At 34.6% G+C, this 131,959-nt stretch overlaps 4 protein-coding genes across 6 annotated transcripts in view; 3 read left to right on the top strand and 1 right to left on the bottom strand.

The window, feature by feature from the left end:
• LOC109611874 (vitellogenin-1) overlaps nucleotides 1-2,960 on the top strand; it is a 3,096-nt gene extending 136 nt beyond the window's left edge. The window contains exons 1-3 of the mRNA XM_059127325.1: nucleotides 1-212; nucleotides 297-553; nucleotides 2,220-2,960. The exon at nucleotides 1-212 is cut by the window's left edge and continues 136 nt beyond it. Coding sequence (XP_058983308.1) covers nucleotides 1-212; nucleotides 297-553; nucleotides 2,220-2,891 — 1,141 coding nt within the window. The 3' untranslated portion in view covers nucleotides 2,892-2,960. The remainder of the gene's footprint in view (nucleotides 213-296; nucleotides 554-2,219) is intronic.
• A 4,219-nt stretch (nucleotides 2,961-7,179) lies between these two features.
• Nucleotides 7,180-8,723, top strand: LOC101898278 (vitellogenin-1-like). The gene is made up of 3 exons (XM_005188913.4): nucleotides 7,180-7,437; nucleotides 7,509-7,768; nucleotides 7,843-8,723. The coding sequence occupies exons 1-3, from the start codon at nucleotides 7,188-7,190 to the stop codon at nucleotides 8,515-8,517; spliced, it is 1,185 nt and encodes a 394-aa protein (XP_005188970.2). The 5' UTR covers nucleotides 7,180-7,187; the 3' UTR covers nucleotides 8,518-8,723.
• A 3,496-nt stretch (nucleotides 8,724-12,219) lies between these two features.
• LOC101898101 (vitellogenin-1-like) lies at nucleotides 12,220-17,048 on the top strand. The gene is made up of 3 exons (XM_059127377.1): nucleotides 12,220-12,463; nucleotides 15,939-16,195; nucleotides 16,374-17,048. Exons 1-3 carry the CDS (start codon nucleotides 12,220-12,222, stop codon nucleotides 17,046-17,048), a joined length of 1,176 nt encoding a protein of 391 aa, XP_058983360.1.
• A 3,726-nt stretch (nucleotides 17,049-20,774) lies between these two features.
• LOC101897825 (putative protein kinase C delta type homolog) lies at nucleotides 20,775-123,791 on the bottom strand. 3 transcript variants are annotated; one of them, XM_059127294.1, is made up of 15 exons: nucleotides 123,206-123,791; nucleotides 101,311-102,035; nucleotides 96,180-96,598; nucleotides 95,996-96,111; nucleotides 89,174-89,259; nucleotides 88,969-89,098; nucleotides 36,728-36,829; nucleotides 33,330-33,413; nucleotides 33,061-33,197; nucleotides 32,802-32,975; nucleotides 24,401-24,555; nucleotides 24,189-24,336; nucleotides 22,879-23,058; nucleotides 22,207-22,347; nucleotides 20,775-22,126 (listed from the first exon to the last, which is right to left on the bottom strand). In XM_059127294.1, exons 2-15 carry the CDS (start codon nucleotides 101,425-101,427, stop codon nucleotides 21,977-21,979), a joined length of 2,139 nt encoding a protein of 712 aa, XP_058983277.1. In that variant the 5' UTR covers nucleotides 101,428-102,035; nucleotides 123,206-123,791; the 3' UTR covers nucleotides 20,775-21,976. The 3 variants fall into 3 exon arrangements, with proteins under 3 accessions (XP_058983277.1, XP_058983275.1, XP_058983276.1); XM_059127292.1 differs by lacking the exons at nucleotides 33,330-33,413; nucleotides 36,728-36,829; nucleotides 88,969-89,098; ... (3 more) ...; nucleotides 101,311-102,035; nucleotides 123,206-123,791 and adding exons at nucleotides 50,634-55,868; nucleotides 61,851-62,023; XM_059127293.1 differs by lacking the exons at nucleotides 33,330-33,413; nucleotides 36,728-36,829; nucleotides 88,969-89,098; ... (3 more) ...; nucleotides 101,311-102,035; nucleotides 123,206-123,791 and adding exons at nucleotides 50,634-53,885; nucleotides 53,952-55,871.
• Between the last annotated feature and the right edge of the window lie 8,168 nt (nucleotides 123,792-131,959).

Genomic DNA, 131,959 nt, shown 5'->3' with positions numbered 1-131,959 from the left:
AATATTAATCGGAATGTGTGCAATGACCCCAAATATATGGGGCCAATCTGTGGATTATAACTCCTTAGGCCAATCAGCTGCTAGCATGATTCAAGGATCAGGCTCACAGGGATCAAAAACAATACCCACACCCAATCAGTTATTTTCTATGCCAATGCAGTATTTATTTGGTTTTCCAGAACAAGTGATGTTTGGTGTTCTCAATAAGGCATGTAAGTAAATACAAAGACATATTCTTTATGTTTTTTTAGAAGACATTTTCTTTTTAAATTTTTGATATTTTCTACATTCCTAAGGTTCCCTTATTTTGGCATCAAATATAAAAAACGTGTTCATCACACCCAAGGCCGAGAAAATGTATTACCAATTGAGAACCCCCTGTAAAAGCATAAATGTTCCCCTACAACAACCTGAAGAACTTGTTAATCTTCCCGAATTTGATGTGGATAAAAAAGTTATCATGTTTCTCAGTGGCTGGGCTACCAAAGGCAATGAAAGTCACATTCAGGAATTGGCCAATGCCTATAATTGTCGTGGTGATTATAATTTTGTGGTAAGTTGATAACAAAATTCGCACACATATTTCCTTACATTATACAACCAACATGACGCGGCAGTTTAAGAATTGTAGCATGAGATTTTAATCCCTGACTTATTAAGTTTAAATTTCGAACAAGTAAAAATGCCGTTGGTATGGTCTGGCCCAAACATTTTATTTCCTTCAGCGTAGAAGGACATAAATTGTAGACAAATTGGTTGGCTTCGAAATCTTTAAAAACTAGGATTCCCGTGTCTAAAGCAATTGGATCTTAAAATTTTTTTTGTTAAAACAAAATGTGAGTTTTTTAAGAATGTTTTTCAAGGAGCGCCAGACTAAACGAGGATCTTGTAAAAATGTTTTATATTTTATATATTTTTATCCCATGATAATCAGACCACTTATTTTTTTTTAAAGAATGCTTTGTTTAAGGATGATCAGATCTTTAAAAGTAGATCTTTTGGTAATATTTTTTAATGGATAATTAGACCACAAAACGTGGATTTGATAAGGATATTTTTCAAGTGCCATCAGAGCACTAAATCTGTATTTTTGGATAATATTTATTTTTGGTATCATTATATACCAATAGTTGCAGTCGCAAAAAAAATTAAGACAAAAATAAATTTTTCCAAAAAAAAAAAAAAAAAAAAAAATCTGTCGTAGTCTGCAGTATCCATTACGAACTTAAAATGTGAAACCTGAAAAAATCGGTGAAAAATGTAGGTAAAATCATCAAAATACGGAAAATAGGAAGATACCATTATATGGGGGATATACCAAAACGTGGACCTGCAAAGACAATTTTCTGTCATAGGCTGTAGTATCCATAACAAACTTCAAATATCAAACTTGAAACAATTCCGGTTAAAAATGTCCCTAAAATCATCAAAATACCGAATATTGGGAGGCACTGTTTTATGAGGGCTATACAAAGACGTGGACCGGCACAGACAATTTTCTGTCATAGGTTGTAGTATCTATAACAAACTTCAAATACCAAATTTGAAACAATTCCGGTTAATAATGTCCCTAAAATCATCAAAATACCGAATATTGGCGGGTACCGTTATATGAGGGCTATGGACAAAACATGTTGGATAGTGCTAACCATTTACAGTTACTTTACAATTGGCAGCATATTTGAAAAAAAAAGGACCAATTATTCCTCTAGCCCTTAACCATACGAAACTGTGAAATTTTCTGATGCATTGGTAGCTGTTGCAAGGTCCGTTAGGAGAAATTCCTCGCCCTAAGATTATCTTCCTTTTTTCGAAAAATTGTCGATTTGAGAGTGAAAATTAGCCAGAAGCATTGCAAAAGCAGATCCGTTACGATAAATTCCGAATTTGATTTTCACTCCCAACTTTTATGACGCTCGGCTTAAATTCTTGCACAATCTCTATTTTTAAAAATCCTTACGCAAAATTTCCCACGTTTTTGAGTAACAGAGGCCCAATAAAACTGTGATATTTTCGTGGACCCTTGGATGTACCGTTATATGGTGACTATATCAATATATTATATGGGGGCGATACCAAAACGTGGACCGACATTAACCATATTTTGTACAAATGGTCCTGCATCCCATAGATATTTATGTTTTGTTTTTGCTGGTGTTATTTTTCATTTTTTCCATACCATTTAGAAATTAATTACCCTTAATATATCCTACTTTCAGTATTTGAATGTTGCTGATACCATCGAAACGCTATACATATGGTCCTCTTATAATACAGCAGAAATTGGCAACCTCGTAGCAGATAGTCTTCGGAAATTCACAGAAACTGTACCCGTGGAGAATATCCATTTAATTGGCCTTAGTTTTGGCGCCCACGTTGTAGGGGCTGTGGGACGAAAATATAAAGAATTAACTGGCCAGTCGTTGCCACGTATCACGGGTTTAGATCCAGCTAATCCATGTTTTAATAAAGGTCAAGCCGTATCGAGTCTATCACGTGATGATGCCGCATTTGTTGATATAATTCATACCAATCCTGGTGCCTTGGGTAAAGCAGATTCGTTGGGTCATGTGGATTTCTATGTCGGCGGCAAAGGAGCCATTCAACCTGGATGTTTGCAGTTTAGTTGCTCTCATTTACGTTCCGTTGATTATTATATTGAAAGTGTTTATCCCGGTAATGAGGGTAATTTTATGGCGAAACGTTGTGATTCGATGCAGAGTTTCAATGGTGGTCTCTGTGATGGACCCGATCATCCAATGGGATATTCAACACCACTCGATGCGGAGGGAGATCATTATTTGAATGTCAATCTTCAGCGACCATATGGAATAAATGCTCCAGCCAATGCAATGGACCACTCAAGTCACTGTGGTCTTTGTAGTAGTTAATAGGGGTTGGAAATGTCATATATGTCCCTCAATTATAAATTAATTATTAATTTTTTGTAAATAAAACTGTGCAGATAAAAATTTTGATTATGAAGTTTGCAACGAGTATTTATATTATTTAAATTTTTTAAAGAGAACCTGTATTTAATAAGAAAACTAAATTAAAGCGAACTAAGTTAAATTCCTTTAGAAAATGTGGTAAAAAACTTCGTTCATGAAATCGGCCGACACCGTTACTTGGGGTCGATAAAGTGGACGGATTTCGGAAAAATAGTACCGATTTGAAGTACTCAACGGGGACTCCAAACAGTATACTAACGTTACTTTTTTTTGGGAAATGCTACAAAAACCTTTAAAGTTCCTGAGAAGAGTTGTATGAGGGCTATAGCAAAACGTGGATCGAAATGAAATTTTTTTGATGATCTCAATTATTATAGTCAAAACCTTCAAAGTACGGCATACCCTTTGCTTTGCCTATACCTTAAATACCTTAATTTTATCTTACTAAAAAGAGCCAACCTAAGTTCGCTGATCCGGAACTCCAGACCCGCAAACAAACAATCAAAGAAGAAAATGCGAAGAGTTTGCCCACGCACACACACATCGTTCGTAATAGTGGCATGGTGTGTGTAACTAGAAGTAGAGTCTCTCTCTCTTCCGATGTTTTATTGATTGTTAAATAACTAGGGTTAAAATGCAATAGTTGGCGAATTGACTTTAGATATACAGATTGAGATGAAAAACTTTGCAATAAACTCAAAAGCCATCATTTCTACATTTTTTTTGAAATTTTATTGAATGAAAGATTAAAATGCCGGAAATAGCATAACATTTTAGATTTGATTTGTTCGATTTGTTCGAATCGGTCACCTTTGGCACGAATTATGGCCTTCAAATGGCCAATGAAGCCGTCACACGCTGCTCGAATGTTGCTCTGCGGTATTTTGGCCCATTCCGGCGAAGCGCTTGCTTGAGGTGATCAACACTTTGGTATTTTTTAGTGCTAACCTTGCTTTCCAAAATACTCCAGAAACAATAGTCCAACGGATTGGCATCCGGAGATTTTGGTGGCCATTGTGCGCTGCAAATGAAGCGAGAAACCTCATTTTGTAACCATTCTTGGGTGACGCCTGCTGAGTGCGATGGTGCTGAGTCCTGTTGGAATGTCCAAGGTCTGCGGCGAAAATGTTTGCGTGCCCAAGGCTTTAATACATCATCCAGAATATTTTCGCTAAAATATTCGGCATTTATCGATTAATACGAGCGGAGAGCGACTATCGGCCCACACCATGACCATGGCCGGCGCTTGAGTTCTGGTGGCCAACCGAAGGTGCACATTTTCAGCTGACCTCTTTGGCAAGTAAACACGATAATTTTGTTTGTTTACAAACTGCTGGACAACGAATGTTTTCTCAACGGAGCGGAGAAAACCAAATTCGGCAGTTCACAATTTTCGGCCAAGCGAAGCAACTGTTTAGCTCTTTTGAGTCTATTTTCTTTCTGTTGCGGTGTAAGTTCTTGCACCTTTTGGAAGTCTGAAGTTGGTTGCAGTTTTTTCATCTCACCCTGTAGAGTAGAGTTTCTCCCTGTAGAGTAGATTTTCTCTTGTAAGTCGGTGTTTACGACGATTGCGACTACTAGTATTGAAATTCAGTTTTTTTTTTGAAGGGATGTCTGATTGTTGACGATTTACGGGTACTCGGGCATTGCTGTTACTCGAGAAGACGAAGTGTAAGGAATCGGGCAAAGTATTCGGGTAAATACGAATAAAGGATAATCGGGAACTGGTGGGTGGCTGATCCGAAATTACGATGATGATGATATGTGAGAAATTGAGGATTTTGATGTTCGGGTTGTACACAATTTGAATATACTCGGGAATTCTGGTTAATGTACGTCAGATATACGGGTATGGCGATGATGATGTTCCGGTTGTAGATGATTTGAATATAATTAGGAAATGTGATGAACTTACGCCCGAATTCAAGATGATGATGTTCGGGTTGAAGACGGTCTTTTGGAAGACCGACACCTACTTCACATTCTGAGTCAATTTATGAATTTCCGTCCATTTTATACCCTCAGCTATAGAGCTGCCGAGGGTATATATAAATAATACGTCCAAATAGGGCCGTATCAAACATATTGTTCGGACATGGACAATATAGGTCCACTGCTTCTTGTACCTCCCCCATAAATGTTACAATTTTCAAAGAAAATAATTTACCTCATGAAGATCATTCCATATTGTAAGAACTTTGCAAATCCCAAAATTTCCGTCAGTGCTAGGTCAAGTGAGAAAATGGGTAACAATTTTGAATAATTATAACTCATATAAAATGTGAAAAAAGCTTCGATTGCCTTCAAGTTTCACACATTCCAATATGTTTATTAACAAAAAATCTGGTGTGCTCGGGTTAAAATGTTGAATAATTATATCTCTCATCAAATACGAAATAAGAATCAGATTCTCTTTAGATTTCACAAGCCCCAATATTTTTATTAACCAAAGATCTGGCGTGAAGATGGGATGCATCGGTCCCCTCCTTTTGGTACCTCTCCCACAAAGGGGTTAAAATTCTAAATAACAAAAATTTTAATAAAATGCGAAATAATCACCTGTTTTTCTAAACTTCGCACATTCCAATGTTTCTAGAAACACAAGATCTGATGTGAAGATGATAAACATCGGCCCACCGATTACGGTAACTTAACACAAAAGTTCAACAATTTGATTAACAATAATTGGGACAAAATTGGAAATAAATCCTATTTTTTCACTCCAAACCAGTTCACCACTTTCGGGCAAGCGAATCAACTCTTTAGCTCTTTTGAGTCTATTTTCTTTCTGTTGCGGTGTTCTTGCACTTTTTGGAATTTCAAAGGCTTTACCCGGAGGTAATTTTTCAATATTTGCGATATGTTCAGCTCACGAGCCATTTTCTGTCACTGCGACGCGGGTTTTGATCATGTCGTTTCTTTACTTTTCGAACCATTTCTGCTGATGTTACTGTTTTCTTCCGTCCACTTCCTTGACGTCGGGCTACGCTAGCAGTTTTATTCACATTTAAATGCTGGAGTACTCTAGCGATAGCCACTTGTGGTTCTCCAGCCAAATATAAAGAAATCACACTATCACGCTTGAATTCCATCAGGAATAACTTTTTTTCTGGAAAATTCTCACCAAAATGCTTTTGTACGCTTGTAAACAATATAATGAGCTGTCACTGGAATAATTTTAACAGCTGTCGGACGAGTGGCTTGGAAATGACAGCAGTATCATTTTGGTTACAGTTTTGTTTTCATCTCACCCTGTATTCTTGATTAGATTTAACGATATTTAATAGCATTTTCAACGAGTTTTTTTAACATTTTCTTTTACTTTCCAAATGGTGAAGGGTATTCAAAGTTCGTCCCGGCCGAACTTAATTTAATTTATTTTTAAATTTTTTAATTTTGCACATACCAATATATTTATCGATATTAGATTCGCTATATAAGGTACCTAACGCATGTTTCAACGGTTTCGAAAATTATCCCATATTTCATTTAAGTGAAGGTAGTAGTCCATATAGCTCAAATCTGGTGCCTTTTATTATTTATATCAGACTTGAGTCAGATATGGCAAGGCTAAGGGTATAAATCTCTTGGCGAATATTGGCTGATACTTTTCGACTTGTTTATATAAAAGTTATTTTATATTTCGTCGGCTAAATATTATTCGATGACCATCCAGGCTATGGCTCAGCCCTTAATTCTAATCCCATGCAAAATTCCGATTGGTCTTTAAGTGTGGTCTGTAGAACAAGTTCAAAATTCTCTTTTTGGTCCATTTCAACCCCTAAATATTTTGCGACCATCTCTAACAGCAATAGGCTTCTATTTTGACCTTTATCACACCTATAATCAATCAGTCTTATAATGCACATAGTGTTAATAATCGCTTTCATATTAATTTGGACACGTGTTGTACATATCATAGAATCTCGACGATAGCCCTATTTTATATTAAATTTATAGACGTTTTTCCCTATTGATAAGTATTTATTTTAGCGACTATAAAAAATCTATTTATGGGAATTTGCCACGAAGTTTGCCATAGAAAGTTATAGCGTGAGCTTTTAAAGTAAAATATTCTCAAAGAGATCATATCTTTCATTTTTGTTCGTACAATGTATTTATTATTATTATACAACTACAACAATAGCAAATAAATGCAAAGCGGTGGCAATAGTTTCCTATATATATAAGTGTTTTAGAATTGTGTTTGGCACAAGTGATACCGGCAATAGCAAAATGGGGCTCCAACCTAGAGTGATGAAATTTATTGGAACAATTATTTTAATTATTTCCCTCACCGTAAAGGGAACAGCTGGAATGCATATCAACCGAAGCATTTTGGGCAGTTCCGCTTCTGACATAGTTCGAGGATTAAGTTCTCAATCTATACGAGAAATACCCGCACCGGATCAATTATTCTCTACCGCAATTAAAGTTTTGCTTGGTTTTCCAGAACAGGCAGTTTTTACCGTCCTTAATCAAGCATGTGAGTAGGATGAACAATTTTCCAGGAATTTTTTTTATTGGGTCTCTCTTTGTGATTGGTTTTATTTGAAGGTTCCATTTATTTGGCCTCGGGGGCCATAAATCCTCGTATCACACCCAATGTTGAGGAGATGTATTTTGAATTGCGTACACCCTGTAAAAATATAAGTGTTCCCATAGCTCAGCCAGAGCAACTTGTTAATCTGGAAGAATTCGATGCGGAGAAAAAAGTTGTTATCTTCGTCAGTGGCTGGGGTTCTGATGGCAAGGAGGATAGCTATATTCAAGACTTTGCCAATGCCTTTTTTTGTCGGGGTGAACATAATGTTGTTGTGAGTTATAATGGTTTATTTTTTAAATTCTGATGGCCATCTTTATCAAAAATATTTTTTATTTTCCCCCCTAGTACATAAACACCGGAAATTCCGTACAAACTCTGTACACATGGTCCGCCTTCAATACTGAAGAAGTTGGCAACATTCTGGCCGAAAGCCTAAAAGGATTGACCGAAAGTGTGCCCGTGGAAAATATTCACTTAGTTGGCCATAGTTTGGGTGCACAAATTGTGGGCAAAGCTGGACGCCAATTTAAAGATCTAACTGGCCAATCACTGCCTCGCATAACTGGTTTAGATCCTGCTAATCCTTGTTTCAACGAAGGCGAAGAATTATCCGGCATTTCACGTGGCGATGCTACCTTTGTTGATATCATCCATTCAAATCCTGGAGTTTTGGGTAAACCCAAATCGTTGGGAGATGTCGATTTCTATCCAGACGGTAAGAGAGCCATAAAGCCTGGATGTGTTAGGTTTGGCTGTTCACATGAGCGTTCGATACGCTATTACATTGAAACTGTCTATCCCGCTAATGAGCAAAATTTTTTGGGCAAACGTTGCAATTCATTGCAAAGTCTTAATGCTGGCCATTGCGATGGGACGGAACATGCCATGGGTTATGCCGTAGACCATGATCTAAAGGGAAATTATTATTTGAATGTGAATGCTGATCAGCCATATGGTAAAAATGCTCCAGCCGATGCAGTTGTACAACCAAACCAGTGTGGTCTCTGTGGAAGTCAATAGATACATGCAGATGTAAAAGATTCGCAAGAGAATTTTGTTAAGTTAAAATTACCTTAAATAATATATAACACTCTCAGCACTATTTAGTTGACCCCAAAGTATATACAGCACTACTATTAATTTTTGGATCTGCACTAATTGCTAAAATGTTAATACGTATGTATATGTTGTTCACGATATATTAATAAAATATGTTATACTACCAAGTGCCCGAAACTTTGTATGCGTTATGATTTAATCAAAAAGTAACCAGATGATATTTTTGCTATTTCCAGTAAAATATTGGCTACAGATTCTAAAATTGTAAAATAATTAATGAAAAAATCGGACATTCATTTCCCACAAAAGGTTGAACTTATGTGGAGGAGATTGTTTTAGCATATTACAGGAGTTATTATTATTTACAATTTTGACAATTTTCAGATCTTACCATAAAATTGCGATGTGCAGAATTTAAACTATACAGGGTAAAATGAAAAAACTGCAATCAACTTCAGACTGCTGTCATTCCTAAGCCACTAGTCCAACAGCGGTTAAATGATTCCAGTGACAGCTCATTATATTGTTTACAAGCATACAAAAGCATTTTGGTGAGAATTTTCCAGAAAAAAGTTATTCGTGATGGTAGAATTCCGTGATAGTGTGATTTCTTTATATTTGGCTGGAAAACCACCAGTGGATATCGTTCGAGCACTCCAGATTTTAAATATGAATAAATCTTTTGTGTCTCGTTCCATCACTCGTTACCGTGATAATGGTAGCGTAGCCCAACGTCAAGGAAGTGGACGGAAGAAAACAGCAACATCAGCAGAAATGGTTCGAAAAGTAATGAAGCGACTCGATCGAAACCTGCGTCGTAGTGGCCGAAAAATGGCTCGTGAACTGAACATATCGCAATATTCCATTCGGCAAATATTGAAAAATGAGCTCAGGGTAAGGCATTGAAATTCAAGAAAGTGCAAGTACAGGGTTGTCCATATTTGACGGACCCATCTGGCAACGCCATAACTTTTGACTGAGATGTCACATCGCTTAATGACATACCGCGTTTGAGACGTCAGTCCAAGCAGATTTTTACCATGAACCAATACACGCCACGCGAAATAGTTGAAATTTACATTCAACAGAAGAAGTCAATTGTGAAAACTCAACGTGCTTTTAAAACATTAAAAAATGTGAGAAGTGCCCCTTTTAAGAACACCAATAACCGTTTATATGAAAAATTTTCGACTGGTAAGGCTCTTTCTAATCCGAAGAGGCCATATAAAAGTCGACCAAGGCGATCGGACGAGAATATCGCTGCCGTACGAGCCAGTGTTGAGAGGTCCCCAAGAACATCCCCAAAACGCCGTTCTCAGCAGTTGGGCATGGCTCGGTCCATTATACAACGGATTATTCGCATTGATTTGCATTTGTTCCAGTACAAAATTCAATTGACGCAAAGAATGTTGCCTGCTGACAAGCCTCGTCGATTGGAATGGGCCCAAAGAGTCATGGGTCCGTCGAATATGGGCAACCCTTACTTTTACCGCAACTGAAAGAAAATAGACTCAAAAGTGCTAAAGAGTTGATTCTCTGGCGAAAAGTGATGAACTGCCGAATTTGGTTTTCTCCGATGAGAAAACATTCGTTATCCAGCAGTTTGTAAACAAGCAAAATTATCGTGTTTACTTGCCAAAGAGGTCGATCGCTTGGCCACCAGAAATAAAGCGCTGGCCATGGTGATGGTGTGATGGTGGGGCCATAACAGCCGATGGTCGCTCTCCGCTCGTATTAATCGACCGTGGCATCAAAATAAATGCCGAATATTATCGCGAAAATATTCTGGAGGGTGTGGACTTTTGTGTCTAGAGTATTTTGGAAAGCAAGGTTGGTACTAAAAAATACCAAAGTGTCGATCACCTCAAGCAAGCGCTTTGCCGGGAATGGGCCAAATTACCGCAGAGAAACATTCGGGCAGCGTGTGAGGGTTTCATTGGCCGTTTGAAGGCCATAATTCGAGCCAAAGGTGACCAATTCGAACAAATCTAAAATTATTCTAAAATTTGATGCTATTTCCGACATTTTTTGGTTTAATTCAATAAAATTCAAAAAATTATGACGTTTGAATTTTTTTCATTTTTTTATCTTACCCTGTATGTATAGGTCCACGTTTTTGTATAGCCCCACGGTACCTCCCGATATTCGGTATTTTGATGATTTTTTCCACATTTTTCCACATTTCGTCTAAAAAATGGCATTTGAAGTTCATGCTCCGGCGGCAGAACATTGATAATTTAGGTTCACGTTTTCCTATAGTGCGCATATAACGATACCCACCGAAACTCGGTATTTTGATAATCCAAGTCACATTAACCCACCAAATTGTTTCAAATTTAGTAATTATGTATATTGGACAGACGACTATCCTTGCAGTACATAATTGCCGATGGAGGTTCCCGTTTTGGTATGGCCTCCATACAACGGCGCCACCCACCCTATTGAAAAGTTTAACAGCATTATTTTAACAGCATAGTTTAAAGTGAAACATGTGTGAATTTGGCAAAAAAAAAAAAAAAAACGAATTCTAAATCACCTTACAACAACCGTAAGGTTGTCGAAGAACAACCTTGCTACTACATTTGCTTAGATATGTCAAGTTTTTATACCCTACACCACATAGTGGTAAGGGTATTATGTCTTTGTGAATTTGTTTGTAACATGGAGAAGGAAGCGAGATAGACCCATTGTTACTTTTGAGCATCTCCATAGAAGCACTTTCTGAGTTGATTTATGCATGTCAGTCCGTCTGCCCATGTATTCTTGTGAATAAAATGCATGTCGCATTTATTATCCGATTGAGATGAAATTTTGCACAAATCATTTGTTTGGCCCAAGGACGAACCCTATTGAATTTGGAGAAAATCGGTAAAAATTAGATATAGCTCCCATATATATCTTCGTCCGATTGGCTTTTATTGTGCACCAAACGTGTAATATCAGCCCCAATAGTATGGAATTTTGCACATACAATTAGGCTTGAAAATAAGATATTCAGGGAAATATATCAAATACAGCTCAGAAATATCTTTGCCAAATTTTATCGAGATCGGTTCAGATTTAGATATAGCTCCCATAAATATCTTTATCTGATTTCAAATTTAATTGTGCACCAAATGGACAATACAAGTCCGAATTTAAAAGATACAAATGCTTCGGCATATCTAGTCCTTTGAACCTTAAATTATAATTATAATCATAACGTATATGAATGAATTCTCCTAAAAAAACTTTTAATTGTTTTGTGGAGCTCTACTAAATTAGCAAAGTGGTGTAGGGTATCATAAAGTAGGCCCCGCCCGACTTTAGGACTTCCTTTACTGGTTTACTATGTATATTTCCAATTTGCCTTGAAAACCAAACTATTTTTTCCCAAAAAGATATAGACACTCACCTTGATTTTATTTTCAAATAAAACAAATGGTCGGGGAGTTTAACTTTCAAAGCTAATTTGTTGTTAGCAAACTTTCAGTTATCTATGTACAAACAAGCTGAGTCTTTTGCCTATTTATTTATAACTGTTAAAACGACACCATTTTTCTAAAGATATATAAACAAAGAAAACCAAACAAGATTTCAATTTTATTTCGAATCATCTTTATTTGCATAGATTTTGCTATAAAAGAATGATTCTACTCGGTATAAATAATTAGTGTATTAGAAATGGAGTTTCATGGCGCAAAGAAATTAATTATTACATATCTCTTGCTCACTGCTTTGGTGCGAAGTAGTTCGGGATTTTCGGTAATGAGTTTGGATCTGTTTTATTCGGCCAGTAGTATTATATCCGGAATTGGAGCTGAATTGTTGCAAAATTTTCCAACTGTGTCTCAATTATTCTCAGCGTCAATACAAATGTTATTCGGTTTACCGGAACAGGCCTTATTTAAGGCAATTAATCAATTGTGTAAGTGTTATGCGAAACAAAGAAAAAAAAAAAAATATAAATAAAAAAAATATAAAGTAGTTTATGAAATGATCCCAAAAACAATACGATTAAAATGGACATTATCCATATTTAATCGAGGCTAATAGTTTGAGAATTTAATATTATTATCCGAGTAAAAATGTGGTGAAAAAATTTAAATTAGCACCCAGTTATACATTTGATACATGTGACCGTGTATGGGTTAATAAAAGTGGTTATATATTTAAAAAATGTGTGCAAATATTAAATAAAGTATTATTAAATGTAGATTAACGTTATACGAACGTTTTGAAAAGACTTTATAAACGGTATTTTAATATTTGCTGAACAAATATTGTTTTAAATGATCATGACCTATATTTGATGAACAGGCTACCATTGTTCGGAGGGTTAACTTAATTTGATATTTCGTTTGTAGATCATCAGAATAAATATTATCTAAAATTTATGTCAGCAAGTTTTATCGGATTGAAAATAGTTCAAATTTCAGAAATGTTAATGGATATGTCCTACAGGGGGAGATAAGAAAACTGCAACAAAGTCAAATGCTATAGCGTTAACATTTTTACACCCTACAACACTATGTGTTGGGGGAATTATAAGTTTGATTGGGCCACAAATTATATAACACCTCGAAATATCGGTTTCCCACATAGGAAAGCATATATGGATCTTCCTAGCTCGCCGAGCTGAGTCGATCTAGCTATGTATGCCCGTCCGTCCGTCTGTCCGTCTGTCCATGTTAATTTGTAATCACTCTACAGATCGCAATTATGGCCCGATCTTCACACAATTTAGAATGTAGGTGGGGCTTGGACCAGAATAGAACCCTATTGCTTTTGGAGATGATCGCATAATATTTAGTAGTTGAAATGGACCAAAAACTGAAAAATTTCCAGATTTTGCATTTGCTCTACAGATCGCAATTATAGACCAATCGACGCGGAAGTTAGCATGACGATAGAGCTTAGGGCTGGACTGAAGCCTTCCAATATTGATGGTCATCGGGTAATATTTAGTGGGTGAAATAGACCATAGCATTTGTGTTAAATAAAAGTCAAATTTTCCATTAAACCGCAAATATTTTAATACCGGCGAAATCACAAATAGACGGTCAGGTTAATTCTGATCGTTACGTAAATGCCGATAGTTAATATATTGGATATATATAGCGAAATATATTCAATATGTATATACAAATGAAAGGGATGTTAGGTAGAATGCTTATATCTCAAGAATGGCTGGACCGATTTTGACAAATTTTGTCAATTTAGAATGCGCTCTTGGCATAAAAGAATAAAATTTAAAAAAATCGCATTAAAAGGTCTCAATAATGATGTTAAAATAGATTTTTTTTATTTTGTGACATTTTTTTATTTTTTCATATTTTTTATCGCATGCGATATTGTCAATTCGACTTAATATTGTGTATATTTTGTAATTTTTTTTTCACCTTACAACACAGATTGAGGTATTATATATAGTTTGCAATTATCGTCCGATATTCATGAAAATGTTAAAATCCTCAGAAGGACTTGGCCTATTGTTGTCAAAGATGTCCGCAATATATTTATTAAAATGGATCAAAAACAGAAAAAAATTCCTGATCACACAATTGAAGGCAACCGACACGCCTAAGGAGAGTAAGGACAGGGGAGAATTCTAGCATTTTAGATGACCATTGGATTCTATTTAGCTCCAAAATGGACCACAACATCTAACAGTACGACATGGTAGTGCTCCGTGACATAATTTTTAAAGCGAAATCTTTCAAAATGGATTTGGACAAAAGGGGGCTTCTAACATATTGTAGTGTTGTAGGGTATCATATGGTCGGCCCCGCACTACTATAACCTTTGCTTACTTGTTTTTTAATTTTTTTGAATGAAAGCAAAAAATTACGGTAATAGCATCACATTTTAGAATAAGTTTAGATTTGTTCGAATTGGTCACCTCTGGCACGAATTATGGCCTTCAAACGGCCAATGAAACCGTCACTGCACGAATGTTGCTTTGCGGCATTTTGGCCCATTCCCAGCGAAGCGCTTGCTTGAGGTGCTTGACACTTTGGTATTTTTTAGTGCCAACCTTGCTTATCAAAATACTCCAGACACAAAAGTCCAACTGATTGGTATTCGGAGATGTTAGTGGCCATTGTGCGTGGCCAATGAAGCGAGGAACCTCATTTTGTAACCATTCGTGGGTGGCGCGTGCTGAGTACGATGGTGCTGAGTCCTGTTGGAATGTCCAAGGTCTGCGGCCAAAATGTTTGCGTGACTAAGGCTTTAATACACCCTGCAGAATATTTTTGCGATAATATTCAGCATTTATTCTGATGTCACGATCGATTAATACGAGCGAAGAGCGACCATCGTCTGTTATGGCGGCCCACACCATCACCATGGCCGGCGCTTGAGATCTGGTGGCCAACCGAAGTTGCATATTTTCAGCTGACCTCTTTGGCAAGTTAACACGATCATTTTGTTTGTCTACAAACTGCAAGACATCGAATGTTTTCTCATCGGAGAAAACCAAATTCGGCAGTTCACCATTTTCAGCCAAGCGAAGCAACTTTTTAGCTCTTTTGAGTCTACTTTCTTTCTGTTGCGGTATAAGTTATTGTACTTTTTGGAATTTCAATGGCTTTACTCCGAGCTCATTCTTCAATCTTTGCCGAATAGCAACTTATGTTTTCCAGCCAAGCATAAAGAAATCATACTATCTCGCTTGAATTCCATCACGAATAACTTTTTTCTGAAAAATTCTCACCAAAATGCTTTTGTACGCTTGTAAACAATATAATGAGCTGTTACTGGAATAATTTTAACAGCTGTCGGACGAGTGGCTTAGAAATTACAGCTTTCTGAAGTTGGTTACATTTTTTTTTCTTCTCACCCTGTATGCCCGTATATTTTAGTCAGATCATTCTTGTGGATAGTCTATTTTTTTCAGAAAATGTTGAACATATGTTTATGTTTTACTATAGCCCCCATATAACTAAATCTTCCGATATTCTGTATTTTGAATGACTTTTCTATAACTTTCAACGAAATCATCTCAAATCCTAATATGCTGGATAGGATAACCCAAAAGGTATACATCGCAGTAAATTGTCAATACAGCTCTAGATTTAGGTACAACACAAAAATTTTTAAAAAAATCAGTTGTAAATTGAAATTTTATTTTCTTAGTGATTATGTCGAGTTTGGTCCCTCATACTTCAGGAAAAACGTGTGAAATAAATTGTTATGAATTAAAGCCAACCGATTTATCTACAACGTGAATTTGCAGAATTAGGTCAAGATAATTTGTTTTCAATTTTTGTAACACTACTAGGAAAATTAATCCGAGGGTGTCCAAAAAACCTTCATATTTAAAAAGCTTTTTTCCTAAGAATTTACTCATTTATAACGCACACTTTTAAAACTATCCATATGCATTCTTGTTATTTTAGGTTCAATATATGTGGGTTCGGATAACATAGATCCCCGTATAACACCTAAACTCAAGGAGATGTACTTTCAACTGAGGACGCCCTGTTCCAACATAAGCGTACCCTTAAGTGAAGCCCAAAAATTACTCGAGTATCCCGAATTTGATGCGAAGAAAAGAGTTGTGATTTTTATAACAGGATGGATGTCTAATATTCATGCCGATTACATTGAAGACATGGCCAGAGCTTTTAATTGCAGAGGAAATTACAATTTTTTGGTAAGGAGGGACTGGATTCTTGTTCTATGAAAACATGAAATGACAAAATATTGTTTAAAACATTTATTTATTTGACATTTCTTCCCGATATAAATTTTGTCATTTCACGAGAATTGAGGCCCAAACTTTTTTTAAATGCAATATTTTTTTAAAATATTTTTTTTTTTAATTTCTCCAGGCATTAAATGCTTCAAACTTCATCCAAACATTATACACATGGTCCGCCTTTAATACTGATGCTGTGGGCATTTTCGTTGGCAAGGGCATTGCTAAATTGAGTAAAAAAATTCCAGCAAAAAAGATACATTTGATTGGTCACAGCTTGGGAGCACATATTGCCGGTCGAGCTGGACGACAATTTCAAAAACTCACTGGGCAAAGTTTGTATCGTATAACGGGTTTGGATCCAGCAAATCCCTGCTTTAATGAAGGAGAAACCCTTTCTGGTTTACATCGTGGCGATGCCGATTTCGTTGATGTCATACATTCAAATCCTGGTGTTTTGGGTAAAGCCCAACCCTTGGGTGATGTGGATTTTTATCCTGACGGTTTGGCACCCATCAAAACGGGTTGTGTAATTTTCGGCTGCTCACACAGTCGTGCCTATGAGTATTTTATTGAAACAGTTTTTCCAGGAAATGAAAATAATTTTTTGGCCAAACGTTGTAATTCAATGACAAGTTATAATGGTGGACAGTGTGACGGCCTCGTGTATCCAATGGGTATTGCAACACCGACGTATTTAAAGGGTGATTTCTTTCTATCGGTAAATGCGAAAGATCCTTTTGGAAAGAATGCCTCACGAATGGCTGTGGATATGACTCAATATTTGTGTGGTCGTTGTAGTAATTAGTTGGATGTTTATAGTATAATTAGGTATAATAAAATGTTATTTAGTATTAGTTATAAAATTAACAGTGGTAAATAAATAAAACAGTGATGAAATAACTGACTGACTGTCCAGACAAAACGGCTGGAACCAAAATCATGAAATTTTGCACGAGGGACAGTCTTGGTGCGTAGGCATGCGATAAAACTGGGTTTTGACGAATTCTACATAAAGGGTACGAAGTCCTAAAAATTTAATACATTGCTTCGGACAAACGGCATGAGCTAGAATTCTGAAATTAATGAATAAATTGCGGAATGAGAGTAACAGATGGATTGCAGCATAGATGTACCAAAGGGTTTTTTTGAAATTCCAACTTTAAGGCTACGAAAAATTCTAAAATGGTATTAAACTTCTGAAACGGTACCTTTTGATATCATGTAAATTAATAGAGCTAAAAACAAGTAAAAAAGCTGGAACGAATTTGGCAATTTTCAAAAAATAAAATCAATTGAAAATGCTGTTAAAATCTTAAAAATACCGAATGTATAACGGCTACATACCATACATACAAATACCGAATATAGGGAAATACTATTATATGGGGGCAGACAATTTTCTGTCATCAGCTGTAGTATCCATTACGAACATCAAATACCAAATTTGAAACAATTTCGGTGAATAATGTCGCTAAAATCATCAAAATACCGAATATCGGGAGGTACCATGGGCCATTTTCAATACCAAAAGTTCTGCAGACATTATATACATTTGAGTAAAATTTATATCTGGAAATAAGATATTTAGATTGTATTGCAATTATGTACTCTAATGGTACGAAAAGTACCAAATGGTACTTATTATGTATTGGGTGGAGGGATAGGAATAAAACTTTGGAATTGGATATTTAGATTACTGGCGGTATCTGTGTTTGAGATTTGTGGGTGGTTTTGGAAATGCTTCCTATATTTGTACGAAAAGTACTAAATGGTACCAAATTTGGTATTACTCTACTCTGAGAAAATCCAACAAAAATGGCAGGACCAAATGGGATGCACCATCCCCAAACGAATCTGGCCCACACTCTCAGAGAAGAGAACAAGGTCGTTGATGTCACTGTCAAAACCTGATTTAAAACTTGTGGTGGGTATCATCACAGGTCACTGTAAGGTGAGGGCTATGACCTCGAAATAGGACAGCGACGACATTGATTACTGTAGGATCTGTCAAGATGAAGAAGAAATCGACACAGTCGATCACATGCTCTGCCCAGCACTCATTAATGTGAGACACAGGCTAGTGGGAGAACTAGTGTCACATGACCTGTCTTCTTTTTCTAACACTGACCCTATAGTAATCCTTCAATTAGCCAGAATATTCATGTGGCTAAAGACGACACGGCAAACTCCTCAGCCGTAGATCACACTCTATAACTTTACCTTTTATCTTCACCTCTTCTACCAATCACATTTTCCTCTTTTCTTAACATTCTTTTTTAGGATGAACACAATGGACCTATAGGTCTCCGAGTGGAGCGGTTGCCATATGGTAAAAAAAATTCGAAAAATAAAGAAGCGACTTGTCCGAAAAATGTCTCGTGAGCCCAACATATCGCAATTTTCTATTCGGCAAATATTAAAAAATTAGCTCAGGCTAAAGCCGTTGAAATTCCAAAAAGTGCAAAAACGTACACCGCATCTGAAAGAAAATAGACTTAAAAGAGCTAAAGAGTTGCTTCGCTTGGCTGAAAGTGGTGAATTGCTGAATTTGGTTTTCTCCGATGAGAAAACATTCGTTGCCCAGCAGTTTGTAAACAAACAAAATTATCGTGTTTACGTGCTAAAGAGGTCAGCTGAAAATGTGCACCTTTGGTTGTCCGCCAGAACTCAGGCACTGGCCATGGTGATGGTGTGGGCCGCCATAACAGCCGATGGTCGCTCTCCGCTCGTATTAATCGACCTTGGCATCAGAATTAATACCGAATATTATCGCCAAAATATTCTGGAGGGTGTATTATAGTCTTGGGCACATTTTGGGCCCAAAACTTGGACATTCCAACAGGACTCAGCACCATCTCACTCAGCATGCGCCACCCAAGAGTGGTTACAAAATGAGGTTACTTGCTTCATTTCCAGCTCACAATGGCAACCAAAATTTCCGGATACCAATTCGTTGGACTATTTGTCTGGAATATTTTTGGAAAGCAAGATTGACACTAAAAAATATCAATGTGTCGATCGCTTCAAGCAAGCTCTTCGCTGGGAATGGGCCAAAATCCACAGAGAAACGTTCGGGCAGCGTGTGACGGTTTCATTGCCCGTTTGAAGGCCATAATTAGTGCCAAAGGTGACCAATTGGAACAAATCTAAACTTATTCTAAAATTTGATGCAATTTCCGACATTTTTTGCTTTCATTCAATAAAATTAAAAAAATGTAAAAATTATGGCGTTTGACTTTGTTGCAGTTTTTTTATGTCACCCTGTATATGAGGGCGGCTCGGAAACTTCTTAGCTTATCAATGAAAGAGAATCGTTAGACTTACAAAAATATTTTTATACCCTCCACCTTGGAAAGGAGGGTATATTAACTTTGTCATTCCGTTTGTAACATCCTTAAATATTCGTCTTAGACACCATAAAGTATATATATATTCATAATCAGCATAAAATTCTAAGTCGATTTAACGATGTCCGTCTGTCTGTCTGTCTGTCTGTTGAAATCACGATACAGCCCACAATATTTGACGTAGAGCGCCAAAATTTAGCAGAGCTATTTGCATTGTGTCTAGGATGGTTGGTATTGAAAATGAGATACATCGGTCCACGTTCTGGTATAGTCCCCATATAACGGTACCTCCCGATATTCGGTATTTTGATGTTTTATGCCACATTTTTTCACGGATTTGTCTGGAAATTGGTATTTGTAGGTCATAACGGGTCCCTGAGCGTGTGGCAAAACATTGTATGTATAGGTCCACGTTGTGGTTTAGCCCCCATATAAAATTACCTCCCGATATTCGGTATTTTAGTTTTTTTTTGCCACATTTTTTCACGGATTTGTCTAAAAATTGGTATTTGTGGGTCATAATGGTTTCCAGCTCCGGTATCGAAACATTGCATGTATGTGTCCATGATTTGGTATAGCCCCCATATAACGGTACCTCCCGATATTCGGTAATTTGATGATTTTTGCAACATTTTTTCACGGATTTGTTTGAAAATTGGTATTTGTTGGTCATAATGGGTTCCAGCTCCGGTGGCGAAACATTGCATGTATGGGTCCATGATTTGGTATAGCCCCCATATAACGGTACCTCCCGATATTCGGTAATTTGATGATTTTTGCCACATTTTTTTCACTGATTTGTCTAAAAATTGGTATTTGTGGGTCATAATGGGTCGTAGTTCGTGTGGCAAAACATTGTAATTATAGGTCCACGTTTTGGTATAGCCCCCATATAAAGGTACCTCCCGATATTCGGTAATTTGATGATTTTTGCCACATTTCTTCTAATGTTCCTTTTACCCTAAGGTGGAGGGTATTAAAAGTTTGGCCCGGCCGAACTTATTGTTTTTTACTTGTTCAATATAATCTCCTGGAACTTCAATATACATAGTCCAACGTTTTTCTAGCAATTCCATCCCTTGATTAAAAAAGTTTTCTTCAAGGTCCCAGAGTTTCGATGGGTCATACCTTGGATATATCAAATTATGTACATCCTCTATATCTCTAAATAAAAAAACTCAAAATAATATTTTTTTATTTTATTTTCGTTTTGTTCGATTCAATGTTTTGTATATATGGTTGTTTATATTAATTACATTTTCAGTACACTTTTTCATACATTGACAACTGATTGAGAATTTTTTTCACAAAAACTATTCGAGTGGATATTTTTTGTAAAACATTTCATTTCATTTGTAGGATTGTCGTCGTCCATACATGAAAACTGTTCGGAAAACTTAAGTTTTAAACTATATAAGGAATTTAAGTTACAATTAAGTTGTATTGTTTGGTTAACTTATGAAATAAATAAATTAATAATATAACTTAATGATACGTTTATATGCTATGTATATAAATTAAACAAAGACGAGCAAGAACGAAAACAAAAAAAGATAAATAGACCCAGATTGTTTTGAAAATGATTATAAATATGGATTTGGATTTAGTTGGTTTTTCTCTTTTAGTAAAAAGTTTTTAAACGTGCACTTAGTCGAATTCTAAGAAAACAATTTTTTTTTATAAAATACTGGTTTTTATACAAATATTAAAATATTCATAACAATTTCTATATATAAAAGGAAAATTTTTCACACACACAAAAGGATTTAGAGAAAATATACAAAAAAATATTTTTTTTGGAATAGGGTTTCCAGTAATAACAATAGGTAAATTGTTATGACCAATAGTTAAAATGTCGGATGAATTATTCAGTAATTAGATTAATTTTTCAAAATTAATAATTTAAAAGATTTATATTTTAAATTCGTGCCAATTTTTAAAATTAATTTATCCATAGATCCTATAACTAACCATTGGCCATAGCGATTTTTTTTCATAAAGAAAATAAAATTTATCTAAAAAAATGTTTTTGAAACACTAAAGAGTTTCAATATAAAACATGAGTATTTCATTCTGCATGAAGGAGAGGTAGCGGATTATAATTTTTCAAATCCGAAAAAAAGAAATCACAAAAAAATCAAATCAATTGGCATAACTGATAATTATCATCATTATCATTTGCCAACTTGTAGCCAATTATGATGTGATAAACAACAACAAAAAATAATCGATTGTCTATCACTAGAACAAACAAAAGTTTCGAGGATGGGGGGGTAGTTTCGATTTTTAAATAAAATCATTTCTTGCTAAATGGTTGAGGAGGAGAGCGGGATCTACCAAGCTCTTTTATCTCTATCTACTAGATATGCAAGGAATATTCCTCTCATTAATCCAACGTAATATGGGGATTTGTATATGTAAAACCTAGGAACTGTTTCTGATCCATTGATTGTAGTATATCCTTATCGATGGGTGTAAGACGTACACGTTCTCTTGTAAATACACGATCAAAATATTGTGTATCGAGAGGGTGTTTCTAAAACGGAAAAGAGAGGAAGAGAGAGAGAGAGAGAGATTAATGAGTAATATTGATCAAATAGGTTATAGGTGACTTACCACTTGCGGTCTAAATGGTGGCTCTATCAGTCGTTTCTCCAATAGATTCCAGTCTATGGGTCTGAAGAATATATGCTCAACAACATCTCCAGCTGGACTGTATTGATTACCAATACGTTTGTTGTGATCCTTTTCTAAAAGCTGTAATAAATAAAATAATTGAAGATTAAGTCAGATTTTGCAATCAATATAATAGCACAAGTTAAAATACAGGGTGAGATGAAAATCTGCAACCAACTTCAGACTGCTGTCATTTCTATGCTCTTAAAATTGTTCCAGCGACAGCTCAAAGCTTACAAAAGCATTTTGGTGAGAATTTTCCAGAAAAAAGTTATTCGTGATGGTATCTAATCCGTTGGACTATTGTGTCTGGAGTATTTTGGAAAACAAAGTGTGGATCACCTCAAGCAAGCGCTTTGCCGGGAGTCGGCCAAAATACAGCAGAGCAACTTTTAGGCAGCATGTGACGGTTTCATTGGCCGTTTGAAGACCATAATTCGTACCAAAGGTATCTAATTCGAACAAATCTGAACCTTTTCTAAAATTTGATGCTATTTCCGACTTTTTTTGCTTTCATTCAATAAAATTTAAAAAATGCAGTTTTTTATCTCACGCTGTATGTCGAAAAAAATTTTTTTTTGTAACGCGATGCCATATTTCATTATAACTTACCCCTTTTAGTATGCTTGTTGCTTCCGCTGATATATAAACTGGGAACCATGGAATTTCATTGCATATTGACCAGAATAGTTCATCTTCATCACAACCGCTGAACGGTGATTGTCCAATAAGCATTTCGTATAATAAAACGCCAAAGGACCACCAATCGACATTTTGATTATAATTTTCGCCCTGTAATGGAAATTGAAGAAATTAATTCAGTTTTTTATTACTCAGGTTTTACGAATGTGAATTTACATAAATAAAAGTTTCTGAGAGCCCTACATCATTTGTCGTATTCGGTTTTTTTCAACTTCATTAAACAAATACGATAAATATAGCATAGCAATACGAATGCAACTGAAATACGACCTACGAGCGTAAAAATATAAAATAATGTTCAAATTCAATTAGGACAGAACGTATTTGGTTTCATTGTATGAAAAACAATGCGAACATTTTTATTAAAAACAAGTAAAAAAGCTGAAAATCAATCGGCCGGGCCGATTTTTGGATATCCTCAACCATTTGGAACGATTTTGAAAATTTTCAAAAAATAAATTCCGCTAAAAAGTTTGTAAAATTTTAAAAATAACGAATGAAGCCGCTATATTAAGGTCTATACGAAATTCGGTGAAAAATGTAGCTAAAGTCATGAAAATACCGACAGACAATTTTCTTTCATAGGCTGTAGTACCATATATGAACTTCAAACACCAAACATTTCCGGTGAATTATGTCGCTTAAAGCACCAAAATACAGAAAAGAATGGAGGTACCATTATATGGGGGCTGTACCAAAACGTGGACCTACATCACCCATTTTCAATACCAAAAGTCCTGCATACATAATACACATTTAAGTAAAATTTTATCAACCTACTTCATTTCGTACGGAAGCTGGAGTGATTTCCACAGACGGACAGATGAACGGACATCGCTAAACCGACATAGAATTTTATGCTGATCCAGAATATATATGCTTTGTGGGCTCTAAAATGTATATTTGGAGGTGTTACAAACGGAATTACAAACTTAATATACCCTCCATACAATGGTGGAGGGTATGAAAAAATAATAAAAAATCTGTCAAAAGGCAGATTTGCTTCTCTCGACTTACATGCATATAAATAAATGTGTTTAGCAAAATAAATGAAAAAAAAAATCAATTTCTAAAATATTTAAATATTTTTTACATATTGAAAATTTGATATGGAAATAATATCTGTTATTAGAAATAGGCTAATAAAAACTCGCAAATTGTTTTTATAGATTTCAACTCCGACAGGTATTCCGTTACCAAATTCCCCATTATCAACCTACCTTAATTATTTCAGGCGCCATATAATCCGGTGTACCACAGAAACTATCAGCTGTTTTATCCAAATAGATTTGTAATTTGCACATACCGAAATCGGCAATTCGTACATGTCCTTCGTAATCCAGCAATACATTATCCAATTTGAGATCTCTGTTTGGGAATAGCGGAGTTAGTAATTAAACATTTGTGAAAATTATTTTCATTATTGAAATACCTGTATATAATGCCCTTTTTATGCAAGAATTTTAGACCTGATATAATTTCGGCACCATAGAAACGTGCTCGTTCTTCTGTAAATCGTCCACTTTCCTGTATGTGAAACATTAGATCACCACCATTCAGGTATTCCATTACAAAGAATAGATGGCTCTGAAAATGAATAAAAATAAAACATCCATTAACTGAAGAATTTTGAAACATGTCAATTTATTCTTGTATTATTTCAAAAAAAAACAATAAAAAACCAGCACCCTACACCACTTTGCTAATTTAGTTGAGCTCCACATAACAATTAAAAGTTTTTATGGGAAAATTCAAGCATACACCCTATGATTATAAATATAATTTAAAATTCAAAGGACTAAATATGCCGAAGCATTTGTATCTTTTAAATTCGGTGCAAAATTAATTTGAAATCAGATAAATATATATATATGGGAGCTATATCCAAATCTGAACCGATCTCAATAAAATTTGGCAAAGATATTTCTGAGCTGTATTTGATATATTTCCCTGAACATCGTTGTTACGGAGTGCATATTACGGCTGTGGGTAACAAATACTATAGCTATAGCTATATCTGATGGGAGCTATAGCTATATCTGAACCGATCTTCACCAAATTTGGCATACTACCTTCTAGACTCAATTCGGTCGTATGTGCCAAATTCCATCCCATTTGGGCAAATACTAGACGTTTGGTGCACAATAAAAGGTAAATCGGACGAAGTTATATATGGGAGCTAGATCCAAATCTGAACCGATCTCGATAAAATTTAGCAAAGGTATTTCTGAGCTGCATTTGATATATTTCCCCAAATATGGTTGTTACAGAGTGCATATTACGGCTGCGGAGGACTAAAATAACAAATCGGATGAACAATATATATAGGAGCTATAGCTATATCTGAACTGATTTCGATCAAATTCGGCATACTTATTTTCAGGCCTAGTTTGGTTGTATGTGCAAAATTCCATACTATTCGGACTGATATTACACGTTTGGTGCACAATAAAAGGCAAATCGGACGAAGATATATATGGGAGCTATATCTAAATTTTTACCGATTATCTCCAATTTCAATAGGGTTCGTCCTTGGGCCAAACAAATGTTGTTTGGAAAATTTCATCTCAATCGGATAATAAATGCGACCTGTATTTTGTTCACAAGAAAACATGGACAGACGGACTGACATGCATAAATGAACTCAGAAAGTGATTCTATGCAGATCATCAAAAGGAACTATGGGTCTATCTCGTTTCCTTTTGCCTGTGCATACCCATAAAAATTAGTAATGGCAAGAGTCAAAACATTTTGTCATTAAACATGGCAGAAATTTCCATACAGGTGGTGTCACCAATGTATCAGTTTATTCTTTCTATGGTTTGAAAAAAAATTTACACTTCTATATTTAAATTCATGATTCGACATCGAATTTTGTCTCCACAATGGCATTATCCTAATACAAGGCATGAATCATCGATTACTAATTTTGTACTTCGATATTTTTTTTTTTCAAAGCAAATCGAAAATTTGTTTAACAAAAACATTTGTCGCTCTCTCTTAAGCATGAATGTCATGACATCTTTGTTATTGATTTGTACTCTATTCTCGTTTGAGTTTCCTTTCCGTTCGTTATAAATACTCGTACTTTGGTCTTGTCAAGGGTGTGCGGGTATTTATGTATCTATTGATCGATCTATCTATTGTTTGTATACCTGTGCACTTGACTTAATTTTCACCTACAATGTCATAAACAATTAAAATGTTCTTCTGTCTGTTTTTCGTGTTTTTTTTTTTTTTGGGTTCTGCTCTATGGCATTTAATGCGTAAAAATATATGTCAATGCGAACACGCTTCGATTGTCTTCGAAATGTGAATGAAAATTTGCTAAAACAAAAACTAAACTAAGAAGATAGACGCTATTGACGGCATATTTGGTGCGTGAATGTATTTAGGATGTTAGGAGGACAGAAACGAATTTTCTGAATGAAAATGTTTTATTTTTAATTCCCATTCATTATATAGTTTATGTTATACACGCCATTTGTAAGGTATATAAAATGTATATAGACATGTAACTACTTTTTTTATGTAATGCGGTGGCGGATGTAAATGCTACAGCATTCACTTCCATGCTAATACAGAAATACTACAGCATTTGTAGAATCAAATTTTATTAATTTATTTTTATACATTTCATATGATGACCAAATGATTCATTCATCCGATGTTTATACATCAGATCAGATTTTGGATATTTCAATTAGTTTCATAGAAACTCCAGATTTAAGCAGATGCAAAAAATGTGACTGTTCGGTACTGCACCTCTCTGATTTTTATTGCGTCCCCAAACCTGGTTATGAATTTATAAGGCTTACAACTCTGAAGCGGACTTATATAAAATTAAATACAACCAGCGTTTGTTTAGTGAACGTTCCAGTTAGTTCGAAAACACAAACTTAAACAAGAAAGTAATGGAAAAAGTCGAATCAGACCGAACTCATGTTGACATAGAGCCGATTCCGGTTACGCATTATTTATACCCAACAACCTATGTGTAACACCTCGAAATATTGGTCCGCGACACAGGAAAATATATATGGATCTTCCTATCTCGCTGAGATGCGTCGATCTAGCTATGTGTGTGCGTCTGTCCGTCCGTCTGTCCATGTTAATTTGTAATCACGCTACAGGTTGCAATTCCCCACGAAATTGGGAATGGGGTGGGGTTAGGGTCGAAATAGAACCCTAAAGTTTTTGAAGACGATAGCAAAATATTTAGGGGTTGAAATGGACCAAAAACAGAAAAATGTGCTGATTTTGCAGCTGATCTACGGGTCGAAATTATAGACCAATTGATGCGGAATTTAGCACGTGGCTAGAGTTTAGGGCCAGGCCGAAGCCTAACATTTTGTTAAGTCATCGAACAATATTTAGCAGGTAAAATAGACCATAACTTTTATGTAAAAATATGAACATTTCCACTAAACCGCGAATATTTTTAATCGAATCGGCGGAATCACAAATAGACTGAAGGTCACTTCTGAACTTTACAGCGATCCTGCTGGGAATTTCCTGAAAAAAAGTTATTTTTGATGGAATTCAAGCGTTATAGTGTGATTTCTTTATATTTGGCTGGAAAACACAAGTGGCTATCGTTAGAGTACGCCAGCATTTAATTTAATAAATTTTTTTGTCTCGCAACATCGCTCGTTACCTTGATATAGCCAGATTAGTCCGACGTCAAGGAAGTGGACGAAAAAAAAAAAAACAGCAACATCAGCAGAAATGGTTCGAAAAGTAAAGGAGCGACTTGATCGAAACCCGCGTCGCAGTGGCCGAAAAATGGCTGGTGAGCTGAACTTATCGCAATATTCCATTCGGCAAATATTGAAAAAAGCACTCAGGGTAAAGCCATTGTAATTCCAAAAAGTTCAAGAACCTCAATGGAATGAAAATAGACTCAAAAGTGCTAAAGAGTTGCTTTGCTTGACCGAAAGTGGTGAACTGCCGAATTTGGTTTTCTCTGATGAAAAAACATTGGTTGTCCGAAATTTGTAAACAAGCTAAATTATTGTGTTTACTTTCTAAAGAGGTCACATCAAATGTGCACCTTCGGTTGGCTACCAGAACTCAAGCGCCGGCATGGTGATGGTGTGAGCCGCCATTACAGCCGATGGTCGCTCTCCGCTCGTATTAATCGACAGTGGCATCAGAATAAATGCTGAATATTATCGCGAAAATATTCTGAAGGGTGTATTAAAACCTTGGGAACGCAAGCATTTTGCCCGCAGACCTTGGACATTCCAACAGGACTCAGCACCATTGCACTCCAGGCCACCCAGGAATGGTTACAAAATGAGGTTCCTCGCTTCAATTCCAGCTCACAATGGCCACCAAAATATCCGGGTATCAATCCATTGGACTATTGTGTCTGAAGTATTTTGGAGGCAAGGTTGGCACTAAAAAATACCAAAGTGTCGATCATCTCAAGCCAGCGCTTCGCCGGGAATGCACCAAAATACCGCAGGGAAACATTCGGGCGTTACGTTTTCATTGGCCGTTTGAAGGCCATAATTCGTGCCAAAGCTGACCAATTCTAACAAATCTAAACTTATTCTAAAATTACAAATATGTGCTCTCTAATGTATGGTGGAGGGTATACACAACTCACAGCAGTGATGTAGGTATACATTTCTTTTCAAATCTAATTATTTCCCTCCCCCATTCCTACTATAATATAGAATACTTACTATTTTCTTTAAAATTATGTTAGGCTAATTTATAAATTCAATTCAAAACAAAATCAATTTCCTACAAACACCTGCAGTTAATCATTGGCAAAGAATGTTCCTAATTAATCACGTGGCATTCTTCAGCGAATGACTGATAATTTGTGGAAATACGCATTTAAATTAAATTTAATTGGACACCAAAAAAATCTATGCCAAGAAGAGGAACCAACATGCGGATATCACAATGCATAAAAGTTTTTAGAATACAGGGTCGGCGACACTTATTAATAGTCGTCGTTTTGTTGTTTTTTGCATTTGCGGTGGCAAACACGAAAGGTTTTCGCAATGTGCCGCCCCCACAGAGTGGCGTGCACTATTCTCTGATTTCTTTATCTGATTCTTCGTTCCTGATGTGACTTGTGATCTTTCCTCTAATACGCATAAAAATAACCAACGAAAAATAGGTACAAGAGTTTTAATAAAACAATTCTAAAACAAAATACCGAATTTTATGTAAAAGATACAAGCGAACATATCACCGATATTAACAACTATCTGTCCGACGTTTGCCTGGTTGCATGTATGTCTGTTTGGTTGTTTTTATACGTTTGTTTTTTTGTTTGTGTCTAAATTTAAGTTTGTTTAACCAAACATAATGATGATATATTAGCAGCATAGCTGCTGGGTTACGCCATCACAACGTTGGCTGTTCAAATCCACACCATAGTGACGCGAACCGAGGAGGTGTGATGGCAAACAAGACATTTTTTGTAGGTGGAAATCGGCATTTTTTCTTCACAAATCATATGGCATGGCACGTACAATCAAGAATTTACTTGATCGAACCAAATGACTTTGCGTATGCGTGTGCCTAGGTATGCAGGCTGATCCCATTTCGGATCTAGTTCAATTCGTTTGAAATGTACCCTGATCCATAAAATGGTCATTGGCACTTGAATGGCGGTAGCGTTGAAGTCGTATCGTCGCTCTCATACCTGGCCACCATGAATTGGGGTCTGCAGCGTTGAAGAACAAATGAATGAGTCTTCAGTGGGGTAGGCAGTGTCGAATTGTTTGGTGTTTAGGACGCACAAACAGAAAATAGCTTCTGATGGCCATTTTATTATAAAATTAGATTATTTTTACCTTTATTTTGGGGTCTTTCATTATGCGGTTTATTTAAAAAATATTGAGGGAGAAGACGCGTGTCTAGCTAATGCGAAACAGGTGGGAGGGAAATAATTTAAAAGTAATAAAAATTTTATTGTCTTGAATATTCAATCACAGAGCATTTCGTTGGATATGAGACATGTGTCAGGGGTATTATAAGGCTCATGTCTAATATTTGGCGTACGCCCTCGGAGTATCGCACCATAAAAGTTGAAATCTATTTAAATTTCACAGTATAACCAATTTTAAAAAGTTTACAACTAAGATTCGGAAAAGCGATAAATGGATTTTTTTTATTTTTTATATTTTATGGTTGCCTTGAAGATATTGACCTTGCATATTTGGATAATACGCACGAAAAAACGCTTTAACATAGTGGGGATGATGAGTATTTTCGGACGGTACGTAAGGTATTAGTTATGGGTCTTAAATGCATGGTTATCTCAAAAAGGGTAAAGGAGCAAAATAAGTTATCCTTGATACTATGTAAAAATGTTCAATGGAATTGTCTGGAATTCTACACAAGGAGTTCCTTCTGAGTACTTTAACCCCTGGAAGAGAAGGTCCACGATATTGTACATCCCCTAATACAATGGTAGCCCCCCATATTCGCTATTTTGTTGATTTTAGTGACATTTTTACCGAAATTGTGTCAAATTTGGTATTTAAAGTTTGTAATGGGTACTACAACCTATGACAAAAAATTGCGTATGGAGGCCCAAGTCTTCGTATGGCCCCAATATAACGGTACCTCTTTATATTCGGCATTTTGTTTCACATTTCGTATTTTAAGTTCGTTATAGGTACTACAGTCTATAACAGAAAATTATATATGTCCAGGCCTTCGGATAGCCCCCATATTTGGGTACCTTCCTATATTCGGTATTTGGTGATTTTTTTTTCAAGTTTTGTATTTGAATATTGAAATGGCCTATGACAGAAGTTGCCTCTGCAAGTCCCCCAATATAAAGGCGACTTCTTATATATTCGGTATTTTTAAGATTTTACTTTAATTTTTAATTCTTAACGGATTTTATTTTTTTTTTTTGAAAATTTCCAAATTTGTTCTAAATGGTGGAGTGTTTTCAAAGTTCGGCATAAATGAACTCACTGTTTTTTACTTGTTATTGCTCACACATTTCAAAAACAACCTCCATATCTTATTGCCAGATACCAACAGAGACCTCAATATCGAATTTCAGCATTATTCCTCCACCCAATACCAATTTTAGTACCATTTAGTACTCTTCAAACAATTATATTACACATCTCGAAAACCACCTCCATATTTCGATCCCTGATACCAATAGAGACCTCAATATCAAATTTCAGGATTCCAATAACCAATTTAGTACCACCTAGTACCTTCTGAACAATTCCAAAACCATCTTCTATCCTAACCACAGATACCCACAGTGACATCTACATAAAACTTCAGGATTTATTCCTTCACCCAATACCATATTTGGTACAATTTAGTATTTTTTGCACAAATGTAGGAAGCATTTCCACACCACCGCTCAATCTTAAATACAGATACTAGCAGTAATCTAAATATCAAATTTCATTATTATCTCTTTCCCTACACCCAATACCAAATTTAGTACTTTTTAGTACTTTTCGTGCGTCGTGTAGTACACACTTTTAAACCACCTCTTTGTCACAACTTGGACCCCACCAACATGTACCCCAATACAATATTTCACAATACAGCTTCATCCATTCACCCTAAAACAAACTGTTTCAAATTTAGTACCACTTAGTACAGCTCACACACTTAGTACACATTTCCAAAACTATGTACTAACTAAAAATTTCAAGCACTATATCTTTACCCAATACCAAATATAATACAAGCTCATTCCGATTGCCCAATACAAAGTATTTATTTTAGTACCCAGTTAGTAGGAGATCAGCCATTTCGTCTGGGCCATTAAATCAAAAATAAATCTGGAAATTGGAACATGAAATTAGGATGTCAAGTTATATGGGGGCAATTCCGAAGGACATACTTATGTTAAATACCTTACGCCGGAAGATTTTCTAAAAAAGTTGCAACAGGACCCATTAAGAAGACACAATGTGCCTAAAATGCAAAGTGGTTAAGAAATGTGGACTAGGGTGGAACTTTTTTTCCTACATTTTGTATACAAAAATTTGTGTCATAGCCTGTAGCACCCATTACGAACTAATTCCGGTAAATACTGTCGCTAAAATCATGAAAATACCGAATATCGGGAGGTACCGTTAATAAAGGCTAAACGAAGACGTGGACCTGCATACAATTTTTTTTTTTCATAGGTTGTAGTACCCATTAGGATCTTCCAATACGAAATTTGAAACGATTCTGGTAAATAATGAAACTTAAATCATAAAAATACCGAATATCGGGAGGTACCGTTATATGGGAGCTATACGAAAACGTGGACCGATATGGCCCTGCTTACTGGTAAACTATGCTTGTATGCAAAATTGTATCCTTCTATCTCAATTCGATCGAAAGATAGCGAGATTACAAAGAACAGACAGACAGACGGAAATGGCTAGATCATCTTAGAATTTTACGCTGATCCAGAATATAGGGTTTGTAGGGTCTATTATGAATATTTCGAGGAGTTACAATCGAAATGACAAAGTTAATATAGCTTCTATAGAATTGTGGAGGGTATAAAAAATCGCAAGGATTCATCATTTCTTGTTTCGAACATTTTTAGGTTTGCTCAATGTATTCGTGCTGTGGTCAGTCCAAACCGTTAATTTCTTTTTTTTTTTTTTTTTGGGACATGAACCTCAGTAAATCCGACTCAATTAATTTCTTAATAGCTATCCCATAAATTTTCATAATAAATTAAAAAATTCCGATTTTAATTAAGTGTGTGTTTATACATGATGTCATTTTATAGATTTTCACATTAAAACGAAAATAGACAAATACCGAATGCTTTTAATAGCCAGCCATCTAAGAGAGCCGCAATTTTCGACACTTACCTCTGTTTGAAATGTGCAAAACAGGTGACACAAATACGGATGTTTTGTGCCCAAGGCCAAGACTTTACGTTCTATCAGCGTTGAATCGACATCGTCATCTTCGAGGACAACATCTTTTTTCAAACATTTAACTGCATAATAATATGTTGTATCACGTAATTCAGCTAAGAGTACCTAAAAGTAACAACAAAATCACATGGGGGTTAGGGATAAGGATAACAAATATTTCGATTTTTCTGTTGGTGATGGAAAAACTTACTTTGCCAAAGCTGCCTTTGCCTAGCACAGCTAGGAAATGAAAATCATCAACTGAATAATTCTTAAATCTAGGTATAACTGTGGCTGGCGGTGTAAAACGTCCGGATTTTTGGAATTGTGAATATGTATATGAAGTTTCTAAAGAAAAGATAATACAATATTAAAAATGTATCAAAATGTAAACAATTTGAGAATTTTTCATATAATATAGTGATCACTTTTGTAACGCAGGAATTTTCAGAAATTTATAATTATAATTGTTGGCCATACCATCTTGTTCTTCATTTGGTTCTATTTTATATGCTGGATTCAAACTAGGCGGTGTACTTGGCGAATCTCTGGTTTCACGAGCACCTGTTCGAAAAATATCAATAATTATGTTTTATTTTTAGCTCACGCAGACAGACTATCCAAAATATGAACACCACATCATTATTTTGCGACATACGTATGTTTTGATTTTCAAGGAAAGTCATTTGTCGGGGTAATTAGGGTAAACTATCATTTTTTGCCAGAAAAATCGATTCTTTGAAGGATTGATGTCAAAATATATGTCAGCAGTGTAGAAGGTTAATGATGGCAAATGTTAATGATCCCAAAGACGGGAAGGTTCATTGTTTTTTCTTCTTTTTTAAATCGGCCATGGTGAACATTATTTTCATGGCGTATGTTTTTATATTTAAATTGAAATAAACAACTATAGCTTTGTATTAAAATTGATTTTTTCCAAAATAACATGTATAATTTTAGGAAAATGTTAAATATGCGTAAGGTTTCAGATATAGTGGACCATTTGGATCATATTCCACTTCGTCTAATACTAACAATAATATTGAGATTTGCAAAATTTAAAGAAAATTGAACAGGAATTTCAAATTTAATGCGATTAATTGTTAAACAATATATTAACCTTTTGTGGGGAGCAGAAGGAGTGAAGCGATATTTTCCATATTCGCCACAGATCTCTGACTGAGCGAAATGTTTAAATACTTCAAAAATCTCTTACTGGTTTCGCAAGTTATGAGTAAAATAAATATTATATAACTATTGGAAATCGAGACCTTTTGTGGGGATGTAGTACAACTATTGGAATATATGATTGTTGAAGAATATCCCCCTTTGTGGGCGAGGTACTAGAATGAGTTGTCCGATAATCACCATCTTCAAAACAAATATTGTGTTGGTGGAAATATTAGAATGTGTGAAATTAAGAATGAAACGATGGTTTTTTTGAATTTTTATGAACATATTGTTTATTTTCCCACCTGATGTAGGGCTGATACAAAACTGAATGATCGTTTCTTGTTCTATAAGATAAATTTGACCATTTATAGGAATGGTACCAGGAGGAGTGCACCGATATTACCCATTTGGTAAAAATATTACTATGTACCAAGTTTGGACCAAATCGAGATTAACGGTGCGCGCCAGCCAGACAGGTAGTCCGTCTACCACCTAGATCGACTGAAACGGATTTAGTCCAAAAAGATGGTTTGGCCGTATCTAATGATATATAGCCTCTGTAGCCATATAACTGAGGGTATAATTAAATACTTTGTATTGGACAAACGGAATGAGCTGGATTTCTGAAATTTGAAATGAGAGATCCTGATGAAGTTGAAAGTAGATGTAGTAAATATTTTTCTTTTTTTAAATTTGAACTTTAGGGTTACGTAAGTTAAAAAAAAAAGCTCATAAAATGGTTCCATTTGGTATTAGAGCTAAAAACTTGAAATTTGGTATGAAAATAAAAGGCTTTGGAAATGTGTACTAAGTGTGCGAACGGTACTAAATGGTACCATTGTACAGGAACAGTTTGGCTTAGGGTTAACTGATGAAGGTGGAATATTGAAATTTTGTATTTGGGGTCCCTTTTGGTGGTTGGTTAGTAATAAATAGGTGATTTTGGAAATAAGTACTACAAGTGCACGAAAATTACTAAATAGTACTATATTTGGTACAATTTGGTATTGAGTGAACATATAGTACTTGAAATCTTAAATTTAGTATCAGGGTTTCTGTTCATGTGTAGCCTGGACATATGAAGGTGGTTTCGGAAATGCGTACTATAATTATACAAAAGGTACTGAATGCTACAATATTTGGTACTGGGTGAAGGTATATATACAATTCTGAAATTTGACGTTTAGATTACTGATGGGACCTGTGTTTGAGAGTTGGCGGTGGTTTGGAAATGCGTTCTATATTAAAACGAAGAGTACTAAATTATATTCAAATTGGTATCCCGAAATTTGATATTGAACGGTTTGTGATAAAGAGGTGGTTTTGGAAATGAGTACTTCAAGTGCACGAAAAGTACTGTGTTTGGTACAAGTTGGTATTGGGTGAACAAAAAGTGCATGAAATCTGCAATATATAGTTATAATTGTGTTTGAAGGGTACTATATTTGGTATAGGGTGAAGGTTTGAAGATAAAATTCTGAAATTTGACGTTTAGATTATTGATGTTTGAGATTTGGCGGTGGTTTAGGAAATGTGAACTACAATTGTATGAAAAGCTAAAAATAGTACTAAATTGGGTGCAGTAATAGAGCTAAAACTTTAAATTTTGTATTCCGATAACTCTTGGTGTATATTACTGAGATATCGAACTGTTTTGCAAATGAGTAATAAAATAATAGGAAAAGTACAAAATGTAACTAGATTTGGTATTAAGTGAATGTATAAAGCTGAATCCCGAATGTTGATATTGAGGTCTCTTTTCGTATTTGATAGTGGTTTTGTAAATGCTTACTATAATTACCGTTACCAACAGATACCAAGAGAGACCTCAATATCAGAGATTTCAACGAAAAAAACCTTATTTAAAACATAAAACCTTTGTAAGACATGTCTTCATATTCAGTTTTATAATCCTCTTACTCTCTGACTTTCCTTTTTAACACTACAACTTGAGTAAAAAGGCCATATCGAAGAATAAATAAATAAAAGCCTTTTGATTTTCAAAACATTTTAAATCAATAATACTTTGTATTCCCTAAATGATGTCTGCTTTTGGCAATCTGTCGATTAAAAACGTGTTTACTGCTACGATTTAATTTTTTTCTACTTTTTTTAATTTTTACATTGCAGTGTGTTAAAGTTGGGAATAAAATCAATTGTTGATAAGTTAAGCAATATTCCAAACGATGATATATTTTTTCCTTCAATATTATATTTGGAATTGTCACTCCTCAGTGATGGTCAGGATAGTGGTCAATAGGATATGTGCTACATATCATCAGTTCTTTTTGTTTAAAATACTAAAATTAATTTAAATTTCAATTCGTTATATTTTTAGTATTTTTTGTATCTTCTTCTCAACCTATTTTTCTAATTTCAAATTACCTCAAAATTTATTTTATTTTTAAAACATTATGCGCAATAGAAACATTATTTAATGTTTATCATAAAATATTTTCAAACATGAAGCGAGAAGAAAATATTTGGCATATTATTGTTGTGATTAGTTTGCGTGTTCTTCTTGCCACTTTGTATTTTATAAATCATGTGATGTTCATATTTTGTTTGCATTTTGTTTTCCATGAAAAGAAAAATGGTAGTATATATGTCGATCTGCAGACATATTTATTATTTTTTTGTTTGTTTTCTTTTTCGTTTTGTGTTATGATCATCTTTATTTTTTATTTTTCCATATTTTGTTTTACCTCTTTTTACGTTGGCCAAAGCCTCAACAATTAATTTCTGATTGACGCCACACAAATTGGCCGTAAGACGTTCACATTTTTTGTGACAATTCACGTCACATTCTGGAAGAAAACAAAAGTCCCAACGATCCAAACGAAAAGGGGAGAGAGAAAAAAGAAAATATAAAATTTTCCAATCAGTACGAGGGGGGTTTTCTTCTGGGCGGTAGTGGTGGTTGTGTTCAGACAATTGGGTGATCACTGCTGCCACCGATTATCGTCGTCATCCACCCATACCCTGTTAGGTGTGTGTGTGTGGTTTTCTTTTTGATTCAGACAAATTATAGAAGAAATATTTAAATATACAAATAATGAATTAATTGAATACATGTTTTATTTTGTTGATTCGGGGATGTGTGGGGAATTTTCTTATTAATGTTTGTCTAAGTTTGTTGTTGATGTGGAAATCAACAAATAGCAGATTTTATGTTGTATTCTATTAGTTTATAAATAAAATATATACACAAAAATCTACACGAAGTAGTTTTATCTGAGTGATTTCCAAAAATAATAATGTAAAAAGTAATGTTTAGATAAAAATTTATTTTTTTTATAGATTTTTTATCCTAAATTTTAGCTGATATTTTATAACAGAATCGTCGATTTTCTCATATTTTCCATTGAAATTTGTGAATAATTTAATATTTTGAGTTTCTTATGAGTAATTTTTGTTCTTACCAAAAAAACTGCAGTACAGATAGGTAGGTATACGTTATGCTATTGTTATTACACTAAATTTTAAATATATAAAATGTTTTTACGTGTTTTTCAAGGAGCTAGTCCCTAATTTGGTACTTTGAGATTTTCTTCGGAACTATAGGTTATGGTTTTTATAATCTATCTGTATATATCTACTGACTGACTGAGAATCAACACCCTGACGTAACGGCTGAGGCTTTTTTTTTGGTGCGTAGGCGTGTAATAAGGCTAGGTTTTGTGTCGGACAAACGGAATGAGCTAAAATTCAGGACGAGAGTTATTAATGGAATGTAGGATAGATGTACAAACGAGTTTTTGGACATTCGAACTTTAAGGTTACGAAAATCGATACTAATCTTTGGTATTATGTGAACGGATAGATCTAAATACCTGAAGTTTGGTTAAAGAATCATAGTTGGAAAGTAAGTTTGATATATGAAGTCAGTTTTGGAAAAGTGTACTAAGTGTGCGAACTGTAGTTAATGGCACTAAATATGGAAGAGTTTAATGTAGGATGAACGAATGAAGCTGAAATTTTGAAATTTTATTTTGGGTTCTTGTTGGTGGTAGGTTTGTGATAAAGAGGTGGTTTTGGAAATGTGTGCTACAAGTGCACGCAAAGTACTAAATTGTACTATATTTGGTAAAATTTGTTATTTTGTGAACATATAGTGCTTGAAATCTGAAATGTGGTATTAGGGTCTCTGTTCATGTGTAGCCTGGACATATGGAGGTGGTTTCGGAAATGTGTACTATAATTGTACGAAATGCACTATATTTGGTTTTGGACGAAATGATAGAGATAAAATCTTAAAATCAAAACTGCATTTAAAATTTGAAGGTGGTTTGTAAATGCGTCCTAGGTTTGTACAAAAAATACTAAATGGTACTATATTTGGTATTGGATGAAGAGATAATGCTAAAACCATGATATTTTTTATTTTTATATATAGATATAGATTGTTCTTGATATTCGTACTAAATAGTACTTTGTTTGGTATTGGGTGAAGGTATAAAGGTGAAATTCTAAAATTTGATATTCAGGTTACTGTTGGATTCTGCTTTCATTCAATAAAATTTAAAAGAAAACAAGTTAAAAAGCATTAAGTTCGGCCGGGCCAAACTTTGAATAACTTCCACCATTTGGAACGAATTTGGAAATTAAAAAAAAACAAGTAAGCAAAGGCTACAGTCGAGCGGGGCCGACCGTTGAATACCCTACAACACTACAATAAACTATACAGTTTATATAGGCGAGATACTCGAACAAATTCCACAAGATATTGTGACAAATAATAAAAGAAAACCATCAGGTTTCGTTCTCTAATTTTCGAAGAATAGCAACTTAAACTAATTTGTTCATTTCCAATTTATTGGTAGATGTTGCACGTAAATGGTCTTCCTAGATCTGGGATCAATATTTCCCAAAGACCCATAATCTCTCAGAAGTGGCAAAAGATTAACATTTATTATTGGTTTTTGACTGAAACACATCTATATGAGATACAGCCATTTGACTATATTCTTCAACGAAATCAGCGTTAACGAAATAGTCAGAAGTGCGTCTTTCCTGTATTTGTGAATTCTCCAAAAAGTCACTGGAATGGACAATTTCGTATTTTGTCTACAAAAGTTGGCAAACTATTTCACACATTAAATATTTTTGGATGACCATCCAATACTGCTTGGCTTTTGTAATGTCCGGTAACCCCCATTCAAATGTGCGTGAGTATCGGGCGATAATTACGACCTGCAGACAATTTTGCAGTTTTTTGGTCCATTTCAATCCCTAAATATATGACGATCATCTCCAAAAAGAGTAGGCATCTATTCTGACCCTCATCTTATCCCCATGCAAAATTTCGTAAGGATCGGGCCATAAATGCGATCTGTATATTATATCCTGATATCCTAACTACTTAGTTTTGTTAGCTGTAGAAATATTACCAAATGTTTAATTCAAAATGAAAATATGACAAAATTGAAAAAATATGAGAAAATATTACAAAATCAATATTTTCATCTTTAGAGAGATATTTTTATGCGATTTTTTAGGCGTTATTTCTTTTCTGCCAAGATGCCATTCTGAATTAATGAGAACTGTCGAAATCAGTTCAGCCGTTCTCGACATAAAATAGATCTTTCAAGCATATCTTCTTTGATAGACATATATATCGCACATATTTTGCTATATACTCGATTTGTTGGATCTTAACATCAATGTAAAGATCAGAAGTAACCTTGTCATGGCTTTGTAATTTCGCCAGGGATTTAAAATATTCGCGGTTTAATGAAAATTTTTGAATTTTTTCAACAAAAAAGATATGATCGATTTTAGCCGCTAAATATTATCCGATGATCACCCAAATTGGTAGGCTTCTTCCCCGCCTTAAGCTCTAGCTACATGCGAAATTCCCCGTCGATTGGTCTATAATTGCTACCTGTATAGCTACTGCAAAATCCGACATTTTTTCAGTATTTGGTCCATTTCAGCCCCTAAACATTTGGCGATCAGCTCCAAAAGAAATAGGGTTCTATTCTGACATTAACCCCACCTACATTTTAAATTTCGTGAAGATCGGGCCATAATTGCGACCTGTAGAGTGATTACAAATTAACATGGACAGACGGACAGACGGACGGACGGACATACATAGCTAGATCGACTCAGCTCGGCGAGCTAGGAAGATCCATATATACTTTCCTATATGGGAAACCAATATTTCGAGGTGTTACATAAATTCTGGCCCAATCAAACTTATAATACCCCCAACACATAGTGTTGTAGGGTATAAAAAATAAAATCCTTAAAAAATGCTGTTAAATTTTAAAAATACCAATTATTGCCGGTAGATTGGGGTCTATACGACGTAAAACTACATAGGCATTGTTTGCCATTAGCCATTACCATATTAAAATTCGAAACTTGAAAAAAACGGTGAATAATGTAGGTAAAATCATCAAAATATCGTATATAGGGAGGTACCATTATATCGAAGAACTGGACCAGCATAGACAATTTTTTGTCACAGGCTATAGCATCCATTACTAATGTCAAATACGATATTTCAAACAATTTCGGTGGGTATTGTACCTAAACTCGTTTTTATAATAAAATAGAATAGCGGGGTCTACCTAGTGTAGAAGAGAAGGGTTAGTTAAACAGGGATCTTTTTAATACAGTCCACATTAAATACGATAAGAACATGTGGCGAATAGACCTTTGAGTTAGAAATAAATAATTCAATTGCTGCATGTGGTATGTTTGAGTTAAATTACGGGATGAGATCTTAACTCATACTGATAAGCAAGTGTAGCATGTTTGCTTGCCACAAGTGAGATAGCTACGCATGTTTTATGACCTCCCCTAGAATTTATGGCGGCATGGTGCACAGGCATATGTACATTTGTAACTCTCTATCTCTCTCTCTCTCTCTCTTATACTTTATGCTAGACTAGGTTAAGGAAAATTATCATAAGTAGAACTTAAGAATTATTTTAAATGATAGTAAAAATAGTGAAACAGTGCATACATTATTCCGCGTACAGGGGCCTATACGAAGACCTGGACCTGTATAGACATTTTTCTGTCACAGACTGTAGTTCCCATTACGAACTCTAAATACGTAATTTAAAACAATTCCGGTGAACAATGGCGCTAAAATCACCAAAATACCGAATTTTGGGAGGTACCGTTATATAGGGGCTACACGAAGACGTGGACCTGCACAGACAATTTTCTGTCATAGGCTGTAGCATCCATTACGAATCTCAAATACCAAATTTGAAACGATTCCGGTTAATAATGTCGCTAAAATCATCCAAATACCGAATATCGGGAGTTACCTTTATATGGGGGTATGTGAAGACGTGAACCTACATGGTCCAGTTATAAACTTAACCTGCCTACTGGAAAAATAAACATGTGTGCAAAATTTTAGCCTTCTATCTCTATTCGTTCGAAAGTGATTACAACAGACAGACAGAGGGACAGACAGACGGACATCGCTAAATCTGAGTCTGACATGAGTATTTCGGGGAGTTACAAACGGAATGACAAAGTTAATATACCCTCCATAGTATGGTGGAGGGTATAAAAAACTCCAACTGTAGCACTGTATTTCCCTCCTCCTTCCGTTAGGAAAAAACCACAACATTTATTGCGTTCACACTTTTGTTACAGCTGCTAAGACTTACCGAAAGAAATAGAATGTGCACAATGTAATCAATCTAATTCCTTGCGACTACTGTCATCAAGAAAAAGAAACAAGAAGAGAACAGAAAACAAATACACTACGTAAGCCATCCACCGATTTACATCAGCAAGACATTGTTGTGCCAGAAAATGTTGCATGCGAAATTAAACAAGCGTAAGAAATTTAGTTCATGTCAGCCAATAAAAATATTGGCTTTTAAAATGCATTCATAAAAGAACATTATGCTAAGTCCAACCGATTTTTTTTATCGTATGTTAATGTACGAAATTATTATCAATTAGTGTTGAAAAGTCCAAATAAAATCTAGTTTATGGAATCATTAGATATGTTTGTTTAATATTTTTTTTAGACTGTCTTAACTCTTTGATGGGCCATGGGCTCTTTAGGGGCTGTCTTAAAATCAGAACGGAAAATTATGAAAATTTGAAAAATTATATAAATTTTACCATGGACTGAATCTCTATCCATGGTTTAAGAAATTTATGAGTCATGTAAACATTTTCTAATTAACAAAAAGTAAGGAAAGGCCAAAAGTTGGAGGGGCCGACTAGATGATACCCTACACCATGGACAGACGGACTGGCATGCATAAATCGACTCAGTTTCTATGAAGATCCTCCAAAGTAACTATGGGTCTATTTCGCTAAGTTCTATAGGGTATAAAACCAAAAAAAATGTTGTAAATTATTTAAGGGTTAATCAGACATTCGAAAAAATCAACATGGGCATGAAGTTTTAAACAAAAACACTGAATAAACAAGTAAGCAAAGGCTACAGTCGAGCGGGGCCGACTGTTGAATACCCTACAACACTATAATAAACGATACAGTTTATATAGGCGAGATACTCGAAAGAATTCCACAATATATTGTGACAAATAATAAAAGAAAACCATCAGGTTCCGTTCTCTAATTTTCGAATAATAGCAACTTAAACTAATTTGCTCATTTCCAATTTATTGGTAGATGTTGCATTTAAATGGTCTTCCTAGATGTGGAACCAATATTTCCCAAAGACCTATAATATCTCAGAAGTGGCAAAAGGTTAACATTTACTATTGGCTTTTGACTGAAACGCATCTATATGAGATACAGACACTTGACTATATTCTTCAACGAAATCAGCCTTAACGAAATAGTCAGAAGTGCGTCTTTCCTGTATTTTTGAACTCTCCAAAAAGTCAGTGGAATAGACATTTTCGTATTTTGTCTATAAAAGTTGGCAAACACCTTCACACATTGAATATTTTTGGGTGGCCATCCAAAACTGCTTGGCTTTTGCAATGACCGGTAACCCCCATTCAAATGTGCGTGAGGATCGGGCGATAATTGCGACATTCTGACAATTTTGCAGTTTTGTTGGTCCATTTCAACCGCTAAATATATGGCGATCATCTCCAAAAAGAGTAGGCTTCTATTCTGACCCTCATTTTATCCCCATGCAAAATTTCGTAAGGATCGGGCCATAAATGCGATCTGTATATGATATCCTGATATCCTAACTACTTAGTTTTGTTAGCTGTAGAAATATTACCAAATGTTTAATTCAAAATGAAAATATGACAAAATTGAAAAAATATGAGAAAATATTACAAAATCAATATTTTCATCTTTAGAGAGATATTTTTATGCGATTTTTTTAGACGTCTTTTCTTTCCTGCCAAGAGGCCATTCTGAATTAATGAGAACTGTCGAAATCAGTTCAGCCGTTCTCGACATATAAGAGATCTTTCAAGCATATTTTCTTTGATAGACATATGTATCGCACATATTTTGCTATATATCCGATTTGTTGGATGTTAACATCAATGTAAAGGTCAGAAGTAACCTTGTCATGGCTTTGTGATTTCGCCGGGATTTAAAATATTTGCGGTTTAATGAAAAATTTTGGATTTTTTCAACACAAAAGATATGGTCTATTTTACCCGCTAAATTTTATCCGATGACAACCCAAATTGGTAGGCTTCTTCCCCGCCCTAAACTCTAGCTACATGCGAAATTCCGCGTCCATTGGTCTATAATTGCGACCTGTATAGCTACTGCAAAATCCGACATTTTTTCAGTATTTGGTCCATTTCAACCCCTAAACATTTGGCGATCATCTCCAAAAGAAATAGGCTTCTATTCTGACCTTAACCCCACCTTCGTGTAAAATTTCGTAAGGATCGGGCCATAATTGCGACCTGTAGCGTGATTACAAATTAACATGGACAGACGGACAGACGGACGGACGGACATACATAGCTAGATCGACTCAGCTCGGCGAGCCAGGAAGATCCATATATACTTTCCTATGTGGGAAATCAATATTTCGAGGTGTTACATAATTTTTGGCCCAATCAAACTTATAATACCCCCAACAAATAGTGTTGTAGGGTATAAAAAATTAAATAAAATTAAACAGAAACTACACAGAAATAACATCCGTTTTGGCAACAAATTAGGAAGAAGTGTGAACCAAATAATAAAAAAGGGAAAAAAGAACTAATCATTTAATGAACTTGTAAAAAATAGATTAGAGAGAGCGAATAATACAGTCAGTCTATTATAGACAATGACAAGTCAGCCGTTGAGAAAATCGAGAAGAAATGCGGAATGCTTTAGTACTTTTGTATTTGTTTTTGGTTTAGTAATTAAATATACAACAAAATTGACCTTGGAGGCTACAAAGAAAACACAATGAGGCAAAAACTATATTGACGCCAATTTGTGGTCACCTAAAGACATAACAGCCAGTAATGGCATGATTTCTGGCAACACCCCTCTTCCCAGAGGAAATTAGCTATGGACACACACAGCTTATAGTCATGTTTGAATTATAAATTATACATTCCTCTACCGCTCCACCAAAAATCTAAATAATTTATTTAAATTCAAAGTTCAATGACTTTTTATTTCAGAGTCGTTTATACATTCGTTTTACTTTTGCCACAAAGAAAATCTACACCGTGGCTTTCAAGCATTTGGACATAACAATCGGAAACTGACATATCCATTCATTACAAATTAATTTTTTTCAACGTTCCTGTTGTCATTACCTTACTTTTTACTTCATGTATTGTTAATTTTATTTTATGATTGTTTTTGTTTTTTTTTTTGCTTTTGAGTTGGCTATTTTAAATGGCCAAACAAATCTGTTGAAAAATAAAAACTATGAAATAAAATTGAATTTAAATTGCAATGAGTTCACTTTCTTGAAATAAGATTCGTTGTTGTTTTTTTTTTGTGCGCCGAACTGTTTTCATTTGATTTTCGCATAAAAATTCTTTCATTTCAAATATTTTGTTTTCCTTTACGAGTATGACACATTACGCATACGTCTCGGTATCATACGCCACATTTGCTTGGTCATTATAGAAGCGTGGACTTGTGAGTGGCCATAAAATGGATGTGTTGCCATTGGAGTGACGAAAAAAGAAAAAGTTGGTGTTGAAAAGACAAAAAAAAAAAAAAAAAAAAAAAATGATTTTTTCAAGCAAAATGTTTATAAAGTTTATAAAAACAAGTTAAAATGTTTTAGTCGGGTTTGCCGAGAGATGTATACCCTCAAAGTACATCAGTTTATGCAAGATACGAGTAGGAGTGAGCCGATGAATTCCACATTCCTATCAGATCTTTTTTTAAGAGAAATATTTAAATATACTAAGTTTGGATGGAATCGCTGACGTCTTGTGAAAGTTATGAGAGATGTAAAGAATTAAATTTGTAAATCTTTGTGGGGGAGGTGCCAGAATGGGGTTGGTGGATAACAATTCTGCGATATGTGAAATTTGAAGAGAATCGAGAGTGAGGCTCATAATTATCGAAACATTGACCCGTACCAGAAGATGTGGTTCGACTTATTCCTTCGAGATATTGTGTTGGTAGAAATGTTGGAATTTGAAAAGTTTGAAAGTGAGCGGATGATTATTTCTCGTTTTTTATAGCCTCCACCATACGTATGTAGTATGGAGGGTATATTAAGTTCGTCATTCTTTTTGTAACTCATCGAAATAATAATTTTAGACCTAACAAAGTGTATATATTCTTGATCAGCGTTAAATTCTATGACGAAGTTCCGCAGTCAGGTCAAGTTCGAAGATTGGTTATATCGGTACACTTTATCGTATAGTCCTTCTATAATGGTACCCAACGATATTCGGTATTTTGTTGATTTTAGCCACATTTTCCAATGAAATTGTCCGAAAATTCATACTAGGAATACCTTCTAAGTACTTCACCCCCTGGAAGACTATATAGTTCCCCGATATCGTATGGTCCCTATACAATGGCATCACCCGATATTTGGTGTTGTGATGATTTTAACAACATTTAAAATTTCGTTTCCAATTTCGTATTTAAACTTCATAATACAGCCCATAACAAAAAATTACGTCTTCGCATAGCGCAATGTAACGATACCTCCCGATATTCCGAGGTTTAATGATTTTGGGACGTTATTCACCGGAATTGTTTCAAATTTCGTATTTAAAGCTCGTAATGGGTACTACACACTATGATGGTAAATTGTTTATGCAGGCCCATATAGCCTTCATGTAGCACACATATAACGGTTTTCCTTTGAGCGGTTTTTTTTTCGAATTTTTTCAAGTTCCTTCAAAATGGTGGAGGATATTGGTCCGGCCGAACTTAAATTGCTTTTTTACTTGTTGATCTTCACGGTTATTTAAAAGTTCATCCCGTTGTGGGGGAGGTACCGGAAAGAGTGGTATATATTTGATAAATATCCTTGGAACCATATAGCTGAAGGTATGACGAGTCCCGAAGCTTCACTCAATTTTGCAAAAAAAAAAATATATATATATTTGGCGGATCCTTTACAACTAACTTTTTTTTTAAACGTTCCGCATTTACAGTAATCCTATTAATAGAATTTATTATTCCATTTCTTTTCCTACACTATATTTCAAACATAGTACAATATACAAAAAATCTCCAAATCTGAGCCCGTCACACCAATTTCTGATTTTAAGCACCACGCGTTCGCCCAAATACCGATATAGTATAATTTAATTGTTTTCGCATATTGGTAGCAGTGGCCCCAATACCAATATTTCAAATTTCCAGCTAAAGTCGTTATACAAAATTTAGTACCTTTAGAGTTCTTACATTTATCAAATACTTCCAAACCCACCTCCTTATATCAACCCTACTTTCAAAACTTAATTCTTAAATATAATACCAAATGTTATGGAACTTGGTGCTTTTAGTTCGAATTTCTAAATTTCAGTAGGAATATTTATTCTACACCACTATGAATTGCATTTTTAGTACTTTAAGTACACTTGTAGTTCTAATTTCTAAAACAGCCTTATCTCAAGCAACAATATTCCAAAATTCGAAATCAGTAAGTCACTTTTGTCTTTTATATATATTTTTTTTCAGATTTCCTCCAGAGGTGATGACACCCAAACAAAATAATATATTTTTTTAATTCAATCACAATTTCAATAAAAATATAAATCAATTACGAGGTATAATAAATCGATTATGCTATAATGAGTCGAATTTGTTTCCATCATATATATCATATATATATATATATATATATATATATATATATATATATATATATATATATATATATATATATATATATAAAAGGTTTATTTAATGATTCGTGATTTTAATGAAGCTATGAAAACTGTCACTCCCAAAAAATGCTCCTTTCTACAGATACCACTGCAAAACCAATGCAATGTCTTTTGCTTTTATTGCGGAAAAATGCAATAAATATTCGCTATGACGATGGACACGGACATACTTATATGAAAAATAAACGAAAGTGTTCAAAATATTCAGATTCGTACATACATATATATATTTGTGTAAATTGCACATGACGACAACGAGGAAGTTAAAGTGGTTCTGATACGTTGGAATTTTTATTTTTATAGGTGTAACTGTGTGGGGGCGAGAATTTTAGATGGAATGAGGCCATCACAGAGGGAATATACACACGTAGTAGTTGTAGTTGTACTAATGACATAAAGGTAAATGCCCGATAATGTTTCATTTTTATTTGGTTTTCATACACACTAGCTATGAACATCTATATAAAAATGAAAAATAATTGAGATTTAATAAAAAATAGAGGGACTATTTTAAACCTAGAATTTATTGTAAAATAAATAATTATACAAAAATATACATCTTACAACATTATGGCTAGTTATACGATCGCATTACCCAATTAGATAACAAGAAAAATGTAGATAACAAGAAAATTTGCAAAGAAGATCTTAATCCTCCAAACACCGGTAGAATTTTTCATTTAATTGTGGATGCTAATTAAATGAAAAGAACTTTACAAATCCAATTAAGTTGGAGAGCTGGAATTTTGTACACATGTAGCTTGTGCGAGCAGCCATATGATTTTCGAAGAAACTTCTGGTGTTTTGATGACTTTGCCACCCTACAATTTTTTCCGTAACTCAAGTAAAAAATGGTCAAAATTGGTCTACACATATAACTATACCTCCTGACTTGAGATATTTGAAAGGCTCGTTTCTATGAAATTGCCACAAATTTGATGTTTATACTATGTATTTTACAATATTCTTTGACCGAATGAGCCCTCATTTGACATTTAATGTTTTCAGTATGGTAAAGTGTTTTCTGGTAATAATCGTGCCATTCTGGTTCACTATGGCGCATAGTCATCATCAGACGTGTCAATTTGAGGGGTTTGGTTCCTTTTGTCACAAAATTTGTTTATTCATATGCATCAGTACTTTTTGATATCAGGTATTTCTATATATTTCTTAATTACTAAAATGTACAAAAACTTCGTATTGGACAAACGGAATGAGCTAGAGCGAAAAGTACTAAATGGTACTACATTTGGTATTCAGTGAAGGGAAAGAGACAGAATTCTGAAATTGGATATTTAGATTACTGACGGTATCTGTCATTAAGATTTGGGTTTGGAAATGTGTACTTTATTTGTACGAAAAGTACTAAGTGGTACTAAATTTGGTATGGGATGAAGGGATATATTTGGAACCTTCAAATTTGATATTGAGGTCTCTTTTGGTATCTGGAATTAGGGTATGGAGGTGTTTTTGTGAATTTGTACTATAATCGTATCTGAGGTTAAGATATGGAGATTGTTTTTATTTTCTATAATTGTTCAAAAAGTTCTATGTGGTACTAAATTTGGTATTGGGTGAAGGGATAGAGCTAGAATCCTCAAATTTGATATTGGGGTCTCGGGAAAAGGCATAGAGCTGGAATCTCGAAGTTTGATACTGAGGTCTCTGTTGATACCTGTTTTGAGATACAGAGGTGGAAATTGTAAATGTTAACTATAAAAGTAATGAGTTCGCATAGTACAATGATATCAAGGTAGGGCTATGATACCATATGATTTCAATTTTTTTTATTTTCTTGGCTTAATATGTCATCTTTATTTGTTTATGTATGTGTTTTCTTTTCCATAAAAAAATTGTTCAGAAAACATTCAAATTCGGATGTTTTCAAAATCGTAGGCATCGACAAAATCTAGAGTTTTTGTAGCGAAATAATCCTTTAGAGATATATAGAACCTGGTTTTGAAAAGTAGTGTTGACCTTTCATTCAGTTTTCGCGGTTTTCAATTATTTATTCAAAATAAATGCAACAAGTTGTTTGATTTTTTTATTGTTTTGATACTAATTCTGACATTACAAGCCAAACAGGTAGACCTCTATACTTGCAATTTTTTCAAAGTTGACCTACCTTCTCTTCATTGTACCATGTGAGTTCGGTATTAGGTGAAGGAATAAATCTTAATTTTGAAATTTGATATTGGGGCCACTGTAGGTTTCTGAGGTTTACATTTGGAGAATTTGAAATAGTTTTGAAAAAAATCGATGTGGGTCCATTGTGCAATTATTTTACTAATATCCTCTTCGGTAAACATCATAATGAAAGGTTTTAAAGACTCTTTGGTGTAAAAGATTCACAGTTTTCTGTTATTCTTTCGGAAAAGGGAAACCTAATCATTACAAATTTTTAATTCTGCGAGTCTATTCCAATCAATTTTTTTGATTTTTTTTGGAAATTGCAACTGAAATCTTTACAAAACCGCACACCAAAGGAAGCTGTTTTATGTGGTGGCACTCCCTGGGTTTTGGTCTTGTGAATATTTTAGCCACAATTTCCAAACAAATCCGACCGATATCCACTATCTGGTATATACATTTCCTAATATTTAGTATTTGAGGTATTTTAGTCCTTATTTTCCACTAAATTGTGGGTAATTTGATATATGGTTTCTTAAAGGATAACATTTTCAGTTGCAAACATTTTCAATATTGGTTCACGTATTGACATGAGCTTTCTAACGCAAATCTGCACAATTGTAGAGTTTTATGAGGTCGAAATGGAGGTTTCTAAATTCTCTAAAGATCGAACAAGCATGGACTTACAGAACATGTTCTCTAAGTACAAAAGTTTTTGTACAGTACGATACAGTACATTTTTAAAACTTCAATCCTTATAAAGCAAATTTAAAAATAATATTGTATCATATTGCATCAATAGTAATAAATCAAATCTTCAGAAGCCATAGATACATTATTTATACCTTTTCCTTGCATAAATCCAACATTATTCTAAATATTACAAAATTTCCAATCTCCTTCATATCTTCCACTGTGCGCCCTGAGCAAAAAAGAATATTTGTTTAATTTGCTTATTTTTATATAAATGAAAATTTTACGAAGGCGTTATATATTTCATTCTTGATGTGCATCTGTTTGTATACATCTAGACAATTAGTATACAAATTCACACGTTTATATTCATTCACACAAACGCGATTTGAGGGAAGCATCTCATTTTTTTGTTGCTTTGAAAACAACGCAGAATTTGTTTGTTCATTGCTAATTTTTGGGTTTTGTGGGCCACGGCAATTGAAATCCTTCAAAAGTGATCACTATATTATACCTCAAGCTAATTTGAACTTACCTAGCATTTTTTTCGGACTTGAGGGTGCTGTGCCACCTTCAAAACCAGAATCATTGCTGCAGGTACTCATGCGTATAATGTTCGGATCACCGGTGGCTGATGTGGTGCCATCGGCACCCACACCGCCTCCGTCTCCACCACCACCACCAGAAGCTGTTGCTGAATTCAATTCATCTTCATACTCTTCTGAGGCACTGGTACATTCATCACTGGTCGTTTCGTCGGTTTCCTCGGTGGAACCGCTCGCTTCACTATCTTCACTATCATCGTCGGAATCCTCATCGGGATAAACGATCTTTTCACGTTTCCAAAGAGGACGCGGTGTAGCGACTAGTGGGTAACGCGGTGCTTCTTCTTTCACATATAGCTTACGGGTCGTATCGATTTTCACTTTTTTCTGTGGATCGAAACGGGCCTGAGCCGCAGCGGCGGCGGCGGCCTGTTTCTCCTTGCGGTGACGTTGCTTGATTTTCTTTTTCATACTGGGCGTGAAATTATTCCAACCGTCTATACTATTAAAATCGAAATCACTCTCTTCGTCTGTGTAGTTTTGGTCGTCGTCACTGTTATCCGCGGACGATCCTTTATAATCTTCTAGATCTGCGTCAACGTCTTGTAAACACTGTGCCAAATTCGATACTGTGGCGAACTTTGATAGATTACCGCCGCATGTGTTGCTCTTGTTGATGGCGATATCGGCTGGCTGTTCGTTCGAGCTGGTGATCGTTTTGTTGCCGCCAATTTGCTGCTGTTGGCGAATTGTTGTTTGATTTTCGCCATCCAGCTTTGTGGTTGTGGTTGCTGCTGCCGTAGCCGTAGACACCGCTGCGGTGGCTGGCTTTGTTGTGGCGCTGCCTTTGCCAGAGCCGTTGGCGGCTTTTGCCTTTTTACTGTCGGGTGTCTTTTTGTTGTTGGCATTTTGTTTGGCCGGCGATGCATTCGATTTTGCAGGTGCCTTTGCAACAAATTGATCGGCGTTGATGACATTTGTTGGCGATTGTTTGGCTTTGCCTTTGGTGGGTGATGCTGTGGTGGCGGTTGTTGTTGCAGTTGCGGTTTTGGTGGGTGTTTTCTTTTTGAGCGGCTTTGCCTCCGTCGTGGCGTTGGATTTTGTTTCCGCTGTTGCCAACGCTTTTATTTCCGGTTGTTTTGTGGCCGCAGTGGTTGGCGGCGGCGGCGGTGGTGATGCAGCAGTAATTTTGGCATTGCTTTCGGTTTTGTTGGTTGTCAAAGTAAGTGGCTTTGCCAACAACGCTGGGGCCTGTTGGTCATTTGTTTTCGTCGTCGTTGCCGTGGTTGTTGTTGTTGTTGTTGCTGATGTTTTATTAATGTCTAATTCATCTGTTTTGTTGGCGCTGTTGTTGCCTTTGGCTTGTGCTGTTGTTTGTTTTGCCGTCGCCGCCTTTCGCTCTTCTTGCTCTTGTTGTTCAGGTGACTTGGCCTGTTGCCCGGCTATTTTTGTCATCGCCACGGCTGTAGTGGTGGTCGTTGTTGGGCTATCTAAAGCATTTGCTTTTCTTTCCTTGGAGTCCATAGAAATCTTTTTATTTTGGGTTTTATCGGCGAGACCGGTTGCTTTGACCTCTGGTTTTTTGTTGAGATTCAAGTCTTTTGTTTCGTTTGGGGTAAGGGGAGTCTTTGGAGATTCTGCAGGTTTGGCGGTGGTTATTTTCTTTGCCAAGGGTGAGGTTTTCTTTTCAGAGCTCTCCTCCTTTGTTTTGGAAACTAAGTCTTTTTTCCAGGGTACTTCTTTCTTGCCCCCAACATCCTCCGCCGGTTTGTCTTTTGCATCCTTTTTCAAAGCCGATTCATTTGAGTTTGAACGTTCCATTGTGGATTTGGCTGCCTGTTCGGCGGCCTCCTTAAGATCTTCTTGTTTTTGTTCAGCCACAGAGGCCTTAATTTCATCTAAGTTGGAAACTTCTTCCGCTGTGGTCGATTCCAGTAGCTTTTCCCGTTTCTGCCAGAGGGTATCCAATAGCTCTTGTTTTCGTTTGTTCATGTAAAGCGTTTCCCGACTACCTATTTGGGCCCAAAAATCTTCACCACTATCGGATTTTTTAATAGCTTTGCGTATGGGCTTCGGAGTTGCAACTTTGGGCTCCTCTGGTGCCATCTCTTTGGGAGCCGTTTTGAGTTCCGGTTCTTCTGGTATGGTTTCCTTCAAAGGTGTTTTTGGTGTTTTGGGTGTTCCGGGTGGTGATTTTAATTCCACTGTGATCGAATTGGATTTTTCGAGAATTTTATTTATGGGTTTGGGTTTTGCAACACTATCCAAGGATTGGGAAGTTTTCAGAGGTCCACCAAGATTTTTGGGTTTTTCATTTTCTTTAAGTGCTTTGGGTGCTGCAGAGGTTTTAAGTTCTATGGTTATGGAATTGGATTTCTCCAGAGCTTGTGTAGGTGGTGGTGTTGCAACCGAGCCAGCATCCAATGATTGGGAGTGTTTTAGAGTTTTTTCATCGCCGAAAATCACAGAAGTTTTTGAGGTGTTGGGTTCCACTTTTAAGGTTTCTTCTTTGGCAAATGTGGCTTCCGGAGTCTTTAGCTCTATGTTAAGAGAACTTAATTTTTCCAAGGGTTTGTTTTTGGTCTTGTCCAATTCAGATGTCTTCAATTTGTTGGGTGTGGAAGGTTGTTCAGTTTTTGTTACTTTTGGAGATTCTTCTACTTCTTTAGCAATGGAGGGAGTTTTTGGGCTCTCTTTTAATTTTGTATCCAAAATCTTAGCAGATTTGGGTTCTTCATTTGATTTTGTATCGGTTTCTCCAAATTTCCTTGAAGCATCTGGCTGGGGTACCTTTGGACTCTCTGGAGTTTTCTCAACTGAGGCGACTTGAGTGGATGTTTTGGGTTGTTTTTCACTTGTCTTTTTATTCAAAACCTTGGCTGTCCTGGGAGTTTTGGGCTCTTCCTCAATTTCTGGTTGGGCTTCCTGCCTCTTAGCCTCCTCCACACTGGCCTCGTCGAAGGTGAAAATTTCCGCCGTCGATTTTTGCTGGGCTTTCTTTGCCTCACCCTGTAACTTTTTCTTGGGCGATGCCTGAGGCTTTGGTAGTGGTGACATAAAACCTTCTGGTAGCTCTGCTGGCTCCTTGGACTTGCTCACCTTTTTAATGCTCTTCTTTTTGGGCAATTTGAAAACTTTGTGGATTTCATGATGCTCCTCCACCGTTTCTACATTGACGGTGAATTTGGGAAGTGATGCCGCTTCAGCTGCATCTTTCGGGTCAGGGCTGATTTTGCTCAAACCTATAGAACAAGAGGGGTCATTTTCGATTTCCACAATTGCGGTAATTTTGTGTCTAATTTTCTTGCCTTTTTTCGAGAGACGTTTCGAGGAGTGTTTGTTGAGACCACCCGCCAGGCTTCCACCATCCGAGCTGTCATGACTATCACGTCGTTCCAAATTGATGGTCTGAAACGTTCCCGAAGGAGATTTTTGCACTTGATTCAGTAACTGTTGTTCCTGTATGAGGCTGGCCCTGCGCCTCAAGGCCCCCGCATTGAGATCATCATCGATTTTATCCGAAGAAATATCTTCACAAATATCATGGAAAGTGGGACACTGAGGTATGCTGAGCTTACTCACCGTTTGCATATCCTTGTCCAATTCTAGAATTACTTCTTCAAAATTTTGTTCATTTTCTTGATTTTCTAATTCACTTTTCGTTGTCTCACTTTCCATATCTCTGCGTTTCTTTTCCTCGGGTTCGGTGTCAACATAGAGATCTTCAACTTTTTTGCGGTTACGTTCTTTGCTACGTGAACGTATAGTGGATAGTCTTACAACGGGACGATTGCGTCGGATGGTAGAACGATTACGAGGGGCCGAGGGTTCTTCGGCACCTTGTTGGGTTGTGTCGTATAAAGGTGTTGCGGTGTGAGGCTTGATCTCTTCTTGTTCTTCCTGCGGTGCCCGGTTGTGGGCGTTCATTATGTTGGCCATTTCGGATTCATGTTGCAGTTGGGCCTGCCGCAGGGCTTCCTCTTTACGTTTACGATAACGATTTGCCGAGACATCAATATCGGCTGTGTTAATCAGTATCGGTTTGGGTGGTGTGTACTTGGGAGTGTGGTGGTGTATTGGTGTGGTGCTGCTACTGCTGGTATAACTGGTGTATTTGGGGGAGTTTATGCGTGTCAAAGGTGATAGGGCACTGTGACGTGAAACACTCATCAAGGGCGAGGATTCAGTGATGGTACTCAACTTTGGCTGATAGCGAGAAGATGAGCTCAGTCCATGTGTGGTATAGGAGGGTGTACGTGGTGCCGAGATGGGTACCACATAGGAACCGGAAATGGCCCGATTGTAAGTTGAGGTATAAGGACTGTACGAAGAGGCCGAACTAATGGCACTGGAGCCCGGATAATAGGGTGAAAAGAGGGGCGTACTGCCACCACTATAGAAATAATTTGAATCACTGTACAAAGGCATGTTTGTTTGGGTTTTGCAGAACTTTTTTTAAGTTTTAAGATTTTTTTCTTTCAATTTCTTGTCACTTTAGATTTTTCTTCTTCTATGTTTTCAATTATTTGAAATATTTTTGTTATGCACTTTGTTTCATAATTTATTTTTAAACATATCCTCTAACGGTTGTTTTGTTTTTCTTTGATTGCAGCATTCTTTGCACGCTTGGTTCAGCTACCGTAAAATCGGTGTTTTTCTGTTTTGTTTTATTTTTTTTTTGCTTTTGCGTTTCGGGTTCTTAGCTATTTTCTTGTTTGTTGTTGTTGCTGTTGTTATGGCTCTAAAAATAATTGTAAAATAATTATATTCGCACTTGTTTTTTATTTTTAACTTAAAACTCAACAATTCCTAATTGTCATCTAAACGAAGAGGCAAATGAACGAACGAGCGAACGACGGAACTCACGGACATACGAATGAACAGCGCGTAACAAAACAACTAAATGGACCGATCAGGCAGATGGCGGTTTTCCACGGTGAATTTTTCCACAAACAAAAAAAATATTTATTTTTTCACCACTCAGCAATGCCGTTGGCCGATAGCTATTCGTTCACGTTTTTCTCCCGTGTAATATTGTTGCTGTAATTTTTCTTATAAAATATTTGCGTTTTTGTTATTGTTTTTTCTATAATATATTTAATTATTACTATTCTTTGCGAGCAGAATCTATTAAATTATGCAATATTTTTTCCTTGTTCTCAAATTATATATTAGAAATATTTCGCTGGCATTTTCAGGGTCTATTTCTGTGAATATTCGTTGTTCTGCTAATCAAAAAATAAAACTTTTTTTATTAACTCTTCTTAATTAGCATAAAATTTGTTTGATTCGATTTTTTTTTTGGAAAGCCGAAGTGTGCCTCACTTATGTGGCCAATCAAATGATATTTGGTGCAGTTTTACGTTGTCATGTGCCCTGACTTGATTTTCTGGTGGGCGTGTAGGATAGCTATTTTTGCGACAGCATATTTAAAATCCATAAATTGTGAAATGAAGAAATTTTGTTAATTTATAGATCTGCATGTTATTTGATGACGTTGTATGTTTGTGTGTGTTTGAAGGTCGTTTAGTAATACCACAACATATTTGCTTTATTGCTAAACATTGTGGCGGAAACTGTGGTTTTTCTTTTAAATAAATTCTTTACTTCATATCGTTTGTTTGGAAAATAATGGAAGGCAAATTTATGTTTTTGTAAAAGAAGTAAAAACAATATTCCGAATATTATGGCATTTTTAAATAATCTAAAATCCAGATATCAAATATTTAAACTTAAATTATTTTTATACCCAGACCCATAATGTTTTATATTGATCTTTCTACTCGTGAGTTGAGACGATCTGACTATGTGTCTGTCCGTTTTTTCACTTATCTATGTTTATTTGTAATCACAAAATTATGGCCCGATCCTCACGAAATTTTGCACGGGAGTAGGGTTTGGGTGTATTCTAGAAGCCTCTCTTTGTTGAAGATGACCGAAGAATATTGAGAGGATGAAATGTATCGAAAACTGATTTCTGATTTTGCATTGTATCTAAAGGTTACAATTATAGACCAATTGACACAAGTACGGTTAGTGTTAAGGATAGGGTAGAAGCCTACTATTTTGGATAGACCACAACTTTTATGTAAGAAATATCAAAATTTCCATTTTACCGCGAATGTTTTAGTGCTGAGAATCACTTCTAACCTTCGCTTTAATGCTTATTTCCTTGACGTAAAATATAGCAGGAATCTAAATCTTAAAAGTTTGTTTTGAATTTCCATTAGCAAGACAGAGTGCGTAAGAACTTTGCTTGACCGCGGAATTTAGCTTAGTATTGTGCCTTGCGGCAAAATATGTGTTGATATATGACATTATTTCAGGATATTTTTGGTAGTCTAATTATATACCCCAATATCTTGGGGGATTTATTTATTCTTGGGTTATAACACTTACAGAAACTTTAATGTAAATTTGAGTTTTGTAGGATATCACATGGTTGGGCCCGCCCGATTGTAGCCTTTGTTAACTTGTTGAAAATAAAGTGCATAGTAAGAACTGCTAACTTATGTCGATCTTTTATACGTGTACTTGAAAAAATAAAATGTTTGGAACACCTCACTGTAGTTTTGTTTTAAAAATATATTTTTTCTAATCAAAAAATGTGAAGACAATTTTCGAACGTGGCCAAAAATCCCCTAACACCACCATTAACTTCGATATAGTTTCTGAAACTTCAAATAATGTCATATAGTCTTTCAAAAGTATCAAAAGTATTTTTTACTAGATCCACAAGTCCATACAGTAAGCCCCCTCCGTTGTGTCAATAGGAATTAAAAACGATATATGAAAATTTAAATTTCCATGAATTTTTAGCTATTTCTCCGATTACTGACTGTCAGTTAAGAAAGTCTAAAGTATCCATGTATATATTTGATATTTCGAAGAGAAGTGGTTTTCAGTTTTAAAAATATTTGTTGTTGAATTTTTCACAAAAAAAAAATCCATTTCACCCGTTAAATATTCCAATTCTAGATTTATGCCTTTTCCCAAACTTCTCTTATATCATGCACAATTCCGCATCGATTGTTCTATTACCTTGATCTGTAGAGGATCATTAATATGAGGAAAAATATATATTTTGCTAACTATTCTGAACCTAACCCTTTCCCCATGAAAAACATCGTGAGGACCGGAACATAATTTCGATCTTTAGAATGATAACGACAGATATAGCTAAAGAGACTCAGGTAGTAGAGGTATAATGATCGGATCAGTATTTCGAAGTATAATACCATTAAATAGGTTCCACAGATTGGGTGCTACGGTATTGTGATGACTTTGCCTATGTCGAAGACCTTGTGCCACGGTATTAAATAACTATTGGAAGGATCTTGCAAAATATTTAAAAATTCCGTTAAAATTATTAAAATACCAAATATAGGGTGGTACAGTTTATGGAGACTATATAAAAACGTTGAAAAATGTGGCTAAAATTGGGAAAATTCCGTATATCGGAAGGTACCATACCAGGAAATGGTATCCATTTAAAACACCAAATTTAAAGCAATTCCTTCGAAAAATGTTTATGTTTATCGTTGGTTTATTTAGATAATTTTTAATTATAGGAGATAGTACCTATTGTTATCATCAAATTATGTCACAGAAGTTACAGAAAACGTACGGACATTGCTAAATCAACATAGATTTAAATGCTGATCAGGAATATATATACATTGTGGTATTAAATATATATTTTTCGCGGCGTTGCAAACAAACTTAATATACCCTCCACATCATGTGGAGGGTATGGATATGACGAATATGAAATGCAAAGTATTAACCCAATGTTGATAACATTTCCTAAAACCGATTTTTATTTATTTTTTTTTGAAATTACTAAGTGGTTTATCCATTTGAACACTCTACGTTATCACGTTTAGATATTTGGAGCTTAAGTTTGGCTAACTTAATTTTAAAATTGTAATTATCAAGTTCAAAGCTTGAATTAATGTTCGTCCTCACCTGACCCAGATATTTATGAACCGATTGTCACGAGATTTAATACGGAGTTTATATTTGAGATATTGAAAAAAAAAAATTAAAGCAAAAAACGCAAACATTTCATCATGGCCTGATCGATTCGAAATTGTTAATAGGATACAAGAGCTACAGAGATATCGAATCAGTATTACATTAAAACAATGCATGACGAAAATATCGTTTATTTAATCAAAGTGTGACTAATATAAACGACATATATTTATTTATCAGTGCAAAATCGAATATGATTTGAGAGCACATAAAATTATTGGTTTTGTTACTCCTCAAGAAGTTTTAAAAGCTTTTTCCAAATCGATAGGCAGACTTTATTCTTGTTAAAACTTGATAGAAAATTCAAGCAATTTAAAAAAAATCGAGAGTATGATTTTTACACAATTTGGGACATTTAAAGTGTAATTTTTTTGCTATTATCTTTTTGGCAATACTGGTGTAAACAGCTCACGAATGTTCCGAGTTTTGTTTTACTGTCAACGTCTTCAGTTTGGTATATAATTTAACCATGAATCGTCTTACTAACGAACAAAGCTTGCAAATAATTTAATTTTATTATCAAAATGATTTCTCTGTTCATCGCGCGTCTAGTGGATACGTAAATTAGCAGTTTATGGGCTGGTGACATAACATAACTGTAAATGGTGAGCGCTATCGTGAGATGATATCTAACCGTTTTGCTCAAATATAAGAACTTGAAACATTTCAAATGGACCAAAAACCGAAAAATTTCCTGATTTTGTAGTGGCTCTACAGGTCTCAATTATAGATCAATCAACGGAATTTTGCAAGGGGCTAGGGTTGGTCAGAAGCCTACCATCTTGTTTGGCCATCGGACAATATTTTGAGGGTAAAATATAACATAAAAATACGAAAATTTCCACTAAATCGCGAATAGTTTTAGTCCTGACGAAATCACAAATGCACGGCAATGTCAACACTATGTTTTGGGAGTATTATATTCAAGTCGCAATTGTCGTCCTATTCTCAACAAGTCGCAATTATCGTCCGATTCTCAACAAATTTTGTATGGGGATAGAGTTTGGGGTCAGAACTAAAGCCTATCGTTTTCAAGATGTATATTTAGGGGTTAAATTTTACCAAAAATTAAAACATTCCAATCAACACGGAATTTTGCGTAAGGTTGGGGTTTAGGGCAGCGGGTAAAATAGACAACGAATTTGTGTGAAAATGTTTTGGATACCTATCAGCACGACGTATAGTGTAAGTATAAAGAACAAATCCCCGGTAAAAAACAAAGGTAACATTTGTGCAGGACAGTATAGCATTATTTCAAATAATCGACTAAAATGTGTTTGGTATCACATGGTGTGTAGGGTATCACATGGTCGCACTGCACGACTATAGCCTTTGCTTACTCGTTTTTTTAACTTTCCTATTGCCTTTAATTTATAGCTAGTCAGAGTTCTTGAAAACTTCAAGTGAATTTGATAGTATGGTATGTTCCTTTTTAATTTCCCCAAATTTTGGTATTTTTAGGTCTTTTTGTATAGAAACACTACCAGAAAAAATATCAATACAGGTCTACGTTTTGATGTAGCTCTTATGGATCACTTTTCTCAATCAATTTGTCTTTAACTTGGTAAATTTCAATGTAAATTTAAATGTATGTCCATATTGTGGAGTAGAGCCCATATAGGAATTTAGCATTTGGAGTTCACAATATGTATCATCTTCTCAGGCAGAAAATTGCATGCCCAGGTCCATGTTTTCGTATGGTACCTGCGATATTCGGTATTTTGATAATTTTCAACGAAATTGATTTTTTTGATATTTTTAGTTCATAAAGGTTTCCGTCCTATGACAGAAAATTTTTTTTAAAAGTCTACCTTCTCTTGTAAGTCTCTCGAAACTCAGTATTTTGACGATTTTACCAAATTATGGAATTATTTTAAATTGGAATTTGAAGTTTGTTAAGGGTAGGATTTTACCTATATGCCTCCAGGTTTCGGTATAGTCCATCTATAACTGTACCTCCCGATATCACCAAAACAAAAAAGTCTAGACACATTTTTCAACTGATGTTGTTATGCGTTTGGGTATATTAGTAAATGGTAAACTTTCTTAAAAAAATACCCTTCAATCCCTCTTCACTTAAACCACACTTTCCTATCGGTCGGATTATTTGTTTTTCACAAATATAAGTTCTCCAACTTGATGAGAGTTCATCAAACAATTCCCTTGGACATATTAGAGGTTATAAAAAGTTCGAGCCGACTAAACTCAACACCGTTTCACTAGGTTTTATTTACTAAATATATTATCTGGCTTATGTAGCGCCAGAAACCTGGGCTTTATAGTTTATTATTTTGACATTCACGAAAAAATTTAACCAAAATCGGCACAATAAAAATTAACTTGAAACTTTCAGATTATAAGTATTGGCACCAAAATTAAACCAACAACAAAAAAAAAACTTTTAGTTATTTGTAAATGTCCATCCCTCTGCAGTACTGAGATCATCGAATTTTCTTAGGTATCGACTATAAAAATAATATTTTCGTATCACATGATGGCCAATGATGATGATGCTGACGATGCTAATACGGTTGATTATTGGACCCTGTTGCCTCGTTGGCGGTCTGCATTTGTTATTAAAAAAAAAACAAAAACTCTTAAAAGCCAATCAGATAAATAATATTTATGATGACAGTTAACATTTGTGCCGTTTAAACGATAATACGTTAAATTCAAATTGACAACGAATTCATGTTTTGAACTTTTCTTCATTGACGACGATTGTCCGAATCGATAAAAGAATAATTATTTTGCCAAAGTTTTTTTTGTACTTTTTTTATAAAACACGAAGAAAAATTAGAAATCTGTTTTTAAAAATAAATCTTGCAAATATTATCTATTTTTCACAAAATAAGATTTTGGGTGTTGCACATCGCACACAGAAGCATTTGGGCGGCGGTGAGTCCGACAGGTATTCAACAATCACGCAAAATTTTCAAAATGACGTAAGACTCAGTTGTCTGAGGAAAGGCGAAGTTCTAGAAGATTTTTCTTGGCATCCCCAGGAAGATTTGAAAGAGCACACTTTCATTTTTTTCAAACACCAAATATCATTTGATTTTGTTTTAGGTTTTTTTTTGTATTTATTTTATTTTCAGTTAATTTTTACAAAGAAAATTTGATTAATTCTATTCATTTTCTATCATAATCTGCCAAAATCAGACACACACTTGCACGATTTATATATTCGAGATTTTTTTATGTTTTCAAAACGAACCGCTTTTTCAGAATTCACCGCAATAACTGAGACAATATTTCAAAAAATCTGTTCTTCTGTTCGCTGAGACGACACAATTTTTCTGCAAAATGTTCGAAAATCTTTTTTTTTTTTTTGTGTTTTCATTTTTCATTCTGTGTTAAGTTTTTTTCTCCTGTGTGTTTCGGGCAACAACAAAAAGCACATATTGAGAGTATTATGCGAGTTCATGTGAAAATAGGCAAATTTGCAGGGTTGCCACAGTCCCTATAGATAGATATAAATATTTATATACCTATGCGATATAAATATTTATATCTCTGCAATGGCAACCCTGTTATTATATGTTTAATAATTGTAATATTACCATATTCAGAGAGTGACTGACTTGCAGGATTTAAACGTGCGAGATATAACAATGATTTTGAAAAATTTCCCCTTAGAGGTACAGAATATACAGCATATCTTTGATATTGTACTATGTGGTCGGTAACGTTATTTGGAAAAGTGGTAACTTTTATAACATTACAGAGTGAGATAAAAAAGTGCAACAAAGTCAAACGCCATAATTTTTAATTTTTTTTTTAATTTTATTGAATGAAAGCAAAAAATGTCGGAAATAGCATTCAATTTTAGAATATGTTTAGATTTGTTAAAATTGGCCACCTTTGGCACGAATTATGACCTTCAAACGGCTAATGAAACCGTCACACGCTGCCCGAATGTTGCTCTGCGATATGTTGACACATTCCCTGCGAAGCGCTTCCTTGAGGTTATCGACACTTTCTTATTTTTTAGTGCCAACCTTGCTTTCCAAAACACTATAGACACAATAGTCCAACGGAATGGTATCCCGAGATTTGTGCTGGAAATAAAGCGAGGAGCGGCAGTTCACCACTTTCGGTCAAGCGAAGCAACTCTTTAGCTCTTTTGAGTCTATTTTTTGAGCTTATTTACCGAATGGAATATTGCGATATATTCAGCTCACGAGCCATTTTTCGGCCACTGCGACGCGGGTTTCGATCAAGTCGCTTCTTTACTTTTCGAACCATTTCTGCTGATGTTGCTGTTTTCTTCCGTCCACTTCCTTGATGTCGGGTATGATACCAGTATCACGGTAACGAGCGATGGTACGAGACACAAAACATTTATTCACTTTTAAATGCTGGAGTGGTCTAACGATAGCTAATTGTGATTTTCCAGCCAAATATAAAAAAATCACACTATCACGCTTGAATTCCATCACGAATAACTTTATTTCTGGAAAATTCTCACCAAAATGCTTTCGTACGCTTGTAAACAATATAATGAGCTGTCACTGGGATAATTTTAACAGCTGTTGGACGAGTGGCTTAGAAATTACAGCAGTCTGAAATTTGTTTTCTTATAATGATGGGCGAAGAAAACTTAAAGTTTTTGCATGTCGTCTTTTGCACTCAAAATAATGTACAATTTAGATTCTGATGTCAAATGGACAGTTTTCTATTTTATTCAACACACTATGGCATCCCTGGACACAGCAGGCATAGTGGCTACACACGGAAAATTAAAAACGAACATTCATCTCATTGAAGTCGATGTTAAGGCAAATAAATGGGCAACACAAAAAATTGAAAAAAAAAGAAAACAGCAAACTTTCCTGTATTGCGAAAATGCCAGACAGTGGCAGAGAATGTTTGCCAGTTTATTGAGAAACGTTTTTATAGACTATGTTGTTTTTATTGGTGTCTATTCTGTTCGAATATGCCGAAAAGATCAAGAGAAATGTTATTGTTACATTTGGTGTGTGTGCGAGTGTGATTTCATATTTGTTTAAATTTTCGAATTTATTTCGAAAATTAAGGTGAAATCTCATAAACTTTGAGATTTAGTTTTATGCAGATCATCTTCGTTTTGTTTGGTTGCTCATTTAGCATTTTTGGTATGAAGATGATTATAACAATAATTATAGTTAGTTATTCCATCAAAAAATTGGTCGGAAATGTTATATAATTTGGTCGAGTCTTAGTAAATTGAATAAGAATTATAGGTGTGGTATGAGGTTTAATCGTAGGGTGAGATAAAAGAACTGCAACAAAGTCAAACGCCATAATTTTTCCATTTTTTTTTTAATTTTGTTGAATTAATGCAAAAATGTCGGAAATAGCTTTAAATTTAAGAATAAGTTTAGATTGGTTCAAATTGGTCAAATTTGACACGAATTATGGCCTTCCAACGGCCAATGAAACCGTCACACACTGCCCGAATGTTGCTCTGCGGTATTTTGGTCCATTCCCGCGAAACGCTTTCTTGAGGTGATCGACACTTTGGTATTTTTTTAATGCCAACCTTGCTTTCCAAAATACTCCTGACACCATAGTCCAACGAATTGGTATCCGGAGATTTTGGTGGCCATTGTGCGCTGGAAATGAAGCGAGGAACCTCATTTTGTAACCATTCTTGGGTGGCGCGTGCTGAGTCCTGTTGGAATGTACAAGGTCTGCAGCCAAAATATTTGCGTGCCCAAGTCTTTTATTCACCCTCCAGAATATTTTCGCGATAATATTCGGCATTTATTCTGATGTCACGGTCGATTAATACTAACGGAGAGCGACCATCGGCTGAGTTCTGGTGGCCAAACGAAGGTGCACATTTTCAGTTGACCTCTTTGGCAAGTAAAGACGATCGTTTTCAAACTGCTGGACAATAAATGTGTTCTCATCGAGAAAACCAAATTCGGCAGTTCATCACTTTCGGCCAAGCGAAGTAACTCTTTAGCTCTTTTGAGCCTATTTTCTTTCTGTTGCCGTGTGAGTTCTTGCACTTTTTGGAATTTCAATGGCTTTACCCCGAGCTCATTTTTCAATATTTGCCGAATGGAATATTTCGTTATGTTCTGCTCACGAACCATTCTTCGGCCACTTCTAAGTGACTTTCGATCAAGTCGAACCATTTCTGCTGATGTTGCTGTTTTCGTCCGCCCACTTCCTTGACGTAGGGCTACGCTACCAGTATCGCGATAACGAGCGATGGTACGAGATACCAAATATTGATTGACATTTAAATGCTGGAGTGCTCTAACGATAGCCACTTGTGGTTTTCCAGCCAAATATAAAAAAATCAAACTATCACGCTTGAATTTCATCACGAATAACCTTTCTTCTGGAAAATTCTCACCAAAATGCTTTTGTACGCTTGTAAACAATATCATGAGCTGATACTGGAATAATTTTAACACCTGTCGGATGAGTGGCTTAGAATTGACAGCAGTCTGAAGTTGGTTGCAGTTTTTTCATCTCACCCTCTATATATATAAAATGAAGAAAAAAACATTGTAGGTCGGAAGTGGTGCCTAGCCACTTAGTATTACTTATTATTATTATTATTATAAACAAAAACAATCATCGACTTTTATTGACCAGATAATAACTACGTATTTCGAGAGACATGTCCCGTTAAAATAATGTTTTAGTACCCCAATTGGTAATAAGTATTTTTAGTTGGGAGACGGCCTCTGCTCTGAATGTAGTCCTTCTTAAATTCTTATGAACATTTTTATTTTTTACTACAAGTTTTTTTTAAAAATTTGGCAACGCTGTTCCCTGCAGTGCAACAACATTACAACGTGATCACAAGTGGTATAGCTGTAGTACGTTGTTTTTGTTTTTTCTTCTTTTTGAATAAACAAAAATATCATTTGACAATATATGAAATAGATGACATTTTTGTGACTAGTGGCTTGTTTGCGTTTAATACCCTCTTAGTGAAAATTATATACATTGATGCAGGTTGGCCCAGTTGTTAGCCAAAAGTAGAAGGGTTTTCTTTGGTTTTTGTTTTTCTCTTCTTGATGTTTGTTGTTGTCTTTTGTGATCGCTATTTATGTGTGGGACACATACAGAGGTATGCGGCCAAATTGCACGTCAACATATCTGTTGTGTGACGAAATATTTTAAACTACTGGTATAGACTAGCCAAAAAAAAAAAAAAAAAAAATGTGGGCATTTCGAAATTTAAGGTTATTGCTTCTTTGGGTTAAATGCGTAAATATTAGTAAGAAAATAAAACAAATAGTTTTCGACCGAAATCAGAAATTTTTAAATAAATATAATTTTGAGTGGATGTCGTATTTTTTGAGGGAACGTAGATTAAACTCCTTTTAAATGAACTTTTCAGAAGTTGCGATTCGAGGGATAAATTAAACTGTTTGCTTCATTTGCAATACAAAGTTACAGGCTACATTAACATAACATTATCCTAGGGAGTTTTGAAATTTGGAAAATAAGCTATATTGGTATAACGCTGTGCCCCGATTTTGTTTCAACATAATTTCTATACGAATGCGCTATAATAGATTTAAGGGGAATTTTTTTCCTGCCTACTTTGTATCCCCCCATACAGTACCTTCAAATTTTGTAGAACTTCAAAGGTTTTTGAGGAATATTTTGAACCAAATTAGTTGTAATTTGCCAATTCATTCAACGTAATCTAACTTTTTATTTCGTGAATGGTAACACCTAGCTCATATCTGATTTGGAAGATATTCAGTTGCACATGTGATTGAAGAACGCTGGAAAACGTTTTATCATGTAACGGCATAATTCCACTAGTAGGACGGTAAAGGTTGAAGTTTTCCAACTGAATTATTTTCCTCTCTTAAAACCCCTAAAAATATCCTTACACAATTGGCATATATTCCTGATCAGAATAAAGTTCTATGTCGATTAAGCTGTTTTACCTTATTCCGAACTGTACCAGGTATAAACAAATGTGGTCCTATTAATTTGAGATTTTAACATTTCCAAAATACAAAATTTAATACAATTTAGTACTTTTCGTTGTTTTTTGTACGTATTTCCAAAGCTACTTCCAAATCTCAATCTTAGTCATTGACAGTGACCCTAGTAAAATTTTTCAGATTTCAAACACTATCCCTTCCTTATATACCAAATATAGTCCCATTTGGTACTTTTCGAATTTTTTGGTACGCCACACGAAGACGTGGACTGGCACAGACAATTACGAACTTCAAATACCAGATTTGAAACAATTCCGGTGAATAGTATCGCTAAAATAATCGAAATACCGAATATCGGGAGGTTCCGTAACATGGGGGCTATACGAAGACGTGGACCTGCACAGACAATCTCTTGTCATAGGCTGTACCTTCCATTACGAACATCAAATAACAAATTTGAAACAATTCCGGTGAATAATGTCGCTAAAATCAACAAAGTACCCAATATCGGGAGGTACACTTACCTGGGGGCTATACGAAGACGTGGACCTACGTGGCCAATTTTCTGTCTTAGGCTGTAGTATCCATTACGAACATAAAATACCAAATTTGAAACAATTCCGGTATAGTATCGCTAAAATAATCGAAATACCGAATATCGGAAGGTACCGTAACATGGGGGCTATACGAAGACGTGGACCTGCACAGACAATCTCCTGTCACAGGTTGTAGCATCCATTACGAACATCAAAGAACAAATTTTAAACAATTCCGGTGAATAATATCACCAAAATCATCAAAATACCAATATCGGGAGGTACCGTTATATGGGGGCTATACGAAGACGTGGACCTGCACAGACAATCTCCTGTCATAGGCTGTAGCTTCCATTACGAACATCAAATAACAAATTTGAAACAATTCCGGTGAATAATGTCGCTAAAATCTCAAAATACCGAATATAGGGACGGACCGTTATATGGGGTTCTCTACCAAAACGTGGACCTATATAGCCCATTTTCAATACTAAAAGTCCTGCAGACATAATATACACTTGAGTAAAATTCTATCAATCTATTTCATTTCGTTCGGAAGCTGGAGTGATTTCCACAGACGGATAGACGGACGGACATAGAATTTTATGCTGATCAAGAATATGGTGGAGGGTATAGAAAAAACAAATATATAAAATCCAAATCGATTTCTTTTAAATTTAAAGGTTGTATGTGACCCCTCGTGCCACAGAAATAATAAACAATTGAAAAAAGTCTACCTAGTTAAAAATAGCTCCACAGAAATTAATCTAATTACATTCTAGGCTTCTTTCTGATATCATTCTTGTAAAAATAGCCATTTTAAAATCGTGCTAAATATATATGTGGAAGCTAAATCCAAATCGGAAACGATTTCACGATTTGAAAAAGGATTCTTTCCTCGACCATACAAATACATTGTGTAAAGTTATGTCTCAATTGGATATAAAATGCGACTTCTTATTGGGATTTGCAAAGTTTGAAGGAAATCGGAAAGTGTTATTCAAAATAGTACAAGAAGCAGTCGTTAAATATATTTCATGAATATATAAAAAAAAAGACTGACTCTTTTCGATTTTTTTTAAACTTTTGTAGATGTTCCACAATGATCTATATCATATCAAAATATAAATATACATCACTCAATATGAGTTGTGTATGGTTTACCTAAAGTTTTGTACTTTGGTAAAGGATGAACCCGGAGGACTGGATGATATTGCCCATTTTCGAAATCGATCTTAGTTTATGAAGTTTCAAATTTGGACCAAATCGGACACTTCCTTTGAAAGTTATCGTGGACATCAGCCACTTAAGTAGACTGATCGATTCTAAATGTCCTAAAAAGGATTTCATCTAAATAGACCCCGAATACAGCTTGACACCAAAATGTAGCTTTTTGTTAATTTTTTTTATGTATCTGTCTCTATACACATACATATATTTATTTTTCTATTATGCTTCACGTTTATAACTTATAAATGAGACGATACATTTGCTATGTTATAGCTTATTGCACTTGATTGCTTTAATGATGCGGAAAACTTAATAAATTGACTTGTACCGCCACTGCAATCATTTATTTCCGTGAGCATAAGCAAAAACATTTACATTTTTACAAAAAAGGATGAATTTATAATCCACAATATTTTTGTGTGTAGGATAGAGCTCAACCTAGAATCTTAAAATTTTGTACGAGGTTCAACATTGGTGGTAGGCGTGTGATAATTTTTTTTTAAATTCGTATAAAAAAGTGAACAAAAAGTACTAAAAAATAAGGGGTGTTTTTATTTAATTGTAAAAAGTAACACAAAAAATTAAGTTTTGATGAAACTTTTTATTTGGTTCAGTATACTCTGACAAATCATCATGAATAGACTCACGCCTGAACAACACCACGAAATTATCCAAATTTATCAGTTGGCAAATGACCCGTTGTTTTATCGCAAAATTGTGTACAGTGATGAGGCGCGTTTTTGGCTTAACGGGTTTGTTAATGAGCAAAATTGCCGCATATGGAGTGAGGCCAATCCACAAGAGACCCTACAGACTCCATTACATCCAGAAAAATGCACCGCGCGGTTTTCACGTTGTTGGCATCATCGGACCTTATTTCTTTAAAAATGAGGCCGGATCTCGCGTTACGGTCAATGGAGATCGTTACCATGATCAATGATTTTTTGTTTACAAATGTGGATGACATTGATCCGGAGGAGATGTGGTTTCAACAGGATGGCGCTACGTGCCATACGGCGAACGCAACCATCGACTTATTGAAATCAAAATTTGGCGATAAGTTGATTTCGAGAAGTGGATTGGCCTCCAATGTCAATTGGCCTCCAATGTAGTTCGATTTGACACCTCTCGATTATTTCTTGTGGGGCTACGTGAAGTCACAGGTTTATGCTGATAAACCAGCAACAATTGACGCCTTGGAGGCCAATCTACTTCTCGAAATCAACTTATCGCCAAATTTTGATTTCAATAAGCCGCGGTGCCCATATGCCCAATATCATCTTCAAATGTTAATGTCTCGTATTGATCATTCGAATAAAAAAACTGTTGATTAAAATGTTATTTTTGTGTTATTTTTTTACAATTTCAAGTTCTATCGGACTTAAAAAAACACCCTGTACTAAAAGTTTGAATACTTTGTATTGGACAAGCGGAACGAGCTAGAAATTTGAAATGAGAGTCACTGATGTAGTGCAGGATAGATGAATCAAAGGGTTTTTCAAAATTGGAACTTTATGGTTAAAATGGTTCTATACAGGGTGAGATAAAAAAACTGCAACAAAGTCAAACGCCATAATTTTTCCATTTTTTTTTAAATTTTATTAAATGAAAGCAAACAATGCCGGAAATAGCATCAAATTTTAAATAAGCTTAGATTTGTTCGAATTGGTCACCTTTGGCACGAATTATGGCCAACAGACGGCCAATGAAACCGTCACACACTGAACGAATGTTGCTCTGCGGTAATTGGCCCATTCCCGGCGAAGCGTTTGCGACACTTGGTATTTTTTAGTGCCAACTTTGCTTTCCAAAATACCCCAGACACAATAGTCCAACGGATTGGTACCCGGAGGAACTTCATTTTGTAACCATTCTTGGGTGGCGTGCTGAGTGCGATGGTGCTGAGTCCTGTTGGAATTTGCAAGGTCTGCGGCCAAAATGCTTGCGTGCCCAAGGCTTTAATACACCCTTCAGAATATTTTCGCGATAATATGCGGCATTTATTCTGATGCCACGGTCGATTAAGACGAGCGGAGAGCGACCAATGGCTGTTATGGCGGCCCACACCATCACCATGGCCGGCGCTTGACTTCTGGTGGCCAACCGAAGGTGCACATTTTCAGCTGACCTCTTTATCAAGTAAACACTATCATTTTGTTTTTTGACAAACTGCTGGACAACGAATGTTTTCTCATCGGAGAAACCAAACTCGGCAGTTCACCACTTTCGGCCAAGCGAAGCTACTCTTTAGCTCTTTTCAGTCTATTTTCCTTCTGTTGCGGTGTATGTTCTTGCGCTTTTTGGAAATTCAATGACTTTACCCCGAGCTCATTTTTCAATATTTGCCGACTGGAATATTGCAATATGTTCAGCTCATGAGCCATTTTTCGGCCACTGCGACGCTGCGATCAAGTCGTTTATTTACCTTTCGAACCATTTCTGCTGATGTTGCTGTTTTCTTCCGTCCACTTCCTTGACGTCGGTCTACGCTACCAGTATCACGGTAACGTTCAATGGTACGAGACACAAAAGATTTATTCACATTTAAATGCTGGAGTGCACTGACGATCGCCAGAGCCAAACATAAAGAAATCACACTATCACTCTTGAATTCCATCACGAATAACTTTTTTTCTGGAAAGTTCCAAAATGCTTTTGTACGCTTGTAAACAATATAATGAGCTGTCACTGGAATAATTTTAACAGCTGTCGGACGAGTGGCTAAGAAATGACAGTAGTCTGAAGTTGGTTGCAGTTTTTTCATCTCATCCTATATATCTTCACACGATTTCACGGTTGTTGTTCACCCTACATGTAATATTAGCCCAAATCGGATAGATTTTTTCAAAGGCATATCATGCCCTCTTTAACAATGCTATTTGGTAAGAGAGGTAAAAATGCCTCCTTCAAATTCGGTGAAATTTGATTCAAAATTGGATATACTCTCCCACATACTAGTTCCCATTGAAACCAAGTTATAACTGCTCTAAAGCATTCGAATAAGGTTCATAATTGGTACTTCTCTTAAATTCCCAATATAAACATTTTTGGTTACGGGAGCTCTACTAAATATGCATAGTGGTGCAGGTTATCATATAGTCAGCCCTGCCCGACTTTTGACCTTTTCTTGCTGGTTGTCATTCACAAATCCACATACAAAATTCAGAGCTTAACACATCGATACAATGTTGCGGACTTTTAGGTGCATTTGTTGCACATGAAATTCGATTTCCAACAGTTCTGTCAGTGTCATATAGAGACATATTTTTTTAATAGAATTATAAATTTTATCAAAATATGAACTATCAATACATGATTTGTTGTTAAAATTTTCGCAGACATTTTATTTTGCTCTTCACATAAGTTTTGCTGCTGGGGTGGTGGGCTCAGTCCATGTGTCTACACATGTATATATGTACATAGGAACATTTCTCTTGAACTACAGATGTAGAGCTGCTTTTGGCACAATTTATTTGCATGACAATTGATTTGTTTATTTTTATAGTTGATGTGTAATTTTTCTGCCTTTATTTCGAATATATTTTATATCCTATTTAAAGCCGCATAATATATGCGGACATGTTTTGGCTAGAAATTTATTCTACTATTTGATATAAGAAATCGTTAACCCTTTAACCGCAAATCACTAATGTGGCTTAGCATTCGTTCTCTGAACGTAAGAGAAAAATGTAAATGTTTGACTGTTTACTTTAAATTGAAATAATTGACAGTTGTTCTTCATTTTTTAGACCCTGGAGCTGTCATGCCAGCTGTAAAAAAGCATAAATGTTTCCAAACCTAAATGTAAAGAATAGAACTACGTAAATGAAAAATAATGATAAGAAGGAGTATTTCGTTAGAATTATCTCCAGCAATAACTTCTAGGAAGATTGTTCAGAAAAAAATGTATTATGTTCCGATATTTTGGCCAGAAAAATCACCTATTTTCTATTCCTATTCTCTATTTTCTATATCCTATTTTCCCTTTTCTGACGACACTACCAATTCAGTAAACCTTGTTTTAGACTTTTAAACACTGACACGTCGATACATTTCATTAGACCTATTCGGTTTTAGGCTATTGACAGAGCCTAAAGGGTTAACATTCCCACTCATCACCACCCTCCCTCTCATAGGGATCACTGCATTTAGTCTCTCGTTTCTCGTTTCTTTTTTCGCATTTCTTAATTGTCGACAAAATTTGTTTGCATTTTGTGTTAATTTCGCTCATTTTGAAACAATAACATTTGATGGTGATGGCGGCAGTGTCGTGTCTTGATTTTGTTGTATCCCTATCTGTTTGTTATTGTTGTTGTTGTTGTGACAATTTACGTCAATTTAAGTGGTCTGAAATATTTTTGTTTTGGCCAATCTGTATTCTTTTTATTATTGTTGTTGTTGTTGATCTTCCTTGCTTTCATTTAATAATTTTCAAATGTTATTTTTATTATTGCCGTACATCAAAAAGTGTTTAAAAATAGTTTCGCTAATATACGAACATGCCCAAAACATATCGATCATAATTTCAACTAGGGGTTAAAATGTGGACATTTGTATATAATTAGCCAATATAGATTTGCGAAAGCAGAAATGCAAAGAAAACGAATACAACAACAATAAATACAAAATGGGATAAAAGAACGCAGTGATTTTGAAATCATTGCCATTGTATTGGGGTAAAAACAATTGCAAAGAAAACTGGATTTTTGATATCTAAGCAAGCGAAGAAAAAATAATAAAATAAGATGAAAAATTAAAAAAAAAACTAACAATGGTATTTGATACCCTACACCACTTCAATTTACTGATCTGAAACCCTTGAACATAAAAAACTCTACCACATAATTAAAGCAAATGTTGAACCTAATTGTTCCTCTATAACAAAGTTTTCCTAAAACACACGATATTAAAAAAACATATTTTCGGATAGAACGGAAATGTTACATTGAGTTGTTTTTCCTATGCATGTTGAACATTTTAATTTAATTTCATTCTTGAAATAATGTCACATCGTCCTGCAAAATTGTTATGTTGGTGTTTGACCAAAGCCACGGGGTAAATCTTTGTAGCATTTGCCCTAAATTTACACCCCATATCGTGTTAAGGGGTATGTAAAACAATATTCGAACTATATAATTTCCTGTATATCCGATACTTGGCTATACTCTTCAACGAAATCAGCGTCAGTGTACAGTTCAGAGGTGCGTCTTCCATGCATTTGTGATTTCGCTAGGTTTGGATTTTTTTCACACAAATATGTGGTCCATTTTAATCAGCTATATATTATTCCATGATCATACAAAATGATAGGCTTGAGAGCTGTCCTAAGCTCTAATCTCTTAAAAAATCCAAAAATTCCATAGCTGAGAACTGTAGGCCGACAGCATAATTTATACAATTTTTAGGTTTGGTTCATTTTAAACCCTAAATATTTTGCAAATTCTTCCAAAACAATGGACTTCTATTCAGATCCTAATCATACGCCCATGCAAAAGTTCATGAAGATCGGACCATAACTCCGATATGAATACAATACCCCACACATATTTTTATAAAGTGATAAAAGATATTACAAAATGTACAATTCAAAATTGGAAGTCCAATTGAAGAAGTTTACTGCGATAAAAAATATGACGAAAACAAGTAATGAAAGGACAAAAGCCGGGCTAGGACGACTATGTGATACCCTAAACCACTATGTGTCTTTATTTGAACTTACGTAACAAAAAAGTTTATAATGGGAATTTATGTAGATTGATCATACTATGAACCGAATAACATTGCTGTATAGATATGACTTCGATAAGGAATATTAAAAAAATCTATTCAATTTGGGATGATATTACGTATATGGTGAGCAATAAGCGTAAAATCGGAGGAAGATGTATATCGAACCTATATAAAATCTGAACCGATCTCGATAAAATTTGACACAGAAGCAGTATCTGATGCCCTATATTAAATATCATTGTAATATGCACACGCATGCGAGGAACTTAAAACCCCAAATCGGATGAAACATATACAGTGTGAGATGAAAAAACTGCAACCAACTTCAGACTGCTGTGATTTCTAAGCCACTCGTCCGACAGCTGTTAAAATTATTCCAGTGACATCTCATTATATTGTTTTCAAGCCTACAAAAGCATTTTGGTGAGAATTTTCCAGAAAAAATGTATTCGTGATGGAATTCAAGCGTGATAGTGTGATTTCTTTATATTTGGCTGGAAAACCACAAGTGGTTATCGTCAGAGCACTCCAGCATTTAAATGTGAATAAATATTTTGTGTCTCGTACCATCCCTCGTAACCGTGATACTGGTAGCGTAGCCCGACGTCAAGGAAGTGGACGGAAGAAAGTAGCAACATCAGCAGAAATGGTTCGAAAAGTAAAGAAGCGACTTGATCGAAACCTGCGTATTAGTGGCCGAAAAATGGCTCGTGAACTGAACATATCGCAATATTCCATTCGGCAAATATTGAAAAATGAGCTCCGAGTAAAGTCATTGAAATTCCAAAAAGTGCAAGAACTTACACCGCTACAAAAAGAAAATAGACTCAAAAGAGCTAAAGAGTTGCTTCACTTGGCCGTAAGTGGTGAACTGCCGAATTTGGTTTTCTCCGATGAGAAAACATTCGTTGTCCAGCAGTTTGTAAACAAAGAAAATGATCGTGTATACTTGCCAAAGAGGTTAGCTGACCAATGGTGATGGTGTGGGCCGCCATAACAGCCGACGGTCGCTTCCGCTCGTATTAATCAGAATAAATGCCGAATACTATCGCGAAAATATTCTTTTGGGTGTATTAAAGCCTTGGGCACCCAAACATTTTCGCCACAGACCTTGGACATTCCAACAGGACTCAGCACGATCGCACTCAGCACGCGCCACCAAAGAATGGTTACAAAATGATCATCGCTTCATTTCCCGCGCACAATGGCCACCAAAATCTCCGGATACCAATGCGTTGGACTATTGTGTCTGGAGTGTCGATCACCTCAAGCAAGCGTTTCGCCGGGAATGGGCCAAAATACCACAGAGCAACATTCGGACAGCGTGTGACGGTTCATTGGCAGTTTGAAGAGCATAATTCGTCCCAAATGTAACCAATTCGAGCAAATCTAAATTTTCCGACTTTTTTGCTTTCATTCAATAAAATTAAAAAAAATGTAAAAAAATTGTTGTTTGTTGCAGTTTTTTTATCTCACCCTGTATAATGGACAATAACCTTAAAATCTGAACCGATATCGATAAAATTTGGCAGAGGTATTTTTGAGCTGTATATGATGTCCGTTATCAAATATAATTGTTGAGGAGTGCATATTACGCATTTGAGGGACTTTAACACCAAAACGTATGAATCAAATATATGAGAGCTATAACAATATCTGAACCGATTTTCACCGAAATTTGAAGTACTTGCTTTGTTACCTGAATTAATTCGGGCTGATAATTTGGGCTGATATTAAACATTTGGTGCACAATAAACCTGAAATCAAATGCAATTTTACAGAGGTATTTCTGGGTATCTGGTATCAAATGGGGAGTGCCTATTACGAATGTGAGGGACGCAAACACCAAATCGGATGAAACATATATATGGGAGATATAGCTATATATCGGCCGAAGTCGGCCGGCTGTGTCAATATTCAGGTCATTTGGACTGATATTGGCAATTTGATTCACAATTAACCCGAAATCGGTTGAAGATTTATATGGAAGCTATATCTAAATTTGAACCGATTCTGACCAATTTCAATAGGGTTCGTCTTTGTGGCAAACAATTTTTTTTTGGCAAATTTCTTCTTAATGAGAAAAATAAATGCGACCTGAATTTTGTTCACAAAGAAGGACGGACAAACAGACTGACGTAAATCGACTCAGAAAATAATTTTATGAAGATCCTCAAGAGTAACTATGGGTCCACGTCGCTTCCTTAACCATGTTACAAGCAAATGCACAAAGACATAATACCCTTACCACTATGTGATTTAGAGTATTAAAAATATGTCAAAAGTTGGACCTATATTATATAAATGCCGAATATCGAGAGGTACCGTTGGAAAGGGGCTATGCGAAAACCTAGTCCTTCCCAGTATTATTTGGTCCTCAACACAATATGCAAACAGTAAGTACTTGTACCAAAATTCAGCCACTTTTGCCAGCTCCTTCTATTTTTGGCAACATATTATATGAAATCGCGACATAGTGCGTAGTCAGCACAAACCCCGCACGCATACAGTGAAACGACTCTTTACACAACAACATTGTACGAGTATAAAATGCTTCAAGTTAATACAATTAATGCATGCGGTTATCTGTATACAATATTCTTATATAGATTCAAATCCAAAGTATGGACTTTAATTTATAGCCAAAGCCTTCTTAACGACTTCCAAGTAAAGTAGCATCTGGGATTGAAGAATTTGTATACCTTTAATCCATAGAAAATCATGGTCAAGTTAATTTATATTTCTTCTAACAGTAGGGTTAATATGGCGCATAGTATAGTTCTTTTTTATTGAAAAAAAAATCTATCGATTGCCTATTTCAATAAGTCGGCATAATGATACATATCAATATATTATATTTGAAAATGCATGTTCCCAAGCAGGTGCCAATATCTTGTAGTGGTATAGTCGATTTCACAATCCGAATCTTTGCAAACACCTAAGCAAAAAAATAAAAAATCACATTTGTTCACTCAAGAATATAATTCATTTGATTCTCATCGAAATAATGAATGCGAAATAAATAGAAATAATTAATGAGAATCTATAATGAAAGAAAATTATTTCGAGCACACGCATTGTGAGTACGTCGAAAACGTTGTTATTTTTTAATATTAGAACATTTTTCTTCATTAATAATATATGTATGTATTTTTATTTCATGATAAAATGATTCATTAAAAAAATACGGAAATATATTTTCCGTGTACAATTTTTAATGCACAAATATATTAAAGGTAATTTCAATAATATAAACAATATTAAAAAAAAAGAAGAACGAAGAACAACTTGCCAAATTGGCATTAAGACAAAAATACGGAGACTGTACAAAAATAATAATAAATTTATGAAGCAATATTCATAAATTTATAATTCACACAGTTTTATAACATATTTTTTACGATAAGTGGTAGTCAATGGCGTTCTGTTGTTGTTGAAGTGCTGACAAAGAAAATATGTCAGAATATCGTACATAACACTTCCAGGTGTAAATGGAGTTGTTAGCGTGCAAGTTCATTAATTAAATTCCCTCTATGTAACTAGTATTACATACATGTAAACCAAGAATGTGGTACATCGATCTAGAACAATACTATCTCACCTCAATTTTTCTATTTTGGTTTTAAGACTTCTCAAAATTTTCTTGCATTTTTACTTCATAATTTTAGTTCTACTTTTGTTAATTTCAAGGTTTCTTTTTTAGTTTTACATATAAAATTCGTATAATTCATTTTTTCTTTTATATTTTTTTAATGTTAAATTTTGGAGAAAACTATTCCAAAATGTTCTTACATTTCCCACTAAACTTGGAGGTTTATTCATATTAAACAACCATACCACAAACAAGTAAAGAAAATGCTATAGTCGTGCTGAGCCGAACATGTGATACCCTACAATACTAAAATATGTTAAAATTCTCCTTAGGTCAAAATCTATTTTAACAGAATTTGTTTTCAAAATAATGCCATTCAGTCCCGCACAAGTGTTACGTTTGATTTTTGACCGGGGGAACTTTCCCTATATAGCATTTTCAGATTAAATGAAACCTTTTGCAATTCAAATGAAACTTTTTGCAGCGTGAATGAAACCTTTTGCAGTGGAATTGAAACCTTTTGCAGTGGAAATGAAACCGTTTGCAGTGGAAATGAAACCTTTTGCAGCGGAAATGGAACCTTTTGAAACCGAAATGAAACTTTTTGCAAATCAAATGAAAATTTTAGATTTTTAGAAGGAAAAGTAAAAAAACATTTTTATTTTTACTAGGTTTAAAATTAAACCAACTAATTATAACTAATATATAGTTAAAGAGGAATTTTTATTGATTATTAATATCTATGTTTTTATAAATTTTTTTCTTAAAGCTTCCATAAAACACAAGTGTAGATGCAGAAAGATTGAAAAAAGTTTTTCAAGGTATTTTTTTCAAAGGACCCGAATAAGGTATCTTTTTATAATCTCCTCCATGGAAAGGAGAATATATTAAAATTGTTATTCGGTGTGTAACACCTCTAAATATTCGTCGTAGACCCCATAAAGTACATACAATCATAATCATAGTTGATTTAATGATTTCCACTTATCTGTCTATTGAAATCACGACTGCTCTATCTCCATAATTAATAAAGCTGCGAAGCGGGAATCTTTTATTAGGTAAGATTAATAGTATACAATAACTATAAAAAATTGAGGTAAAGCTTAATTTCACATTTCAGTCCTGGCCATACCTATAAAGGGCAACATTTGTTTAAATTTCTCTTTTTAGCGTTGAGCATTTGGAATTTAATAATATGGAAGTATTTTATATCAAATCAATAAAGAACCATTTGTTACTACAATAATTGAAAATTTAATAAATAATATCAATAAAAAATCCTCTTTGTCAATATATTAGTTATATTTTTATTAATTATTAATTGATTTAATTTAAAAACTACTAAAAATAAAAATTGTTTTGTTATTTTTCCTTCTATAAATTTAAAAGTTTCATTTGATTTGCAAAAAGTTTCATTTCGGTTGCAAATGGTTTCATTTCGGTTGCAAAAGGTTTCATTTCCGTTGCAAAAGGTTTCATTTCCACTGCAAAAGGTTTCATTTCCACTGCAAAAGGTTTCAATTCCACTGCAAAAGGTTTCATTTCCGCTGCAAAAAGTTTCATTTGAATTGCAAAAGGTTTCATTTAATCTGAAAATGCTATATATACGTTCTCTGTCTTACTGATAGGCATTCAAAACAATTTCACACCAAAGGTGTGGTCTATTTTACCGCTAAATATAATCCAATGGTTATCCAATATGCTGGACCTCTGCCCTGTCCTTAACCCTCTCCTCATGCAAAATTCCGTGTCGAGTGATTTCAAATTGTGACCTATAGAGCGACTGCAAGATCAGAAAAATTTAACTTTTTTGCTCTTTTGAACCCTTAAATGTACATATTTTGACCCTAACCATACACCTGAGCAAAATTTTGTGTACAAAGTACAATTCAAAATTGTAAGTCAAATTAAAAAAATCGCATGCGATAAAAAAATATAACAAACATAGAAAAAATGTGACACAAAATATTCACTTCTTTATTGGCACATTTTTCCGCGTTTTTTTTAGATTTTATCTTTTTTTGGCAGGAGGCCATTTCATATTGGTGAGAATCAAATCCATTTCTTTTACATATATATTGGACCTAATTTGCTATATATCCGATATTTGGGATATCAGCGTCAATACACAAAGTTTGTATATATTCTTTATCAGCGTAAAATTCTAAGACGCTTTAGCGATTTCCGTCTGTCTGTCTATCCGTCTGTATATCTGTCTGTAGTTATCATACTATCTTTCGAACGATTTGAGATAGAAGGCTAAAATTTTGCATACATGCATAGGCAGGTAAAATTCGTAAATGGGCCATGTCGGTCCACGTTTTTGTATAGCCCCCATATAACAGTACCTCCCAATATTCGGTATTTTGATGGTTTCGTATTAAAAGTTCGTAATGGTTACTACAACCTATGGCAAAAATTTCGTATAGCCCCCATATCCCGATATTCGTTATTTTCACGATTGCTACAAATTTCGTATTTGAAGTTCGTAGTAGGTAATACAGCCTATTACAAAAAAAAAAAAATTTCGTATATAGGTTCACGTTTTCGTATAGCCCTCATACAAAGGTACCTCCTGATATTCGATATTCATGATTTTAGCGACATTATTCACTGGAACTGGTTCAAATTTACCTTCCGGTATTCCGTATTTTAATGATTATCCCCAGATTTTTTTTCGAATTTGTCTAAAATTTGGTAGTTAGAGGTCATAATGGGTTCTAGTTTCGGTGGCGAAACTATGTATAGCCCTCATATAACGGTACCTCCCAATATACGGTATTTTGGTGATTTTTGCCAATTTTTTTCACGGATTGGTCTTAAAATTGGTATTTGTAGTTCAAAATGGATTCTAGCTCCTGTCCAGAAACATAGTAAATATAGGTTCAGGTTTTAGTATAGCCCACATATAACAGTATTTCCCAATATTTGGTATTTTGATGATTTTCGCCACATTTTTTCGCAGATTTGTATAAAAATTGGTATTTGTAGTTCATAATGGGTTTTACCTCTGGCGGCAGAACATTGAATATTTTGGTCCACGTTTTCCCATAGCGCACATTTAATGACACCCACCGATGTTTGGAATTTTAATAATCCTAGTATCATTTACCCACGAAATTGTTTCAAATTTGATATTTAAGTAGATTTGGTAGATGACAATCCTCGAAGCATAAAATTGTCTATGAGGTTCCTGTTTTGGTATGGTCCCCATACAACGACCTCATCCACTTCATAGTGTTTTGAAAAGTTTAACAACATTGTCCAAACGGTCTTACTGGTATTTGCTGTTTAAAATGGAACACGTTCGAATTCAGATACTTTAAGATAAAAATGTTTTCTTTACATGATGGTGGAGGGTATTAAAGTTCGGCCCGGCCAAACTTAATTTTTTTTGACTTGTTTGCACTACAGTGTTTGGTTGATTTCTACTTGATTGGCACTTTCTGAATACTTTCAAACTTCTTCTAACGCACAGGAAAAGGTGTATGGATCACGATAAATAAAATGATTTGATCTGCATGTGATTCGTATTTAACTCGTATTTAAAAACGTCGCATAAACATCTAAAATACGGTTATTGTGGAGGTACTTTTATATGGGAGGGACACCATACAGTTGGACTTTTATGACAATTTTTTGCAATAAGGTATATATTGTACTTAGAACCCAAAATGTTAAGTTGCATGAAATTCTGATGATTTTTTTTTCTAAATCTTAAAAATTCCTCGGTCGGTTTAATGGTTATATGGGGGCCATATCAAAAATATATTCAATATACCCAACTTTTGGCACATGAATTCCTTACCTTATCCCAAACAATTAATACCTATCCGAAAGAATTCTTTAACAATCCGCTAAATGTCAGTAAACTCGATTTAAAAAAATGGTAAAAACCCATGAAAGATTTTATGTCAGAGACATCAAATTGTGGAACTATATTACGTGTTTTTGCGATGAAATACAGTTATTTGGGACCTTTAAAAACTGTATGTCAAAAATACAGTTATTTGGGACCTTTCCTAAACGTGGGTCTATCTTTACAATTTTGGATTACATCATTCTTTACTCGTTATGAAACTCTTTTCTAAATTCGATTATTTGTATTGAAACATTTTTGTCACACCTTCCCCCAAATGTGGGACCACTGTGCCCAGTTATAATATGTTGATTAAAATATAATACGGGTGGAACAACGGACATATAGCTATAACTCGTCGATAGGTTATCAATAAGCTTTTTTTTCATATATTCCGTATTCAATATTATTTAAATATTACCAAAGCAATGACCAGGCATTGTGGGTGAAAATTCTTTTAATGACATAGCATATCAGTAGACCTTGAAATCATTTTTTCTTTGTCCATTTTCAACACCTCAGCTTGACGGAATGATCTAAATAATCAGACATTTGTTCTACATCATTTTACGAAATTTATTTTTAATATTTGGCTAAATAAAGAAATGTCAAATTAATATAAATTGCAATAAATATATAACAACATACATACATTCATTTATAAAACAATAATCAAAAAGAGACGACAATGCTCAACATGACCTATAGCACAAAAAGAAATTATAATAAAAAAATAAAAAAAAAAAAAAAATAAAAAACAATAAAAATAAGGATAATGGGATAATTAGCATTTGGGTAGTTGGCAACAGTTTAAAAAAAATTAAAAACATATTATCATGCCACTGCAAAAACTTTTATTAGAAATTATATTTTGAGAAATGTCATTGAACTTTGCAATGATTTGATAAAAATGCATTCAGGTGGTGGAATTGCTAATGGAAGCAGTTGGCTTCATTGTTATGTTTGTGGGAATAAAAAAAAATTGAACAGGTTCGAACGTCCACCCAAGTAGTCCATTGTGTGTCATCAACGTTGTCAATGTGCCAGCCTCACACCAACACGTCGCACATATAAACTTATGATTTCGAAATCAGGTGTGAAATGTGTTGGATTTCGTTTTTTTTCTTCAAACAAGATAATTCTCTACCCACAAACTCACACATTGATGACATACATATAAACTGTTTTGTTTTTGTATTGCCTTGGTGTACACATAAGGAAATGTGTGAAGATGAAAAAAAAAACATTTTAATTCTTTTCGATTTATTGCTTTGTTTTCTAAATCATTGTTTATGCAAGAATCAATCAAAGTGTGATGTTAATTTTGTGGCTATAGTTCTTTTTTTGTTTAGTCAGCAAAACCAACAGCAAAAAAACAACACAAAAACCACTAACAATTCAAGGAATCCCCGTGTACGTATACGTTATTGCTAGAATGTGTTTCATTATTCATACGACCCGATTTTTCAGCTGGGCAAAAAATTGTTGTTTTCATGTGTGAGAAATGTTGTCTTTCCTTTGAATGTACATCGATGTTTCGAAAATGATAGGATAAATTCGAAAAATTGATTTGTTTTTGGAAAACACAATATAAACGTCGTAAATATCTGAAATGACTCTGAACAAATATTGTAATTCATAGAATTAATGAAATTTATATATTAACTTATGTCTTCCCAATAAATTAGGTTCTTTGAATATTTTTATACCCTACACCACAAGGTGGTCAGGGTATTATGTCTTTGTGCATTTGTTTGTAACAGGCAAAAGGAAACGATATAGACCCATAGTTCCTTTTGATGATCTGCATAGAATCACATTCTGAGTCGAATTATGCATGTCCGTCCGTCTGTCCATGTATTTTTGGAAGCAAAGTACAGTTCGCATTAATTGTCCTATCCAGATGAAATTTTGCACAAATCATTTGTTTGGCCCAAGGACGAACCCTATTGAAATTGAAGATAATCGGTCAAAAATTTAGATACAGCTCCCATATATATCTTCGTCCGATTTGCCTTTTATTGTACACCAAACGTGTAATATAAGGCCGAATAGAATGGAATTTTGCACGTACGATCAGATTGGACCTGAAAATAAGTATGCCTAATTTGATCGAAATCGGTTCAGATATAGCTATAGCACCCATATATATTGTTCATCCGAATTGTTATTTTTGTCCTCCGCAGCCGTAATATGCACTCTGTAACAACAATATTTGGGGAAATATATCAAATACAGCTTAGAAATACATCTGCTAAATTTTATCGAGATCGGTTCAGATTTGGATATAGCTCCCATATATAACTTCGTCCGATTTACCTTCGATTGTGCACCAAACGTCTAATATTTGCCCAAATGAGATGAAATTTAGCACTTACGACCTAATTAAGTCTTGAAACTAGTATGTCAAATTTGGTGAAGATCGGTTCAGATATAGCTATAGCTCCCATATATACTGTTCATCCGATTTGTTATATTTGTTACCCACAGCCGTAATATGCACTCCGTAACAACGATATTCAGGGAAATATACCAAATACAGCTCAGAAATATCTTTGTCAAATTGTATCTAGATCGGTTCCGATTTGGATATAGCTCCTATATATATTTTTATCCGACCAAATGGGCAATAAAAGTCCGAATTTAAAAGATACAAATGCTTCGGCATATTTAGTCCTTTGAATTTTAAATTATAATTATAATCATAGCGTGTATGATTGAATTCTTCCATAAAAAGTGTTAATTATTATGCGGAGCTCTACTAAATTAGAAAAGTGGTGTTGGGTACGATTACTGGTTTTATTCTTGTTATTGCTTGGAATTTCATTAACCTTTCATATATTAAATAAGCAAGGCAATTTAGCCTTGTTCATAAAAAGTGCTTTCATTTGTCGTGCTAACCAATAGAGCTACAAATCATGTGATTTTGCAAGATTGTTTTGGAAACCTTTAAAATAATTCCTTAAACTGTATTTATATAAAATATATGATTTTAAAAGAAATAACATTTTTAGAGGGATACAATGCCCCGATATGGTCCTTTGTCCGTCTATACTATACATCACAGTCGAATAGGTGAGTGAATGGGTGAATTCGCTTTAAAAATATATTTCCTTTAAATATAGTTATATGGTAGATAAACCCTTTCTTTGATGGATTACTTTTTTATACATGGCTACATATTTTTTTATATACATATACATCGTGTATATTGTTTTAGACCCCAGGTCTATTTGGACGAATTTCAGAGGCATTTGAAGTTGCTCCAGTCATATCTATATGTTCGTCCGTCAGTCTGGCTAACTGCAGAGCACGATAAATCTAGAGCGGAGTATCCCATTTAGTCGAAACTAAGTATATGAAAATATTTTTACAAAAGTTAGATCGATTTCGGAAATTGACAATTATATAAAAAATTCAATTTTTTTTTAGTTATTCTCTTTTTGGCAACAACGCTTCAAATCATTAAATTTTAATATCGAAATGCGAACTATGTTAAGAAAGTTCATTGTTCGTGTTTCTTCCATTTCCTAGTCAATTTAATCGACCCACTGTAATCGACCCAAAATTATGTAACACCACGAAATATTGGTTTCCCACATAGGAAAGTATATATGGATCTTCCTATCTCGCCGAGCTGAGTCGATCTAGCTATGTATGTTCGTTCGTCCGTCTGTCCATGTTAATTTGTAATCACTCTACAGGTCGCAATTATGGTCCGATCTTCAGGAAATTTAGAATGGAGGTGGGGCTAGGATCAGAATAGAACCCTATTTCTTTTGGAGATGATTGCATAATATTTAGGGATTGAAATGGACCAAAAACTGAAAAAAATCATGATTTTGAAGTTGCTCTACAGGTCGCAATTATAGACTAATCAAAGCGGAAGTTAGCATGTGGCTAGAGCTTAGGGCTGGGCAGAAGCATTCCAATTTTGATGGTCGTCGGGTAATATTTAGTGGGTGAAATAGGCCACAATATTTGTGTTAAATAAAAGTCAAAATTTCCATAAAACCGCAAATATGTTTAATCCAGGCGAAATCACAAATAAACGAACAGGTCAATTCTGACCGTTACGTAGATGCCGATAGTAAATATATCGGTTATATATAGCGAAATATATACAATGTATATATGCAAAGGGAGGGGATGTTAGTTAGAATGCTTATATCTCAAGAATGGCTGGACCAATTTTGACAATTCAAAAAAAAAAAAAAAAAAAAATAAGAAAGTCTAAAAAATCGCATAAAAATATGCCAATAATGATCTTAATATAGATTTTGTAGTATTTTGTGATTTTTTTATTTTCTCATATTTTTTATCGCATGCGATTTTTTGAATATGACTTATAATATTTTGAAATTTATTTCACCTTGCAACACAGGTTGGGGTTATTATATAAGGATTGCAAATATCGTCCGATCTTCACGAAAATTTTCACAATAGGCTAGGCCTATTGTTTTCAAAGATGTCCGCATTAGGGGTTGAAATGGACAAGCAACTAAAAAATTTCCTGATTTTGCAGCCGTTGTGAAGCTCACAAATAGAAACCAAAGGACACGAAATCTCGCATGAAGTTAGAGTTTAGGACAGCGGGTACAATGGACCACTAATTTTGTGTGAAAAAATACCAGTATTACTTACAGGCGATATCCGAAATACACAAAAGGCGAACTTCTCGTATTTGTATGCTGATTTCGTTGACGAATATAGCCAAATATCTTAGACAAGCAAATCATATAGATGAGTCTAAATTTGGAGATACGGAGGGGCTTCTTGCTTTTGGAGATGATCGCAAAATATTAAGAGGTTCAAGTGAACCAACAAAAATACTTCCTGATCACAAAATTGAAGCCAATCGACACGCCTGTGAAGAGAGTTAAGGACAGGGAAGAATTCTAGCATTTTGGATGACCATTGGATTATATTTAGCTGTAAAATGCACTACAACAACTAACAGCCCGACGGAGTGCAGAAATATTGGGCAAATGTCCCTAATTTCAAAAGCGAAATCTTCCTTCTAACATATTGTAGTGTTGTGGGGTATAACATAGTCGGCCACGCACGACTATAGCCTTTGCTTACTTGTTAAAAACTTTAAAAATTTAACATTCATTACTGTGGCAAAACTTGTCTATATTGGAAAGTTTTTTAAATACATTCACTAATGTAATGCGGCATTTTGGATTTAGATCTATATCTATAAAAGAGGAAAATGTTTGTACCTTTGATTGTTTGTTTGTTTGTAATTTATAGACTCAAAAACTGCTGAACAGATTACCCCCAAAATTTCCAAATATACTACAGCATTGATTGAACGTAACATAGACTATACTCATTTTCTAAATTCCACTTGGAACTGGAGATATAGCATCAGAATCGGAGGCACCTCCAAAAATGTAGATTTTTTATGTACACATATATTAAATTTGGAATGTGCAAAGGAATTTGGAGCAAAAATAATTTTGTCAAATTATATTGAAATCGGTTTAGATTTGGATGTAGCTCCAATATATTTTTTCGGCCGATATCTGATGCACCAAACACAATATGTGTGTCCGATTCCAACGATATTCGTAATGAGAGACAAAATTTGGTACAAAATAAAATATCGGAAATAGTATCAAATTTTAGAATGAGTTTAGATTTGTTCGCCTTTGGCCTTCAAACGGCCAATGATACCGTCATACGCTGTATAATTTGTTAAATTTATTTTTATGTGGGGAGGTTCCAGATGGAGAGGTCTGTCATATTTACACCACATCTTTGATCTTTGAAAAAAGATTTTGACCTGTTGTAGAGGAGGATTAGCTCATTTTATCTCATCTTCATATCAGATCTAGAGTTGGATACTTCACATGTTATAAAATTTACGATTATTTGAAATTTGACCCTTTGTGTGGGAGGTACCAGAAGGAATGGGACGATATCGACCACTTAAAATATTACCACAATTCGATTTTAAACGAAGTCGGATACTCTCTTTGTTCTCTGTGAGAGATTCAATTTTTATGATTTTGTCAATTTTTACCAATTAAGGGGATACTAGAAGGAAAAGGGGTACCCATCTTCTAACTTGATCTAAGTTCCACAAAAATATTCGGATGTGCCAAGTTTGCATATCAGCCAGGCAGATGGACGTTTTTGGCGTATCTAATGATACATCCCCTCTGTAACCATACTGCTGAGGGTATAAATTTCAAATATCGGGACAATAGGAACCTATGTGTACCAATATAGAATAATACAAACTGCAAATATGGAAATTTCAAAAAATCTGATGAAAAACTGGACTAAAATCATAAACCGAATATCGAAAGGTAGGGGCTATAGTAAATCGTGGATCTACATAGACAATGTTATTCCGCATGAGGTAAAGTCCACTCAAACTCTAAATACCAAATTTTAATCAATTCCGTTGGAAATTATGGCTAACATCATGAGAATACCGAATATTGGGAGGTACACTTGAACGTTGGATGTAGAAAATTGTAGACCTATGCCAAGTATTATTTGATAAAATATAAAATACTCACATTGAACCCGAAATATCATATAAAAGAAAATGGGTGGAAAATTGTTATCTACATTTTCGAAATACTGAAAATGAGATTTTACCGATGAATGGTTGTCATACCCAAACGTGGACCGATATAGCCTTTTTTCAATACCTAACATCTTAAGAATACTACAAACACCAGTGCCAAATGCCACTAAAATATTGTTTTGCCTATATTGCCTTAAAGATTATCAGAGAAGTGAGATATCCCAATATCTGGCATGACGTCCATGTAGTTTGTAATTCTTGCCATTTTTTTTTTTTTTTTGATTTATCTTACTTATCTGTTAGAGGAAATTTTTCCAGAGAGATCACCTTTTGTATTTACATCCATAAGCAGGCCTTTGTCTCACTTGTAATTAGACGTAGTTTTCATTTGATATTTTAAGAGATTTAACTGTAAAATGCAACTCCATGCAAGTTTAAGGAATCTAATACAAATTGCAATTCAAATTACATGAAATATTATCATAACATATGTTGATGATGAGATGTCGTATGATAAATAAAAAATAAAAATTTTGCTTATTTTGTGCTCTAAGATTTAATTTGGTGGCATAAAAATTATTAAATGCCAAACCATTTCGAATAATGTAGTTTTTTCAATTCACAACTAAATCTCTTTATGGAAATGTATGCGTTGTCTTAGTTGTCTTTTTCATACAAATAAGTTGAACTTAATGGGTTAATAAGATAATTTGTTTGGTTTGTGAATTTGCTAATTCGTAGATAATATACCTATAATACCAATAGATGTCGCTGGTAAATTTTCCCCCACACAACGTGTAATTCAATTAATTCACCACTTTGTATATTCTGAATATAGAACGTATTTGCCAGTAGAAAAAGAAAACGTCTTCACTACTTACCTTCACATTTCAGCCCCTGTATAAAAAATCCACCCATTATTGAACCACAATGATCACAGAAAGTTGGTGACATAAATGTATGCGGCTTGAAACGATGTGGCATGTCAATTTTAAAACGTTCGCGCAGTAACTGAAATTAAAGTTAGACAAATATAAAAGTATTTTAAACTGAATTGAATTATACAAGCAATATTTAACAACTTACAATAGTACTGGCGGAATCAAATACAGATCCCGAACATTTTCCCAATAGTTTTTCGTGGCATTTTTTGTGGACAGCAGTTTGACAGGCTAAAATGAAATCATAATCGAAATTAATAAAATATTGTTTAATAGAATATTAAACAGAAAATTTTATATAGAGACAAATTAATTATAACCTACAATACTATGTGTTGGGTGTATTATAAGTTTGATTGGGCCAAAAATTATGTAGCACCACGAAATATTGGATTCCCACATAGGAAAGTATATATGGATCTTCCTATCACGCCGAGCTGAGTCGATCTAGCTATGTATGTCCGTCCGTCCGTCTGTCCATGTTATTTTGTAATCACTCTACAGGCCCGCAAATATGGCCCGATCTTCACGAAATTTAGAATGGAGGTGGGGATAGGGTCAGAATAGGGTCCTATTTCTTTTGGAGATGATCGCATAATATTTAGGGGTTGAAATGGACCAAAAACTAAAAAAAATCCTGATATTGCAGTTGCTCTACAGGTCGCAATTATAGACCAATCAAAGCGGAAGTTAGCATGGGGCTGGAGCTTAGGGCTGGGCAGAAGCCTTCCAATTTTGATGGTCATCGGATAATATTTAGTGGGTGAAATAGGCCACAATATTTGTGTTAAATAAAAGTAAAATTTTCCATTAAACGCGAATATTTTTAATCCCGGCGAAATCACAAATAGACGAACAGGTCAATTCTGACCGTTACGTAGATGTCGATAGTAAATTTATCGGTTATATATAGCGAAATATATACAATGTGTATATATAAAGGAAGGGGATGTTAGTTAGAATGCTAATATCTCCAGAATGGCTGGACCGATTTTGACAAATTTTGTCAATTCAGAATGTCCTCTTTACATAAAAGTATAAAATCTAAAAAAAACCGCAGAAAAATATGTCAAGAATGATGTTAATATAGATTTTGCAGTATTTTGTGACATTTTTTATTTTTTCATATTTTTTATCGCATGCGATTTTTATACCCTACACCACAAGGTGGTCAGGGTATTATGTCTTTGTGCATTTGTTTGTAACAGGCAAAAGGAAACGAGATAGACCCATAGTTCCTTTTGATGATCTGCATAGAATCACATTCTGAGTCGATTTATGCATGTCCGTCCGTCCGTCTGTCCGTCCGTCCGTCTGTCCATGTATTTTTGTAAACAAAGTACAGGTCGCATTTATTGCCCGATCCAGATGAAATTTTGCAAAGATCTTTGGTTTGGCCCAAGGACGAACCCTATTGAAATTGGAGATAATCGGTCAAAATTTAGATATAGCTCCCATATATATCTTCGTCCGATTTGCCTTTTATTGTGCACCAAACGTGTAATATCAGCCCGAATCCTATGGAATTTTGCATATACACCCAAATTAGGCCTGAAAATATGTATGCCAAATTTGATCGAAATCGGTTCAGATATAGCTATAGCTCCCATATATATTGTTCATCCGATTTGTTATTTTTGTCCACCGCCGCCGTAATATGCACTATGCAACAACAATATTTGGGGAAATATATCAAATACAGCTCAGACATACATTTGCTAAATTTTATCAAGATCGGTTCAGATTTGGATATAGCTCCCATATATAACTTCGTCCGATTTACCTTTTTATTGTGCACCAAACGTCTAATATTGGTCCAAATGAGATGGAATTTGGCACTTACGACCGAATTGAGTCTAGAAGCTAGTATGTCAAATTTGGTAAAGATCGGTTCAGATATAGCTATAGCTTCCATATATCCGATTTGTTATATTTGTTACCCACAACCGTAATATGCACTCCGTAACAAAGATATTCAGGGAAATATATCAAATACAGCTCAGAAATATCTTTGCCAAATTTTATCGAGATCGGTTCAGATTTGGATATAGCTCCCATATATATCTTTATCCGATTTCAAATTAATTGTGCACCAAATGGGCAATACAATTCCGAATTTAAAAGATACAAATGCATCGGCATATTTAGTCTTTTGAACTTTAAATTATAATTATAATCATGATTGAATTCTCCCATAAAAATTTTTAATTGTTATGCGAAGCTCTACTAAATTAGCAAAGTGGTGTAGGGTATCATAAAGTCGGCCCCGCCCGACTTTAAGACTTTCTTTACTGGTTTCAATTTGACTTTTAATATTTTGTAATATTTTTTCACCTTACAACACAGGTTGAGGATATTATATAAGTATTGCAAATATCGTCCGATCCTCATGAACATTTTCACAAGGGTAGGGTTAGGCTCAGAAGGGCTAGGCCTACTGTTTTCAAAGATGTCCGCAATGTATTAGAGGGTTGAAATTGACCAACAACTAAAAATTTTGCTGATTTTTCAGCCGTTAAAAAGGTCACAAATAGAAACCAAAGGACACGAAATCTTGCATAAAGTTAGAGTTTAGGACAGCGGGTAAAATGGACTACTTTGTGTGAAAAAAATACCAGCGTTACTTACAGCCGATATCCGAAATACACAAAAGGTGAACTTCTGGCTTTTTTATGCAGATTTCGTTGACGAGTATAGTCAAATATCGTAGACAAGCAAATCAAAATTATGAGTCTAAATTTGGAGATACAGTGCATAAATGTTGGACAAATGTCCCTAGTCAAAATCCTAATTTCAAAAGCGAAATCTTGCAAAATGGATTTGGACATAAGGGGGCTTATAACATATTGTAGTGTTGTAGGGTATAACATAGTCGGCCCCGCACAACTATAGCCTTTGCTTACTTGTTTTTTATATGGATTTTTCGGAATAAAAAAGGCAGTGTTTCGTACCAACTATAAATGATGCTCTTGTCTAAGACATATTCACCATTGGAAAGAAACCCATTTGGATTCAATCTTAAACTACCAAGAAATGGGGACTATAGCCTCTCAATATTCTTAAATTTTTTGTATGTGTTTTAAATTTTGCGTAGAATTCTGTCGAGCGATATTGTTTTTATTTGGAGCGAAAATGTCAATAATTTATTTTAAACCGCAAATTTCAGGAAATATCTCGAAAATAGTTTATATATTGACCAATTTCTTCCATTTCTTAAAGAAACTGGATAAGACTAATTGTAAATTCTATAATTTAAATATGTATTAACCATTAAGAACGTCAAATATTCAATTGCTAATTGTTCGGGTTGTCCAAATACATGGGGCTACACCAAAACTAGGACCTATAGTTTGTAGCCGAATTGCCTTTAATATTTGGAATTTATGAAAAAGTTATTGGAAAGCATTTTCTAACTTGGGAAAATGGATATATTTTGGAGAATATTTATTTTTTTTTGGCTACAGTCTTTAGTATGACACACACATAATAGTGCCACCATTATTATACAACTTGAGAGTTTCGGATTTTAATATTTCGAAATTTTTTTAGATATCTTTAATTTGTTTGAAATGCCATGGAAATTGATAAATAATTACAGGGTTGCCCATATTCGACGGACCCATCTGGCAACGCCATAACTTTTGACAGAGATGTCACATCGCTTAATGACATACCGCGTTTGAAGCGTCAGTCCAAGCAGATTTTTACCATGAACCAATACACGCCACGCGAGCGCTCTGAAATAGTTGAAATTTACAAGAAGTCAATTGTGAAAACTCAACGTGCTTGTAAAACATTAAAAAATGTGAGAAGTGCGCCTTCTAAGAACATCATTAAGCGTTTATACGAAAAATTTTCGACTGGTAAGGCTCTTTCTACCGCTGCCGTACGAGCCAGTGTTGAGAGGTCCCCAAGAACATCCCAAAAACGCCGTTCTCAGCAGTTGGGCATGGCTGGGTCCACTTTACAACGGATTATTCGTATTGATTTGCATTTGTTCCCGTACAAAATTCAATTGACGCAAAGAATGTTGCCTGCGGACAAGCCTCGTCGATTGGAATGGGCCCAAAGGTCCGTCGAATATGGGCAACCCTGTATATATCATTTAAAATTGATGAAAATGCAAATAGGCAAAAATGTGGCCGAAACTTTTAATTACCTCCAGTAATTGTCCGACGTAGTGGTTGCCAGCTATTGTGAGAATCTAATATTAAATATGAAACAATTTATTTGGAAAATTTGGCTAATGAAAATTTTTGATCTATATATACAGAATTTTATATAAAATACCAAATATCCGGAAGTGCTTTTATATCGAGGCTATAGGAAAGCGGGTACCTATATTAACCATTTCCAACCTATACTACCTCAATAACAAAATTATAACAATTTCCGTTGGAAAAGGTGGCTAAATCATAAAAGTACCAAAACTGGCCCGGTAACGTTACATGAACCAATATTTGGCAAGTTTACGTTAAAAGCTAGAATTACAAAATTGCAGATCATTGGATAAAAAATGAGATAGAAACCATCAAAATACCAAAAATCGGGAAGTACCTTGCAAAAATACGCATCATGGCCGAGCCGAACTTTTTATACGATTTAAAAAATAATTCATATAAAAATATATCTGTCAATGCCGAAATTCCAGTATCGGAGAAGTTTTGGTCACTTCTATCATTGGGAACAGACAATTCAAATATAAAAATAATTTTATAAAAACTGTGTCTAATGGGAGGATGCGTACTATTGACCCATACGGGCATTGCTCTACTAAAGGAGTAGAACCCTTTAAGAAATCCAAATAATGAATTTTAAGTAATTCCGTTAGAAAATCTGGCTAAAATTGTTCCAATACTCAATATCAGGAACTATACATGGATCATAATACATCGATGAGCTTAGTCGATCTAGCTGTGTATGTTCCGTCCGCCCGTCATTCTGTCTGTCTGTGTTAATTTCTAATCACCCTACAGGTGGCAAATGTGGTCCGATCCTCATAAGATGGAGTTATGGTCAGAATAGAAGCCTATTGCTTTTGAAGATAATAGCAAAATATTTGGATTGAAATGGACCAAAAAAATGCGGAATTTAGCATGCAATTAGAGTTTAGGGCTGGGCAGAATAATATTATTATATTTAGCGGGTAGTCCAAAATGACCTGAATTTTGGCACATCCGACCGAATTAAGTCTAGTAGCATCGGCCCAGATATAGATAAAGCTTCCGTATATATCTTCAACCGGTTTCGGGTTAATTGTGCACTAAATGACCAATATCAGTCCAAATGACCTGAATGTTGGTACATGAGACCGAATTCGTCCTAGAAACAAGTACTTCAAACTTGGTGAAAATCGGTTAAGATATAGCTATAGCTCCCATATATATGTTTCATCCGATTTGGAGTCTTAAGTCCCTCACATGCGTAATATGCACTCCACAATAATGATAGTTGGTACATAGAGCTCGAAAAAACCTTTATCAAATTTTATGGAGATCGGCTATGATTTAAATATAGCACCCATATATATTCCTACTGCGATTTTAGGTTTATTTTGCAAGTAATGGCTAACATCAGCCTAAGTAAAGTGAATTTCGAAAGTACGTTTCTATTTGGTGGAACTCGGTTCTGGTATATATTTTTTAAAAAAAATCCTTCTTGAAGAGATATCATACACTCTACAGCAATCTTATTTGGTATAAAACATAAAAAATTTTCAGAATTGGATCCTCCCATATTTTAGTTTCCTTTGAAAACAAACTATAACTGCTCTAAAGCCAAATGTTGATAGGTGATATGACCTACTTTAAATAAATTATTTTGTTACTTAATATGCATAGTAGTGTAGGGTATCATATAATCGGCCTTGACTTTTCCTAACTGGTTTGATATTGAGTTTTTGTGTGAAATTATTCCGGAATGAATTTTCGAATAGAAAAACTGAAAAATCATAGTGGCAAATATATAATAATATTTAGCGGGTAAAATAATATAAATCGCGATTATAAAAAATTCTAATGAAATCACATATACACGAAAAGATCAGTCCTGACCGTTACATTAATGCTGATATACAAGATATCGCATATATAGCAAAAAATTTACAACCTCATTTTTTATAACTCAAGAATCGCTGGACTGATGTTAACAATTCCCACCAATTAGGATTGACCTCTTGCCAGAAAAGCATAAAATCTTTTTTAAATTTTTGTCATATTTTTGATCGCATAAGATTTTTTTAATTTAAAAAAAAAAATATATATTGAATTGGGGTAGGGTTAGGATCAGAATAAATGAGAACAGGACAGCGCAGAAGCCTATAATTTTGGATGCTCATCGAATAGTAATTTGTTGGTGTTAAAAAATACCAAAATTACCGAAATCACAAATACATGAAAGACACACCTCTGACATTTACATTGATGCAGATTTTTTTTTTGACGAATATAACAAAATATTAGGGATACAGGCAGTCATATAGAAGAATCATCTAAATTTTCAAAAATTCAATGGGGCGTAAGAAGATTTGCATGACCTTGTGGTTTTGGTCCAAAGCAAAGAAAAACAATGTGGCATTAATTCAAGAATGATATGGAAATGAAATGTTCAATATGAATATGAATTTGACGTAGTAGGAACATCTGCTCCGTAAAATCCCAATGTTTTTTTTTTAAAAGATCGTATGATTTTAGAAAATATAGGTTCCATATATGTGATGATTATTCGAAAGAAGGAGCAATAAGGTTTTGCAACGATGTAATTATTAGGGGCATATTTTCTAAAATTGTAAACCTAAAAGGATAGTTTTTTGTTTTTCTCAAATATTTTTTGCTGCATTTGCTCAGGATGGCTGTTTGGGGAGCACTATTTGGAAATGAGATTTTTTACAGGGTTTTACATATTTTTAGAATATTTAACATGGAGTACTTAAAATAAAATAAAAAACAGAAATAATATAACTACTTACTTATACACTGATAACCCTGCTTTCCAAACCCCCATAGAAACAAATTACAAAAGGCACAAAATGTTGGTTGGCGAAAAAATTTCGCAACAAAGCGATGGCCATTGATTTCGTGTGTTCTGCAATAGAAAATAAAAAGAAATGGTTATAAATTCCACAAAAAGAGAGATAATTCATTGCAGGATACTTTTGATGTTTAATGGCACCACGACGATTGGTAATACTTCGTGGCTTGGTACGTCGATCCACAAAACCCGATGACTTTTCACCATATGAACGATGCGGGGAATATGAATCCTCTTTGGAGTGTTGGCGGGGTAAGTCATAACTCGAATAGCGACTATGCTGAGGATGATGCATTAGCGATGAATTGCTGTTGTACAAATCACTGTAATAACCACTGCTACGTTCTGCAATGCTTGATGTTCCATCTCTGCTATCCCGATCTCTGTCTCTGTCCCGATCTCGGTCTCTGTCACGATCTCTCAGTCGTACACCACCACTGCTTGATGTACTATTACTGCTTCCGCCGAGACCCAATAGAGCTGCGGCCGCAGCAGAACTGCTGGCACTACCTCCTGGGAAGTTTGACGGTTTGTAGCGATTCTAAAAATAATAAGAACAAACAAATATAAATAAATAAACACAGTGAGCGATCATTGTACCTTGGGGGTTTCACAAGTTTGTATGCAAAAACAATATGAAGTATAAACAATGAAAACAATGTTTAAAGTCAGATATTAAGTTTTTCCTTAAAAAAAATCTACGGGGTCAAAAAAAATCTATATAAGTTTTTGTCGTAACTAAAGTGCTATTTATACCCTACACCACATAATGTTAAGGCTATTATGTCTTTGTGCATTTATTTGTAACGTGGAGAAAGAAACGAGATAGACCCATACTTACTTTTGAGGATCTTCGTAGAATCACTTTCTGAGTCGATTTATGCATGTCAGTCCGTCCGTGGTATTTATTATCCGATTGAGATGAAATTTTGCAAACAATATTTGTTTGGGGCAGGTACGAACACTATTCAAATTTAGATATAGCCGCATGTATATCTTCAACCGGTTTCGGGTTAATTGTGCACTGAATGGCCAATATCACTTCAAATGACCTGAATGTTGGTACATGAGATAGAATTCAGTCTACAAGCAAGTACATGAAATTTGGAGAAAATCTGTTCAGATATAGCTATAGCTCCCATATATGTTTTATCCGATTTGATATTTAAGTTCATATTTATCATATATATCTTCACCAAATGAGTAATATTAATCCTAATGACCTGAATTTTGGCACATCCGACCGAATTAAGTCTAGTAGCATCGGTTCAGATATAGATAAAGCTTCCGTATATATCTTAAACCGGTTTCGGGTTAATTGTGCAAAAATTGTGCAGTCCAAATAACCTGAATGTTGGTACATGAGACCGAATTCGTCCTAGAAACAAGTACTTCAAATTTCAGATATAGCTATATCTCCCATATATATTCTTCATCCGATTTGGAGTTTTAAGTCCCTTACATGCGTAATATGCGCTCCACAACAATGATAGTTGGTACCAGATATCTCATAGAGCTCGAAAAAACCTTTTGTGAAATTTTATCGAGATCGGCTATATATTCCTATTGCGATTTTAGGTTTATTTTGCAATTAATGGCTAATATCAGCCCAAGTTAGTTCCCTTTGAAAACAAACTACAAGTGATCTAAAGGCAAATGTTGATAGGTGGTATGATCTACTTTAAATAAATTATTTTGTTACTTAATATGCATAGTAGTGTAGGGTATCATATAATGATATTGAATTTTGTGTGGAATTATTTCGGAATGATTTTTCGAATGGAAAAACTGAAAAATCGTAGTGGCAATAAATAAAACTTGAATTATATATAAAGAACCTTGAAAGTCTAAAGGCCGAACTTTGAATACCCTCCACTAATTGGAGCAAATTAGGACATTTTCAAAAAATAAAAATTAAATCCATTAAAAATTCTGTTAAAATCTGGGAAGGTGCCGATATATGGGGGGGGATAAACGATATTGTGGACCTATATAGACAAATCTATGTCTAGGGATAAAGTACTCACAAATAACTCCTTGTATAGAATTTAAAACAATTCCGTTTAAAAATGTGGCCAAAATCATCAAAATACCGAATATAGGGGGTACCGTTATATGTGGGATATACGATATCATGAACCTATATAGAGAACTCCCTGTCTGGTGGTAAAGCGTTCACAGAGAACCCCTTGTGTAGAATTTCAGACAATTCCGTTGAAAAATGTGGCTAAAATCATCAAAATACCGAATATCGGGGGGTACTGTTATATGTAGACTATATGATATCGTGGACCTATATAGAAAATTCCCTCTCAATGAATAAAGTACTCACAAGGGACTCGTTGTGTGGATTTTCAGACCATTCCATTGGAAAATGTGGCTAAAATCATCAAAATCCCTAATATCGGGGGATACCGTTATATGGGTTTATACGATAATTTGGACCTATATAGACAATTCCCTTTCAGGAGGTAAATTGCTCACAAGGAACCCTATGTGTAGAATTTTAGACCATTTCGTTGAAAAATGCGGGTAAAATCATCAAAATACCGAATATCGGGGTGTGCCGTTATATGGGGGATATACGATATCGTGGACCTATATAGACAATTCTCTTTCAGGGCTAAAGTGCTCACAAAGAACTCCTTGTATGGATTTTTATACAATGCCATTAGAAAATGTGGCTAAAATCATCAAAATACAGAATATCGGGGGTACCGTTATATGGAGGCTATACGATATCGTCGACCTATATATATAATTCTCAGCCAAGGGATAAAGTACTCACAAAGAACTGCTTGTGTGGATTTTCATACAATTCCATTGGAAGATATGGCTAAATCATCAAATATGGCAAATCATCAAAGTACCGGATATCGGGGGTACCGAAGGTTAAAGTTTTCGATACTATATAAATATAAGTAAAGGATTCCATGGAATATTAAACATGTTAGAAAACATCGATAAGGGGGAAACTTCCTCTCCTTTCTAGGTTATTTTGCGACATAAACTTTCAAAACGACAATACACGCGTCTTTCAAAGTGAATAGCGAAAAAGTGAAATACCTCGGATGATGGTTTTCTAACAGTTACGTATTACGAATTCAAAATGATATCCGAATCAATAGGAATACATAATAATTTACCGTTGTAAAAATTACCTTTTTTGATCGAAGTGCTATTAAAATTTATTTTGCATTAAGATATCGAAAATTTATACTACCAATAAAGAGTACAATTGTATGGAGTTTATACGAAAAATTTGGACGATATAGCTCATCTTTGAACCTCATGAAAACGAATATGCACCAAATTTCTCAATTCCTTCGGAAGATAGCGTAATATATATATACTAGCTGAACCCGGCGCGCTTTGCTACTCCTTTTGATTTTATAAGAAAAAAATTTTATAAGAACATTTTATTTACGAATATATGTTGAAAATAAAATTTAAAAATTAAAAAAAAAAATATATATATATATTGCACTACTTTAATGCGTAAATAAACAAAACCATTAGAAAAGCAGTAACATGACATGCATACACGAAGGGTTTGTCCTTTGGATTTATTTATTTCATAGCAAATACCAAGCGAGCAGGAGACTGCAATCTTTTGAAGTTAAGTGGCATTTCTATTGCAATTAGTGAGTTCGAGGTAGCAACATACTTCCCCGTAATAAGCGTATTTCAAATTATCTGTTGTGTTGTTTTTAAGTGTTAACCTAAGGCGTTGTGGGTCAATGGTTCTTATTAAAATCATATCCCAATCTGATCCGATTTAAATATAATTTAAAAAAAAATTACTTTTACGCCAAATTCCGCCACACCTTTCATATTTCATTGAAATTGGTGCATCAAATATGCGAAATCGGCCGAGAATATGTATGGGAGCTATATCCAAATCTTAACTAATTTCCAATTAATTTATCACATTTATTATTGTAACCAAATTCCGCCACACATTGTGAATTTCATTGGAATCGGTCATACATATCGTGTTGGTGCATAACATACATGAAATCGGCCGAAATATATATGTTAGCTACACCCAAACCTCTCTCGCTTTGGGTGCATCAAATATGTGAAATCGACCGAGAATATATATGGGAGCTATAACAAATCAGAGCGAATTTGAATATAATTTGTCAAAACTATTTTTGTACCGAATTTAGTCACTCATGCCGAATTTCATTGGAATCGGAAATACATATCGAGTTTTGTGCATCAAACATGTGAAATCGGCGGAAAATATATATGGGAGCTATATCCAAATCTGAACCGATTTTAATATAATTTGAACAATTTATTTTCTAATCAAAATACCGTCACACATTCCCAATTTCATTGGAATCGAACTTACATATCGTGTTTGGTGCATCAAATAAACGAAATCGGTTGAAAATATATATGGGCTATATCCAAATCTGAACCGATTTCAATATAATTTGACAAAAGTATATTCGTTTTAATTTCCGCTACACATTCCAAATTTCATTGAAATTAGAGATACATATCGTCTTTGGTGCATCATATGCTTGAAATCGGCCGAAAATATATATGGGAGCTATACCCAAATCTGAACCGATTTCAATATAATTTGACAAATTTATTTTCGGATCAAATTCCGTCACATATTCCAAATTTCATTGGAATCGAACATTCATATCGTGTTTGAGGCATCAAATGATCGAAATCGGTCGAAAATATATATGGGAGCTATATCCAAATCTGAACCGATTTCAATATAATTTGGCAAATTTATTTTTGTTCCAAATTCCGTTACGTATTCCAAATTTGGAGACTGTATCTGCAATCGATCAATAGATATGTGCATATAAAATCTAAATTTTTGGTAGTTACCTCCAAACTGTTGAGTAGAAAAATGCCACTTTGAGGTACTTATTTGGCCAACAAATGCATAATGGATTCTCGAGTTTGAATATGATTACTGTCGAATTCGATTTAGCCATAATTTAGCAGTCTATATCCCTCCCTAGTTACCAAATATTAATTTAATTATTATCGATCAATAATTGGATTCGTACTGTATATGTTTTAAACACCCGACCGTTTTCAAATAAATCTGGTCAAAAGAGAATATTTTTTTATATTTGATTGCTAAAGAAATATATTTTGGTATTTGTAAGGAAATTTGCATGTCACTTTTGGTATGAGAACTTGAGAAAATATTTCCGAGTAGCAACATATGAAGATTTTTTATTTACACACAAATCTGTCGAATGGAACACTTACCTCGTAAGCATACTGCTGTTGCTGCTGCTGCAGACTACGTGATGAGCGGGGACGTTGACCGCTAGAGTTGCCACTGTTTGATTTTTGTTTGCGCACTTGGGCGCGTGTAAACATCATCTCGTTGCCGTTTTGTTTAGCTTATTTTGCTGCTGCTGAGCTAAATGTTACTGTGAATGGTGTTCGTAGGTGCCGTTTCGGCTCTTGCAGTTTGATTGTGCTCAAACAATTTTCAATTCTGTTGTTGTATTTATTTTTATTGTAATGTTTTATTTTCAGTTTGTGTTTTTTCGTCGTATCCAACACCTTTTGCTCTTTGACAATGATCTGCTTTTCGAGTGTTTCAGAGATTTGTTCGCTGTGGTGTTTCATTGCTTTCAAATGCTGTGCATTTAGTTTTCTCAGATATGGAAATTCATCTCAGAGAGTTTAAATTCTGCAGATGAGTGTGTGCGTAAATTTTCCTTGTTGTCTATATTGTAGTATATATGTGTATAGGTTTTTTTTGTTTATTAGGATTTTTCTCTCTGTTTTGCTTTGTTTTTTTTTTTTTCTTAGTTAAAATTTCTAATTTTCCATTTTGATTTGTTGCTCAATTTTTTTCGTTAAATAAAAACAATATTATTTATTTTTGCCGGTTTATTTTGTCAGCTGTTTTGTTTGGCTGTCATTTGAAAACTCATATTGCATTTGCCACAATTAAAATTCATTTAAAATGGCAGTTCGATCTGAAATAAAAAAGAAATTGAAAATAAATTTTAATTTGATTTTTATTATACAGTAAATCAAAGTCAAAGATTATTGAAGGCAAATAATTATAAATGACCATGCAAGTGAAAAATCATTATCATGTAATGGATTTTCTAAATAATTCGTCGCAGCTAACCACTTACAAATCAGCTTCCTAACCCGATATTTCTATGAGGGAATGTCGGACAAAATATGAAGTGATACTATTAAAACGAGGAAATATATGTTTGGGTCGAGTATTTGATAATAACACCAGGTGAAGTACAGCTCTATCAACTTTTTGGACGCTGATTATTGTAAAGACACAGACACGTAGGGCTTAAATTGTTACTCCGGAATGCAAATATTAATATATTCTCCATAGTATGGTGTTGGGCTCATCATAGCAGATATGCGAAATTTGAAGGCCGTCCGGTGGTTGTTTCACATTTTATAATGTTTTTGTTCCTCTAAGCCATATGTATGGCTAGGGAGGGTATATACCATTTGATACGGCCAAAACGTGCCTCGTCGAAATAACGGTTTTAAACCCTAGGTCTCTTTGGACAAAATCTGTTTCAGAATATTTTGAGTCGTCCTAGCGATGTCAGTCCGCCTGTCTGTCTGGCTGGTGGGCACCATTACTCTCGAAGAGAGTATCCGATTTGGTCCTAACTTGGTAAATCGTAAAAATATTGACTGTCCATAGAAATAATAGAACCAATGAGTTTATAGCAGAATGGATGATGCAGAATCGCATGCGCCATTGTCAGCACGACATTTAATGCATTTATTTGTTAATTGAACACTTCTGAACATTTTTACAGTAATTTGTGAAAATGTCGATATCCCTAAATTTTGACTGTCCATAGAAATAATAGAACCAATGAGTTTATAGCAGAATGGATAATGCAGAATCGCATGCGCCATTGTCAGAATGACATTTAATGCATTTATTGGCTAATTGCATCATTCTTAGATCGAGTTCGGAGATGGGCAATATCGGTCCACTCCTTTTTCTACCTCTCCCAAAAAAATCGAAATTTTAACAAGTAAAAAAGATTCAGTTCGTCCGGGTCGAACTTTTAATACCATCTACTATTGGGTAATGTCTGAATTAGCATCAAGGTCAGCGGCCAAAATGTTTGCGTGTCCAAGGCTTTAATATAACCTCCAGAATATTTTCGCGATAATATTCGGCATTTATTTTGATGCCACGGTCGATTAATACAAGCGGAGAGCGACCATCGGCTGTTATGGTGGCCCTCACCATCACCATGGCCGGCATTTGAGTTCTGGTGGCCAACCGAAGGTGTACATTTTCAGCTGACCCCTTTGGCAAGTAAAAACGACCAATTTGTTTGTTTACAAACTGCAGGACAACGAATGTTTTCTCATCGGAGAAAACCAAATTCGGCAGTTCACCACTTTCGGCCAAGCGAAGCAACTCTTTCGCTCTTTTGAGTCTATTTTCTTTCTGCTGCTGTGTTAGTTCTTGCACTTTTTGGAATTTCAATGGTTTTGCCTGGAGCTCATTTTTCAATATTTGCCGAATGGAATATTGCGATATGTTCAGCTTACAAGCCATTTTTCGGCCACTGCGTCGTGGGTTTCGATCAAGTCGCTTCTTTACTTTTCGAACCATTTCTGCTGATGTTGCTGTTTTTTTCCGTTCACTTCCTTGACGTCGGGCTACGCTATCAGCATCACGGTAGCGAGCGATTTTACGATACACAAAAGATTTATTCACATTTAAATGCTGGAGGGCTCTAACGATAGCTACTTGTGGTTTTCCCGCCAAATATAAATTCTCTGGAAAATTCTCACCAAAATGCTTTTGTACGCTTGTAAACAATATAATGAACTGTTACTGGAATAATTTGAACAAATGTCGGACGAATGGCTTTGAAATGACAGCAGTCTGAAGTTGTAGGTTTTTCATTTCACCCTGTATATTTGACATAACTTGCGAAACAAGTCAGCGACTCTATATCCCAATATTTCTCTCAACCAAAAACCTGAGATGAATATATATAGACATTTTCTAAATATTGTCATATATCTCATATGAGGTGAAGGAAGTAGGCGATATAGTCCAAATCTGACACGTCGCAATATATATATCCGATATCGAACATTGGGTATACATTTGTTTGCAAAACCGACTGATACTTTTTAACTTGTCGATTATTCAAAATGTTAACACTTTGTGGGGGAGGTACTGGCAGGAGCTGGAACATTTTTGCGCCTGCCTAAGCACCATTGGACTATCTTTTCATGTCCTTTGATAGAAACTAGTTCCCTTGAACATAAACTATTGTAGGAAAAGTACCAGAAGGATTGGATCGATATTGTCTAACTCCAAACTCGACCTAAGTATGATAAAATTTCGATGTGCAAGTTTTGCCTAAATTGGATACTGCCTCCGAGTGCCCAAATCGTTTAAGAAGAGAATTGTTTAAACACCATACCAGAAGATTTTTTCACATCGGAGAGTCATATGCCCAAGTAAAATAAAATGAAATTTAAATGAAAGCATCCGTTACGTATTTTTCCTTTGTTTTAGTTTGTCAAAAGTGCTTCCGTTTCGTTTATCTACGCAAATATTTTTTGTTTCGATTTCTTTACTTTTTAAGCAAAATAATTCTTTTGTTTTGTTTTCATTCAAATCATTTGTACATATATAAATATCCGTTGAGGGCTTGTTTAGAACACTAAAATTATTTGACACAATGCCCACATGAAATATCCACTTTCAATGTTAGCGTTAAATGTTTTTTGTTTTGTTTTATTTTATTTTTAAACGAAGAGGGAAAAGTATGAATGAAATTTCCTTATACCAATTTCTAGGTTATTATTCTGAAACTGAGAAAGAAAAACAAATAATGGATAGTGGGTAAAAAATGAAAACAAAAATTCTTTGAAAGTATATCTCAAATCAGTATTTATATTAAAAATCGGCGAACTATTGTGTTTAAGAATACAGCATAAATCGAAGATAAAGAAAGAAGTGTATGCTCCTTATTTTTTTATACCCTTCACCACACTGTGGTTCAGGAGAGAGGAGATAGACCGATAGTTCCTTGTAATGATCTTTATAGAATCACATTCTGAGTCGGTTTACGCATGTCGGTCCGTTTATGTTTGTATTTGGTCGCATTTATTGTCTGATTGAGATGAAATTGTCTACAAATTATTCGTTTGGCCCAAGGACGAACGCTAGTGAAATTGTTGAATATAGCTCCCACATATATTTTCCTCCGCCATATGTGTAATATTCGTCCAAATGGAATGGATTTTGGTATAACCAATCGAATTCAGTGCAGAAGCAAGTACTTCAAATTTGGCGTAAATGTTTAATCCATCAGGCAAACAAAATAATAAGCCACAAATTTAAGTGTAGCGAAATTAAACATAAATCCAACTCCTGTGTTCTAAGAATTGAACGACTGTTTTTTTATTGGATCTTAATGACAGTTTGGTAAGTACTAACTTCTTATAAATAAGGGATAACGATGATATTTTGTAATTAGTTACTGTTGCCATGATGTTAATAAACCTTTTATTTGTTAATGAGAATTTCGCTAAGTAATCCATCTGACCAGATTAGGCGAGAGATCCAATTCAATAATTGTAGCAACTTCAAAAACTTCTTTCACCTTTGTCAATCCCAGTGTTATTTTTAACTTGTGGGAGCAGGTGTATACTTTTTATAAATTTTGCAGAAGATATCAAATGGAGTGAACCGATCCAATGAAGATCCATATATTTGCGTGGAGGCGAAGTGTATATGTTAGGGATGAGACTGCAATTCCACAATAAAAAGTTGTGAGCAGTATTAATCGAATAACCCAATTAAAGGTGAAACCCCGTTGTATGGGTGCCATACCAAAACGGGAACCTCCATAGACCATTTTATACTTCAATGATTGTCATCTACAAAAGCTTCTTAAATATCAATTTGAAACAATTTTGTGGGTAAATATGACTAGGATTATCAAAATACCGAGTATCTGTATCTTCTTTTAATATCGATCCACGTTTTGATATTACCTTCATACCCGTTTTATACCCCCACCACTCATGGTATAGTGAGTATATTAAGTTTGTCATTTCGTTCGTAACACATCAAATTAATTATTTTATACCTAACAAAGTATATATATTCTTGATCACCGTAAAATTCTATTCGATTGAGCCATTGCCATCAGTCCGTGATAGAAAGCTAAGATTTTGCACAAAGCTTTATTTTGTCGAAAGCATACAGCTCAAATTCGAAGATGAGCTGTATTGGTCAACGCTTTCGAATATAATTTCTATTGGAATAACTTAAAATTCGGTATTTAGAGCTCGTAACAGTTTCTACCTCCTTTGGTAGAATAGGTCCACGTTTTGTTATAGCCCTGGTATCTACCGATATTCGCTATTATTGGGAACATTGTCTATGTAAAACCACGTTTCCTTACAGTCTCCATAAAACGGCAACGACAGATATTGAATGTCTTTACGATTTTATTCATATTTTCAAAACGAATCGGTTTCAGTTTGGTCTTTGTTACGTTATGTTGTTCGCAAATGATACCAGCCACTGTACTTAAAAATTGCCAATGTATTTCCTCGTTTTGATATACCCAGCCCCTATATTAGGGTATTTCCAGATAGTGGGTATTTTTTTTGTCACATTTTTTAACGAAATTACTAAACATTCGGTATTTGGATTTCGTCAAGGGTTGTACTTCTGTAGCAGAACAATTTATATGTATGACAAGGTTTTTCACAACCACCATCCAATATTCGGCATTCGGATGATTTTAGCTATTTTTAATGGAAATGTTTGAAATTTGGTTAGTGTGTTCATAATAATAGAAGTGACACATATGCCTCGAATATTGAAATTTCCGGCATTGATAGACATATTATTACCTTCCAAATGTTGGGGGGTATACAGTGTAAGATGAAAAAAACTGCAACCAACTTCAGACAGCTGTTAAAAGTATTCCTGTGACAGCTCATTATATTGTTTACAAGTGTACAAAAGCATTTTGGTGAGAATTTTCCAGAAAAATAGTTACTCGTGATGGAATTCAAGCGTGATAGTGTGATTTCTTTATGTTTAGCTGGAAAACCATAAGTGGCTATCGTTAGAGCGCTCCAGCATTTAAATGTGAATAAATCTTTTGTGTCTCGTACCATCAGCTGAAAATGTGCACTTTCGGTTGGCCACCAGAACTTAAGCGCCGGCCATGGTGATGGTTTGGGCCGCCATAACAGAAGATGGTCGCTCTCCGCTCGTAAAGCCTTGGGCACGCAAACATATTGGCCGCAGACCTTGGACATTCCAACAGGACTCAGCACCATCGCACTCAGCACGCGCCACCCAAGAATGGTTACAAAATAAGGTTCCTCGCTTCATTTCCAACGCATAATGGAATGGAAAATCTCCGGATACCAATCTGTTGGACTATTGTGTCTGGAGTATTTTGGAATGCCAAGTTGGCACTAAAAAATACCAAAGTGTCGAGCACCTCAAGCAAGCGCTTCGCCGGGAATGGACCAAAATACCACAGAGCAACATTCGGGCAGCGTGTGACGGTTTCATTGGCAGTTTGAAGGCCATAATTCGTGCCAAAGGTGACCAATTCGAATAAATCTAAACTTATTCTAATAGTTGATGCTGTTTCCGAAATTGTTTGCTTTCATTCAAAAAAATTTAAAAAAATGTAAAAATTATGGCGTTTGACTTTATTGCAGTTTTTTTTATTTCACTATGAATGTACTTTTAGTCTCTATCATGAGCATTTCAGGGAGTTACAAACAAAATGACAAAGTTAAGGTACCCTCCATAGAATGGTGGAGGGTACAAAAAATGACAATTCTATCAAATTTTCCAGTAAACATTTTTTTCTAATACATCTGAAATTTTTTCGAATTCGAATTGGTTCATAACGGGTTCATAACGGCTTCTATCTCCATTGGCTGAATAGTTTCTATATATGATCACATTTTCCCATAGCCCACATACATATAACGGTATCAAGGCATTCGGTATTATCGTGATATAGCCAAATTTTCTAACGAAATCCTTAAAAATTCGATATTCGGATTTTTTAAAGGGTTCTGCTGCTGTAGCAGAACAATTTCTATATGGGTCAACGTTTTCCTATAGCCCCAATCCTCCCGATATTTGGTATTCTGATAATTTTAGTCACATTTTTGAATTTTGGAATTTTTACAATGACAGATATGACACAAACCCCTTCGAGACATATTTTTCACATAAAAAGTTCAGAGCGGCCGAACTCTTTACTTGTTAGTTTTTCTTTAGGTCCTAGTCACACTTTTAAACTAAAATTACTGTTTTACTGTCGAAAATCAAAAAAATAAAATTACAGTAATTTGTTATTTTTAAATCTGAAGGATTAGAACATATTTTGGTAAAAATTTCCAAGTAGGTCGATATTTCAGAAAAAACAGCCCCATTATGGATATTTTAAAGGCACGGACCACATTTTTACAACTGAATATATTGGACTAGTTAACTATTTACTGAACCCGAAGTTGCAATAATAGAAAAGGAAAACAATAGTATTTCTTCATTACATTGAGGATGACACACCTTTAGATATCAAGTTCAATGATTTTCGCGGAAGTTGAAATTGTTTGCCAAACCAATTGCTTTTTTATTGCGTATACATTTATTTTACATGCAACTTGTATGATATCAACCATTTAGATTTATTTACTTAGTATAACACTTTCGAACCCTATTTCACACAAAAAAATCTCAATATTTCGTCGTGGCACCTGTCCGACAAAAAGATTGTTGGACATGCCATTGTCAAGACTATGATCATGATGTTCATGCCGTTCGTGTCTTCCTAATTTCAATTATCTTTGGCGTTGTTGTTCTTTTTGCCAATGTTGTCATTGGGTGATATTGGTGTGAATTGTATACTTGTCGAAAGTTGTTACATCGTAGGTATGACGTTGGGAAAACGTGTTTTCATCGTTTATAAATAAACATTTTCAGTGTGTTCGCAAGAAAAAAAACGACAGCAAACACGTAAATAAATACAACAGAATATCGGCAAATCAAACAAAACAACGCGCAATAAAGCCTATCAAATTTACATTCAATTCAAAGATTGGAATGTGAAAATTACGTACGAATCACGCAACAGTTGGTTAAATATATATAAAATAGTGATTGCAATGTTAAATTTAGTACACTACAATACTAGAAATTTACGAATTGCGTAGATAGGTTAAGTTCGTAAATGGGCCATGTAGGTCCACGTTTTCATATATCCCCCATATGACGGTACCTCCCGATATTCGGTATTTTCATGATTTTAGCGATATTATTAACCGGAATTGTTTCAACTTTGGTATTTGAAGTTCGAAATGGATACTACAGAGTATGGCAGAAAATTATCTGTGCAGGTCCACGTCTTCGTATAGCCCCATATAACGGTACCTTCCGATATTCGGTATTTTGATGATTTTAGCCACATTATTCACCGGAATTGTTTCAAATTTGGTATTTCAAATTCGAAATGGATACTACAGCTTAAGACAGAAAATTATCTGTGCAGGTCTCCGTCTTCGTATAGCCCCTATATTACAGCACGTCCCTATATTCGGTATTTCGATGGTTTAAGCGACATTAATTACCGGAATTGTTTCAAATTTGGTATTTGAAGTTCGAAATGGATACTACAGCTTAAGACAGAAAATTTTGATGATTTTAGCGACATTAATCACCGGAATTGTTTCAAATTTGGTATTTCAAGTTCGAAATGGATACTACAGCTTAAGACAGAAAATTATCTGTAGAGGTCTCCGTCTTCGTATAGCCCCCATATAACGGCACCTCCCTATATTCGGTATTTGGATGATTTTAGCGACAATATTCACCGGAATTGTTTCAAATTTGTTATTTGAAGTTCGTAATGGGAACTGCAGTCTGTGACAGAAAATTGTCTATGCAGGTCCAGGTTTTCGTATAGGCCCCATATATCAGTACCTCCCTATATTCGGTATTTTGACGAGTTTAGGTACAAAACCCACCGAAATTGTTTGAGATGTCGTATTTGAAGTTCGTAATGGATGCTACAGCCTGTGACAGAAAATTTTATGTGCTGGTCCAGGTCTTCGCGCAGCTCCGGTATAACGTTACCTCCCTATATACGACATTTTGATGATTTTAGCTACATTATTCACCGTTTATTTCAAGTTTCGAATTTGAATATGGTAATGGCTTATGACAAATAATGCTACGTCATATAGACCCCAAGATAACGGCTATATTCGGTGTTTTTAAAATGTTAACAGAATTTTTTAAGGATTTTATTTTTGGAAAATTTTCAAATTAGTTCCAAATGGTGGAGGGTATTCAAAGTTCGACACGGCCGAACTTACTGCTTTTTAACTTGTTTTAAAAAGTTATTAAAGTTATTTTCCTGTACGGTGTGTCACCCGTATTTATATCAGAAAAATATTAATAAATTAAATATGTTGTTATAATAATAAAAAATATATATGTGTGTATATATTTAATATGCCTCTCATAGGGTGTTGTGTACATAAATCTATATTCAATTAATTGAAAACTAAATCGATGAATGATCCGTTGCTGTGGAATGTATTTGCAAAACACACAAAAAAATAGACCTCCAAACAGACACTTTTCATTTCAATTGATAACACTTGCTTTCATATTTGGACTATTCGTTTTTGTTGCCTTGTTTCTGGCAATTGTTTATTTGGATTAAATCGGTTTTCGTTTTTTCTTTTAATTAACTTGAATCGAAAATGGGGCCTTTTTCATCTTTTCTTCATCATTAAATAAAAACACACAAATTAAATTTTAACAAAACTATTTAATAAATTTTAATTGAATGTGTTTTAAATGTAGTAGGAGGGATAACCTTGAAAAGTTCATAGTACAGAACAAGGGTACATGCTCTCAAAATGCTTTGGAATTCTCATCGGAGACCCCATAAAATATATGTATCCGTGATCAGCATAACATTTTACATTGATTAAACTGTATCCGTCTGCTGAAATCAAGATAGAGGCCACAAAGTAAATACATAAATGAATTAAATTTGCTAAAGTCCTTTGTAGAACTCTAAAGATATTTGGTTTAAAAAAAGGGCTATATCGATCCATGTTTAGGTATGGCTTCCAAAAATTGGTACCTCCTGATTTTCGGCATTTTAAGAGTTGCAGCCACGATTTCGAACCAAATTTTCTGCATTTTAATACTTCCGATTCTTTTTATGTAAATTTTAATTTCTCATACAGTTTATTATAAAGGTACCTCGTAATTGTAAGTATTCTAGACGTCTAGATGAATTTTCCAATCACCATATTTTGGTACATCCTGATCCTCGATATTTCGAAGGTTCATAGCAAATTCCAAGCGTGCTGGAAACTGCAATCTTTTGAGGTTGAGTGACATTTCTGTTGCAATTAGTGAATTCGAGGTAGCAACATACTTCCCCATAATAATCGTACCCTCAATTACATTCATGTGTAGTTTTCAACTGTTAGCCTAATTCCATTGCAAAGGCGATGTGGGTCTATGCTTCTTAATAAAATCATATCCCAATCTGAACCGATTTCAAAATAATTTGATAAAATTTACTTTCACACCAAATTCCGTCACACTTTCTATATCTCATTGATATTGGAGGTACATACCGTGTTTGGTGCATCATATATGTGAAATCGGCCCAGAATATACATGGGAATCTTAACCAATTTCTAACTAATTTGTGAAATTTATTATTGTAACTAAATTCTGCCACACATTCTGAATTTCATTGAAATCGGACATACATATCGTGTTTGATACATAACATACATGAAATCGGCCGAAATATATATATTGGAGCTATACCCAAAACCTCAACCGATTTCAATATAATTTGGTAAATTTTTTTTGGTACCATATTTTGTCTCTTTGAACGAATTTTATTGGAATCGGACATACATATTGCTTTGGTTGCATCAAATATATAAAATCTGCCGAAAAAATATATGGGAGCTATATCCAAATCTGAAACGATTTGAATATAATTTGACCAATTTATTTTTGTACCAAATTTATTCACTCAATCCGAATTTTATTGGAATCGGACATATGTCTCGTGTTTGGTGCATCAAATATGTGAAATCTTCGGAAAATATATTTGAGAGCTATATCCAAATCTAAACCGATTTCAAGATAATTAGACAAATTATTTTCTGATCAAAATGCCGTCACACATTCCAAATTTCATTGGAATCGATCGGAATCGATTTCATATAAACGAAATCGAAAATATATATGGGAGCTATATTCAAATCATCACCGATTTCCATATAATTTGCCAAATTTTTTTGTGTACCAAATCTAGTCACTCATGTCGAATTTCATTGCAATCTGACACACGTATCGTGTTTTGTGCATCAAATATATGAAATTGGCGAAAAATATATATGGATGCAATATCCAAATCTGAGTCGATTTCAATTCCGATTCCGTTCAAAAATGTGGCTAAAACAATCATAATCCCGGAGGTGCCGTAATTTACTGAATACACGACAACGTTATCCTGTAAAAAATGTTTTGCGCAAATGTCAAAATTTTTAATTATTTCATCGAAGAATGCTTCAAAATTTCAGATATTTAGAGGTATAGTTATTACGGGGCTATACGCATATATAGACTAATCTAGACCATTTTTTTGTGAGAAAGTGGTCTAGAACTCCAGACAATTCCATTGAAATATTTAAGCGAAACAATGCTTATATATATGAAAACCAGTAAAGAAAGTCTTAAAGTCGGGCGGGGCCGACTTTATGATACCCTACACCACTCTGCTAATTTAGTAGAGCTCCACATAAAAATTAAAAGTTTTTATGGGATAATTCAATCATACACGCTATGATTATAATTATAATTAAAAGTTCAAAGGACTAAATATGCCGAAGCATTTGTATCTTTTAAATTCGGAATTGCCCATTTGGTGCACAATTAATTTGAAATCGGATAAAGATATATATGGGAGCTATATCCAAATCTGAACCGATGTCGATAAAATTTAGCGAAGATATTTCTGAGCTGTATTTGATATATAACCCTGAATATCGTTGTTACGGAGTGCATGTTACGGTTGTGGGTAACAAATGTAACAAATCGGATGAATAATATATATGGAAGCTATAGATATATCTGAACCGATCTTCACCAAATTTGACATACTAGCTTCTAGACTCAATTCGGTCGTAAGTGCCAAATTCCATCCCATTTGGACAAATATTAGACGTTTGGTGCACAATAAAAAGTAAATCGGACGAAGTTATATATGGGAGCTATATCCAAATCTGAACCGATCTCGATAAAATTTAGCAAATGTATTTCTGAGCTGTATTTGATATGTTTCCCCAAATATTGTTGTTGCAAAGTGCATATTACGGCGGCGGTGGACAAAAATAACAAATCGGATGAACAATATATATGGGAGCTATAGCTATATCTGAACCGATTTCGATCAAATTTGGCATACATATTTTCAGGCCTAATTTGGGTGTATATGCAAAATTCCATACAATTCGGGCTGATATTACACGTTTCGTGCACAATAAAAGGCAAATCGGACGAACATATATATGGGAGCTATATCTAAATTTTGACCGATTATCTCCAATTTCAATAGGGTTCGTCTTTGGGCCAAACAAATGATCTGCGCAAAATTTCATCTGGATCGGGCAATAAATGCGACCTGTACTTTGTTTACAAAAATACATGGACGGACAGACGGACGGGCGGACATGCATAAATCGACTCAGAATGTGATTCCATGCAGATCATCAAAAGGAACTATGGGTCTATCTCGTTTCCTTTTGCCTGTTACAAACAAATGCACAAAGACATAATACCCTGACCACCTTGTGGTGTAGGGTATAAATATAGACCTACCTGTTAAAGTTTCTTTGAGAGGAATTGGTTCTCTTTACGAACATGAAATTGCAAATTGAAGAGATTTTCATGTAAAAATCATCAACAACAATATCCCGGGAAATAACGTTATATGGAGCTAAAAAAAGCATGGCTCTATTTAAATCATTTTTGGACAGTGAGATTGGGACCTATTGCGAATACAGCGTTTCACACAATTCCAAAGGTTAATGGTTGCGGCTTTTCCCTTGATTGAGGGAAAATATTCCTTCTCAAAATCGCAGGACGTTAAGTCTCGAAGCATTATATTTCGTTATGTTCCATTATATTGAGGGCTTCGGCGAAAAAGATTAATGCCCAGGCAACAGTCTGTTGCTCAATAATTAATTCCCGTACCAAGTTATGACAGTCGTCCCTACTTAAAAATCATCCCCTCTACCATAAAACAAGTAAGCAAAGGCTAGAGTCTTGCGGGGCCGACCATGTGATACCCTACAACACTACAAAATGTTAGAAGCCCCTTATGTCCAAATCCATTTTGGAAGATTTCGCTTTTGAAATTATATCACGGAGCACTGCCCAGATATTACTCTTAGCATTTTGACCAGGCCTAATAATTTCGCACTCCGTAGTGCTCTATCCTCAGGCGTATCGATTGGCTTGAATTATGTGATCAGGATTTTTTTTCTGTTTTTGGTTCATTTGAGAATATTTTGCGATCATCTCCAAATGCAAGAGGCCCCTCTGTATCTCCAAATTTAGACTCATCTATATGATTTGCTTATCTACGATATTTGGCTATATTCGTCAACGAAATCAGCAAAAAAAGACAGAAGTTCGCCTCTTGTGTATTTCGGATATCGCCTGTAAGTAATGCTGGTATTTTGTGCACTAAAGTAGTGATCCATTCTACCCGCTGTCCTAAACACTAACTTCATGCGAGATTTCGTGTCCTTTGGTTTCTATTTGTGACCTTTATAACGCCTGCAAAATCAGGAATATTTTTTGTTGGTCAAGTTCAACACCTATATATATTGCGGACATCTTTGAAAACAATAGGCCTAGCCCTTCAGAGCCTAACCCTACCCTTGTGAAAATTTTCGTGAGGACCGGACGATAATTGCAATCTGTATATAATAACCCCAACCTGTGTTGTAAGGTGAAAAAATATTACAAAATATACACTTCAATTTTATAAGTCAAATTGAAAAAATCGCATGCGATAAAAAATATGAAAAATAAAAAATGTCACAAAATACTATAAAATCTATATTTACATCATTATCGATATTTTTAATGCGATTTTTTTAGATTTTATACTTTTATGCCAAGAGGGCATTCTTAATTGACAAAATTTGTCACAATCGGTCCAGCCATTCTTGAGATATAAGCATTCTAACTAACATCCCCTTCCTTTATATATATACATTGTATATATTTCGCTATATATATCTGATATATTTATTTCACATTTTTGGCCCAATCAAACTTATAATACCTGATCAAAAGTTTAACTACCTATGAGATACTAACGAATTCAAAAGATGTTCTATTAATCTTATATCGAAAATTTTTAGATTTTTTGTTTTGCCAAAATAGATTTTTGTATACACAATGGAATAAAAATAAACTTCAATACATACATATATGTGTATATGTATGTGTGAAAATCATTACTCAGACCTTCATCGAATGACATTAAATTTATAGCCTTTTTTTGTTATTTCGAACCCACGCGTATTTCAAAAATTGTACTATATATTAAATGCAATCAATTTTTACGGCCGATATTGCCGATGAATATAAAATGTCTATTAAAAATATTTATTGATCTCTCATTGTATATTTCTTTTGTCTTTAGCAACAACATAAAATTAACTGATTCTGTTTAAATTATTGATTTTTTTTTTTTTGGATAAACTTGGCAAATCCGATCTAATGTTTTGGAAATATTTATTGTATTTGAGTTTATTTGAATTAACATTGGAAAACAGTTATATAACATTTATTAATAATTGCAATGCAAGATTTTTTTTGAACTGCATACTTTGTTTTTAAAAATGAATCTAGTTTGAAGTGAGTTTCCAGATGTAACATGTTATTGAACTTATATGGTTCTTAGAGTTTTTTCCCTATTTGATATTAAATATACACATAAATGATTTAAATGGAGGACTTAGTATCCTGGTCTGGTCTTCTATTTACAAAATGGGTACTCATTGCACACATTGAACCGATATATTCAATTCTCAAATTGCATCTTATATGAGACAGTAAGATTTGAAGAGAATCGGCTACTTTATAACATTTAATTGGAGATAATATTATTCAAAAATTTAGACCTTAAGTTGGCCCTACATATGATGGTAGTTTCTTCGTTTTATGTGAGATAGGAGTTTTTTTTTATTTGCAGAAAGTTGAATATTTTTTGAGTCTATAAGCATCCTAATATTTGAAATAATATTTACGGAAATGCTGGAATAAAACAAATAAAAAAGCAGAAAGGTCGGCTTCTTGTATAGAATTGAAGACAATTCCGCTTAAAAATGTGGCTAAAATCATCGAAATACCGAATACCGAAATACGATACAATGGACCTATATAGAGAACTCCCTGTCAGTGGGTAAAGTGTTCACAAAGAACTCCTTGTGTAGAATCTCAGACAATTCCGCTGAAAAATGTGGCTAAAATCATCAAAATACCGCATATAGGGGTGTACTATTATATGTGGACTATATTATATCGTGGACCTATATAGATAATTCTCTTTCAATGAATAAAGTACTTACAAGGAACTCGTTGTGAGGATTTTCAGACCATTCCATTGGAAAATGTGGCTTAAATTATTAAAATCCCGAATATCGGGGGATACCGTTATATTGGGTTTATACGATATTTTGGACTTATATGGACAATTCTCTTTCAGGGGGTAAAGTGCTCACAAGGAACCCCTTGTGTAGAATTTTAGACAATTCCGTCGAAAAATGCGACTAAAATCATCGAAATGCCGAATATCGGGGGGTACCGTTATATGGGGGATATACGATATCGTGGACCGATAAAGCCCATCTTCGAACTTGACCTGCCTGCAGACAAAAGAGAGATCTGGGCAAAGTTTTAGCCTTCCATCTTAATTCGTTTAGCCTGTAGCGTGATTACAACAGAGGGAAAGACGAACAGACGGACGGACAGGGCTAAATCGTTTTAGAATTTTACGCTGATCAAGAATATATATATGTACTTTGTTGGGTCTAAAATGATTATTTCGATGAGTTACAAACTATGTATGGTGGAGGGTATAAACAAGTACGGAAATATCTTATGTTTCCCCTAAGGAGAAACTGCTGAAAAAAGACTGTTGAAAGCCTACATGGATCAATGTTGGTGGGTAGGGGTTAGATAAGTCTGGGTTTCCGAAAATACGAGCTAAAAGTGTACTCAAAGTACTAAAATGTTCAAAAAATGGAATTTGAAATGAGAGTCACTGATGGAGTGCAGGATAGATCTACCGAAAATGGTACTAAACTTCTAAATGGATACTACAGATGCACTATTGTTAAGTTTGTCATTCCGTTTGTAACACCTCGAAATATACATTTAAGACCCTCCAAAGTATATATATTCATAATCAGGCTAAAATTTTGTCGATTTAGCGATGTTCGTCCGTCTGTCCGTCTGTGGAAATCACTCTAGCTTCCGAACGAAATGAATAAAGTTGATTAAAATTAGCTCAAATGTGTATTATGTCTGCAGGGCATTTGGCATTGAAAATGGGCCATGTAGGTATACGTCTTCGTATGGCCCCCATATAACGGTACCTCCCGATATGCAGTATTTTCATGATTTTTGCGACAATATTTACGAAAATTGTTTCAAATTTGTTATTTGAAGTTCGTAGTGGATACTACAGCCTAAGACAGAAAATGGGCCATGTAGGTCCACGTCTTCGTCTTCGCCCCCATATAACGGTACCTTCCGATATTCGGTATTTTGATGATTTTAGCGACATTATACACCGGAATTGTTTAACATTTATTGTTTATTTGATATTCGTAATGGATACTACAGCCTATGACAGAAAATTGTCTGTTGGTATCTTAAAGTGAGATATGGAAGTGGTTTTGGAAATGGGTACTATAATTGTACCGAAAGTACTAAATATTACTAAATTTGGTATTGAGTGAAAATGTAGAGCTGAAATTCAGTGCCAATGATGTAACTGTTGGTGTCTTTGGTTGAGATACTGAGATGGTTTTTAAAAATGTGTGCTATAATTTTACTAATTTCGGCAATGGGGGAATTTACAGAGCTGAAATTTTGATATTAAAGTCACTGTTGGTATCTGGTCTTGCGATGTGGAGATTGATTTGAAAATGCGTAGTCAGGTCTACGAAAAGCACTAAACGCTACTACATTTGGTATTGGATGAGGGCGTAGAGCTAAAATTTTCAAATTTGATATGGATGTCACTATTGGTGTCTGTAATTGAGCGAAAGAGGTGATTTTGGAAATCAGTACTATGAACGTATCGCTGACGAAGTAGCGGGCATTTGCTAGTTCCAAACAAGCCTTTTCCTCAATTCACCCCTCGTTCATGTTCTTTCAAATTGCATTAGATTTTGGCAAGCTGTTTAGTAATTTCACGCTTTTGTTTCTATTGATACTCAACCGTGAAAGAAAATGTTCAATAATAATGTCGTGACGTAGATACTTTGTTGAATAGCAAACACAACAACAACAACATCAAACAACACAAATTTAAGAGGAATTTTTACGATTTTATTATGCCAAAGCCATTAATAAGAAACTAAATGGACCACGCAACGCCACTTATAGACAAATAACATACATATATTTATGCATACATACATATGTATGTATTTATGTATGTAAGAATGTATGTGCATAACAAAAGAAAAATTAATTTGCCTAACTGTAGTTTATATTGCATTTCGAAAAAAACACACACCTCATTCATTCAGCGTTTAGAACGATTATCGCCTACTATTTTTAGAATTCGAAAAAAGGTATTTTTAAAACCAATACAAGAGGGCAAACATTTCAATGGAGTAATGAAAGAAAAATTGCTTGATATTAAACATTTTTTCGCACATATGTATCTTCCTATAAATACATTGCGCGGGAGATAGAGAAAAGCAAACTAGTAAATCATAACGCTTCTTAACAGTTACGGAAAGACACGTCATAATGTAGTACCTCTTTTTTATTGAGGGGGGAAATATTTCCCATACATTGTATGAAAATACTCATCCTCACATGATGAAATCGTTTTGAAAACAAATAATCATTTGCCAATTAACACGAAAAAAAACGCTTGTTATTATTTATCAAAACATTCATTTTTTTGCGGTTATCGTGGTGAAAATTTCCATTTCAAAGAATTCGATTTGTTTTTCTATGAAAAAATGCCTAAATGTTCTTTTTTTAATTTTAAAATTACTCAGTTGAGAAATATTACTAAGCCATCCCAAATGCCCATAATTGGATGGCTACAAATATTAAAGGCTAAAATATAAAATTACTGCTGGAAGACACGCACCGAAAAACAAAATGTGTTATATCTGGAATATAAAAAAAAAAACTAAACCTATCCAGACGTTTTTTCCAGAAGACATTCAAAATGAACCCGAAATAACAAACTACAAATAAAGGGAGGAATCAAAACCATCAAAACGTGCACATATATAAGAGTTATATTGGGTAGAGGTACTGAGGCTGGTGCATGCAACTTCGTTTTTCTTTGTTTTCAAATAAACAGGAAAATTGTTCTTAATAAATACAGGGTGAGATAAAAAAACTGCAACAAAGTAAAACGCCATCATTTTTAAGTTTTTTTTCGCAATGTTGCAAATAGCATCACATTTTAGAATAAGTCTAGATTTGTTCGAATTGGTCACCTTTGGCACGAATTATGGCCTTCAAACTGCCAATGAAACCGTCACACGCTGCCCGAATGTTGCTCTGCGGTATTTTACCCCATTCCCGGCGAAGCGCTTGCTTGAGGTGATCGACACTTTGGTATGTTTTAGTGCCAACCTTGTTTTCCAAAACACCCCAGACACAATAGTCCAACTGATTGGTATCCGGAGATTTTGGCGGCCATTGTGCCCTGGAAATGAAGCGAAGAACCTCATTTTGTAACCATTCTTGGGTGGCGCGTGCTGAGTGCGATGGTGCTGGGTTCTGTTGGAATGTCCAAGGTCAGCGGCCAAAACGTTTGCGTGTCCAAGGCTTTAATACACCCTCCAGAATATTTTCGCGATAATCTTCGGCATTAATTCTGGTGCCACGGTCGATTAATACGAGCGGAGAGCGACCATCGTCTGTAATGGTGGCCTACACCATCACCATGGCCAGCGCTGGAAGCAAACACAATCATTTTGTTTGTTTACAAACTGCTGGACAACGAATGTTTCTCATCGGAAAAACCCAAATTCGACAGTTTAGCACTACTGCCAAGTGAAGCAACTCTTTAGCTCTTTTGAGTCTTTTTTCTTTCTGCTCCGGTGTAAGTTCTTGCACTTTTTAGAATTTCAATGGCTTTACCCCGAGCTAATATTACAATATTTGCTGAATGGAATATTGCGATATGTTCAGCTCACAGTCCATTTTTCGGCCACAGTAACGCGGGTTTCGATCAAGTCGGTTCTTTACTTTTTCGAATCATTTCGGGCTACGATACCTGAACCACGGTAACGAGCGATAGTACGAGACACAAAAGATTTATTCAAATTTAAATGCTGGAGTGCTCTAATGATAGCCACTTCTGGTTTTCCAGCCAAATATAAAGAAATCACACTTGAATTCCATTACGAATAATTTTTTTTTCTGGAAAATTCTCAACAAGATTTTTTGTACGCTTGAAAACAATATAATGAGCTGTCACTGGAATAATTTCAACAGCTATAGGACGAGTGGCTTAAAAATGACTGCAGTCTGAATTTGGTTGCAGTTTTTATACCCTACAACACTATGTGTTGGGGGTATTATAAGTTTGATTGGGCCAAAAATTATGTAACACCACGAAATATTGGTTTCCAATGTTCTCTTTCAATGTTCTTTATTTTTTTGAAAAATAAGGTTTCCCTTCGGCCAACTTTCCACAAATTCTGCGTTGCAGTAGGTCGTTTGGCTTCAATTATAACACCAGCTGTATTTTGAAAAACGAAGTTGCATGCACCAGCCTCAGTACCTCTACCCAATATAACTCTTATATATGTGCACGTTTTGAAGGTTTTGATTCCTCCCTTTATTTGTAGTTTGTTATTTCGGGTTCATTTTGAATGTCTTCTGGAAAAAACGTCTGGATAGGTTTAGTTTTTTTTTTTATATTCCAGATATAACACATTTTGTTTTTCGGTGCGTGTCTTCCAGCAGTAATTTTATATTTTAGCCTACGTCTACATCCCTCCTCAAAATTTTCGATGGTTGATTATCATCATTAAGACTGGCCTCAATCAAACTTTTGCTCGAAACGTGCGTGATCTGTTTAATCTAATGTTGCCAAAGACATAATAGATAAAAAAACACTTTTAATATGTGGAGTGAGACATGGGCTCTGAAATAAATAAAAATAGGGCTTTGAAATTTTGGGCGGGTATTTTTATCGTTCCTGAGATATTTAGTATTGAAAATGGAATATATCGGTCCTGGTTTAGCCCATACAACGGTTTCTTCGGATTTTTTGTATTTTAAAAGTTCTGTCCTAATTTTTAACTAAATCAGGTGAAGATATATATGGGAGCAAAATCTGAACTGATCTTTATTAAATCTAGGAAATGCTGTATCTGATAGTTGGTACCAAATATCGTTGTTGTAGAGGGTATTTTACGGGTGTGAGGGAGTAAAATACAAAATCGCATGAAACATATTTATGGGAGCTATAGCTATATCTGAACCGATTTTCACTGCATTCGGTCTGATGTGCCAAAATTCAGGTCATTTGGACTGATATTAGCCTTTTGGCGTACAATAAACTTGAAATCGAGTAAAGATATATATGGGAGCTACATCCACATCTGAACCGATCTCAATAAAATATTGCAAAAGTATTTCTGCGATATATTCGATACATTTCTTCGAGTATCGTTGTTATGGAGTGCATAATACGGCTATGGAGGAAAAATTTAACAAATCGGAAGAAGAATATATATGGGAGCTATATCTATATATCAACCGATTTCCACTAAATTTTGCACACTTGTTCCAATTTTGTTATATGCACCAAATTCCACGAAGAAATATATATATCAGAGTAGGAACCTATGGCGCATTTCATGTATTCAAAGTTGATAATATGCTCTGGAAAATATTTATTTTTTAATAAAATTTTAAGAGAAAAAAAATTCTAATTTGAATTGATAATATTGACAATAATTTCTTTAAAAATGTAGTAGGTTGATGCATTTTAGATCCCAAATTTTTTTTTTTTTTTTAATATTGACAGTTATTGACAGTTCCTCATTTTAATATATCCCCAAAATATAACTGTACTGCCAGATTTAACGTTTTTGACAGTTTTGTAGTTTGTGTTTCCTTTATATAGGAAACATTTTTTACAAAGAGCTATCCATATAGATGAAAGTTTAGATATATTCCCCGATTTTCGGTATTTTGATGATTTGTGTCAATTTGTGTATTTTCAACGGAATTATATCACATTTTGTATTTATAGTTCGTAATGAATATTACTCATACTGACAGAAAATTGTTATACAGATACAAGACTTCCATAACCCCTGTATAAGGACACCTACCTATATTTGGGATATTTATTATTTGTTCTACGCTTTTTTACCGGAATTATTTCCAATTTGGATTTTACAATGGGCACTTCTTCGTAGGACAGAAATTGCCTGTGCACATCCTCGACTTCCCATAGACCCATGCAACATCCCTATTTTTCATAAGAATTATCTCAAAATTGGTATTTTGAGATCGTAATGGGCATCGGCTCCGCTGATATATAATTGATTGTTTTATTATAGTCCCATACCTTATACTCGGAATTTTTTAAATTATACCAAAATTTTTCAATGGATTTTTTTTTTAAATTTCAGGGTTTTTCTTCCATATCATAAAAGGTAAAAGGTGCTGACGAATTGTCTTTTAAAAAATATAAATAGACCACATCAAGTGAATGGAATTACATCTAAAATTTAATTTTGTTTATTCTTAAAAATATATTTTAATTCTCACCTCAGATGTGATGAGTTTTTATGTATCCACAATGGCAGTGTTTATAAAATATAAATATGTAGGCGAAAAAAAAAATTCCAATCACTCATCTGCTTGTAATTCGTAGAAACATTTCTTTCTTTATTTTTTTGTAAGAATTTCTTTGCAATTTTTTCAACAACTTTTACTTTCACAAAAACTTTTCAAATAATTTTGATTTTCAATTATTTTCCTGATGGTTTTCACTTTTTTCCAACATTGGCTGGCTCTTCGTGTTGGTTAGGTGTATCAATTAAAGAGAAGAAAATAAGAGATAACGCCCCAATCTATTCGTTTTAAAGTAAATACTGATAATCTCTTTGATTTGGTTGTCTTTCCTTTTCATTGGCGTTGAGGTGAGTCAAGAGCCAGAGAAACGCCGAAAAAAAAAACAATCAAAAAAACAAATTTTTATGATGGTGTGGTCTGAGCAATCGAAAAAATATGTATGCTTCGATTGTTTTGGTTAATTATTTATATTTACTTCACTTTTTTTTTGTATTTATTTTTAAGTATGGCCGGATGGATATATGCTGGAAATTTTGCTTTTGTTTTTTCCTTTTTTTGGAAATATTTTATAATCACATTTTTTAATTTTTAATTATTTATAATTGTTGTAATATAATTCTTTTAATTATGACGTCACTATTGGTAACATTTTCTGTCGATCATTCGCCTTGTTTGAATTTTGATACAGGTGGATTCACATACATATATTTTCATGTTCCGTTAAAAGGTATGGTATTGGTCTGCAATTTATCATCCAAAAAATAATAATACCACTGAATTGCAATTCTCTTGATCTTGGTTTGGAAAGAAAATATATTTTTTCTGTAAAAATCTTCGTTTTTTCCAAAAATTTTGATTATTTTGTTCTCAATGAAATTCATTTGATTTTTAGCTTTATTTCAATATCTAAAAAACAACAAATATACATATAATATGTTTCATTGAATCAAACATTTTTTCCATGTACAATTTTCTTTCAATCACTTTCCATTCACACACACTCGCATTAAATAATGTATTCCTTATTTTTTTTTTTTGTGGGATCTGTTTTGTATCACTTTTTTCGAACTTTTTGTTTGGTGGGCCTATAATGGCCCTGATATATTCAATTTATAGGCCACAATATTCACACACACACATACACACTCAAACGTGTAAAACACCTAAATATTTGTATATTATTGCCACATCTCCATGCTGCTGTTGTTCTTTTTTAGCCACCGACAATGACGAGGTAACTGTATAATAGGTTTTTCCGAAAACATTTCGTTGCCTTCTGTTTTTTTGTGTTTTTTTTTTTAACAAAATGTTTTTTTTTTTCTTTATATTTTCTCTCCGTTCGTTCTATATTTTTCCGCACATTTGTTCAGTTGCAAGTATGGCCCGTATCTAAAAGTGATCTCCACATTTCCTCGATCTCAATGCGATGGACGCCAGTTCGGCCGCAACTGAGTAGCTATGGTGTTCTGTGTGTAAAATTCATCATGGTTTTTTTCGTTCTTTTTGTGTGAAGTGAGGGAAGAAAATATTCTCTCAATTATTTTCCGTGTGCTAGTACGCTGTGCATGGAAGAGGAAAATCTGGGAAATTTTCCTGAGCAAATGAGTTTGTTGTTATGTGCAATGGAATGCTTTGATTGTTTTCTTGTTTATGCCACTTGCTCTCGTAGTAATAATATTGATGGCAGGGGGTCTTTTAATGGAGGACTGGATTCAGCTCAGAGGAAACTTATTTCCAATTATGGATAATTTTAAATTTAAGCTCTACTGAACAAATATTTCCATGCTTTAGGGAATACAGTTAAGTTCTTAAGACCGATATAGTTAAAGTTTCGATTTATGTATACGTATGGTCGTCTTTAATACATACATACATGATACATATGACGTCTTAAAATAATTCAGACCAACAATATCGGAAACAAATTTTACTACCCTTTTATTTTTGAATAACGTTTTGGGGGCGTGCCCTAAGGATTGGAACATCATATTAGACATATTCACTAATACTAAAGAGAAAGCTGTCGCTCCTAATATGAACACTACCACGGACCAAATTTGCACTATATCAAAGGCTGGATATAAGAAATATGTATTAATTTTAAATAATATATATTTATTCTTAAGGTAGGTATAAAAAGGTCCAGTCTAGTTTCGCAATGCTTAAATTTCAAAAAAATAAATAAATAATTAATTTAAAAAATGGGCCTAAAAATTAAAAGAAAATCGGACATTGACATTCTCATATAACGAAAATTGTTATTATTTAAAAAAGTTCCTATTGAGGGGTAGTTACCAAGAGAAATAAGCCATTATTACCCAAGTTCGTACCTGTCCTAAAGCGTATGCAAGTAAGCAAAAATTATATCGGAAGGGTGATACCCTATATTACAATAATTTGCTGTATAATTGTCATCATAACGTTCCCTTATTCGTACTATCCTCATGGATCTAAAAACCAAAATTTTCCAGACAACTATAATCGCTATGAGAATAGTACATTTATGACATTCATATATATTTTTCAAGGCCATCTCATAATTAAAATAATGCCATAATATAATCAAAAAGAGTTAGATATTTTTCACCGAAGTCACGAGACCATGCACAAGTACATGAGACTGAGCCCCTCAGACAAGTTAAAAAGTATCAGTAGGTTACTCACACATATACAGGGTGAGATAAAAAAAAACTGCAACACAGACAAACGCCATAATTTTTACATTTTTTTTTAATTTTATTGAATGAAAGCAAAAAATGTCGGAAATTGGATCAAATTTTAGAATAAGTTTAGATTTGTTCGAACTGGTCACTTTTGGCACGAAGTCGCTTCTTGACTTTTCGAACCATTTCTGCTGATGTTGCTTTTTTCTTTCGTCCACTTCCTTGACGTCGGGCTACGCTACCAGTATCACGGTAACGAGCGGTGGCACGAGACGCAAAAGATTTATTCACATTTTAATGCTGGAGTGCTCTAACGATAGCCACTTGTGGTTTTGCAGCCAAATATAAAGAAATCACACTATCAGGCTTGAATTCCATCACGCAAGAGACCATTCCGAATTGAAGGGAATTGAGAAAATATGTCCAGAGGTTTTTGACTTACGAGGAGAATAACTAAGATCTATTTCTTTTAACATATTTATTGTACATATTTTATTACATATCCGATATATTGACTATTAGCATCACTGTAATGGTCAAAAGTGAGCCTTTGACAAGTAAAAAAGCAGTAAGTTCGGCCGGGCCGAACTTTGAATACCCTCCACCATTTGGAACGAATTAGAAAATATTAAAAAAAAAAAAAAAAAAAAAAAAATCCATTGAAAATTCTGTTAAAATCTTTAAAATACCTAATATCGGAAGGTGCCGATATATGGGGGATATACGCTATTGTGGACCTATATAGACAAATCTATGTCTGGGAGTAAAGTACTCACAAGGAACTCCTTCTGTGGATTTTCAGATAATTCCATTGGGAAATGTGGCTAAAATCATCAAAATCCCGAATATCGGGGGTACCGTTATATGGGGGATATACGATATTGTGCACCTATATAGACAAATACCTTTCAGGGGTTAAAGTGCTCACAAAGAAATACTTGTGTGGATTTTCAGAGAATACCATTGGAATATATAGCTAAAATCATCAAAATACCGAATAACGGGGGTACCGTTATATGGGGGCTATACGATATTGTGAACCTATATAGAGAACTCTATGTCAGGGGGTAAAGTGCTCACAAAGAACCCCTTGTGTGGAATTTCAGACAATTCCGTTGAAAAATGTGTCTGAAATCATCAAAATACCGAATATAGGGTAGTACAGTTATATGGGGGATATACGATATTGTGGACCTATATAGATAATTCTCTGTCGAGGTATAAAGTACCCACAACGAACTCCTTGTGTGGATTTTCAGACAATCCTATTGAAAAATGTGGGTAAAATCATCAAAATACCGAATATTGGGGGGTACCGTTATATGGGGGATATACGATATCGTGGACCTGTATTGACAATTCTCTCTCAGGGGGTAAAGTACTCACAAGGAACTACTGGTGTGGATTTTAAGAGAATTCCATTGAAAAATGTGGCTAACATAATCAAAATACCGAATATCGGGGGGTACAGTTATATGGGGGATATACGATATCGTGAACCTATATAGACAATTCTTGTTTAAGGGGGGTAAAATGCCCACAAGGGACAGCTTTTGTGGAATTTCAGACAATTCCGTTGAAAAATGTGGCTAAAATCATCAAAATGCCGAATACCGGGGCGTACCGTTATATGGAGGCTATACGATATTGTGGACCTATATAGATAATTTTCTGCCGAGGTATAAAGTACCCACAATAAATTACTTACAGACAATTCCATTGAAAAATGTGGCTAAAATCATCAAAATACCGAATATCGGCTATCGACCGATATAGCCCATCTTCGAACTTGACCTGCCTGCAGACAAAAGAGAGATCTGTGCAAAATTTTAGCTTCCTATCTTAATTCGTTTAGACTGTAGCGTGATTACAACAGACGGACAGACGGACGGACAGGGCTAAATCGTCTTAGAATTTTACGCTGATCAAGAATATATATACTTTGTTGGGTCTAAAATGATTATTTCGATGAGTTACAAACGGAATGACGAACTTAATATACCCTCCATACTTTTTTGGTGGAGGGTATAAACATATTCGCGGTTTAGTGGGAATTTTCGTATATTTTGACATAAAAGTTATGGTTCATTTTATCCGCTAAATATTGTCTGATTACCATTCAAAAAAAAAGTGTAAAGTTCTTTTCTTTAAATTGTCTATGAAGTTTAAGTTGGCATAAGAGTTTGCGATCTTCATCTTATAAGACAACTCAGATTATTTCAGAACGTATGGCATGAAAGCGACAACAACGTGAAGGGTAAAGTTGAAAAGATTTTCTTCCGAAATAAGTATATATGGTCATGAAAAACATAATTTTGGATTCTTAAAAACAACCTTTGATTTGGTTTTATATGTAACATATTTATTTTTCATGTTAATAACACTTTTATTAGGAACGACATTTTCATGTCATGACAATGACCTCGATCTGTCATAAAGATGGCTCTTTCCTCAATCATCATGGTAATGGGGCATACACTTTTCATAGAAATACATACACATACACACTCACATCTTGTCATTGTCGACCATATTTCATATCAATTTATTAGGTGTAAATTAAAAAATATCACATTATAGATGATAATTTGACATTTAACATTGTGTCTAACACCATCCGAGTTGTGAAAATTTTTCCACCAAAAAAACCAAAATTTGAGGGAATTGTTGTGTGGTCGATCGAACACGCCCCACAAAAAGAAAACATATGGCATACAGCAAGTGGATTTTCCAAAACAGCAAATAGCCTCTATGAGGCTCTGTGTAATTAATTTAAAAAATTTTGGTCAAGGCAAAACACATAAAAAGTTCATTGAAAACACATTGGATAGGTTCAGGGTAAACAATTGCCGAAATATATCAACAACACATTGGAGCTATCATATTTTGGTGTTTTGCAATTCGAAGAGACATGGAATTTAATTGGCACTTTTGTAGAACAAAACATTTATATTGGAGAACATTTTCTTCCTCTATATATTTTTTTAAGTTCCTGTTTTTTGAACGAAACGAGATGGGGATATTGTTGCTTTTGGTATTTCTGCATAGGATCACATTTTAGGCCAATTTAGGGCTGACCATCCATCCGACTGTCCAAAAAATTTCAAAAACTAAGAGTTAGACAATTGTGTTACCAATTTGGTTTAAGAAAAGTCCGTAGATCTTTATATAAATGAAAGAAAAAGAAAGAACGGCTTACTTGATTGAAGAAATTCGCATCGATTCGGAACCCACTATTGACAGAAAAGAATAAAATTTCTAAAAAATCGCATGAAGAGATGTCTTTAAAAATTTGAATAAATGTACCCTCTGTCATATGGCTTCAGAGGATATATATCATTTGTTATGTAAAAATATTTCTCTGTCTGCCCGGCTGTAGCGCACAATAAATCTCGAAAGGGGTACCCGATGTGGCCCAAACTTCGCACATCCTAACATATTGTAAAATTTAGAGCAAGTTCGAAGTCCACTCATTCCCCTTCTGGCAAAAAAGTGAATATTTCAGAGAGAGAGAGAGAGAGAGCGAGCGAAGGAAGTACCAGGTTTCGTTAAAATTTGGAATATGGTAAAAATTTTATTGGGTGTAAACTAGCTGCGATCGATCCACTCCTTCAGGTATCTCATCAACAAAGGTTTCACATTTTGATAATCACAACATTTGGAAGTGGAAGTGTCCAATTATCTTCAAATTTCGCATATCTCAAGATTTTTACCAGGTCCATATAATTTATGAAGATAGGATCCAAATTTTTAATATCCATAACCCTCATAAAATGCAAAATAAGCATCCGATTATTTTCAAACTGGTACATCGCAATATATTTACTAATGCAATCTCTGGGGTGAAGATGGGGTAGATCGGACCACTTCTTCTGCTACCTTTCACAAAATACGAATAACTGAAAAAATTCTGATTTTGCAGTTGCTCTAGAGGTTACAATTGTACAAATTTTGCATTGGCTCGAGTTAAGACCTGGGCAGAAACCTACCAATTTGATTTGGATGGTCATCGAATTATATTTAGCGGGTGAACTATATCATAATTTTTCTGTTAAAAATACAAACATTTCCATTAAACAACGCAAATTTTCCAGCGAAATCACAAATACATGTAAAGGTCACTTCTGACAGTTACATTGATTCTGACATCCAAAATATGTACAATCTCTTGTATCGAAGAAGCGGGTTTAGTAAGACCGCTTATTACTCAAAAAAGGCTGGACGAATTTTGAAAATTGCAATCAATGCCAAAAAAAGAATAAAATCAAAAAAAAAAAAAAAAAAAAAATGGCATAAAAATATGCTAATAACCAGTAAAGAAAGGCCAGAGTCTGGCTGGACCGACTTTATGAAACCCTACACCATTTTGCATATATGTATAGTAGAGCTACATAAAACAAATAAACGTTTTTATTGGGAATTTATGAGAATTAAAGCATACCAAATATGATAGTTTTTGAATGCGGGTTATTCATCCACATCCATCGTATTTGAGCTGAAATCGTATTGAGCTGAAATGTGAAATCGGGAGAAGATATATATGGGAGCTATATCCAAATTTGAACGAATCTCTATAAAATTTAGCAAATGTATTTGATAGTTGGCGCCAAATATCTATTGTTGTGAAGAGTATTTTAAAAATGGGCCAAAAACCCAAAAAAAAAATTGTCTAGATTTTCTAGTCGCCGAACTTCTCAATTAAGGACAAAAAACCTGGGATTTTTTATGAGGTTAGAGTTTGAGACAGCGCTGAAGCCTACCATTTGGATTGTCATCGGATAATATTTAGCTGGGGAAATAGACAATAATTTTGTGTTAAAAAACCATAATAGCAACATCTCTGGCCTGATTTTCAAATATTGTTTTGAATATCCATTAACATGACACTCTGCGTAAATATAGCTACGAAGTTTTGCATGGCCTACTGGTTTCGATTTAAAGCCAAGATACAAATTTTGCAGGACTTGAAAAGAATTAAGAAATTTTCAACAAAAAATCCGTTAAAAACTTTGTTAAATTCTTAAAAATATCGAATTAGATTTTCTGCCATAGACTGTAGCACGCATTATTAACTTCAAATACGAAATTTGAAATTAGTCCGCTGAATAATTTCTCTGAAATCAAAAAAATATCGAGTATATGGAGCTATTCGAAGATCTGGACCTGCATAGGTAATTTTCTTGCTTTTACCCATTACGAAGTACAAATACATTTAAAATTTGAAACAATTTCGGTAAATAATGTCGTCGAAATGAGTAAAATTCCGAATGTAGGTAGTTAAACGAAAAGCTGGACCTGAGTAGCCAACTTTCTTTCGACTTTCGAAAATATTGCGGGGAATAATCTCACTAAGAACATCAAATTACGAAAAATAGGGAGGTACCGATTGAATTGGAATTTCATAGTCTTTTTCTTTTACTTAACGGTACATCCCGATATTCGATATTCTAATGAGTTTAGTCACATTTTTTGCGGAAACGTGATAAATTCGGTATTTAAGTTTGTTTTGCGACCAATCTTTTGTGGCAGGGTATTATGTCTTTGTGCATTTGTTTGTAACATGGAGAAGGAAGCGAGATAGACCCATACTTACTTTTGAGGATATTCATGAGTCGATTTATGCATGTCAGTCCGTCCATGCATTCTTATCAACAAAATGCAGGTAGCATTTTTTATCCGATTGATATTAAATTTTGCAAACAACATTTATTTGGCCCCAGGACGAACCCTATTAAAATTGGTGATAATTGAATCAGATCCAGATATAGCTCAGATATATATGTTTCATCTTATTTGGCGTTTTAGTCCCTCACATTCGTAATATGCATTCGACAACAATGATATTTGGTACCAGTTATCAGATATAGACCAGAAATGCATCTGTCAAATGTTATCAAGATCGGTTCCGATTTGAATATAGGTCCCATACATATCTTCAACCGATTTCGTGTTTCTTGCCCACCAAATGACCAATATCAGTCCAAAAGTTCTGAACTTTGGTACATCAGACCGAATTCAGTCTAGAAGCAAGTACATCGAATTCGGAGAAAATCGCTTCAGATGT

Source organism: Musca domestica, unplaced genomic scaffold, assembly GCF_030504385.1.
Source record: "Musca domestica strain aabys unplaced genomic scaffold, Musca_domestica.polishedcontigs.V.1.1 44, whole genome shotgun sequence".
NCBI lineage: Eukaryota > Metazoa > Arthropoda > Insecta > Diptera > Muscidae > Musca > Musca domestica.
This window is presented reverse-complemented; position numbering and strand designations above follow the sequence as displayed.

What these genes read in the sequence shown, in the direction of transcription:
- LOC101898278 (XM_005188913.4), top strand. Translation starts at nt 7,188, where the DNA reads ATGGGGCTCCAACCTAGAGTGATGAAATTTATTGGAACAATTATTTTA. An exon ending in TACCGTCCTTAATCAAGCAT is followed by an intron (nt 7,438 to 7,508) that starts GTGAGTAGGATG and finishes TTTTATTTGAAG; the next exon opens with GTTCCATTTATTTGGCCTCG. An exon ending in GGGGTGAACATAATGTTGTT is followed by an intron (nt 7,769 to 7,842) that starts GTGAGTTATAAT and finishes TTTCCCCCCTAG; the next exon opens with TACATAAACACCGGAAATTC.
- LOC101898101 (XM_059127377.1), top strand. Translation starts at nt 12,220, where the DNA reads ATGGAGTTTCATGGCGCAAAGAAATTAATTATTACATATCTCTTGCTC. An exon ending in TAAGGCAATTAATCAATTGT is followed by an intron (nt 12,464 to 15,938) that starts GTAAGTGTTATG and finishes TTGTTATTTTAG; the next exon opens with GTTCAATATATGTGGGTTCG. An exon ending in GAGGAAATTACAATTTTTTG is followed by an intron (nt 16,196 to 16,373) that starts GTAAGGAGGGAC and finishes TAATTTCTCCAG; the next exon opens with GCATTAAATGCTTCAAACTT.
- LOC101897825 (XM_059127292.1), bottom strand. Translation starts at nt 55,071, where the DNA reads ATGCCTTTGTACAGTGATTCAAATTATTTCTATAGTGGTGGCAGTACG. An exon ending in AAGTCCGAAAAAAATGCTAG is followed by an intron (nt 33,198 to 50,633) that starts GTAAGTTCAAAT and finishes TCTTTTCTTTAG; the next exon opens with AAACTTCATATACATATTCA. An exon ending in AAAAAGGGCATTATATACAG is followed by an intron (nt 24,337 to 24,400) that starts GTATTTCAATAA and finishes ATTCCCAAACAG; the next exon opens with AGATCTCAAATTGGATAATG.